Source organism: Leptodactylus fuscus, chromosome 4 (assembly GCF_031893055.1).
Source record: "Leptodactylus fuscus isolate aLepFus1 chromosome 4, aLepFus1.hap2, whole genome shotgun sequence".
NCBI lineage: Eukaryota > Metazoa > Chordata > Amphibia > Anura > Leptodactylidae > Leptodactylus > Leptodactylus fuscus.
In genome coordinates this window covers 165,463,808-165,607,986 of record NC_134268.1, presented here as the reverse complement: position 1 = coordinate 165,607,986, position 144,179 = coordinate 165,463,808, and the positions used below count along the sequence as shown (strand labels likewise).

At 41.4% G+C, this 144,179-nt stretch overlaps 2 protein-coding genes across 3 annotated transcripts in view; one reads left to right on the top strand and one right to left on the bottom strand.

Annotated features, from left to right (window-relative positions):
* The first annotated feature begins 26,037 nt into the window (after positions 1-26,037).
* Positions 26,038-107,677, top strand: STT3B (STT3 oligosaccharyltransferase complex catalytic subunit B). The gene is made up of 16 exons (XM_075271326.1): positions 26,038-26,724; positions 64,686-64,794; positions 69,396-69,683; positions 80,304-80,369; positions 82,485-82,584; positions 90,537-90,635; positions 90,983-91,129; positions 91,876-91,924; positions 93,403-93,557; positions 95,021-95,232; positions 98,551-98,738; positions 99,412-99,583; positions 101,911-102,084; positions 102,484-102,597; positions 103,590-103,802; positions 105,772-107,677. Exons 1-16 carry the CDS (start codon positions 26,432-26,434, stop codon positions 105,850-105,852), a joined length of 2,460 nt encoding a protein of 819 aa, XP_075127427.1. The 5' UTR covers positions 26,038-26,431; the 3' UTR covers positions 105,853-107,677.
* A 33,483-nt stretch (positions 107,678-141,160) lies between these two features.
* The window catches only part of OSBPL10 (oxysterol binding protein like 10), a 270,349-nt gene continuing 267,330 nt past the window's right edge, over positions 141,161-144,179 (bottom strand). For both annotated transcript variants that reach the window (XM_075271327.1, XM_075271328.1), the window contains one exon: positions 141,161-141,418. In XM_075271327.1, the coding sequence (XP_075127428.1) occupies positions 141,374-141,418 (45 nt within the window). In that variant the 3' untranslated portion in view covers positions 141,161-141,373. The remainder of the gene's footprint in view (positions 141,419-144,179) is intronic.

Genomic DNA, 144,179 nt, shown 5'->3' with positions numbered 1-144,179 from the left:
TGCATAGGCAGAGTGAATTCCACCCGGAAGAAGATGCGGGGACACAGCGCGGAGAAGACTTCTGAAAGGTAAGAGAAGAATCAGCGTTGATTGGCAGAATGTATAGCATTCTGCCAATCAAGGCTGGTTCTGCATCAAACCTTAAATTTCGAACAGCTAGTAGTGTTCAATCGAGTACGAGTATTTCGAATACCATAGTATTCGATCGAACACCTACTCGATCGAACACTACTCGCTCATCTCTAATCAACATATGTTTTAAGAATTTTTGGTGATGTTTTTAATTTTCCAATTTATTAGCTCTATTAAAAAAAAGAAATCCTAAAAATCTTGCAATTCCAATTTTTGACCCTAAGCCTAACATTCTGTGACTTCATGTTTCCTATATAAGGATCAGGGGCCATAGGCACAATGGAATGGAGAAGACCCTATTTACTTGTATGGGAGTGTTTACTAGGTATGCATGACCTGGACAGCAGGTAGAGAGGATAGCAGATAAGGTATGGAATTCCCTATTGTGGCTGTTGTATTGTGTGTCTTATCTACATATACATGATAGCTTTGGTCATGTGATGATAAAATAGAGGACTGCTGTAAAGAAAACAGAAAGTTTCAGCATATTATATGGCCTAGCGGACAGTGTCAGAATTTTTAGAATTTTTTAATATAGATAATAACATGGAGAAATTTTAAAAAAATCTTTAAAAATATGTTTAACATAAAACATGATAAAAAACTTTTTTTTTTTTTTGGCGACATATTGTTGCATGTTTTTTGTGGGAAACATTTGTTAAAGAGGACCTTTCAACATCACCACCTCTGTCTCCTAACAACCTTTAGATATCACCTTATACATTCTAGAGCAGTTGGATGTTTTTCTGTAGCCCCCAATATTTTCCCAAAAAGTGGTGCGTTCAGCATCCAATCAGTTTTAGCACCTAATATGTTGTCTGTTCAGGGAGCTAGAGAATAATTCAAACTGCCAGGAGGCAAAGAGTTGGAGACTGTGTAAACAGTGAAAGGTCCTCTTTAAGAGTGTATATCAGTAAAGAGCTTCAGTTGTCTTCAGTACTGATGTATCTATAAAGCAAATTTGCAATAGACCTTGATTAAAAATTGCCTTTTGTTTTATTCCTACTTTCCTTAAGCTTCTCGATGGTAACAGACAACAATCTCTGCAGACTGAACTTGCAGTCATACCTCCTTTTGCTTATTTGACAAAGTACATCTGATAGGTTACCAAGATATAGGGGGCAGATTTATAAGCCAATGACTGCAGGATCTGACTACTAATGTTTAGTTTGTTGTCTGTTACCATGGAAACATTAAAGGGATTGTCAGGGATAACCTGAAATCCATACTCTACTCTAAACACCCTCCCCCTCCTACTTTCTAAGTAACATCAATTATCAAAAATTAATAGTTACCCAAATCCCTGGGGTGGTCATGTGACTGCCCCAGGGACATTTGCTGATTATCCCGTGATGATCTGTTTCCCCATTTCAAGGAAACAGATCATCACTACTACTCACCCCCATCCACTCCATTATGCTTACCATTTAGGCATCTTCCGGCAAGATGGCTCTTGCTCCTGTAATGACGCTGTGTGTGGTACGTGCTTTTCTCCACTATGCACACTGCCGCCACTAGTAATTCACCTCTACTGCACTTTCACAAATGCGAAGTAGAGGTGGCCCATCGTTACAGAGAATGAGGAATACGGAAGCAGTACAGGAGGAGGGGCCATCTCATCGGAAGAAGCATGGAGGGGTAAGTATATAATATGGGTCAGGGGTTGGACTGAGAAGGTAGGGAAGGGCGGGATAGTTAGAGAGACAGGGAGGGGGTGTATAGGGGGGCAAAGGGGGTAGAAAGGTGAGAAGGTTAGTGAGGAAATTACATAGCAGAAAGCAGAAGCTTGTAAGCAAAAGCAGAGATACCAGCAGCTCCAAGAGACACCCAGAAATCACACAAAACACATTAAAAAGTATATGGGTGCATTTATTAATCCATTAGTAGCAATTACAGACACATTTAAAAAAAAAACAAAAAACATTTTTTTGCCCAGAAAACCCCTTTAAGTAACTATTTGTAAAGTTGGTTAATCTATCAATTTAGATTCAATGGACAGTAAAAATATATCGAGTTTGAAAGGTAATTGGGTTTCATATTACAATGAAATAAATCTTGGGACAAGTCGTCCAAATGGCGCTGGGTAGAGCTCGAAGAGTGCTTGCTGGATGCTTTTTCTTGACTCTTTCTTCTAGGTTTGTGTCATTATGCAAATTGTTTATTGTATATGTGTTTTATTGCTGTCCACGCTTTGTGATATGGGGAGCTGTTTTTCTCGCTCCCTTATCTTTGCTTAGTGTGTTATTGGTATCCTTTGCCTTTCTGAATATATTGTAAAATCTCTTTTTCTCTCAATAAAAATCAAATTTAAAATAAAATAAATACAATGAAATAAATCCTCTTAATTATTTAGCATAATACCAGATAACATTTTTGGTAATGGACCTCAGTGCACATAGTTGAATTATGCAAATATAACCATCCTTGATTTCTATACACATGCTCTCCCTTTAACTACAAAGCTTCCCATGACCTACCAATCCTGCCTGCTAGATATCTCTCTCAGGATCTATTCTTTTTAATGTTTACAAATGTTGTTTTGTTGGAGGTCAGATTTTAATGGACTGTAGAAGTGAACCATTGAATATTATGATTATGTCTGGTAAATGCAGATACAGATAGAGGAAACATTCCTTTAGCACTTAAAGCTACAGAGTAAATTCGCATGCAATTCATATGCAACTTGCTATACAATATCATGAAAATGACATGCTTCTAAGGTTCTTTTCATATCTGAGTCCCAGCCTTTATTGTAGAGTCCGACAGATTAGAAATGAAGAATAACATTGACTTGATTTCTTATTTCTGTTAAAAGTAGAACTCATAACACAGATGTGAACAGAGCCATAAGCTACTCGATTTTAGCAGCACTAATAAGCAGCATAGCCATTTTATCATTCACGGCACATTGGGGATGGTTTATTACTACCGACACATATCCCCTGGATGAACCAATGTGTCAACAAAATAAAAAACAGACTTGGCTTTTGTTAGCCAATATTTTTTAGAGTAGAAATGTGTTAAAGACCTTTAATAATTGGTTTTGACTGTTAAGCATTGCCCAGTCTTAGCAAAATATTTGCCTGTGTTGTAAAAAGTTGTACAGGGTCTTCATAAACATGGCACTCGGCCATATAAATTAATAAATCTATTGTATTGTGTGTGTGTATTATATTCTATCAATCTATCTACTAATCTATCTACTAATATTATAAAAAGTTTGTGTGTTTGTATGTTTGTTCCTCAATCACGCAAAAATGGCTGAATGGATTTGCATGAAATTTGCCACATACATAGATAGGATCCCCGATTAAAACATAAGCTACTTTTTATCCCGGTAAATGAAATCACTACACAGCTGCAGTGAAGCATTTTAGGTTCGCACAACACTAAAGGACCTGTGATGACGTCATCACAGGTCCTTGAGCCATTATAGGATAGGATCATGCTAGGCAGTGGGCAGAGCTACACACTATTTTGTGGGTATAGTTATATAGGATGAAGCTGGACAGTGTGAAAGCTGACGTATATGGATTTTCAGGACACTACAGAACATGCAGGCTGTGTGTGGGAAGGAGGAGTATATCGGGTCTAGAGTTTCAGTGAGTATGAAGGGGAATGTGTTGTTCTGCCTCTGATGGGGGAGGGGGGAGAACTTTGGCACATTTGATCAACATCCGTTCAGCCCTTTGTAACACAGAAGCTGCTCAGACAGTCAGATAACAAAACCCCTGTAATCACAATTGCCCGATGTAGCAGAGTTTACACGGTGCTGTAGCACAGCTCAGTAGGCTCTCCATATGTTAACATGTACATACAGCTGGGTATCCTATGCATATGCAGCGATGTAGCAGTGCTGAGACGTGGGAGCAGGCTGATCGAACTCTGGCACATTTCAGCAACATCCATTCAGTCCTTTGAAACACAGAAGCTGCTCAGACAGTCACATAACCAAACCACTGTAATCACAATTGCCCGATGTAGCAGAGTTTAGGCAGCACTGTAGCACACCTCTATAGGCTCTCCATATGCAAACATGTATATACAGCTGGGTATCCTATGCATATGCAGCGATGTAGCAGAGCCGAGACGCAGGAGCAGGCTGATCGAACAGTGGCAAATTTCTGCAACATCCGTTCAGCTGTTTCCACCACAGAAGCTGCTGAGACACTGAAATAAGAACATCCCTATAATCCAAATGGTCAGATGTAGAAGAGATTAGGCAGCGCTGTAGCACAGCTGAGTACACTCTCCATATGCAGAGATGTACATATAACTGAGTATGCTGCACATATGCTTCCATGTAGCAGAGCCTGACGCGGGAGCAGGTAGATCATCCACAACAGCAATTGGCAAAATATAAGCGGCTCAGCGCCAACACATATAGCCAGGGTCTGGGGTTGCTAGGTGGGGTGGCATAGACACACAAGTCCAGTTTTTTTAGTCCAAAACAAAAGTAGAGTTTTATTTTCACTCAAAAAAGGTAGTGCAGCAATGAAAGGAAACAATACAAAAATAAATCCCTGCCCGGCTAGGATCTAACTAAACATAGAATAGGTTACCTCACCTAGAATAACAGAAATCAAAAGCCAGTTTAATAATTCAGGACACAGCTCCAAAAAACGACCTCTCTGTATGGCACTCCAGCTAAGCTCTGCCAAAGTCCAACTGGATACTAGACTACGTGACTAACCGCCCTCAGTATGTGAGAGCCTGAGACTGTGTGTCTGACACTGTGATCTGTAGTACGGAGGCACCACAAGGTACAGTTCTTGCCCCATTTCTCTTGACACTGTACACTGCTGACTTTAGGCACAACTCATCCAGCTGTTACTTACAGAAGTACTCCGATGACTCTGCAATAGTAGATGGTGACAATAGGGAATACAGATAGAAAAAGCAATGATACTGCACACTCAAGATTTGTTCTAGCATGGTGCTAAGCAGATATAGGGTTCTTCAACCCCATAGCAATTTTAGAAAGATTCTGCTGCACACACTTGCTTAGATAAAGTGCAAAAAGTTTTTTTTATTGAAGAAGAAGTGAACAAACAAAAAACATTACACTTGTTACGCCATGGACTTAGGGCAAAAAACGGGCATATGAGAAAAACTAGATCAAAGAATAACGTTTCGGTCTTCACTGTGGATAACACGCCTGGGCTGTCCTCTATTAGATCGCTTCTGACAAAGGTCGCAAGCACGACTACGTAAGCACGACTACGCAGGCGCGAGATTTGAAGCCACCACGCCAGGAGAAGAGAACGCTGAAGGCGTGGAAGAGCCAGGACCAGAGGGCATCGCTGCAAGAAGAAAGAAGAGATAGGCGTGCCAGAAGATGACGTCGGATCGTGAATCACCGCCACGGGACGGGGGTTTAAAATCAGATTAGCGGTGCCTGAATAGCCTTTTTAAAGGCTATTCACGCATATGTGGAGCTCATACAGCAAAATTTTGCTGATAGAGCCCCTTTTACATTTCTTGGAGAAAAAGAAATTCTAAAGCCTTTGTTTCTTGATGATTATTTATAGATAGAATTTCTTTTATTCCACCTATGTTGTTTGATTGAATTATTTTTTAAAGGGTTTTACTTATTTTTCCCTCTCCAGCTATATAAGTGGGATGCTAAAGCCCCATGTTCCGAAAAAGCAGCATTTTTGCTGCTGTGGAAACGCTGCAGACAGAAAAAAAACAACTGTGTATTATAATACCTGCAAAAAGAATGCAAATCTGGTTAAACCTATCCAAACATTGCAGAAAAAAAAAACGAAGTGGAAAAACTGCGTTTTCAAAAACACCCGTCTTTTTGAAAATCGCAGCATGTCAGTTATACCAGCGGAAGTTTGCGTTTTCCCCATAGGTTTAATAAGGGAAGAAAATCAGCTGAGAAAAAAATCAATATCAAAACTGTATTTTGATATAGATTTTTTTTATAACATGATTGCATGTTGAAAATAATCAAAGGAACAGAGGGAACAGGGAAACTCAGTGACTTACATTGGCCTGTAAAAGTATTCATACACCTTGAAATTTTTCACATTTTGTCACCTTACAACCACAAACTTGAAAATATTTTGTAAAGATTTAAAGTGATAGACCAACACAAAGTAGCAGATAATTGTGAAGTGGGGCAAAAATCATTCAAATTCTTCAAAATTTTAATCTAATGAAAATCTGAAAAGTGTAAAGTGCAAAAGTATTCAGCACCCATACATCAATACTTTGTAGAGCCACCTTTTGCTGCAACTAAATCTCTACCAGCTTTGCACATCTAGAGACTGAGATTTTTGCCCAATCTTCTTTGCAAAATAGCTCAAGTTCAGCCAGATTGGATGGAGAGCGTCGTTGAACAGCAATTTTCATGTGTTGTCACAGATGCTCAATAGGATTTAGGTCTGGACTTTTGGCCATTCTAACACATGAATATTCTTTGATCTAAACCATTCCACTGTAGCTCTGGCTGTATGTTTAGGGTCATTGTCTTGCTGGAAGGTGGAATCTCCTTCCCAGTCTTTTGCTGCGTCCAACAGGTTTTCTTCCAGGATTGCCCTGTATTTAGCTCTGTCCATCTTTCCATCAACTCTGACCAGCTTCCCTGTCCCTTCTGATAAAAAGCCACACAGCATGATGCTGCCACCACCACATTGCACAGTGGGGATGGTATGTTCAGGGTGATGGGCAGTGTTACTTTTTCGCCACACATAGCACTTTGCAATTAGGCCAAAAAGTTTACCTTTGGTTTCCTCTGAGCAAATCACCTTCTTCCACGTTTGCTGTGTCCCCTATATGGCTTGGGGAAAACTGCAAATGGCACTTCTTAAGTCTTTCTTTCATCAATGGTTTTCTTCTTGCCACTCCTCCATAAAGGCCAGATTTGTGGAGTGCAAGACTTAGGGTGCATTCACACTGAGTAAACGCTAGCTTATTCTGAACGTAAAACACATTCAGAATAAGCGGCGTCTAAAGCAGCTCCATTCATTTCTATGGGAGCCGGCATACGAGCGCTCCCCATAGAAATGAATGGGATGCTTCTTTCACTCCGAGCAGTCCCATTGAAGTGAATAGGGAGTGCCGGCGTATACGGCAAGCTCTGCTCATGCCGGAGCGTACACGCCGGCACTCCTCATTCACTTCAATGGGACTGCTCGGAGTGAAAGAAGCAGCCCATTCATTTCTATGGGGAGCGCTCGTATGCCGGCTCCCATAGAAATGAATGGAGCTGCTTTATGCGCCGCTTATTCTGAACGTGTTTTACGTTCAGAATAAGCTAGCGTTTACTCAGTGTGAATGCACCCTTATAGTTGTCCTGTGGACAGATTCTCCCACCTGAGCTGTAGATTTTTGCAGCTCTTCTAGAGTGACTAAGGACTGTTGACTGCCTCTCTGACCAGTGCTCTCCTTGCTCAGTATGACAGTTTAGGTGGACAATCATGTCTTGTAGTTTTGCAGTCATAGCATACTTTTTTTTCATTTTTGGATGATGGATTGAACAGTGCTCCCAAAGCTTGGGATGTTTTTATAACCTAACCCTGCTTTAAACTTCTCCACAACTTTATCTCTGACCTGTCTGGTGAGTTCCTTGGTTTTCATGATGCTGTTTGTTCACTAGTGTTCTCTAACAAACCACTGAGGTCTTCACAGAACAAGTGTATTTATACTGAGACTAAATTACACACAGATGGACTCTATTATTTAAGTGACTTCTGTAGGCAGTTGTGAGCACTGGATTTTATTTAGGGGTATCAGAGTACAGGGGGCTGAATACTTTTGCATGTCACACTTTTCAGATTTTAATTTGATTATAACCATGTAGCATTTTCATTCCACTTCACAATTATCTGCAACTTTGTGTTGGTCTATCATTTAAAATCTCAATAAAACACAGTTAAAGGGATTCTATCATTAGAATACCCTTTTTAACTAAATGCATGTAGGAATATCACTAAGAAAGGCTATTCTCCTCTTACCTTTATTATTCTGATCCGTGCCATCGTTCCTGAGAAATATCTTCTTTCTTCCTTATGTAAATAACTCTTCTGGCAGCATTGGGGGCATTCTCCTGTGCTCAAACAGCACTGGGCGTCCCCAGTGCTGCTTGAAAACACTCCAGCGACGGAGTTCTTCTCCGCCTTCTTCTCTCGCGCGCCTCTTCTCTTCGGCCAAAAGCGCCGACTTCGCATGTCTGTCGCCCATTTTCCTGTGGCTGAAGGGAGAAGCCACAGGAAAATGGCCGACAGACATGCACAGACGACACTTTTGAACGCAAGATAAGAAGGTGGAGGCGGAGAAGAAGACAGAGGCCATCACTGGGGTGTTTTCAAGCAGCACAACAGTAGTTTTTGAATGAGCCTGCTAATTAGCCTCTTGAGTGCACTCCGGAAGTCACATCGTGCACCTTCAGCTATTCTCTCCTATGTGAGTGTACAGCAGAGGCTGCTGCTGATGGCTCATCTCCATGCTCACACACACAGATAGGAGAGAATAGCAGAGATGAGTGCTGCTGAGAATTTTCGATGCTGGCTGGAAGCTAATTAGCATATGAATAAAAAAAAAAATGGGCTCATTCAAAAACTACTGAGGAGATTTACATACAAAAGATATGTTTGAAATAGCCTTTCTAAAGGCTAGGCTAGTATGTGCTTAGTTAAAAATGACTTTCCTCAATGGAAGAGCCCCTTTAAGTTTGGTAGGCAAAATGCCAAAATGTGAACATTTCAAGGGGTATGACTACTTTTACAAGCCACTGTATATGTAGAAGCAGTTATTATTATTAATTTATTTTTATTTTTTAATGTGAAAATGCACCATAACAGTATTAATAGAAATAAATCAAGCTGCTACTGTATATCTGAAGTAAAACATACCAAGGTAGAGCACATAAGAACTGCTCCTATTTCCAGCATTCTGTTTGTGTATCCTATTAAACCAGTTTTCTGCTGTTGATATGCCTGTTCCACCGCTATATTCCCTTTGGCATTAACAAACATTAAATATATTAAATAAAATTTCGTCACACAGAAAGTCTTACAGCAACACTATGCTATGGTAAGAACTTGTGTTATACATCCATGTCACTGTGCATAGCTTCATACTGGGATCTTCATAAAGCAATATGTGTACATATCTAATACTATATGTATGATAATGAATTAATACGATGATTTTAAAATGATAAGAACCAAAGGCAAATAATCAAAATGTAAAACACAAACTGCTCTATGACTGGTGGCTATTGGCAACAAGGGAAGTTTTATGGTTAGGCAGTTTTCATACATTACACCTATTAATAAGTGAAAATGTTTGGAAGGCTTAAAAAAATTGCAGTTTACTGAAAAGAGCCATACTATGCACAATTAATAGTGCCATACATAACCTAAACTATATGGCTGTATAGTCTCCATAAACATACAAAATACTCTAACACTATGTGTGTACTGCTCTCGTGGTTGGCATAACTGGCATGGGTTCTGTTCATTATTGCAGCTAAGTCAAGCATGGTACATGGGATTTCACTAGAATAGCATCAAAGTTCTGATCAGAGGGGGGCCAGAGACCCTCACAAATCACTAAAAGGAAGAGGCAGAAGCACTCTTTATTTTTTATCTCTTCTGCTTATATTAGTTTCTTTTGGGAGCTGAGCAAACAGTGTACAGACTCATAGCCTGGAACCCCACATATTAGCTGTTTGAAGTGTCTGCAGCGCTTGTATGAGCACTTGTGACTAGAGATGAGCGAACACTAAAATGTTCGAGGTTCGAAATTCGATTCGAACAGCCGCTCACTGTTCGAGTGTTCGAATGGGTTTCGAACCCCATTATAGTCTATGGGGAACATAAACTCGTTAAGGGGGAAACCCAAATTCGTGTCTGGAGGGTCACCAAGTCCACTATGACACCCTAGGAAATGATACCAACACCCTGGAATGACACTGGGACAGCAGGGGAAGCATGTCTGGGGGCATAAAAGTCACTTTATTTCATGGAAATCCCTGTCAGTTTGCGATTTTCGCAAGCTAACTTTTCCCCATAGAAATGCATTGGCCAGTGCTGATTGGCCAGAGTACGGAACTCGACCAATCAGCGCTGGCTCTGCTGGAGGAGGCGGAGTCTAAGATCGCTCCACACCAGTCTCCATTCAGGTCCGACCTTAGACTCCGCCTCCTCCGGCAGAGCCAGCGCTGATTGGCCGAAGGCTGGCCAATGCATTCCTATGCGAATGCAGACTTAGCAGTGCTGAGTCAGTTTTGCTCAACTACACATCTGATGCACACTCGGCACTGCTACATCAGATGTAGCAATCTGATGTAGCAAAGCCGAGGGTGCACTAGAACCCCTGTGCAAACTCAGTTCACGCTAATAGAATGCATTGGCCAGCGCTGATTGGCCAATGCATTCTATTAGCCCGATGAAGTAGAGCTGAATGTGTGTGCTAAGCACACACATTCAGCACTGCTTCATCACGCCAATACAATGCATTAGCCAGTGCTGATTGGCCAGAGTACGGAATTCGGCCAATCAGCGCTGGCTCTGCTGGAGGAGGCGGAGTCTAAGGTCGGACCTGAATGGAGACTGGTGTGGAGCGATCTTAGACTCCGCCTCCTCCAGCAGAGCCAGCGCTGATTGGCCGAATTCCGTACTCTGGCCAATCAGCGCTGGCCAATGCATTCTATTAGCCCGATGAAGTAGAGCTGAATGTGTGTGCTAAGCACACACATTCAGCACTGCTTCATCACGCCAATACAATGCATTAGCCAGTGCTGATTGGCCAGAGTACGGAATTCGGCCAATCAGCGCTGGCTCTGCTGGAGGAGGCGGAGTCTAAGGTCGGACCTGAATGGAGACTGGTGTGGAGCGATCTTAGACTCCGCCTCCTCCAGCAGAGCCAGCGCTGATTGGCCGAATTCCGTACTCTGGCCAATCAGCACTGGCTAATGCATTGTATTGGCGTGATGAAGCAGTGCTGAATGTGTGTGCTTAGCACACACATTCAGCTCTACTTCATCGGGCTAATAGAATGCATTGGCCAATCAGCGCTGGCCAATGCATTCTATTAGCGTGAACTGAGTTTGCACAGGGGTTCTAGTGCACCCTCGGCTCTGCTACATCAGATTGCTACATCTGATGTAGCAGTGCCGAGTGTGCATCAGATGTGTAGTTGAGCAAAACTGACTCAGCACTGCTAAGTCTCTGCATTCGCATAGGAATGCATTGGCCAGCCTTCGGCCAATCAGCGCTGGCTCTGCCGGAGGAGGCGGAGTCTAAGGTCGGACCTGAATGGAGACTGGTGTGGAGCGATCTTAGACTCCGCCTCCTCCAGCAGAGCCAGCGCTGATTGGTCGAGTTCCGTACTCTGGCCAATCAGCGCTGGCCAATGCATTCTATTAGCCCGATGAAGTAGAGCTGAATGTGTGTGCTTAGCACACACATTCAGCTCTACTTCATCAGGCTAATAGAATACATTGGCCAATCAGCGCTGGCCAATGCATTCTATTAGCTTGATGAAGCAGAGTGTGCACAAGGGTTCAAGCGCACCCTCGGCTCTGATGTAGCAGAGCTGAGGGTGCACAAGGGTTCAAGTGCACCCTCGGCTCTCCTACATCAGAGCCGAGGGTGCGCTTGAACCCTTGTGCAGCCTCGGCTCTGCTACATCAGAGCCGAGGGTGCGCTTGAACCCTTGTGCACACTCTGCTTCATCAAGCTAATAGAATGCATTGGCCAGCACTGATTGGCCAGAGTACGGAATTCGGCCAATCAGCGCTGGCCAATGCATCCCTATGGGAAAAAGTTTATCTCACAAAAATCACAATTACACACCCGATAGAGCCCCAAAAAGTTATTTTTAATAACATTCCCCCCTAAATAAAGGTTATCCCTAGCTATCCCTGCCTGTACAGCTATCCCTGTCTCATAGTCACAAAGTTCACATTCTCATATGACCCGGATTTGAAATCCACTATTCGTCTAAAATGGAGGTCACCTGTTTTCGGCAGCCAATGACTTTTTCCAATTTTTTTCAATGCCCCCGGTGTCGTAGTTCCTGTCCCACATCCCCTGCGCTGTTATTGGTGCAAAAAAGGCGCCAGGGAAGGTGGGAGGGGAATCGAATTTTGGCGCACTTTACCACGTGGTGTTCGATTCGATTCGAACATGGCGAACACCCTGATATCCGATCGAACATGTGTTCGATAGAACACTGTTCGCTCATCTCTACTTGTGACCCATTCACATATGCTTCTGATTCATCGCCGCTGTGCAATGTACTTACAGCATCTACCATTCACTTCTATAGGATAAGGAAAGGAGCTGGAATAACGCTTTAAATTTGCCAAGTAGCAAAAGAGAGAGAGATTGTTGATAGTCGTGTAGAAAATGAATTCTATAGTTTCATGCAAGGTTAAAGGGGTTGTCCATGCAAAAAAAACAAACTATTTTTGAATTCACTATGGGCAGTGAAAAAAAAAAATCATACTCAACTTTCCTTTGTGCTCCCATACCTCCCAGCACGATTTGGTCTTACCAGTCCATTGTTGTCTTCCGGCAGATTTCCCAATCAGCGGCCTCAGAGAAGGGCACGAGGAGTTACTACTACCTGTGATGTCCCAGGGTCTCTTCCTGAGGCTACTAACTAGTCTCAGCGGTTACTTGACCACTGAAGCCAATCAATAGCTTTAGGGGAAGGATTCGGCCATCACAGTCGGCGAGCTGCTTCACTTTGAGAATGCACCAGAGTAGCAGGACCAGACTGCCCTGGGAGGACTCCGCAGCACCAGAGACAGGTGAGTATGACTGCAGTCCAATCTATTGGCAGCATGCTATATATTATGAAAAGCATGAGCAAATACATACATAGGTTTATAGGAAACAGTTCAGTATAGCTTCTTATTTATTCCGTCACATGCTCTGCTCATTCAAGGCTTAGGAGTCCAGCAGGAGATCCTTGCTCATGATTGACAGCACTCCTAGTGTAAGTATGCATATAGTTAGGGGGTGTTCACACATAGGAATCTGATGCTAATTTGGAGGTGGATTCTGCCCCCAAAACAGCGGCAGCTTCCGTCCAGATTCTGCCTTCCATTGTTTTCAATGGGAGACAGAGATCACAGTAACGCTAGGTTCACACCTGCGTTCTGGTCTTCGTTCTGTGCTTTCCGTCTTCTGCATGCAAGAAAGTGCCGGGCGCAGATGTGAACAAGCCCTAAGACGCTGAAAAAATAAGCATGTTGTCCAATCTTGCCATGAATGTTGTGGCTGATTTAGCGGTGGAGTCCGTAGCTTGAGACTCTCCACTGATTAGGCCCATTCTTCTGAGTCTAATCCACAGTGTAAATCTGCAACAGAATGCCAGTGCTCTATATCAGCATTCCGCTATGGGGAGCCAGCGGGCGGAAAGTGAAGAGGAGCGACCCCATATTTGGTAGGACCACCGAACCAATTACACAGTATTGTAAACGACCATTTTCTTGTGGCTGGCGGGCATGCGCAGTCGGCTTTGCCCGAGGCCTAGAAGTTTGAAGCCACTGCCGGAAGAAGACGCGTTCCTGAAGAAGATGGAGGCGGCGCTGGAGAGTTCTCTCGCAGCATTGGGGATTGCATACCGATGAAAACCGGATTATATACTGAACGGCGGCGCGGAAATGACATCTAAAGGTAGGAGAATAATAGCCTTTCCTAAAGCTATTCCTATGTGGTAGGCAGAAAAAATTGAGTTTTAATGATAGGATCCCTTTAAGGTGTATTTCCAGAAGTTTTTTTCTACATTTATTTGTTATGGGGTGTTTTTTGCCGAAAATCTTTGTGTTCATAGCAAATTGGCAACATTTTTGTAGATACAGCACAAAATTCCAAGCTTTTCCCAACCATAGCATAATCTTAACCTAATATTGTCGTATTCACAGTGGGTTCTTCCAATGTCTATGGATATACATGATATTTTAGAATATGCAGCTTCCAAGCAGGAGCAATTCTAACCTTATTAATGCCTGCTAAGAAAAAAATGAGATAGAGATGAGACAGATGGGCAAGTTTATGTGAGCGACCTATAAACATATAATTTTTAGTGCACAAGGAATTATGTTTACATCATGTTAGTGATGTAAGCTTACTACATATCCTTGGAACAGATTCTTGGTAGATGCTAAGTATATCCATAGGGCTCTGAGAACTTGACAGAGACCAAATGGTATAACGCAAAAGATAGACAAATAGACTATGCTATTCCATAGAACAGTATACGGTTAAGAAAACGTAAGCTGCACAAAATGATATTTCAGCAAGGGGGTGCTATGAATGCCTTAACCCATAGTCTATACAGTGGAACATGCGCCAACCTTTCCTCAGGGATATAAATCAGAAGCTTCTCTCTGCACGTACCGTACAGCAAACAAAGGGGGACAGTGTGATGTGAACAAGGCAGTACTGTTTGCCCTTGTTGAGATGGCAAAGAACTAATGTGAGAGTGAGAATGGAGAGCGTATCTGCCAAAATCAACCTTGCAGTCAAAGAAAAGCACTTCCTGACCTCAATAATGGGCACTCCCGTTTGCAATCTGAAAGCAGCAGAATTATTAGAGTTGCTGCCCCCTTCATTTTCATATGATAGTCAGGTGGGTGGAAATTATTAACCATTATTAACCCATATGTGCCAGTTTCCAGGTATAGACAGGTGTTCATGTTACACATCTTTGGTGTACTGCACTTTCCTGGGCCTAAGATGCACCACATTATTTGTTCTCTGACTGACTCCCCACTTTTGTGAAAGTGGGTGAAGTGGACGGGTTGGGAATGCCTTGACAAATACATTAGAACTGGTATAACTTAAACATGAAATCTATAGCAGGTCCTGACTAGCACAGAATTCAGTTTTGACACACAAGACTAATTGCCCGTGTGTAATTTATTAAAAAACCAAAACCTCTTAATAGTTCAGGTCCGTCTTGCACCAGCCGGGGACTTTGGTAAACCTGGCGTATAAAATGACAGTCTTAAAGATCCCCCCCCCCAGTGTGTCTACATGTTAAAATGACAACTAGTGTATGTTACATTGGCAGCATAGGAGAACATAATCAATTGCTTTCTGTTATCAGACAACAGAAGATGACTGTAATGTTTTTCAAACGGGATTGCCGACAGAAAGTTTAGAAGAACATCACAAGTTTATTGTACATCTCACAAAATCAGATTAACCTCATTTACATGCCTAGTTGTGAATGATATTAGCAGCTCCTTTTATGATCTTTAGTTTTATTACCTTCCTTATTAGACTATAACACATGTAGCACTATGTGCTAGTCGATGGCTGCTTTGTGTGATGTTGTGAAGTAATCCTGCTCCTTGTCAGTAACAGATAAAAAAAGTTTTTGTAACTCTTCATTAGGAATTACCACTTTAAGTAAAATGAAGAATTTGTAGAATATACCGTATGTGTAGGCACTAGTAGAAAAAAAAAGGGAAGAGCTGTGAGGTTGGGAGCAGTAAACTTCATAAACATTAAGGGTAAGTTCACACAGAGATTTTTGGTCAGGATCCGTACCTGCCTCAAAATTCTGATCAAGAGGACAGCTCCCATTGAAACCAATGGGAGCCACTCAGGAGTTTTTTCTGGGAGCCTTTTCTTCCGGCTCCCGGAAAAAAGAAACGAGGTTCTCATTTTTCAGGCCGAGTCGCCTCGCGATTCAGCCTGAAGACACACCCTCCTCCGGACTCGGCCCATTCATTGGGCCTAGTCCTGAGCAGAGTGTGCGGCTGGATGGCGGTGGAGTGCACCGGCTTTCAGTCGCGGGTACCTGGCTTTTGGTCCGGAACCTGAGGCAGCCTCCACCTCAGGTTCTGGACCAAAAATCTCAGTCTGAACTTACCCTTTAATGACCTCTAAAAAGCCCTGATAATAAAAATCATTATATCTCTGGTACCATCACGCCATAAACATATATCACAAGCAAAGAGCAAAGACTGGTAATATATCTAATAGTTTTTTTTTTCTAAAATGAATAGTTTTGGTAAAGTATTCGGTTTGGAAAAAAATGTTAGCTATATTTTAGAGCTTGTAGCATTATGCATGTGATGTAAGCTTACAGCAAGCTAAATGTACATCATAATTAAAACCTAGGGAGAGGGAAAGAGGATAATTACAATTCCTGGTAATTGGGTTTTCCAGGATATCACTTATGCTAAGGTCCAACGTAGGATGGACCTTACGTAAAAATGCAGCTAAAAAACACTGGGGGAAAAACGCATTGTGCTTTTTCCTGCAGCATTTTGATTCCATGGCTAATATTAACATGATGCAGCTTTTCCACAGCTTTTTTTGACGCAACGTGTGGATGAGATTAACTAAAACTCATTCACTTTGCTGGTACTGTAAAATCACTTTTTTTCCGCTGCATTTCTGCAATGTGGGGCCTTAATCTTACAATAAGTTTTCCTTCCTTCAGAGATCGAAAACAACATTAAAAACGTGAACAAAATACTCCCCTTTATCTCCTCCAGTTATTGACGTTGTGCATTATATGATTATATCAAAAGACAATGGGGAGAATTTATTAAAGAGGACCTTTCAAGGTTTGGGGCACAGGCAGTTCCGATCTGTGCCCCAGGTAAAGAGCTTTCGGTCAGAAGGGCGTTCCTGACAGTCCTTCTCCACAGCAGCGCCTATCGCGCTGTGCTGTGGAGCGAGGAGGAACACCCCCCTCCCCTCCTGATAATACTCATCTATGGACGAGCACTGTGAGCAGAGGGAGGAGGCGTTCCTCCCCGCTCACACTGTACAGCGCTATAGGCACTGCTGGGCAGAAGGGCGTCCCTGGCTAACTGTCAGAAACGCCCTTCTGACTGTAAAGAGCTACAGTACTGGGACCGATAGCGCTTTACCCGGGGCATAGATTGGGAAAGCCGACAGTGTAATGAATTCAGCACACTGTCAGCTTTCCAGCAGTATATAGAACTGCCTGTGCTCCAAACCATGAAAGGTCCTCTTTAAGACTGGCACACTGTTCTAAATATTTTGAAGGCTTGAAGCAGATAGCCAGAATTAATAATAATTTAATAGCAATGATTTATCAAAACTTATATGAAGGGGGAAAAACCGTGTTTTTGTTGGAAAAAAAAACCTGTTACCAGTAAGAATAATCATCATATATCCGTACTTGAAGGGCTGACAAAGAAATATCACATTAGAGTGAGACAGCCTTGGATAAGACCTTGTGACCAAACCATAAGTTGTGGTTTAAAGTGTACCTAGGTTTTCATGCAATGCTGAAATATGTGCAGGGTCTTGCTGAGCAGTCTGTTCTGTGGCTGCATAATTCTTCATACATGGTGTCCTATCAGTTTTTCTGTTGCTAATAGCCCCATTATAACTGCAGCACATTTTACTTGTTTCCCTGAGAAAGAGGGCATGTTTAATAAGAAGAAGCCTGCTCCCCTTCCCCATTCATTACTACTACTGGTTTCTTTCCAAGTAATTCTGCCAGAAGTAACTGTAAAATAGCAAACAAATCACTGATAAACATCCAAGTGAAGATAACATAGGAAATCCAGGGACACTGGACATCAAATCCAGGAAATTATCATGCAGCTTAACAGATCCCTGAGACGGAAAGAGAGAGCTCTGAGCACAATAACACAAGCAGCCAGAGGTAGATACAAGTCCATAGAAGACTTTTCTTGCATTGTAAGCGTAAGATGCTGCAGAATCCTTTCAGTGCACTGAGTGCAGATATTTACAGGCTGTGAAGAGCGTCCAGCCCCTCCTCCCACCACTCAATGTGAACCCATCTTACTTTTGCAGGTAGCTAAAAATGGAACTTTCCTAGTAACTAAGCAAATTAATCAGCAAGGAGACAAAGTGGCAACAACTTTAGAGAGGTTATTCAGACAGAAAACAACATTTTTAGATAAAGTGAACTACATTTTAGTCTAGATTCACAGGCTCCATTAAATGAGACAAAACTCCCCTGTACTCTGATCGGTGGGAGTCTAAATAGTCAGACTCCCAAAGATATGTATGGTATCCCTTATCCTATAAATAGGGGACAACGTGTTAAAATTAAGATTCTCTTTTAAAGTATCTCTTACACAATTTTTTTTTTTTTATTCGCTGCCTATTATAAAGGTACATGATGTGAATTATAGCGAAGGTAATCTTCTGAACTCTGGTTGTATTTGCGCTTGGTTGTCAGCTGTGTCATGTGACCAGAATCAGGGCTGATGCCAGGTTAGTGGAGCCCTTGGGTGACAAATCCTTAGTCTTAGCCTTAGGGCCCCTTTGCAGCAGGGTTTTCATTGAAACGCCGCCACAACAAAAAAACACCTGCTGGAATGGCTGTAGGCCTTCCTTAAAGTGATAGTGTCACCAGGAAATTATCTATTGATTGAATCACATTTTTAAAGACCTTTTGGTGATTCTTAAAATTTTTCATGCTATCTATCTATCTATCTATCTATCTATCCGTCTATATACAAATATATACATATATATATATATATATATATATATATATATATATATATATATATTTAAAATCTTGAAATATCAACTCTTGCCACTAAGCCTAAAATGGTATGTGACTTCCTTTTTCCTTGAAATGGACCATGGGTCATAGCCACAGGGATCTGGAGCAGGCCCTATTGACTTCTACAGGAGAGTTTTCTCGCCATGCTCTGCAACCTTTGCAGAGGTCACTGCAAGAACATGCTACTCATGTTCACATCTGTGTTTGGATTTCCGTTCTTTAGATCCACTTGAGTACTCGAAAAATGAAAACCCAATCCATTTAAAAAGCAGTTACCCACAGATCCCATAGACTATATTGAGGTCTGTGAGGTTTCCGTGCAAAAGATGCAGAGAGAAATGTTGAGCTTCCCAGACTTTTCTCTCTACATTTTTAAAGTGGAATGGGGAATCAAATCCCCGAGTGCTCACTGGGTGCAGATGTGAACTTAACCTTATTTGTCAGAAATGCAGTTTTTTAAAAAAAATAAATAAATATAGAATATTAAAACTTAGCCAAAAATTATTTAAAATTTGTTTAACATAAAACTAGATTGAAAAAAATAGGTAATTTTCTGTCAACACATTCCCTTTAAAGAGGGTCTTTCATGTCCTCAGGCACCTGCGTTTTTATATACCGCTAGAAATCTGACAGCGCCCCTGGTGAAGAGCTATTGGTACCGATACCATAGCTCTTCACTGTCAGAGGGGGCTTTCCATACCGCCCAGCATCATTGCCAATGATCGCAAAATTATACCACAATCATGCATTGTAGTCTATCTACCTCTATGTAATTGTGCACCATGAACAGTTGTTACGTTCATAGGGCCCTGCATGAACCTCATCACTACCTGCTACCATGTACCTCTTCATCCTAACTAGCATGAGACTAGGGTCAGGGGACAATTGTACACATCAGGGAGAGTGTTTGCCTACATAGGCAGTACGGAGACTTACAAATCATTCCTGCTCCGCTAGGGATTATGGGTAAAATATATGCAAATCTATTCTCAAGGATGTAATTAGGAGAACAGTGCACTCTGTACACCACCCTATAGAGGGCAGCATCCTTAACATCATGAATGACTCAGTTATAAAGTCTTTTTAATCATAATGTGGATTTAATTGCCAAATCAGTATTTCTGTCCCAAAAGAAACAGATTCCCAGCTACGGGCAGTGCTGTTTCAGCCTATTGGGCCATCCTCAGCATAGCGTAGGGATACTGATTTGGCAGAGTGAGAGACTATAGACCAGGGTCAGGGGATAATCGTCAACATCAGGGAGAGTGTTTGAGTGCACTGTTCTCCTAATTACATCCTGGAGAATAGATTTGCATATTTTTTATCCAGAATCCCTAGTGGAGCAAGAATGACTTGTAAGTCTCTGTACTGCCTATGTAGGCAAACACTCTCCCTGATGTGTACGATTGTCCCCTGACCCTGGTCTATAGTCTCTCACTCTGCCAAATCAGTATCCCTACGCTATGCTGAGGATGGCCCAATAGGCCGAAACAGCGTTGTCCATAGCTGGGAATCTGTTCCTTTTGGGACAGAAATACTGATTTGGCAATTAAATCCACATTATGATTAAAAAGACTTTATAACTGAGTCGTTCATGATGTTAAGGATGCTGCCCTCTATAGGGTGGCATACAGAGTGCACTCTGTTCTCCTAATTCCATCCTGGAGAATAGATTTGCATATTTTTAGCATGAGACTGTAAATGAGCACAGTTCGCAGCACTGAATAGGGGAGGGAGCCTATCAGTTGCTGTCTAAAGATATTTTTTTTTATTGCAGAATGTCACCAACTCACCATAGTCCACCATCTTCATCATGTACCTGTAGCAGTAGGAGTGGGTCAGGGACATATTACACTGGGCTGTCAGAGCAATCAGCCTGCCATCCCCATGCAGTCTTAATTACCCATTGTAAGACTGGCAGGGGAAAGCGTGGCAGAAAACTTTAATTCTGTAATAGAAGACTTTAATTGTCCTCATTAATTAAAATAGTCTGTCCTATTACGGGAGCATGGGGCCCCAATATCAGACTCTCCAACTTACATACTGGGGTGAATTTATTAATCTATCTATGTAGGTAGCCTGGAGTAGAAGGGTTTAAATGTCAAGGATCGTTGGCATACAGACATTTTTTGTGCCCTATATTGTTGTTTCTGGAGCCCCTCACCACAGTATTATGCCCCATAGTGGCCCCTGCACACAGTATTATACCCCATAGTGGCCCCTGCACACAGTATTATGCCCCATAGTGGCCCCTGTACACAATATTATTCCCCAAAGTGGCCCCTGTACACAATATTATTCCCCATAGTGGCCCCTGCACACAGTATTATGCCCCATAGTGGCCCCTACACACTGCATTATACCTCATAGTGGCCCCTGTACACAATATTATTCCCCATAGTGGCCCCTGCACACAGTATTATGCCCCATAGTGGCCCCTGTACGCAGCATTATACCCCATAGTGGACCCTTCACCCAGTATTATGCCCAATAGTGGCCCTTGCACACAGTATTATGCCCCACTGAGGACCCCAGAGTATATTAATCGGAGAGGGGGGGATACCAACATAAAAAACACTGTTACTTACCTATCCCCAACTTTGCTGCACTCCTCGGTGGTGTCGGCCATCTTCAATGACGTTTGGGACGTCACATGACCCAGGACGCAGGCCCCAGGGACGTCACCGAAGTAGGCCAGAAGCCTGTCTGGATCTCAGAGATGAAAGTAACACTGTTTTTTATGTTATCTTACCTCTTCCAGGCCTCCGATCATTATACTCGGTCTTTTCAGACCCCCGAGTATAATAGTGCTTGTGGGGCCCGTGGCGTCACTTACTGATCCCAGCCCCTTCCAGGATCGGTAAGTAAATAGGGCCTGTTACCGACTGGAGTTACTCCAGCCGGTAACGGCCTCGTAAAAAACCCAAAAAAACACAGCAGTAGTGGCTGTCGACGGGCCGGGCCCCTAATGTCCTGGGCCCTGTGGCAGCCACTACCCCTACTACCCCGGTAGTTACGGTCTCATGTCTTTCAGCGTTGAAGACCAAGGTTTGAATCCAGCCAAGGACAACATCTAGAAGGAGTTTTTATGTCCTCCCTGTCTTTTTGTGGGTTTCCTCACATACTTATAAGGCATACTGATAGGCAATTTAGAGTGTCAGATATTATGGTACTATATAAGTAAGCAAATGAAATAAATACATATTGTTCATGTTCATTACATGGAATCCATATGGCTGTAATAGGCATTGACACTCACAATAGTATTTTGGCTTTGATGTCTGTTATCCCCTGACGAATTCACATATTGTAAGTAAAACATGCATGTCAGGATTTGGACTAATCTGTCATTACCTATTGGATTTTTGGGATTTAGACCAATTTGTGTCTATCAACGGATTTTTTATTTTAGCTTGAATATTATTGTCCTTGGCAGGGTTTTTTAGGACCATTTAGTCACAGGGTGAGGTTCAAGTTGAGTTTTTTTGAGTCAAAGCCAGAAGGAAGGATATTTTTTTCCTGCTGGATCAACTTCTGGCTTTGGCTTAAATAACTCTGTGTGAACAAAGTTGCTAAAACATTTTAAAACGGCTTAGATATGCCAACATGTCGCTATTGAAAAACTAGTTGCTAGGGATTTTCTTAACTGCAGTTATATTTTAAAGAAATTTTCAAGCTACTGTGTAATTCTGTGTAGTGAGTGATAAAAAGTTTTGGTGGTGGCTAGTCTTACAGGACAGGAGTCTTACAGCAAGCCGCATGATCAGCCAGCTAGCAGAGAAATGCTTATTAGAAAACAGTAGGCTTTTACACCATTAGCTTCATTTTGTTAGGGCCTCCTGCTTTGCAGACAATAAAACCAGCGTCTGATCTGTAGCAGCGCTGTGAAGAGAAAATTCCATAGGGCCGCAGCCCCTTCATTTTGGGAACAGTAGGAAATCCCTTTAATCAGGTCATATAAGTGGCTGACTTCCAAGTACTGAGCTTGCTGGCTACTGATAAATCTGTGTGCTCCTACTTGTTACTTGGATTTCATCAGATGCAGAAAGGCCTGCAATCCATATGTGTCACATACACATATTACCCATCAAACCCAATACGAATCTGTAAAAAGAAAAAAAATGCTGCGGACCTAAAAATGAAGGATTGACAAAACAATGGGGCACTTTGCTTTGTTTGCATGCTGTAGCTCAGAACATTCTGTACCGAAAATCAGTATCTGGTCGTATTCTTGTGAACCTAAAGCAGTCTGTAATACAATGAACGTAGCCTGCAGCATGTTTGGCATCATGTAAAAGGGCTACATAATGTGGACACGTAAGCAATCCACGGGCCAAGAACTGTGCTTGAACCCTCCATCGGAGTACAAAATTTGTGTTATAAGCTGATATCACACAGGAAAAAATTTTAGGCATTTTTTTTTTACCACGAAAAACGCTGTTAAGAACACGTTGGCCAGATATTACAAATTATAACTAACTTTTTTTATTAGTTTTATTTTTTAGCTTTTTTCTCACAAATGCATTTTTCAAGGCATTGTTTGCCTTTGATGTTTTTTTTTCAGAGAAAGAGAGATTCATGAAGAGGCTGTGTCCTAATGTGGGTCACAATATCATGCCTCTATGCCAGAAAACTGGTGTAGAGTAAATGATGAATTTCCCCCATGTGTCAAGAAGCATCAAACATGACTATTAAAAGGTTGCCAAAGGTTATCCACTGCCAGGATGCTAGAGCTACAAGGGGGTGTCTCCTGTAGAAAACAATGGCGGCATGTAGGCACTTCAGATTTCAAATTGACAGTAAAGTTGCTTCATGATTTTGCCAGAAAACAGCTGCTTCATTCACAGTCCACATCAGTAATGCTCTGTATGACCCTACCCTAGGTTATGGTCATGGAATTTCATGTAGAGTTTGGCGCATATTCTCATCAATATGCATGTGAATTGGTTTCTATAGCCCTGGATAAAGCACTTAGGCTGAGGTCCCACATGGTATCTTGCAGCAAGAAAGAGCTGTGGGAAAAACCAAGGCGGCAATGTAACATTATCTGCCTGAAGACTCTCTAGTGATGCCTCCATCTTCTTCAGCTGTGCTCTCTGCCACGTCATTCTCGACTTCATCTCCCGACTGAGCCTGCATTCGGGATCGAAATCCCACACACGCTCAGGTATCAGGTTTTGGGCATAATCCAGTGGTGTAACTAGGAATTGGTGGCGGCCCCATGGCAAACTTTTGACATGCCCCCCCCCCCCTTTCCTGACACCGGAGACCTCGACTGACCGACCATCGCTGCATTCCTGTGCGCTCTATTATGCCCCTGCATACAGTATTATGCCCCATAGCGGCCCCTGCATGCAGCATTATACCCCATAGTGGCCCCAGTACACACTATTATGCCCCATAGTGGCCCCTACACACAGTATTATGCCCCATAATGAACACCCATGAACAATTATTATACTCTGGAGTCTTTTCAGACCCCACAGTATAATAATCAGAGACCAAGGGGGATGCAAACATAAAAAACACTGCTACTTACCTATCCCCGGCTCAATGACGTCCTATTCCCCATCTTCAATGACATACGGGGCGCAGTTCCTGGTCAAGTGACGTTAGGGACATCACACAACAAGGCCTGATCCCTGTATGGAGCGCAGAGAAGTAAGTAACTGTGTTTTTTATGTTCCCTTACCTCTCCTGGGCCTCCGATCATTATACTCAGGGCTTTGAAGACAACCGAGTATAATAATAGTGCTTGTGGGGCCTGTGGCGTCACTTACCAATCCCGGTCCCTGCCAGGATCGGTAAGTAAATAGGGCCCGTTACCGGCTGAAGTAACTCCAGCCGGTAAGGGCCTATTAAACTAGCGGCTGTCGCCGGGCCCCTAATGTCCCGGGCCCTGTGGCAGCTGCAACCCTTGTAGTTACGCCACTTACATAGTCGACTGCACATGTCTACTCAGCCATTGTACTGTGGCCGCTTAGATTTTATGTGTGAACATATGTACATGTTCAGACAGTGGGGAGAATTTATTAATGCGCTGATCTTAAAAGAATTGTCCAAAACCAAAGGGGTATTGGACACTAGTGACCTATCCACAAAATAGGTCATCATTATCTGATTGGTGTTGTTCCAAAATACGGACCCTGCACGGATCAGCTGATCTACAAGCTGTGTACATGATATGTTGTTGGAAGTAAATCTGCTCCTATTGAAGTGAGTGGAGGTGGCGCTGCATCGCTTGTATTCACATGTGTAAGCGCAGAGTGGCTGCCACCCATATACCATTTATAGCTTATGGTGCCTGCAAGCCGCTGTAAAGAAAATTTGGTGTCCTAATAATTCTGGTGCACGACAAGAGGTCCCATGTGCCAAAAATGAAATCTATGGCGTATATTTGAGGTAAAACTCTCTGAAGTGTCCCACCTCCGCCCGCATCGGGGGCAACGGCTAATGTGGAGCATTTGGGGGCCACTTTTGTGCCAGAAAACCGCTATGGTAAGTTTAATAAATTCACTCCAGTGGTTTTTTGTTGCTGAACCTTGGATTTCTAACAGTTTCCAAAATGTCACTTCTGGAATTTTAGACTTCCGAACGGAAAAATCTACCGACGTCTGAACAGAAATAAAATCAATATTGAAAGTAAGAAGACATGAAATCAAAAGCTGCATCAAATTCTTCCATCTGAACGCGCCCTTATGTATAAATGTGTGTAAGGCGGGAATCGCTGATCTGTCTAGAAAAGGGGAAAATACCAAAGAAGTTGTGGTGAGGAATTGATACTGTATAGTGGGAGAAAGCTGGCATGAGAGGACGCACAGCGCCCCCTACACTCGGTACTGCACAGTCCTAGTCAGGCTCTAGCCCCCTCTCAGGGATGTATTAACCAATTCCTGACTACATGACGAGCATGTCACCAGCAGCACTGCAGTCACCGCCGGTAGAGACGGAAATAAGAGACGAGGAGGAGATTACGGGAGTGTACTACGGCGCATGTCCCGCTGCATTCTGCCGGTTGAGATCACCGTGCGCTTGCGCTTCCGGCAATGAATGAGTTGACTGCCGAGTCATTTGCATTGGTGAGAAGTAATTGGATGACGAGGCCCCAGAGGCCACGCCCACAACCACGGCTCATTTTCCGCAGTCTCCGTGCAGTCCCCGCCCTTCCCCTTCGCTTCACAACGCTATTGGTGGGCACGGCCGGTCAATCACTTCACGCTTTCCTTTTTCCAGTTCATCTGACAGCACGTGCCTAAGGCCCACAGGGAAGTGTTCGATCTAGCCCCGCCTCCGAGTGACGTCAGCGACAGCGAAAAAGGCGTGCGCTAGGAGTCTATTGTCTGCCACTGGTTGTAGTGTCGGCGTGACTCCGCCTCTCACGTACCTGTCGCTTGTTCATTGGTCGGGAGTTTAGGCTCGGTAAGATTGGGCACGGTCTGTCGTTAGCTCCTCCTTTCTCTCAGCGCTGACTAGGAAATGTCATTTGAGCTGAGAGCCGAGGAGCGCTGACCGGCTCCAGTCCCGCCGGCCTCCTGTCTGGATTAATCCCGGGAGTGTGATGTGGACGGCGTGCTCGGCCGGTCCGACGGTGTATAGCGTTATAGCGGCACGGCGCAGCGGAGGAGAGCACGGAGACTGGTGTCATCGAACGGACGAGCCCCGTGCCCGCGCATTTTAAACCTCCCTCCTTACTCCCGAACAGTCACCGACCGTCCACAGCCCCCTCCCGCCCCCAACACACACCCCCACCCCGGGAGGAGGAGGAGGAGCGGCCAGCGGGGGGGAATCCAACATGGCGGAGCATGCAGCCCTGGATAATAAGCACAAAGCGGCAACCGTCAACTCCGGGGCCTCCTCCCCCGCCCTGAGCTCCGGGCGCTCGGGATTGGGCTCCTCGGCTAACAGCAGCAGCAGCGTGGTCGCGCACTCCCCCGGAGGAGGGTTATCGGGGGGCTTGTCGCAGCCCGCTGGCTGGCAGTCCCTGCTCTCCTTCACCATCCTGTTCCTGGCCTGGCTGGCCGGCTTCAGCTCCAGGCTCTTCGCAGTTATCCGCTTTGAGAGCATCATCCACGAGTTCGACCCCTGGTGAGTGAGTGCGCCCCCTCCCATTGTGTGCGGCTGGGACACCAGTCACTTCCCTATTGTGTGGCATGTGCTGAGGAAGGTGACACCTGCTAGGGCCCGGCCACTGCTAATGGGTAAAGTCCAGGACCCTGCCAGCGCTGCTGGGGCACATTGTCCCCTAGTGCCAGGACTGTGTGCCAGTCATACTACATACTCCATTCTGGGCTGTGGGCATGCCTGGCAGCTGGGCATAGCGTGTACTTTCCCTTTGCTTGGATATGTATGACATGTATCGGCTATGCCACACTTAGCACAAGATTTGGCTGTCTTTGGCACATCTGCAGTGACTCTGCCAGCAGACTAGCCCAGGGAAAGTGACATCTATGTGTGTGAGAGTCTCCTGCCTTTCATTTCACACTGAAACTTACTGTGGCTGAAAATGAATGTCTGGGACTTGTCTCTATATGTTGCACCTGTTGTGGGGTTAGGGGTCATCAGGGACTGGCATAAACTGCTTGGCAGGTGTCTGGGTTATTATAATGCTCAGATGTAATTGGTGACTATCATTTGGCATCCACTGGTTTCGGTGACTTTGCTGACATGATATTGTATATACTACATTTTGAGTATACTGGTGCGTGGTCCCTTACACTGGCATGTATAGACTGTGTGTAGGAGATGACATGCATGCTATAGACTGCTCTATCAGTGCTCTTACTGTCATACTGCTGGGTGACTAGGCACTGGTATATAACTAGGCACTGATTTACTCCTCCTCAAGTGTACAGGGTGATCAGGAGCTGGCATGTACAGGTTCTAGTTAGGGGTCATGGCTGACCGGCCACTGGCATATACTTCTCCCCAAGTATGACTGTCACCAGGTGCTGTCATGTACTCTCACTAATGCCTTGGGTGACTTGGCACTGACATGCTCTTCCTCTCGCGGCTCTTGACAAGATCCTGTAATGTCTTCAGTATAGCAGTGGGTTATAGCATGTTTTTTTTTTGTGTGCATCTGTCTAGTAAGGAGGGGACACGTTGGATCTTCATAGTGTTACATTACGTGGCATGAAAGGGATGGTAAATCGTTGCCCTCAAGCTCTTTGTTGTAGCAAGTGATGTGCTTTCTGTGCTTCCTGTCTCCCATCCTCCCTTCTCCTGAGTTGATGCATATGACTCCTACGTTCTAATGTTGTTTGCGGCACATTCCTTATCTGCAGGAGACAATTTTTCGGGAGGGTGGAGATGAGCCTCCTCTACCACCCTGCCATATGCCCTTCTCTCTTGTGCACTGTCACATAGCTGTCTGGCAGGAGTGATCGCAGTGCTGTGACATCCAGAGCCGCCTCCTCAGTTAGGCGCCTGTTCAAACTGTAGTGATTATGAAATAGTTGTGGCTTGGGTTACAGCCCTGCCTTTTCATTACATTGCGTTTCCCAGGAATATACTTTACTTTAGGCTCCCTAATCTGGCCATGAGTATACAGAATGCATGCAGTGTAATTCCTCTAATCCACTATGAAGGGGTCCTGACTGGTCTGGATTATGGGGCATCCACAGACAAATAACCTTTATCTGTATGGGGAGAGAACTATAGTAGGTCAGCCCAAAATAAATTCTGAAATCTCCTCCGAGCGCTGTATTAATCTGTGTAATCCGGGGGTCTCAGAATCGCTCAGTGCTTTACTTGTTTGATACTAGGTCAGTCTGCTATTCTGTTATGTATTATCAAATGTTAGATGAAAAGAATTATTTGTGATATCATGTGTTGGCAACTTGTTTATTTAGCAATGCATAATCCATACCCAAGTGGCATAATCCATACCCAAGCGGCATAATCTGGCCAATGGGAACAGTTTGGCGGCACATTTTATTCAGTTATGTGTCCTTCTGTAGGTTGTCTACCCTTACACCGGAGTTTTGTGCACTTTTCCAGGATATTTTGATAATTTGTTGCCCATGTTAAGCAGTACGGTAATACAGTAACGTATATTGTCTGTAGTTTCCTCACACACAGTATTTTGAAGCTAAAGCCTAAGGTGGTATTCTTTGTTAATTTTATGGCACTTTTTTGGCAGAAAATAATCTACTTGTGGCGCAACTTTTTTGCGCCAGCATTACAACTTTTGCAAAAGTGGGCGCGGCAAAATCAAGGAGCTGGCATAGGGGAAAAAGCTAAGTGCAAGGGCACCAGGAGTATGTTCCTAACTCTTGAGGTGCAGCCTCCTCATGAATTGAGTGCCCTCTGTTGGCAAATGGATGTAATGATTGGTGTACATCGTTTCACTATTGATGAGTCCCTCCTATGTCTAGTCTTACAGTCCAGATTGAAAATCAGATCTGAAGATTTAAAAGGGTGTTTATATCTGGGATATATTTAGATTTGCTATAAATGTGCGATATCTTTGGGCTCTGTAAGCGGAGATGTGGGAGCAATTCTCTATTGATCTTGAGTACTGGTCAATGGTGGACATGAAATGTCCTAGATGGAACATTTATGGCATAATGGGGTTACATTACAGAATACATTGATGGTTCAGAAGAATGAAAGTGGGAAATTTATTAAGACTGGTGATTCTTACGCCAGTCTTCATTCTCCAACAGACACGAGTCACTAGAATTACTACAAGCCTTTGTCATTTTTACATATGTCTGAGCCTGATGTCAAATTTTCGGCATTGTAGTAAATCTGGCAGACCGAGGGGTTCCTGGCGCACCTAGATTTCTGCCTAAAGTGGCGAGTGGGGTACAGGAGCTGGGGTGTGCATGGTACATCAGAAATGCGAAAAGTTGAGGCACTTTTGGCTACTTTTCTAATTGCATAGTCCTTTGTAAAATCGTTCATATGTAGATGTATACTAAGTTGTTTATTCACACCATTCCCCCCCCACCACCACCACCACCATTTTGTTCTGTATCAAATTCTACACATAAAAAACGAGGATCAGGGTAAGCTTCTCTTTTGCCTGGGGCAATCTGTTAGTATTATCCAAGGGTCTTGAGTAACATCTGGATATGAGAGCCCCTCTACATTTTTAGGTAATTTCCCTTTATATGGTGGCGTGGAGTGTTTTTCCTCAGATTCTGTACCGAGTGCCCCCTAGACTGTCACAGACAGAACCAAACACTCTGAGCAATTATCCGAGTCAATGTTTGCCTGCCTGACATTGATTTAGAGAATGCATGGCCTTGACACATGCTTTGGGTTTAAGGAAGTGAATGCAGCCAAAATGGTCGTCTATTGTATAAGCAACCAAGCATTGAGTCTTGTACTATAGAAAGGTCGTCATTAAAGCTTTAGCCATTGTGCTGATAAGCAAGTAGGTAGATAATAAAGGGTTATTTTCAACAAATGCGCCGCACAGATTGTAGCTTATTGACGGCACAGCGCGGCGTATATATTTTCTATATGTCTATTATCTGAATATGTTTTCCGTATGTTCATATAACTTATGAGGAAATAATGAGCCTATGAATATTGTATGGAGAAGTGTTCTGTTATGTTTGCTGGAGAATTTGTTGATGATCTGATTCCAATCTACGTTAATTATCATATTTAATCTTCGTATAGTATTTTTCAGCTTTTATATAGTCAGATGGATAGGTCATTGGTATGAAATTCCTCTATTTGGGGCTGTAAAACCCCTTTTAGTCAAAGACCCCCTTGTTGCAGAGTCAGTATTTTGGTCCTGTGGACAACACATATTTTGCAGTACCAGCAGAGTGAATGAGATCTTTGTTAATTTCATCCACTCATTGCAGTGTTTTCAGAAACCATATGTGACATTGGAATATGCAGCGTGTTTATTTTAGGTGCAGAATTGGGAGTGTTTTACCTATAGAAACAGATGCTTGTCTTGGAAATTGAGGGATGCATGCTTCAGAAATTAGAGGCTCTTTCACCACCTCCGACAAGTCTACTTTTTTTACATCATTTAATAGTCATGCTTCACTGATTCCAGCACAGTTGGGATTCTGTTTCTAGCCCCCACCGTTCCTGAGCCATCAATGCTGTTAATTTTGCTGCCTGATATACTATTTAGTCTCTGTACTGTCAGGCAGGAGCAGACAAGGGCTGTGATTCGGAGCTCTTACATTGGCTGCCTGTGATTGGAGCTCTGAGTCACACCCCCTGCTTGACACCGCCCACTTGACATTACACAGCTTAAATAGCACATTCGGCACCAAAACCTGTTGCGCTTGTTGCTGTGGAACAGAGGAAGCTACAGAGAAAATTCCAACATTGTTGAAATCAGTGGAGCGGAGCCTATTCACATATACCAAGAAATAGAAGTGGTGAATGGTTATCTTTAAGGTACAATAGAACAAGGTGTTGCATTTTAACATTTAAGTATTTGTCCTAATGTCACAGTGTGTCTCTAAATCCAGCAATATTCAGGGATATCACTATAGACAGACCTATGAATGGGTGACCGCGCTGTACAGTCTATAATGGATCCTTTAGATAGTGTCCATATTCTCCAGTAATGAGTACAGTGGGTGTCCTGTTTTATTTCCTCTAAGTGCCAGAAGTATGGGAAGGTGGCAGGGGGTGGCCCCTCACCACTCAATATTACTTAAATATGTGAACTGTTTTTCATCAAGTGAACCTATCCGTTTAGATTGATTGGTATGGTGGGGGACTATGACCGGTCTCATAGTGAAGGGTGTCTACAATTTTCAAACACCAGAAGATTTTAGTAAGGGCTAGCTGTCTGTTTTTTTTTTTTTTTTTTTTGTTTGGGTTTTTTTTCTCTTCTCTCCAGGACTTGCATATTGATGACCTATCAATATCTGGTGGGGGGGGGGGGGGGGCTTCTGATGCTTGAGACCTCCAGAGATTAGCTATTTGAGGAGACTGCAGCTTTTGAATGAGTGCTGTTCCTTTTTTTTTTTTTCTTTTTTTAGAGACTTAGCTGCAAACTGGCCATATAACAAATGAATGTGACGTCTCTGGACTGTGATGCAGAAGCGGTGTTCACCTGAGTGCTGCTGCCTATTTGGACAGATGATCTGTGGGGGTCCTGGTTGGTTAGGGTCTAGCAACCAATCAGATATTGATGACCTTAGACATGGTTTGTTGAGCCAAAGCCAAGAATAGCTACAAAAGCAATGGGGAATATATAAGAAGTTCTTACAGTGTTGGCCAAAAGTATTGGCACCCCTGCAATTCTGTCAGATAATAGTTTCTTCCAGAAAATGATTACAAGCACAAACTCTTTGGTATTAATATCTTCATTTATTTTGATTGCAATGAAAGAACACAAAAGAGAATGAAAAAAAGTCAAATCATTAATCATTTTACACAAAACTCCAAAAATGGGCCGGACAAAAGTATTGGCCCCCTCAGCCTAATACTTGGTAGCACAACCTTGAGACAAAATAACTGCGAACAACCGCTTCCGGTAACCATCAATGAGATTCTTACAAGGCTCTGCTGGGATCTTAGACCATTCTTCTTTGGCAAACTGCTCCAGGTCCCTGAGATGTGAAGGTGCCTTCTCCAAACTGCCATCAAGAGATCTCTCCCCCACAGGTGTTCTATGGGATTCAGGTCTGGACTCATTGCTGGCCACTTTAGAAGTCTCTAGTGCTTTCTCTCAAACCATTTTCTAGTGCTTTTTGAAGTGTGTTTTGGGTCATTGTCCTGCTGCAAGACCCATGACCTCTGAGGGAGACCCAGCTTTCTCACACTGGGCCCTACATTATGCTGCAAAATTTGTTGGTAGTCTTCTGACTTCATAATGCCATGCACACGGTCAAGCAGTCCAGTGCCAGAGGCAGCAATGCAACCCCAAAACATCAGGGAACCTCCGCCATGTTTGACTGTAGGGACCGTGTTCTTTTCTTTGAAAGCCTCTTTTTTTTCCTGTAAACTCTATGTTGATTCCTTTTCCTAAAAAGCTCTACTTTTGTCTCATGTGACCAGAGAACATTCTTCCAAAACGTTTTTGGCTTTCTCAGGTAAGTTTTGGCAAACTCCAGCCTGGCTTTTTTATGTCTCTGGGTAAGAAGTGGGGTCTTCCTGGGTATCTTACCATACAGTCCCTTTTCATTCAGACGCTGACGGATAGTACGGGGTGACACTTGTACCCTCGGACTGCAGGGTAGCTTGAACTTGTTTGGATGTTAGTCGAGGTTCTTTATCCACCATCCGCACAATTTTGCTTTGAAATCTCTCATCAATTTTTCTTTTCCATCCACATCTAGGGAGGTTAGTCACAGTGTCATGGGCTTTAAACTTCTTGATGACACTGCGCTCAGTAGACACAGGAACATCTCTTTGGAGATGGACTTGTAGCCTTGAGATTGCTCATGTTTCCTCACAATTTTGCTTCTCAAGTCCTCATACAGTTCTTTGGTCTTCTTTCTTTTCTCCATGCTCAATGTGGTACACACAAGGACAGAGGTTGAGTCAACTTTAATCCATTTCAACTGGCTGCAGGTGTGATTGTTATTGCCACCACCTGTTAGGTGCCTCAGGTAAGTAACAGGTGCTGTTAATTACACAAATTAGAGAAGCATCACATGATTTTTCAAACAGTGGCAATATTTTGTTCACCCCCTTTTTATGTTTGGTGTTGAATTATATCCAATTTGGCTTTTTGACAATTATTTTTGTGGTTTTCCATTGAAGACAAATTAAATGAAGATAATACCAAAGAATTTGTGATTACAATCATTTTCTGGGAGAAAATTAGTATTATCTGATAGAATTGCAGGGGTGCCAATACTTTTGACCAACACTGTATAGTTATCCCTTCTGTTAAATCCTCTCCTGGCTTTGGCTCAAATAACAGTAAAATGAATTATTTTATGACAGTGCCACCTTACAAAGGCTGTGATATACTGGGCAGCAAGTGCAAGTCCTCTATCAAAGATTCTTGTTGGAAGCAGGAAAAAACGGTCGCTTATAAGGGTCAGTGTCAAATTGTGATGGCTAGACAACTGATTTCAGGCATATCCGGAAGGACAGGTCTTAAGGGGGTATTCTCAGCACGCAGTATAAAAAAAATTAAGTGGTCCAGGGAAGGTCAACCTGTCAAAACTCATTAATGGATGGGAGAAGTTAAAAATTAACCTGCTTGGTCTGATCCCACAGAAGAGCTAGTCTAGCATAGACTAAGGCCCCATGTAGCGGGCCACAGCAAAAAAGTGCTGTAGAAAGGACCGCGGCGGTAACGCATTGTGGTTTTTCACAAAGTCCACAGAGGTTTCCACTGCGGACATTCTGCTTCAATTATACCTATAGGGAAACCGCTAGCATTTCCGTATGTATAATTGACGTTGCAATTTCCAAAACCACAACGAGTTTTGGAAAGTGCAGCATCTCCGCTGCGAGTATTTTCTACAATGTGCGACTCCCATCCACTTCGCAGCGAGTGTAAAATGCTGGGGTTTTTTATGCGACGTTTATGCCACATGGGACCCCAGCCTGAAAGAGATTTTCCCATCACAGGTATATATGGCAATTTACAGGATGTGTGTTTAAAGGGGTTTTTCGGGCTAAAAATTTTGATCTATCCTAAGGGTAGGTTAATATCATCAGTTTTGAGGGGCTCTAACACCCAGCACCCCTGTACTCAGATGGTATAGAGAATAGTGCTACTCTGTTCTGAGTGCAGTGGCCAAACCAGGTTACTGCAGATCAGTTCCCGTTCACTTGAATGATTACTAAGCTTCATTGACTTGGTACAACCACTACACAGAGAACAGAGCTGTCTGCTTCCTGCTCCTTTCTTTGTGCTGAGAACACCTGATCCGTGGAAGTGCAACGTGTTGGACCCCCATTCATCTGATATTTATATATCCTTTAGAGGGATCCTATCATTGGATATCCCTTTTCTTTTTAAAAAAAAATTTTACCCTTTAATGTTGACTAGGTGGGGTAGTGGGGACTGGTGTCAGCCTTCAAAATGGGGAGTCCCTTGACCTGCCTAGTGGTGGTGTCACATCCGAATGGAGAGACAATATGGATGTTTCTTTATTTCTTTCTGGGGCCATAACCAATCAGCTGAGCATGCTTGCCCATTACTGCTGGTTATGAGAAATGTGTCAGTAGCCATAGACTAGCCAGGATGCCCATACTGTCCCATAGACCAGTCACTTCCCACTGCCACATCAGCATCAGAACTAGACCATGGAGGGATAGGTGGTGGCCTGGTGTGATCAGTCCAGTTTTCTTTTAGATCATGTTCATGGCAGGCTATGTATTCATCTCTTACCTGGGGAAAGCAAGGCGGTGGAGACTATGCAATGCTCTGGGCAAGTTTCTGCCACTATGCCAAAAATTTTCAGGAATGGTTTGAGGAACATGATAAACAGGTGAAGGTGACATGACTGCCAACTTCCATAACAAAATCAGAATCTTCCACAAACACCCTATTGATGACCACTAAAAAAAAAAATCTCAATGTACATGTTGTCATATTAACTTTGTTGCTGCTTTAAAGTCCCTGGTGAAAACCAGCACACCGACTCCCAAAAGCTCTTGTGGGGGGGTCCTTTCCTATTTGGAGATCTTCAAATGAACATGTATAACACTGAGACACTGGCAGCAAGTCTGCTTCAGTTATTTTAAGGACATAAAAGATTATACAGAAGTAAGGCGCTGTTTTACCTGCTTTAACCCTAACAACTATTTGTCTGAAGATTGTGCCGCTCTTAACAAAAGGAAAAAAAAATGCATAAACGGCTCAGTTGTTGTTGGTAATTGCAAAGTTCTGTATTTCTCGGCTTAAAGTTCTTGCTGGTAAAACTTTGACCTACACGTTTAACCCTTAAGTCTTCAAGCTAAAGTGTTTGCTACAGGTTTTTCGCAACTAAGTCTGCACACAAATTTATCATGGATTTTGGTCCTAACGTCAACCCTTAGTAAAATGGCTAATTTTGCAGTCCTTAATGTTTTATTTAAATATTGATTGTTTTTGGGGATCTGCATGAAAAATCCTGTTGTTTGAGACCACCATCTAGACTGATATTGAGGGTAGTACATGGCAGATTTGATAGCTGCCACTCTACTGATTCCATTGCAGTTGGATTTTTTAAAATTTTTGTAGCCCCTGTCAAGAGGACTGCCCTTGGCTATCTGCCCCTACTGAGGACCATCCACCTGACAGACTAATTGCCACATTGGGTGCTCAAACAAAAAGCATGGACTGCTTAGGAATGGTCGCTAGAGAAAAAGTTCTCTTTTAGGCTAAGGGCCCGTGTAGCAAGTCTCAGCGTCTACCAAACACATCGTGTTTTTTTTTTTGCAGCACTTTTAGGAGAAAGTCCACAGTTTTCCTCCCTATTATACCAATATGGAAACCGCCAGCATTTCTGTAGTTATAATTGACATGCTGCAATTTACAGAAAATGTCTATTTTTGAAATTGCAGCATTTCCACCGTGGATTTTTTATTTTTTTTTCTGCAATGTGTGGATGGGATTAGCCAGAGTCCTATCCACTTTGCTGGTACTGTAAACGATATATAAATTTATTTTATTTTTTCCAACAAATGGCTTCAAATGGGTTAGAAACTTGTGTCAAGAGAAACCCAAAAGAGACCAGTGGAGATTCTGACTAGAGCTGGCCAGTTATTTAACGTAAGTCAACCCAGATAACCAATGTGATTTTGGGATTGTTGGTTATCTCGGTTTGATTTACAGTATTCGCAAGGTTCTACCTGCACTGGACACTCCCAAACAAGGACTGCTAAGCGTTGCTCAAAGTAATAAATCGCCCAGACCTAATATTGCTACTGTATTTTTAATTTTCTGGTCACACCAGTTTTATCAGTTATGCCACAAATGTGGTGTGAATGATGTGGGAAATATACGCCAGTTCGACGCTGGCGCACTTTTTCCGTGTATTGTCCAGTGGAGGGTTCGCCGCCTCATTAATGACTCCTAAAGAATACCAGTCTTCAAAAATCTGGCAGGAAAAAAGAACAAAAATGGGAGGGCACTCACCACATGGCAGAATATCTTCTTAAAAACATAGTCCTTTATTTAAAGTGCATTAAAAACCTCTCCTGGGAGGGAGCGATGGCATCGTAGGCAAAGAGGCAACAGCCGTTTCGCGCTCTCCAAAGCGCTTTCTCAAGCTTTGTGTTTGCTTACACTTTGGGTTGCTGAGCACCACCACACTAGTGGCAAAGACAATTGTCAAGTCCCATATTAAGGTTTGTCGTTTGATAGATTACAGACAATGGTGAACCTTTGGTTTAAGAACTAGCAGTGCCACCTTTTTTCTACTTTTTTTTTGCACTTTTTCTTCAGAAGTCTGGGCCAGTATCTGCTCCTCTTTTACATTTAGTGACACACAATATCTAAAGTGTGACCATCTATCGTTCCAGTACCAAATTGTCAGGGTTGTTGTGGCCTCCTCTCTACTGTCTTAAACTTTCTGTGCCATGAAACAGATACTTCCATGAAGACAGAGATTAGTAATCCAGCTTTAAAGTGGACCTGTCACCATCTTCGACATGTGTGACTTAGTAAATACGGTACTTGGACTGGCCATGAATTAACAATCCGGAATCATCTATTCTTTTACCTCTGCATTGTACCGATCCTATTATTCCTCCTAGAAAAGTTATGGAAAAAAACCCAAACAAACCAGCTGCACATTGACATTCCTTATACGGTTTGATACTGTCCCGTCCCCTTATATAGGGACACACCCTAAATTGGTAACAAATGTGAATTTTATAGTAAGAATGAGAGTATGGTCCCCAAGGAATTTGAAGAAGATTTTAAGTCTTCTGTCTCAAGTGCCACTTGAAAAAAAAATGTCTCTAATCCGACACCCAATATTTGCAATGGGAGGTATTGACAGAAACTTTCTGAGCCTCAGCTTAATAAAGGCACAATGCAGGGCAGGTATAAGAAAAGATAATCCAGAATGGTTATTTCATGAGGAATTTACTAAAACAGACATGTCTGGGGAGATGACAAGTCCTCTTTATACTCCCACGGATGCTTGTTAGAGAGTGGCAGGATCAGTATGAGCGGTGTTATTACTGTACATGTGACTGAATTGTGGCATTCACATGAATAGAAATACCCAAGTGTTTTATGGGGGGGGGGGCTGTGTTTCTGCTCATCACCAGGGACTATGAAGCAGCAACAAAGGCAATATGACATGTACATTGGGACTTTATTTTTTTTGTGGATCTAATACCATAAGTAAGAGCGGTAGGGTGTTTGTGGATGGCTCAGATTTTTGATGGTATTAATATCTGAGGAATTTGGCAGTCAAGTCACCTTCACCTGTTTGTCATGTTCCTCAAACCCTTCCTGAACAATTTTTGCAGAGTGGCAGAACATTGCCAAGAGCATCGCACTTCACCGCCTTGCTTTCCCCAGGCAAGAGATGAATACATAGCCTGCCATGCACAGTCATGGCCAAAAGTTTTGAGAATGACACAAATATTATATTTTCACATGATCTGCTGCCGTCTGGTTTTTGTGTGTTTGTCAGATGTTTTTATCACATACAGAAATAGAATTGCAATCATATTATGAGTAACAAAAGCTTATACTGACAGTTACGCTAGGTTCACACCTGCGTTCTTCTTTCCGTTCTGTGCTTTCCGTCTTCTGCATGCCAGAAGACGGAAAGCACAGACCGGGTGCGGCGGTGAGCGTTTTATGCTCTCCGCCGCGAAACCGGATTTTTTTATCCGGACACAGAGTACTGCATGTCCAACTCTGTGTCCGGATTATAAAACCCGGTTTCGCGGCGGAGAGCGCAAAACGCTCACCGCCGCTCATGGCCGGACATCTCTCTCACCCATTCAAATGAATGGGTGAGAGACTCCTGCAGGTTTCCGTCTCCTGCCTCTGTTTTAGGCAGGAAACGGAAACCTGCAGTACGGAGAGGGCGACGCAGATGTGAACGAGCCCTTAGAATGAGTTAATGCAGCAAGTCAATATTTGCAGTGTTGACCCTTCTTCTTCAGGACCTCTGCAATTCTCCCTGGCATGCTCTCAACCAATTCCTGACCAAATCCTGACTGATAGCAGTCCATTCTTGCACAATCAATGCTTGCATTTTGTCAGAATTTGTAGGTTTTTGTTTGTCCACCCGTCTGTTGATGATTGACCACAAGTTCTCAATGGGATTAAGATCTGGGGAGTTTCCAGGCCATGGACCCAAAATCTGTTTTGTTCCCTGAGCCATTTAGTTATCACCTTTGCTTTATGGCAAGGTGCTCCATCATGCTGGAAAAGGCATTGTTGATCGCCAAACTGCTCTTGGACGGTTGGGAGAAGTTGATCTTGGAGGACATTCTGGGACCATTCTTTATTCATGGCTGGGTTTTTAGGCAAGACTGTGAGAGAGCCGATTCCCTTAGCTGAGAAGCAACCCCACACATGAATGGTTTCAGGATGCTTTACAGTTGGCATGAGACAAGACTGGTGGTAGCGCTCACCTCGTCTTCTCCGAATAAGCTGTTTTCCAGATGTCCCAAACGATCGAAAAGGGGATTCATCAGAGAAAATGACTTTACCCCAGTCCTCAGCAGTCCACTCCCTGTACCTTTTGCAGAATATCAGCCTGTCCCTGATGTTTTTTCTGGAGAGAAGTGGCTTCTTTGCTGCCCTCCTTGAGACCAGGCCTTGCTCCAAGAGTCTCCGCCACCAGTGCGTGCAGATGCACTCACACCTGCCTGCTGCCATTCCTGAGCAAGCTCTGCACTGCTGGTAGCCCGATCCCACAGCTGAAACACTTTTAAGAGACGGTCCTGGCGCTTGCAGGTCTTTCTTGGGCGCCCTGGAGCTTTTTTTGCCAACAATGGAACCTCTCTCCTTGAAGTTCTTGATGATGCGATAGATTGTTGACTGAGGTGCAATCTTTCTAGCTGCAATACTCTTCCCTGTTAGGCCATTTTTGTGCAGTGCAATGATGACTGCACGTGTTTCTTTAGAGATAACCATGGTACTCATCAACACCCACACCTGTATTAATGGAACAATCACTGAAACGATGTTAGCTGGTACTTTTAAGGCAGGGCTGCAATGATGTTGAAATGTGTTTTGGGGGATAAAGTAAATTTTCTAGGCAAATATTGACTTTGCATATACTCCAGAATGTTATAAAGAGTGATCAGCTTAACAGCAATTACTTGCAAATTGCCATTAGAAAAACTGAAGCAGTAGACTCTGTAAAAATTAATATTTGTATCACTCAAAACTTTTGGCCATGACTGTACATGATCTAAAAGAAAACCGGATTGCTCAAACTAGGCCACCACCTATCCCTCCATGGTCTAGTTCTGATGCTGATGTGGCAGTGGCAAATGACTGGTCTATGGGACTGTTGGCCATTTATATGGGAGTACCAGCAGATGAGAGGAGCTGTGGTTTGGTCTACTGACCCCCTGGCAGCATTGCCCCTGAGGCCAGAGATGGAGTGTAGCGGTTACTGCTGCAGGAGAATCCGCCAGTCATCAGGGACTATGGGAGTGCACAGGATCAAGCAATGGGGGAATTATTAGGTGAGCGGTTTTTTTTTTTTTTGTTTTTTTATTCCCTATGGCATTTTTCTCAGGAAACGCCTTTAACATTTAAATACTTTTTAATTAATTCTAGGTGTTCTATGTTAAAGAGCAAGGATCAGTCACAATTCACATAATTCACAAAGAAACTAGTGATTGAATTCCTATAAAGTAAATATACAACTACATGTCATCTTTTAAAATAATCACTGTATTAGGATTGAGTTCGTTTTTTTTTTTTGTTTAACTGACTCAGACACCTAAAGACTGCTGAGGTCAGGGATTGGTTAGGCGGAAGTACAGAAAACACTAACACCAGCAGATACTAATGGGGAATTGTTTTATGGTGTTTTATTTATTATCATCATCCCTATTAGTATATATTAACCTAAATTATACAATTGTAATAAAATAATAAATCCATAAATGTAGGTGATAGACTTTTATCAACAATGTGAGTTGTGTAAAATCTATCCCTTGTGTGCTGCTTCCATGGCAGGGTGACCATTCAGTGTTAAGAAATTCTTCTAAGGTTTCTTGCAAAAGAAGCCACATGACATTAGCTAATAACTGTGTATGTTTCACCAGCACCTGAGAGAGCCGAGGTTCTGTATTAAAAATGATACAAATCTGCCCGCGACTTGATATTGGGTTTCAGAAAGCGCACAGTTGGAGAACTGCCTTAGTACATGCAAACAAATTGCCTGACTGAGTGGAAGAATTTGTATTCCATGAAAGCACGCGATGGTTCTGTCGCAGGTTTCACATTTACCCTTTTGAGCTGGAATTCTATTTTTCTTCCCAAATCTTATGTATGGTGTGCGTCACTTCACTACTGCCACTTCTTTCATAAAGGAAAGGCGACTTCCAATGGTGAACCTGGTTTCCTCTCGCCCTTTGTGGAAGATTGTGGTTGTGACCTTCCAACCTAAGGAATCTCTCTAGTTGTGAAAGAATTAAAGGGGTTGTCCATCAGGATAAAGTGACAACACCATTGAAATTGATTACACAGTTTCAGCACCATAGCAGCCCCAATGTCCTGCCGAGAGGTCTTGTCCTAATGCAATTTTGTTGGGCCATGGAGCACTCTCCTACCTTCTGTGTTTGCTCATGTTTCTAGAGATTCATTTGCACGAGGCTTGGACTAGTTTTACACAACCTATTCCCTTGCATGAAATAATGGCGCCACACTTGACAGTCTTTTCTAACAGAACTCATGTGAAACTGACCTTCGTGCAATAGCTAATGAGGAATGGCCATTTTGATAGTAATGATAGAGAGTTGACTTGACTACACGATCAGACGCCTTCAAGCATGTCCGTAGTCGTATACAAGCATAGAGAATTATAATCCGTTTTAAAGGCAAGGGGGTTGTACCCGTCTTTTGAATTATTAATCCTTCCAGAGACTACTTCTATTTTTACTGATCCAGGAGCAATGTCCTATTTTTTTTTTTTTTTTTGTCAAATGGCCACTGTGTGTGATCTCTGACCTCACAAGTGACATGTTGGCCTCAGCAGTTACTAGTCATTCATTCACATTTGACCTCCGAGCCCAGTGATTGGCTACAAAATTCATATAACCATGTACATATTGTAGTCAAGTCCAGGCTGGATCCAGCAGCTCTGGACTGCATGGTCTTTGCATTATTTATTTAACATATCATGCTTGTTTTACACACATGGACAAAATTGTTGGTACCCCTTGTTTAATGAAAGAAAAACCCACAATGGTGACAGAAATAACTTACATCTGACAAAAGTAATAGTTAATAAATTGTTGACAAGCCACAAAGCTTCTGGGAAAATGTCATATGGACAGATGAGACAAAATTCTAACTTTTTGGCAAGGCACATCAGCTCTATGTTCACATATGGAAAAATGAAGCCTATCTTGAAAAGAACACTGTCCCTACTGTGAATCATGGAGGAGCTTTGTGCTTTAAGTTCTGTGGCTTCTTTGCTACATCTGGCACAGGGTGTCTTGAATCTGTTCAGGGTACAATGAAATCTCAAGACTATCAAGGGATTCTAGAGAGACATGTGCTGTCCAGTGTCAGAAAGCTTGGTCTCAGTCGCAGGTCATGGGTCTTGTAACAGGATAATGACCCAAAACACACAGCTAAAACACCCAAGAATGGCTAAGAGGAAAACAGTGGAGTATTCTGAAGTGGCCTTCTATGAGCTCTGACCTAAATCCTATTGAGCATCTTTGGAAGGAGCTGAAACATGATGTCTGTAAAAGGCACCCTTCACACCTGAGACAACTGGAGCAGTTTGCTCATGAACAGTGGCCAAAATACCTGCTGAGAGGGGCAGAAGTCTCATTGACAGTTACAGGAATCGTGTGATTGCCGCAAAAGGTTGTGCAACAAAATATTAAGTTAAGGGAGCCATCATTTCTGTCCAGGCCTGTTTCATGAGATTTTTTTTTTTTTTTAAATCTTTTGAAGTGAAAAGTAATGTCTGACTTTCATTTGTTCATTTTCCAAGAATTTTTATTTATTTTATCAGATTAAAGTTATTTCTGTGACCATTGTGGTTTTTTTTTTTTCATTAAAGAGGACCTTTCATCAGATTGGGCACAGGTTCTAGTTCTATATACTGCTGGAAAGCTGACAGTGCGCTGAATTCAGAGCACTAGCGCTTTACCCGGGGCGCAGATCGGGAAAGCCGATATTGGTCCTGGTACCGTAGCACTTTACAGTCAGAAGGGCGTTCCTGACAGTCTGTCAGGTACGTCCTTCTCCACAGCAGCGCCTATCGCGCTGTACTGTGGAGCGGGGAAGAACGCCTCCTCCCTCTGCTCACAGTGCTCGTCCATAGACGAGTATTATCAGGAGGGGAGGGGGCGTTCCTCCCCGCTCCACAGTACAGTGCGATAGGCGGCGCTGGGCAGAAGGGCGTCCCTGGCTAACTGTCAAACGCCCTTCTGACTGTAAAACGGTATTGGGACCGATAGCGCTTTACCCGGGGCACACATCAGGAAAGCCGACAGTGCACTGAATTCAGCGCACTGTCAGCTTTCCAACAGTATATAGAACTGTATTCACAAAAGAAAGGATCCAGCACCGGAAAAATAATTGGTTAAAACATGGCTTTTATTTCTAGTTCCTAAAAAAACATTGCGTAAACACCAAAGTGCATAGAGAATATTTAAAAAAATGAATAATTCATACCAGTCCACGAAGACAAAACACCAGACGAGACATACATAACAATAGCTGCCGCTGACGCGTTTCGAAGCAGTGTTGCCTCTTAGTCATAGCTATGGATCCTTTCTTTTGTGAATACTGTTCTATTGCCCGATCCGGAGGGTGGATTCGTGCACCGGAGTGAAGTATTTCTTCTATATATCAAGTGCGGTGGCTGTGGTCAAACCATTCTTTGTACAGTATATAGAACTGCCTGCGCCCAATCTGATGAAAGGTCCTCTTTAAAGGAGGGGGACCAACAATTTTGTCCACGTGTATATGTGATAGCCCTTATAATGTTGTTGCTGTTATACCTATGTATTGGCAGTTTATCTATAAATGGTGTCACATGGCTGGGACTCTCCAGTCTGTATATGGCTGCTACTGAATGAACATAGTTCACTTTGTGTCCTCTCTGGGTTCATGTGGGTCTGCTCAGTATCTATAGTGTTGTGTGGTCTGAAGTAAGAGCCATACTATACTTAGGCAGGTATATTAGTCCAGAATGAAGGACTCTTCCAGTGCATCAATACATATTCATAAACTTGCTATCTAGCTTACTTATTTGGTACTAAAGTAGCCTAGAATTCCATAATGGCCGCTGCGTTTGACTGACTTTATCAGTGGTTATAATTGTAGTAAATGGAGTTTTATGAAATCCTATTCATTCAATGCTGTGCATAAGAGAGTGTGTGACTTGGCAAACTACAGATGTCCTATGTGTCTGTTCTATGGCAGTCTTTTGCTTCTGAGAATAGGGGAAAATGGAGCCAAATTGAAAGCTGTAAGTTAAAACTTTTTTCTTATTTTGTTTGGAATCCTCCATGTTTATCGTCTGCGTATTTACCTGTCACAAACATGAAGGCTTTCCCTGCACAGTGATGCTCCATTGCTGCAGCTTCAGGCACAGCCGGTCGCAGATATACAGATGTCATGTGAAAGAAATAGATTTTATTTACCGTAATCCATCAAAATATATTTCTGCAACAAAAAATAGCACAATTGCACATGCCACAGTCTGTCTCCTTCATAAATGACTGAAAACCGTGGTCATGTAGAAGCAGTGAAGATCCTCTAATTCATTAGAGTAAAATATGTAACAAATTATACATCTAATTACTGATATTCATAGTTAAGAGCTAACTAATTGTTTTTATCTCTGGGCTTGGTAACTTTTTTCCCCAAATACACCCAAAGTTGGTTCAGACTCTACGTCCCTGATAGTAAGTGAACTTCCTATAAAAACTGTAGTAACATTAATTCTCCCTCCCCAAATCTCTGCTAGCTGTAAGACCACTGGATGCAGGGCTTGGGATTCTGTAGACCAAGCACAGTCTCCTACTATTTTTCTATAGCTTGAGGTTAGGTTCACACTTGCACTGGGCTGTCCGTCATTAGTTTGCCAGGGGTACACAAACGGAGGAGAGCCGGACCGCTAAAACACCGGTCGTTTGTGGAACCCATAGACTATAATTACCTATCAGGCTTTTATTCTGAAACGGATGGCGAGAAGTCCTCCTTGCCGGACTCCGCTCTGCGGAACCTCGCCTGACTCTGACGCCAACTCTTTCATGAATGGCGCAGCAACGCTGATTCTAATTCACAAAGCGACTTACTGAATTCCTATGGGTCATTCCATATCAAGTGATCCAAATAGGAATATTTTTTTTACCTGACGTCTTTAGATTTTTTTTATTTTTATTTTTTATGAAGTACAACTTAAGTTAATTACAAATAAAAAGTTTAGAATTTTTTTCTTCATCAGTTAATTTTTTATAGACTTCTAAAGTTTTGAAAGTGTGAATTTTGGCCTGGTATGGCTTTACATTTTTTAACATATCTTGGGCTAGAATTAAGATAAATAGGTGGGAGAGGCATCATTTTTCTCAGAGCGGTACCGGCTTTCATTTGATATGTCACAAGACGATGTTTCTTTATATTTTGTTTTGGAGAAATCAAATTCAAAATTTTGATGCGCAATTGTGAAAAAAAACGTATATTCTAAAATTGTGAAAAAATGCATTTGTGTTACTTGTGTTCTTGGTTATATTTGTACAGGTTTTCAACTTGGGACCAAATTGGGATCAATTTTTTTAATTTTTTTTTTTTTAAGCCTTGAATCATCTGATTCTATGTTTGTGTGGCTTCTTCCTTTTTTCTTTTCAAATTACAACTTGCTGAATTCAACATTTATATGCAACAATAAAAAGAAACAAAAACAAATCCCATAAGTGCCAGAATAAATACATCTTATCATCATAACACAACTTGTCCAGCATTTTCAACCTGAATGTATTGAACAAACTGAAAGAAAAAAGCTGCTCATATCCTCAAGTGCGATTTTCTAAATAGTCTCATCCTAATTATATGTTAACAAGAGTACAAGAAATAATATTTATAACACCTATTTCTACATGTAACAATTGTTTTTTATTATATCACTAAACATGTAATTTATTAAGAAAAATAGTCCAGTAGATAAATCCTCATTCTATAAAATATGAACTAATCAAACAATTAATAGGACATTTTTAAACTACTGGCCTTTTATCATCAATTTGTCCCTTCTAGTGACGCTAGGTTCACACCTGCGTTTGGGGTCTCCGTTCTATGGTTTCCGTCTTCTGCATGCCAGAAGACGGAAACCATAGACCGGGTCCGGCGGTGAGCGTTTTAGGCTCTCCGCCACGAAACCGGATTTTTTTTATCCGGACACAGAGTACTGCATGTCCGACTCTGTGTCCGGATTATAAAACCCGGTTTCGCGGCGGAGAGCGCAAAACGCTCACCGCCGCTCACAGCCGGACAGCTTTCTCACCCATTCAAATGAATGGGTGAGAGTCTCCTGCAGGTTTCCGTATCCTGCCTGTGTTTTAGGCAGGAAACGGAAACCTAAGTACGGAGTGCCGGGCTGCAGATGTGAATGAGCCCTGAGTGAAATGTAATCTTGTCCATAAGCGCTTACTAGCAATGGCCATTTCCTTTTGTGTCAAAGAGTATGTCCGGCCTGTCATGGTGTTAGGCTCCACCTGAGTTAATATCTGATTTTTGTTGACTTGTAAAATGTCTGGTTTTCTTGGATACACAAAGGATGGTGCTGGACCAGAAGGATGCAAAAAAGTCAATTTTATGTCTTCATTTTCACAATCTTTGGAGAGTACAGTAGCCAGCCACCAGCGCCGATCATATTCACAGGTCACATAACCAGTTATGTCATCCATTGCCAATCTTGTGCCGCCTTCTACCACTTCATGGACTTCACTGTCATTTTAGACCACAGGCTGAACAGATCTGAATTCAAGATTTTCGGAATGACACTGTAATAGTTATATTTTAAAATATTATCCCATCGCAATCCCAACTTGAATTTTGGTACAGATGTGGCTAAGGGCATAGCAGGCCCATGTGCATTTTTTTGAAATTTTTAAATAAAACGTTTTTTTTTCGGAAATGCGTTTTAAAATTTTGTGTTTGCGTTCACATGGGTAAAATTTTAACAAAGATACTCTTGTGACATATTTGGTGAAAGCCTGTATAGTTCTGAGTAGAATGGCGTTTATTTTGTTTCTCTAACTTTTTTCTAGCCTAAGTTATGAGGAGAAATGTAAAGGCAGGCAACACAGAAATTCACACTTTTTCTGAACTGTGAAAATCAATTAAATCCAAAAAAATTTCTAGAATTTTTTTTTTCTTCACATTTTGCATTCTCTGACACACTATTACCAAATAACAAAATCTCAAAAGAATTAAAAATATAGAGGGAAAAATCATTGGTTCACTTGACACGGAATGACCCCTATAAGGGAAAACATAACAAACTGTTCAAAGTAATAAATTATACATCACAATTGTATAATATAGATGAAAATGATTCATCACTTGATTTTGTAACCAGGGTTGTCAAACTTTTGTCCTCTCAAAACTGCCCTGCCTCACCTACTTGCTTTGTCTGTAGCGGGGCCGCCATTTCAGAGCCCGGCCCCTGGTCATATACGCACGTTGTCCAGATCAGAGATTATACATCTATGCGCTCTGCAGGATTTCTATTATACCCTTAGATTCGGGAACACACAATCTGACAAGATTATCTCCTTTTGTATTAATTTCTAGGTTCAGTGTTTCTTACATAAACCAATATATTTCTGGTATAAACAGCAATGTTTTGTTTACTTGCAGATTTTATAAATGAGGCCCATTTGGGTCTTATTTATAACTTATCGTACAAGTATAAAAAGCGGTTGTGTTGTCATGGTAACAAATAAGATTCCTGTAGACTACAGAAGTTTTTAGAAATCTGCTCCTTAAGTTGCCTGGTCTTTTGTGCACTATTGTTTGCTATAAACCCCATGTCTAATAGACTGTAGCAACCTATTTTGGAAGAAGCCGATATTTCTGGCACAATCATGCTTAGATGTACAAGAAAGTGATGAAAAACGGACATGTTTCACAGCTGTCTTGCACCCGATAGACGGCGGTTTTCAGATTCCTCCCCATACATTTAAGAAATGTATGAGATGGCAGAAAATAGGAGACCCCCTCGATTTTGGTGATCTGTTACCAGATATCATACAAATTGTGCCTAAAATGCTTGGTTGTGGTATTACTTAGGCTCCTTAGTTTGGGTCATACTCTCCCATAAACAGTCATTAAAGGGATCATATCACTCACACAATTTTTTTTTTCTAGGTACCACGTCAGAATAGCCTTAAAGGCTATTCGTCTCCTACCTTTCGTCTTCTTCTCCGCACTCCCGTTTGCCTACAATCCCAGGCTTTTCTCTGTATGCAAATTAGCTCTCTTGCAGCACTGGGGATGGGCCCCAGCGCTCAAACAGCACTGGGGGGCGTCCCCAATCCTGCGAGAGAACTCTCCCGCGCCTCCATCTTCGTAGGCAGCGTCCTGTTTAGCCTCTTCTTCCGGCGGTGGATTGTAACTTCTAGGCCTTGGGCAGAGCAGACTGCGCATGTCCACAGGCCACGAGAAAATGGCCGCTTGCACGGTATTGTAAGCGGCCATTTTCTCGTGGCCTGTGGGCATGCGCAGTCTGCTCTGCCCGAGGCCTAGAAGAGGCTGAACAGGACTCTGCTGATGGAGGTGGCGCTAGAGAGAGTTCTCCCACAGCATTGGGGATGCCCCCAGTGCTGTTTGAGCGCTGGGGCCCATCCCCAGTGCTGCAACAGAGATAATTTGCATACTGAGAAAAACTGGGATTGTAGGCAAATGGCAGCACAGAGAAGACTATGAAAGGTAGGAGACGAATAGCCTTTCTTAAGACCATTCCGATGTGGTACCTAGAAAAAATTGTGTGAGTGATAGGATCCCTTTAAACCCACAAATCAGCAAAATCCTAATGACATTCCGTGCAGCAGTGCTGAAAAGTGAGCTGTATGAAGGAAAGTGTCCTCTACTGGCCATTTTAAGAACTGTTTTTATAATGTAGTTTTGTGTAAAAAGCAAACCAAAGCAGCAGAAAACCTTTTTCTCAAAACTGTTACAAATGTTTTTATTTTATTTTAAGTCCCACTCCCTGTAAACACTTGCTACAACCCCTTCCCTAGTCTTATCACAGTACATGTATGATTGCTGATCCATTTTCTTGCATTTGTTTTCCCCTCTCTCTGCTCGTCCTCTTTGTCCTGTGTCTATTGGATGCTCTCCTGCATCTATGAAGTCTTTGTATGTATTTCCTCCCTGCGACGTGCACTAAGACGTTCGCTGCGGAGCGCCCAATTCTATGCCGGCTGATTCAGTGAAGGTATTAGATGAGGCATCCTGTCGTAGAGTGCGCTTTTTCAGCGTGGCAGTTTCTGCTCAACAATGCTTATTGTAACTGAAAGCGGAGTTAAAAGGGATTCATATTCAATTCTGTCAATTGCACTTAAGAGCGCTGCCAATTTCGTGCCCTGGGAAAACGGAGCTTCAGCCCATAGATGTTTTCTGTGCGAGGCGTCAGGAGAGTGTTTGCTTTTCTTTGTAGCCTCCCAGTGTAGTAATGTCTGTAATGACACTGGAATCGCTTTCCTGCCATCCGTCTTGAATAAATGGCTTAACCAATGTTTTCCTCAGTAGTCTGAGGTATTTGTTTTGCTAGTGCGGCTGAACAATGGGCATCTGCATCTTGGAGATTTATTGTTCATTTACTCTTGCTTTAATTTTTTCTTATTTTAGATGCAGCATAAGAGAAATCTCTGCTTGGTCTCTAAGGAAAAATTCCTGCTATTTTTTTCACGTATTCCCTCCTGCCGGTGCCAAATGGCCCCTCTGACGGCAAGTGACGGTGGGGCGGCAGAGATAATAAACAGGGTGGTGTGCTCGGTCACATGCCCAGCAAAAGCTGGCAAGTGCAAATCAGGCAGTGAATGGTTATTAAGCTTTTTAATGATCTCTTAAAAGCCGTTATTGCCTTGTATGGTAAGTATGACATAACAGATTTCCTTTAATTAAGAATGCAGTCTATCTCCTAATGATCTATGTCAGGTGAAAGAGGCATCCAGCTGATCTGCTGCGGATAACGCGCCGGCACGGAACTAATTAATATTGGGATGGAAATCATAAACCAAGAATAGTGGCGGTAACATTCTGCTCCTTAGTGTCCGTGTTGCTTGGATTCACCTACAATAATATCACATTAATGGCAATATAATAATTGCCATAAGCTATATACAGAATATAGCCTGCCAGAGAGAAAGGTGTGGTAATTCCCTGTGGCATCAATCCTGTGTGGAAAGGAGTTGTCGAGGCATTCTCGCCCCCCACCCAGTCTGATGGACCTGCATTCTAGGGGGTACGCAACCATCTGAAGCTTAGCGAGTATTGTGTACTGGTAGGAGAGTACCCTTACAAGATAGAGCGGGGAGGCATACCAAGCAACCGGACCGCCCATTGTACAGTTCTCTGTCCATGCCTAGTGCCATATTGGGTAGAGGACTAGGCCTAGACAACTTGTCATAATGGATATTGATATTTCCACTTGGATATAGTAGGACAGTGTCGGGGAGCACTATTCAGGACAGAAATTCTGTAGGGAGCACTTAACATATTTTACCTAAAATCTACATAGGTGCCAAAGATAACGAGCGATATTAACGATGGGGGTGATTTCTATTAATTTTATTCAAAAATTTTTTCTCTCAGTTAAAAAATAAGGAACTTGACTACATATAGCGAAAAACAAAAATCCTGAAAACAGATTCTATTTCTTAATCCGAATTATTTCAGCATCAGTAACCTCTTCAACACTGCAATTGAAAAGTCGTATCACCGAAATCTGGTTCAGGATAATCACAACATCCATATTTTAACTTTTTAATATAATATTTGAACATACTTGTTGAATGTTGAAGCCGCTGCTCCTACTGGAGGGTCTGTCAGTGGTATTAACTGCTTTTCTGAGGGATCCATCTTTTTATCAGCGATTCATTGCTGAACAACCAAATTAGGAATGTTTTTCGAATAACACGTGGTGAATAACTGCAAATACCGCGCAAACTAAACTGACACAGCAAGGATCGAGTGACCACACAAGACGAGCGTGAAAGATGACTAAAGCACTTCCGTCGAATATATGAGACCGGCGTATTAAGCCAGAAAGGGCGGTCCGAGACCAGTTTTAGAAGTGACATTCGACCGTGAAGCGTTAATCCGTCGGCCTTGTATATTCGCCAAACAGACCGTAGTGCCGCGCCGATAGAATATTAGGAATGCATGTGAACCAGTATTTTAATTTTGAAACCCTTCAGTTATCTTATTTTATTTTTTTTTTTTTCTTTATTATAAACCATTTATCGCCATATCGCGGAGCACCTGTAGATGGTTCGTGGAGCACAATTTTGGAAACGCTGTAGTAGGATAAAAAGGTTTTCCTACCGCTTTGAGTGAAGCCATGGCTGTGCATACATACCTAATAGCAATGAATGAAGAGGCAGTGACTGTGTGACCACTGCCCCATTCAAGCAGATATGTGGTACCCTGGTTCTGGTGTGCTTGTACAGGTCCACGAGAAAACACTATCACTTTCAAGATTTCCACATTAGGTTCATAGATTGGGAACATTTTAGTTTTCATTTACAGGCTAATAATCTATACAGCAAAGGCTCCTTGCACGCGTCAAGAACTGTCACAGCAGCGCGCAGAATCCCCATGACTCCATAGTACAGTCTTTTATAATACTGTTTGTTGTACCAGATTGGATGCCCAACTTTCTCTATGCCACTGGCATCTTGAATGGAATCTGTTTATTGAATGTGAGCATATAAGACGAATAAATGATTGTAATCTAGAATAAAGCCTGATTTACAACACTGATCTCACTGCTTCTTGGCAGAGCTTTGTCTGTCTGCAGTGATCTGGCCAATCTGCCCAGTAAGCAGATCCCGCACGTGGTGTGTGGGAATGTACAGCAGAACTGGCGCGTATTCACCTGTGGCTGGCGATATGAAGCACAGTGGTTGGCATCTTATCTAATGCTGGGAGCTAGCTACAGGCTACATAATGCAGGCAGAGAGATCACGATCTGTAAATACTGAAGAGATACAGCAGTGTCCTCCGGCCATTTGCAGATAATGTTATATGCTTTAAAATTGATGAAGTCAGAGACAAATATAACAATTCTAAGGCTTCATTTACATTTGGCAGTAGTCGTACAGCTGAGAGCCTCACAGCTATTGCATCTTACAATAGGAAAGCCTTGTAGCACTTCGTTACCATTTGTAAGGCTCATACAATGTTGAGATTGAGAAAGTGAGGAACTTTGGAATTCTTCATCAAAAAATCATTTTATTTCTTGTTTTACTGTAATCCAAGTAATGTTAGTTTCCTCCAAGACTTTTTACATTTTTTACATTTTTTTTTTTTAAATCTGTACCTGTTCCAGGTCTTAACACGAATAATTATTTTTTTTAATATATACTTTGTTTGCTGTTCCGCTTAGTGCTGCCTGCTTATCCTTGACCTCATTACATATGGAGGCGGATGGATAGGATGGGCACAGGTTTTGATGAAATGCAGCCAGGTTTGCTCCTATAGACAGACGGCTTGGAGCGTGCCAGGGCTTTGCAACATAATCCATTGGGACATTCTCTGCATCTGTTTGGTGTTAAAGGATGGCTTTGACTAGTTATATATGTTGGTCTATAAATAATCTTGGAGGCCTGAAGTAGGTGTCTTTTGAATAGATGAAAAAAGAGCCTTACTTTCCTGTATCACTCGTGGGCATTTTGGCACTTTTGATGCTACCTGGAAATGTAGTCTATAAATATCTCATAAGACTGGTGAGGTTGAAGCATCATTTTGATTTGGAGTTCATTGATCCATTGTACCAGGCTGTATGGTTTCTGTCTGCTAATAAGAGTACAGCTGACTATATATCTAAGCTTTTGCATCTTATCTATTGCTATTAGTCATATTGAATAGCATAGATGGTCGCAATACAGTTATGGCATCAGATGAAAGACAAAACCCCCTTGTATGTTTGTGCATACATTGCTTTCAAAGTAAATCTGTACTTCGTCAATGCGTTAAAGGTGTTCTTGTCATTATAGTTTTTCTTGACATTTAAAAAAAAAAAAAAAATTGTTAGAAATTTTCCAAAGGAAGGACTGACACATAATATGGTGCCGCATGGTGTTTCAAGTATATAACATTGTGCCCTGATTGTCAGGGAAGAACCAGAGCCGCTGCTGTAGTATGGCGGTATAGCTGTGGACACTCCTTGTATAGGGGAAGTAAGGGTCCATTCTCACGGAGGAAAATGGTAAGGAATTTAAAGGGGCTCTAAAAAGGCCATTCAGGCATTGCTAATGTTATATTAAACTCCCCCCCCCCCCCCCCCCTGTTTTAAAATAATACCCTAAAAAAGAATGAGAATCATACCGTATCGTGCACGCTGGGCGGGCATGCGCGGTCCGACGTCATCTTTAGCCACACCTACATCTTCTTGCAGCAATGTCCTCAGGTCCAGTCTTCCTCATCATCTTCTTCCGGCATCATTGCTTGTAATCCGGCGCAGTAGCAGGAGAACTGAGTATGTTTCAATCCCTGCTACTGCGCCGGCGCGGGATTGAAGACTAGAAGACGGGACCCAAGGAGTAGCAGGGGAATGGAGTATGCTCAGTTCCCCTGCTACTGCGCCGGTGTGGGATTATAAGCAATGACGACGAGGAAGACTGGACCCGAGGACTTCGCTGCAAGAGGAAAGAAGATGTAGGCGTGGCTAAAGATGATGTCGGACCATGTATGCCCGCCCAGCCCATGCTGATAGAGCCCCTTTAAGCGCTGAAATAAAAAGCCTCCCATTGACTTCAGTGAGTTCCTTTTTCTGCTGATGCTTTGGCCTTAATGCTCCAAAAAGCCTATTTGCATATTCTCAAAAGATAGATCCTTGCAACGGAGGCCCAGAATCACAAGAGAAAACTCTGTTGGGTTAGGCTCTCCTGAATCAATCTGCATTGATATACTGTACTCTGCTCTGTAGACAGACTCCATGTAAAGGTAGTGGCGATTGTTTCCTTATTTGATCCTGAAGAGTACAGCATGAAAGTATCTCATTTGTGTACAAAAATGGGTGCACAGGAAGAAAACCTGAACATAATGTGAAGATTAGACAATAAGTGGAATCAATTTGTTGTGGCGGTAGAGGGAACAATCCATCATACAGTCCATTGAAATTCAGTTTCAAGCCATTCTGAAATAGAAGAACCTGTATGTAATGTAGTAGTCATATTCGTTTTGTGGAGGACATTGCTTCACTTAGCTTGGCATACACTACGTCTTATGAATATTGTATGTGTTCAGTTAGCTGGACAGAGTGAGCTTGTGATGGTTATTGTCTGAGGTAAACATTTCATTCTACATGTGTTTTTTTTCTCTAGTTTTGCCAATACTTGTGACTTCACACGATAAAGGCCAGCTTGAGCAATGCAAACAGGAGATTCATAATAAAGCTATTCACATTCAGCCTACATATAAACGGGTGTAACCATTCATACACACCTAACCCTGTGTCCTTCTCAAAGCCAACAGCATATGCAGAGGACAACCAAATATGCTAAATCATATAATACATCTTTATCACATCTCGGTGAAGATCCTAATGTATATAATAATGGACAATCCAAAAGGTATACAAATGGTGCATAGAACGTGTCTATACCGAAGAGGTTATTGGGATATTGACACTCTCCACCCAGAAATACTGCCATACATATTAAAGGGGTATTCCCATTACTCTTGCTCTGCAGCCTGAAGGCTCTGTACTCTCTTCACTTCCTGGATTTCTCGCACATTGGTGGGCAGGGTTTCACTTGCTCTGCCATCTGCTATGATCCACAGTATGACACTGATGTGGAAACTGATGTAGCAGGGCTGGATTTGAGTCAGCTTGCATTACATACTGAGGTAACAAACTCCTTATCTCAGCCCTTATCAGCCAAATTCAATTAAACTGGCTGATAAGTGGAACACCGGAAGATAGACAGCACAGTAATCCTGGAGCTCTCACCTTCCCCTCCCCTATATGAGGAGCTACATTGCTTGTCAGCCCCTCCCTCCCCCCTGAGAGCAGGCAGCCATGTCACTTGACAAATGAGCAGATAATCCCAAGGGCCAGTGTCAACAATGAAGTGTATAAATTAAGATAGCGGCCAAATAAAGCAGTTTTGATAAAGCAATGTATTTAGGAAAAGTCTTATATCCACATAAACTAGCAGTATAGATAGGATCCTTGTGATGGGACAACCCCTTTAATTTGATCTATTAAGTTTGTATGGGATTCGTTTGGGGTCTGGATTGTTCATCTAACCTCTTTTTAATATGGATATGCATCCATTTGTACCCCTTTTTGGATTGTCCTCTTGTATGTTAAAATATACTGTGTATGTTTATATATTTAGATTAGATATAATTTTTTTTTTTCTAAAAATGAATTGATTTTTCATGTTTGTCCATTGTATATGTTGGTGTTGACTATTATAGAATATCAAATAACAGTAGATTTTATTTTGTTGTGCTGTTTTTTTTTTGTTTTTTTTTTTGTTTTTTTTTTAATGATTTGTTCCAAACCATTATCTAGCTCTATAGTGAAGAAAAATAAGTATCTTGTAAAATGGATTTAATTATCTAAAATAGAACCTCATCCACTCAAATATGGCCGAGTCTCCCTACGGCGGCTATAACTTCCCTGCCCTTAGTGCAGCACAGCTATTGGTATCGTGAGATCTTGAAGAGCAATCAAATGTGAATCCCTGGAGCACATCGCCTTCACTTTTCAGGAGCGGAGAAATAATGGGAAAGATATAAGCTATATTCCCGGGTGTGATGGAAGTTGTCAAATGCACAGCTTTAGAAATGACATTGTTCCGTTTTACAGAGCCTATTGGTATCACATAGTTAAGTTATCACGCGGGATGTGTAAAACCACAGTAAACATTTTGACAGCCTCCCCAGTGATGGTGTGTTTGGATAAAACTGTAGCACACAGTATGAAATTTTCAGTCAAAATTGACATCCTACAAAGCACAAAAATAAGAGCCTATAGTGAAAAGTGCCACATAGGAGACTGTGCGAGACAGAATCGGCTGGAATCCAATTTAAAATGGTCTCGCATGGAGGGGAGTGTCTACAGTCTCACTTATAGGGCACGAAAAGCAGTGGAGAAAAATGTTTTCTTGCATGGTGGAGTGAGCAGGAGAAAACAATAGGCTCTCATCAAAACCCCACTATGCACCGTTTAAAGGGATCCTATCATTGAAATGCAATTTTTTGTGACGAACATGTAGGAATAGCCTTAAGAAAGGCTATTATTCTCCTACCTTTAGATGTCTTCTCCGTGCCGCCGTTCGGTAGAAGTCCTGTTTTTCTTCGGTATGCAAATGAGTTCTCTCACAGCACTGGGGGCATCCCCAATGCTGCGAGAGAACTCTCCAGCGATGCCTCTATCTTCTTCTGGAACGGCCTCTTCACGCGTCTTCTGGCGCTGGAGTGAAACTTCTATGCATGTGCATAGAAAAAAAAATAATTAAACTAAAAGCACATAGGAATAGCTTTTTTAGAATCTACTCATCTCTTACCTTTATCTTGAAGGTGCCGCCGTTTTTGAATTTTTCTTCATTGTGCTCAGAAAGCACAAGGAGCATTTCCCCTCTGTCCTGAGCACAGCGCTCTCATCCACCCAGCGCCGCCGTTCTTCTGTTCCATTGGCCATGATCATCCTCTTCTTACAGGAGACCACCACCGACTGAACAGCCGACTGGGCAAGTCCATTGGCCACTTTGTGGTGGTCTTGTGTGAGAGGAGGAGAATGGCCGATGGAGCAGAATAAAGGCAGCGCTGGATGGATGATAACGCTGTGCTCATAGCAGAGGGGGAACACCCCTGTACAACGATCTCACGCAGGCTGGTCAGAGATGGTTAGAGGGCCGGATGTGGCCCGCAGGCCGTACAATGCCCAGGTCTGAGTTAAATGGGACCTTCAATTATAAAACATAAAATAAAACAATGTATCATAAATACGAAAGAAACTTTGTAATCCTTCTCCTAATTAGGCTGTCGTGCTTCTCCTGATCTTTACTCTATTTACATAGAATCTGTATCACGCTTGCACACACAACTCTATGGGGAGGGGAGGGGGCAGGAGAATGTTAATTGATTTGGAGAAGGTGTTTTTCTCTTACACAGTATATTACAAGGGGTCTTTTCTTTGTCTGTACTATTGATTTATACAGTGGATAAAACATCTGTGCCCATTTATTGAAGAAGAATGACATCTTGTAACCTTCCTGACTATCATCATCCTTCCTCCAACCAGAGGTAGAGCACGGTTTAGACTGGCGGATAGCAGTCACTCCTGGAATCATTGCTTGTTGACTCGTAACGTTTTGGTGGCATCCACGTACTGCGTACATGCATCAGTAGGTCCCATCTCATAGCTGAGAATTCAGAACATGACTGCAATTTCTCTCAATTGACAAACATTCCAGCACAAATATTCTCGCCGTGCTGCTTCAGTTGTTTACATGTTATTCCATACCCTGTGATGTGCAAGGAGCACTAACCCTGGGATATAACACAGAAAACTCCTCCTGGCAACAATCTCGAACGCGTTAAGATGTTTGATTCTGGCACTTTAGTTGCTGTGTCTGCCTGTGCCCGTTCCTGCAGAGCCCTGTGCTCACTGAAATGAAAAGTCATGACTGATCTTCAGAAATTGGCTGCAGTATCACCCGGCAATGTCATCTTGCCAGCAATTCCCACTCGCCCCCATTTACTTACTTGACAGAGCGATCTGTATCAATTTGAATGGATGCTGTAAGAGTTCAGTGTTCAGGTCCAGAAGTGTTGTGGAGAGAGTCATATAGATGGCTATATGGATAGAGATATAATATGTGTATATATAATCTGTTACATGACAATGAAATTGTGGAGTATACAGTAAAGTGATCTCTGGAGTGACACTGAATATCACCTATACAACCGAACTAAACTCTTCACATGTAGAATGAATACCCCAGGACCTTAATTTTGGGCCTATACATTGGGTACTTATGGCACAAACTGCTTAAGGTTAAGCTCTCCCGTTTACAGAAAGTGTTTTTAGCTGCTGCTGAAATATGCTGCGTTTTACAATAGCGGCAAAATTGAGTTTTTGGTTACTCATCCACATATTGGAAAAGCTACTTTATTTTGGCTGGGGAATCACATGCGTTTTGCTTACACATCAGTTTTTCCTTCTCCTATCTTTAGGGTAGGTTCTGGGGATATTATTACTCCTTAAGGAGAGATCACATTCACAGGCATATGGTGACTTACAAAAGCCTTTTTTGCTCCACTAGGGGATTATGGGAAAAATATGCAAATCTGTTTTCCAAGATGGAAATGGGAAAACAGTGCCTCTGCTTGCTGCCCTCTAGGGGCAGCCCTCTTAAACATCATTTAGGGTATTTCATCACTATCAGATCAGTGGAGGTCAGAAACTGGACACCCTCATAGAGCAGCTCACGGGCTTAGGTCAGTACAGTGTCACGGGCCTGTTGCATTACATTGGTTTGTCACAAGGCCTGTTTGCTGTTCAGTCCCAACACCAAGCACAGCCCAGAGCCCATGTACAGTGTTTTGCGTCGCTTTTAAGGAAGAGGCTGCACTCTTTAAATGGCTCTTCTGTGGGGGATCCCAGTTTTTGACCCCCCCCCCCCCCCTCGTAATGTGGGGCCTCCATCTTAAAAAGGGTTGAAGGACAAGTGGGAACCTGGTGACTATAATGTAAAACTTGTAGAATGTACCTGTCTCATACTTGTATTAGATCTGACACAAATTGGATTACTTTACAGTCAGGCGTCGGTGATAATTGAGCCCAACGTAAATGTTTTAGGACCTCTGAGCTTCTACCTACTCACCGAAACTTCCAGCAGTCTGTCTAGGAAGCTCAGCATGGTTGTCCAGATTGTCTCTGGGGATTTTGGTAGAAGTGAGAAACTTGTGGTTTTCGGTTTTTGAGCAGATCTCGGGGCTTCAGCTTATCTGCCTCACTAGCGATTGCAACGTAATTGCTTCACAAATAGAGCAGAAAAAATTAATTACCTGTGACTGGAAGGACTGATGAGCGGTCTTATCTCCAGAAGACATTCAATACACACCGTAAACTCCCACAAGGCTTTCACTTTACTCTCGGATAAGTTAAGTTGTTTGCACATTCTATTTCTGCTTGGTGTTACTTTAGATGTCACAATGTGCTACTTACTCCAAGATAAACTAGAATCTGGAGTGTGTATTATCTGGTGTTTATCTCCAGAGGTGTATGCTGACTACATCTAGTCACCAACCAATATTGGGTACTAATAGAGTCACAGCTAATAACCTTATTACTAAATTCCCCTTTTGGAGCCATTGTGACAGATGATTTGTGCTCCTATACTATATATAGGGTCCATGTATATACCCATTGTGCCCCTGCAGAGGCTTAAAGGGGGTTTCCCATGAACAGAACCATATAATTTTTGAGATGATGGGTTCACATCTCTGCCAGCTATTCATCTGGCCCAGATCGATGGACAAAAAAGTCCTGCAAGCCCAACTTTTTTTTTTTTTTTTTGTCCAATTTCAGTTAAAATTAAAAGAAATCTTTGTTTTATGCCACAAAACGTGCTAAACATTTTTTCTTAAATATTACTATTCTTTCCATGATTCTATCTCTCCATATGGTATTTGAGTTGGCCCCCAATTCCTTCACCCCTTTTGTTATCATGTTACATAGGTCATGTACTTGAGTCGTCCTGAAGTACACCTATACTTGCCTGTGTTTTACTTACATGCTGTATTGCCCCTTGTACTTATTCATCATGTTTGTGTTTGCGCATCTTCTTTATGAAAACTTTCAATAAAAAGTTATTTGAAAACCAAATTAAAATATATTTGACAGACCCCATTGTAGTCAATGGGGGCTCTGTTTGAGTCTATTTTTGCAGTCCAATTTTCTATTTTTATTTTTTTTTCTGGTCCTGAAGAAATGAAATTGGGTACAAATTGGAGCCTATCTTTGCATGTTTTTGTGAATATAAATAAAACATTTAGCAGATTTTCTTTAACCATTTCAGGGGTGACTTTTGTCTTGATAGAAAGTTCCTTTATTCCTAGTAATCTATGGTTTGGGACTGATTTCGTTCTATTGGACAGGTTATCGGGCAGGGTCAGCGCTTGCACAAGATATCCCTGTCCCAATATAGCTGGTTTCCTGACGAGGGCCAGAGGTCAGAGTTCCCTCATTCGTTGTTGTATTTATTGGTAACCTATGAAGACAAAAGACTGACACCAAGATGTTAAGAGAAAATCTTTGAAACTTTGCAAAACTTTTAATATATATTTGCAAAAATGCCACTAAGCCCTATAAGTATCTTAATAGATATAAAGAAACTGCAGAACTCCAGCCAAGCCAAATGTTTTCTCGCCTCAGTGAGTCCGCAGTCTGCGCTTATTGGTTATCGCTATACTACAGCTCCTATTATCTTGCTCTGGCGTTCCTTCATGCAGGTGACCCATGTTCTGGTCCTCCTCTGCCGCCGCTAGGTCTGATAGAGGCTTTGACTGATGAAATCTTTTAATTTGCCCGTAGTCCTCCTTTAATGGTAAAGAATCCATCACTTGTACTTAAAACCCTGACAACAAAACCATTGTCAGATCTTAATGAAAAAACCATTGGACTTCTTTACTAAAGCGTGAAGAGAGCAGATGCTGAAGGTCACATTATCAGCTCATGCAAATACTTGTTCTTACAGGAAGTTCATTATTATCTTCACTACTTTGGGTAATGGATTTGAGCTTTTCGTCTTTGTTCTTTCTACAACCTGCATGTGAAATAATTCCTGCTTTGCTGAAGAATGGGTTTATACTTTAATACTGTCCCATGGTTTATTATTAACCCTAAACTAAATATTTAGTAGCTGTTTTAAAGAGGTCCTTTCACCATATCCGGGCACATGCAGTGTTATATACTGCCAGAAAGCTGACAGTGCGCTGAATTCAGCGCACTGTCGGCTTTCCCGATCTGTGCCCGGTGTGAAGAGCTTACGGCCCGGTGAGGGGGTGTTCCTCCCGGCTCCACAGCACAGCGCGATTGGCGCCGCGAGGCAGAAGGACGTCTCTGGCTAATGGTCAGAAACGCCCTTCTGACTGTAAAGCGCTACGGTACCGGGACCGATAGCGCTTTACACCGGGCACGGATCGGGAAAGCCGACAGTGCGCTGAATTCAGCGCACTGTCAGCTTTCTGGCAGTATATAACACTGCATGTTCCCAGATATGGTGAAAGGTCCTCTTTAAGTGAGACCGTTCCATTGTGCTAAATCTGAATATGCCAAGAATGGTAAAGTCCAAGAGCTGTCTTTGTCGATCAGCGACACACCGTATCGGTGAACATAATGGCGATGCTCACTTAGCAATTTTATTTCTAGGTTTCTGCGAGTAGTAATGGGGCGACAAAAACTTGAGTTGCACAAAACGTTTAATAAGAGTTCACTGTAACAGAGTAGACGTGTCCTCTTTAATAATAATCTAGCCTCACCCTTCCACCCTGCTTTCATAGAAAGCACATGTTTTGCGGACTATTAAAAAATAAATAAATAAAATGTCCAGCTGTCCTTGCTTATTCACTGCTGTGATCTGGATGTCCAGATATTTAGGAGATTAACCCTTTTGTTCTCTGCAGACTTTCCTTTCTCCTTTCTGTGCAGTGCAGTTTGCAATCACATGATGCCATGGGTGCAGGACAGAGGAGTTGTAGTGATTCACAAGCTCGCAAAGCAGAGCAAATATGGCTGTATAAAAGGACCTGACCTTATTGTTTTAGTGATGGTTAAAAATTAAACTTTTAAAAAGCAAACGTAACAGAGCTTTGGTCAATTTCTGACCTGTAGACTCCAGCACAGGCGGATATGGCAGGGTGTATGGAATGCTAATTGTGAGCCCTACCCTTAATCCTGTCTGCTGGATCTCCTCTTCTCTTGCACCTGTGTGTGTTCTTGCTAATCCTTATTCATAAGCATTATTAGGTGTACATTGTGACGACATGATGGGAAGGCAGCCATGAGACCACACTGTCACCTTCTGCATTGCATCTCCCATGTGACGGGCTATCTGCAGACAGCATGTTATAGAGCAGAGGGAGCTGAGCAGGCTATTTGTATAGTTTTATAGCTTGTCATTTATCCATTTGAAATCTCTGCTTTATCTATTGTAAGTAGTCAAAGGGGCGGTCTTATCCATGACTGACAGCCTTCCTTGTATGACCGTGCATTCAGATATCTTTGCGTTACTGATGGGATCACCCACTGGACCAATTACTCCTTATAAGCATAGAAAGAACAGAGATAAATGGCCCATTATATATTAATCTTCATATTTTCCTGCAGCTTGGGCTACTTTTTCCATGTGGCAGGTTCCCTTTAAGTCAACCTTGCTCCTGGGCTCACCTGGTTGACCACATCATTTATTTTTGTCATTCTCGTCATTCCTCCCCTTGTTTGCTGGAGCATACTCATGAGAGAGCAGAACTATAATGGGGAGATCAATTCTCATGTCATCATATATGCAGACACTAGCTGTGTTCTAAGCAGAAATCCAATACAGGCTGTATGTTGCTGATGGTCTTGCTGCTCATTTGTGGGGAACCGACCTGCACGTTCATCCTGTAATAAAGGAAGAGATCGACCCCTGTGGTGTCCGCAAGTTGCTTTATGTCTGAACTGCAGAGTACTCTGCTGCCTACCAGTCCGGTCACTTGAGGTCCACAGGCCTCCATATATCCTGTGTCTGTGAAGTAGACGTTCTCTTGGCATACACTTGGCACATATGCTCTGCAACTATCTTTTGTGAATAGGCTTTTCTATAGAGGAGAAACTTAAGAAATGAATAATAAAGCAGTTTGTCTATTGGAGGTACAAGTTGAGGAAAATGTAAGGGTTAAAGAGGACCTTTCATGTCTTCAGATACCTGTGGTTTTATATACTGCTAGAAAGCAGACAGTGACTAGTACTGGGGGGGGGGGGGCATCATGGCTGGGCGATAAGGAACACGCCCCCTCACAGTATAGCGCTACACATGGTACTATCAGGAGGGGCGTTCCCAGTTAAACTGTTAGGAACGCCCTTCTAACAGTGAAGAGCTCTCGGTAACGGCACCAATAGCTCTCCACTCTGGACACATAAAGGGAAAGCCAACAGTGCGCTGAATTCACTTTATAGAGGTATATACAACCAGATATGCCCAAGGACTTGATAGGTTCTCTTTAAATATTGAAGGCCCATCATTTAGAATTTGGAGATGAGATCTCAAAACATCCAATATCCTGCACCTCCACATGCAGACTGACCCTTTTAGACAGCTTCTTGGTGAAGTAGTGAGAGTTGGGCTCTTCTGATCTGATAAGATGGCCTGTCTTAATCAATATAGTGATCTGAGAAAATCCCTGAAGTGTGTACAGACTCTATTTGGTTTACTTGTATCCTTCAGTACTAGGTTTAGAGTTTCTTTTAAATGACTATAGTGTAATTGAATATGATGGCCGGTAAGGGAAATTCATATATACATAGTGTGTGTAAAATTATATGTATATATCATGTGAAAGATACTTATCTCATACTTGGTGTTATATTCTACTACTCTTCTATAGTAGACTAATGATCTTTTCCCCTCGAAAGCAATGTGCACTGCTGTTAAAACGAAGCAAAAAGGCTTAATATGTAGAAAACGTAAAATAGAGCGGCAGTGCCCTGGCAGGTCAGCAGCAGCAAGCGCCAGATTTTACAAATTGACAGTATTTGTCTAGCTGTATAAAAAGCTGAATGTTCTGCTGTGTAAATGGAGAATTTGCCACAAATGACTCCGTACAACATTGGTTATAACTTATTGCACAAAATTTACATTGTATTTTCCTGCAACCTTCTCCAGGTTTCCCTTGTATCACCCTATACACTTATATACTATGTAGTACAAACCTGCGAGTTTGAATGTTTGTAACCTATAAATAAGAAATTTATTGCTGAGTGTGTTCAGTTATTCACATTTTTATATAGGGCCACGTTCACATCTGACTCTCCAATCTTCCGTTTCAGTAAAAACCAAAACACACTATTATGGTCAGTGGGATCCATCGGACTCCATGTGTTACTGCTCTATTAACGGAGCAACCCTGTTCAGGTCCTCAGATATTTGCCAATATACTTTCTGTATCCTTTCCTTATGGGTTTTTTTTAGATCTCTGCTGTCATGTCTTCTGGTTATTGTGAGCAGATAAAAATCAGTCCGTGGGCATGTGATGTACAATCCGTGGGCATGTGATTCACGGTCCGTGGACATGTGACGTACATGGACTGTATATTTCATGACCATGCACTAATTTTTATCTGCTCACCGTAACCCGAATACATGAAAGCAAGCAGAGGTCTAGAAATCCTCTTACTTCTAGAACTTTTCATTATACAAACAAGTATTTGCTGAATCTGGGCAACCTCTTTAGGCCATTTAGTGGGACTTTGACAATCATCGACGACTAATCGCACATTGCTCAGGTACAAATCAATGGCAGCAGTCAGTAAAAATAAGAGCATTGCTCCATAGATTTGAATGGGTCAGTGTTCTATCAGTCAACAAAAATGGACAGTACACTAAAGATAAAAACTAATGTGTGCATGAGGTCTGAGAGAGTCACTGCAGAGGATGACATTGATTTTTGTCATCTTCAAGCAAATGTCAAGCATGTCTTTATTTGACAAAGGGGTTATTTAGTCTTTGCGGTGTTAACTCGTCTGTGCTCTTTACAGGTTCAACTACAGATCGACACATCACCTGGCATCCCAAGGGTTTTATGAATTTTTAAATTGGTTTGATGAGCGAGCATGGTATCCACTGGGAAGAATAGTGGGTGGGACGGTAAGTGTCATGACTTACTTATTCTGTTTGCTTTATTTTGTTGTGTTTTCTGCATTGATTGACTTGTGTAATCTTGTGTAACCTCATGCTGCTGCCTTTACATAGTCAGAAAGGTTTGTGTTAGGTTGACTTTAAAGCTACCTTTGGCGTTGACAGCGTAGTCATCTAATGTAGACACTAGCATCTGCATAACTTCACCATTACATTTTTTTTTTTTTTTTTTTTTTGTATTTTTGGACTGGTTTACTGTGTTCAATTTATCACATGAAGTAATGAACAATCACCAATCAGATGATGGCACATTAAATAAGGAAACTTTAAACACTTAAATGGTCACTAACTTTTCAAGCAACTTAGTCTCTTTTCGTGGAGCATGTGATTCTGGACCAAAATGTAATGCACTTTAGTTAAAAATTGGGTCGTCTTCTCTCTTCGGAGGACCAGTTAATTGACTTACCTGGTCCACCGATCACTGATGAAGAACCTTGGAGTTTTAACCACTTCATGACTATTGGATCACTCATGTGATTCAAAACCTAATTCTTCCCCTGGGTTGCTCACCTCCTCCCTCCTTTTGCCATCTCACATGTATTTTTTTACCTGTGCTATGGGAGTTGGCTGACCAAAGTAAAGCCAGCCTCTATAAGCACAAGTAACTTACCAGTGAGATCGGGGGTGGAAGGGCTATAATGCTGCTTACCCAGTGGTCAAAATGTGGTCAAAACCCCCAAGTCCATAATGCATGATCCCTAGACTAGGTCCAAATAAAACTCCCTGGGCAATCCCTATACACTTAACAAACTAAATTTGTAGGAAAGAAAGTTTTATATCCTACTTTATATTTTAAATCAGTAACTTGCTGAAAAGTATACAGGTCATTGCTCAAAAATATGAAAAATAAAGGAATTTATTAGCTCAAGACATCTTGGGCTAATAGTCTTTTATTGTCTCTATTTTTGGAGAGCTGACCTGTTCATTTTTTATCATATTTGTGGTCAATTGTCTATTGACCTGAACTCTTGGACCTCTGTCGGAGTCACTGGGGCAGCTTCTCTCTCTTTCAATCAATAACTGATTTTTTTTTTTTTTTTTGTTCTCCTCTAGATAAATGTATTTGGAATTCGTTAATACTTAAAGAAAATTAAAAAAAAATAAAGGATCAAATATCAAATTTTATTTTTATTTGTCTGACGTAATATTTTTAGTTAACTAGTGCAAAAATGCACCTAGATGGGCCACTAACCCTGGTTTTTATGGACCATTAGAGGTTCATGTCTGAAAACTACCTACCTAGTGAAATGCAGTTAAAAACAAAGCGAAAACATAGCAAAAAAACATAATCCCTTAATTGCTTGCTTTTCTGCTGTACACACTAAGTTAATGGGAAAATGCAGCATTTTCCTGCAGGGTTTTTTTACGCATTCTGAGGAGATTAAATAAATTTTAAATTACTTTGCTGTGACTGTAAAAAGTAGTGCATTGTTTTTTGTTTTTTTTTCTTCACAGCTTGTGGCCCAAGTCTGTAGTAAATCAACCTTTGGAGTTTAGTGCCCATCAAAAACTAATATGTCAAATATATATATATATATATATATATATATATATATATATATATATATATATATATATATATATATATATATATATATATATATATATATATATATATATATATAATTTTTTTTTTTTTTATTTTTTTTTTTTTTATAAATAAAGGTCAGGTTCACACCTGCCCCCAGTCTCCACTTTCGGGTTTCCATCTGAGCCGAGAGAAACTGGACAGGAGACTGAAAACTGGTGGTCAGTTTTCAAACCCATTGACTTGACTGGGTTTGCAAAGTGTCCGCCCATAAGCATCTGGGCCTCTCCCCGGCGAAACCGTTTTTTTTTTTTTGTTTTTTTTTTTAATTGGATACAAAGTTCTGCACGTCCGACTTTGTGTCCAGTTAAAAAACCCGGTGAATGGGTCTGATCTAGAATACCAAGCACTGCCCCTATGCAATGTATGGTACTGTGCGTGGTATTGAGTGGGATGGCCCCAGTACTGACACAATAAATGTGGCGAGACCCCCAGCGATCAGTTATTGAGGGTCTACCAATCAGTGGCGGTTAACTCTAAAAACTCCTCTGAAAAATACTGTATAGACCTGTGAATCCATATTGTGTGTACTGTATGTAAAAATGTAATTTGGCTTTGTCGATTAAAGTCTTTCCTACCATGGGTTCTGAGTGACCATCATGTTGGTGATTTACTTTCTCAATAACGTGAACGGAATTACTTGTACAAGATCACCGCATTTCTCTAGCACAGAATTAGCCTGAATTTTTTTATTCATTTTCTTTCTGATGAATGGATTAATAAAAAAATGTAGGAATTATATTCGTTCTTAATTCCTAATTCGTGCAGCGTTTCTGTTTAATTGGGATCTTTAAAACAAACACCATTTACTTTGTAAGGAGAATCTTTAGCTTTGTAACCTCAGTGATTTGTAGAAATGAGAACATTGCGATTAATAAAATGGCGCATGTGACGGTCCGACAGCGTAAATTCTGAATGTGATACAACTTTGTCTCTGCAATACTCTTAATTGGCTTGGGTGTAATTTTTACTCCGTGGCTTGTACACTTTACATAAAATTTTCACTGCCATAAAGATAAATGCAAAGTTCACAATGCTCTGCCTCTAGTAAATGTGACAACAGGCCATCTATTTTATGATTGCGATTAGGTGCCCATAAAATGTTAACGGGGTTGTGCCATTACATACACTTATCCCCTATCCACAGGGTCACATCACTGGATCACTGGGGGTCCAACTTCTGGGACCTCCAGAGATCAGGAGAACACAAATTCCTGTGACTGTAGTATCACCGCACATACATAACTGGTGCTCCATCCACTTCTGTGTGGCTGCTGGAGATTGCATTCCCATTAATCCTGATAGCTGAGGGTCCTAGCAGTAAAGACTCAGCAATCTAACACTTATGCCTTCTATAGATTGGGGGAATAAGTGTCTGTAAGTGGCACAGTCTATTTAAAGGGATCTTCTCATTAAAACAACATTTTTTTTATTTTTTTTTTCTCCCTAACACTCAGGAATAGCCTTAAGAATGGCTATTCTTCTTCTACCTTTAGATGTCTTCTCCGTGCCGCTGTTTGGTAGAAATCTGGGTTTTCTTCTGTATGGAAATGAGTTCTCTTGCAGCACTGGGGGCGTCCCTAATGCTGCAAGAGAAGTCTCAGGCACCGCCTCTATCTTCTTCTAGAACGGGCTCTTCACGCATCTTCTTCCGGCGCTATCTTCAAACTTCTAGGCATGCGTGGTCGGCTCTATCGGGACGAGCCGACTGCGCATGCCCGCCTGGTGTAAGCGGCCACAAGAAAATGGCCGAACGCATGTGCTGTCGGCTCTGCCTGAGGCCTGATGGCAGATTCGACTGCACATGCATAGAAGTCTGACCCCCGAACGGAAGAAGAAAATGCCCCCAGTGCTATGAGAAAACTCATTTGCATACCGACGAAAACCGGGATTTATACCGGACGGCGGCGTGGAGGAGACATCTAAAGGTAGGAGAATAGCCTCTCAAGGCTATTCGTACGTGATGTTCAGGAAAAAAAAAAAAAAACATTTTAATGGTAGAATCCCTTTAAGCCTAATATGCATACCCCCATTCTTGTCTATGGGCTGCCTGATATTGCATGCTCACACAGGAGCTGTGAATATATTAGTCGATTTCTCTGAAAGCATTTCTTTAATGTATAAGACCTTGGACAAATAAAATTCCCTCTTAACATTCATATAATACATTTTATAAATGTATGAATAAAGACTTCTTCTGCATAGTGACATTTTGTAGCTCTTAATAGAAGTTGGATTCATTGTTTCCTCTGTGGGATAAAGTGACTTTGTTCCCAGTACCAAGGTGAGGTTGTAAAGTGCCGGCTGTCTATGACCATGTGTCATACCCACACTGAGCCATCAACACAATATACCACTCAAAGTAATGCAGTAAAGATGGACAGCACGATACATTTACGTAGCTGGAGTAATCCTATAACCACAGGACCTGCTTACATGCTGAGATCTGTGTGCATATGGCCAGAGTCTAATAACATGCTTATAGCACGCATCTTCTATCTACCATACAACTATATCTTTATCAATGATCGCCTACTTTATTTCTCTCACATTGGTTAAACTCTATAGGGGCACGTCAGCCACTATATACAGCTCCGTTGCCCTGTATCACCTGCGCTTGTAAATGGAGCAGTCCAAAGAAAATATAAAACCACGTAACAGAATATCTAATATTAAACCCAATCTACTGCTATTGCCAAGTGACCTGGCCTCTGGCCACATCTCCCCTACAGAAGCTTCTGCTAAGGAAACATAACATCTCATTAATGTAACACATAGAGGTCAGGTCCGCCACAGTTTCTCTCTGCCTTGGCTCGCAGGCGATGGGAAAGAGCAGTGTGCCAAACAGAAAAATGGAATAAAATACATAATCTGCGTAATGCTCATTTATCAGTTCTGCTTTTTTTATTGGGCACCGGACCATGTGTACTGCTTATTGACGCTGTATTTCTTGCCATTGCAGGTGTACCCAGGGCTGATGGTGACAGCCGGCCTTATCCATTGGATTCTGAATATGCTGAACATCACCGTACATATAAGAGATGTGTGTGTATTCCTAGCACCTGTTTTCAGCGGCCTTACATCAATTTCCACCTTTTTGCTCACTCGAGAACTGTGGAACCAGGGAGCAGGACTTCTAGCTGCCTGCTTCATTGCTATAGTGCCAGGCTACATATCCCGATCAGTAGCTGGATCTTTTGACAATGAAGGCATTGCTATTTTTGCACTGCAGTTTACATATTATTTGTGGGTAAGTAATTGGATTTTCCTCTTCCCTGTAGCCTTTCTCCACGCTCTGGCAGAGAAACAATAACTACCTTTATGAACTGCATAAATTGTCTGAACATTCATCTGCATTTTACTCACACGCCACTGGCTTTTCAACATACCCCCATCACAATTTTAAGGAATGAATAGAAACTCTGCCGGTTTTTCCAACACATTGCCGTCAGCTGAAATCCATTTCCAATCTCTGCCCGGTCTGCCCATGGCATGTGGGTATTAAGCCTCACAGTTGTGGCATTCATGGCTTCATACACTATAGCTTATAAGCTTTCCAGAATGCGGCTTGTTCAAGCAGAGTTTCATTTATGACATAGACATCACTGTTTAGTAGGCTCCGGGTGACACGTCCTGGATCATTAATGAAGGTGCCGGCAGTTTATTGTCGCTTGTAACTACCGATCGCATGTAAATGTTTATGGAATCGCTTAAGCATGGCTTTAATATTTTTATTGGGACTATTAACTGCTTGCTTGTGTAGCCAACATTATTAGAGGGGCAGGATAGAATTCTATAGGAAAGGACAGTTTGGGGGTAAAAAGTAATAAAATAAGCATCAAGCTTCAGTCGTTTGCACCTTCAGTTCCAGCTCTTGCAGAGTTTCTTGCTGGTCTCGGCTTCATGGTTTTCTTTGAAATGCTGGTTTAGCCCATCATGGTCACAGCACCGCTCAGTTAATGATTGGCTGAGTGGCCATTTCCAGACGTTTTCTGTCAGACAACACAGGACCAGAGAGACAAGCTCTCCAGCAAAAACACTTTGTATCAAACACTACATGGGTTTAGGTTTTTCATGCATGTAGTATATAGTTTCAGTGTCAAACAGTATTCAGTGCTGCAGCGTATCAGGAGAAGCACACTTACCCCTCTATATAAGCACCAGCACGATTGGTACAGATATTTCTATAGTTCTTCTCCCATGTAACATGGTATTTTATTTCCTGTGTTTGAGGTAGAGCTGGGATTTTTACCATAAAAATAAATTAATAAATTTTTTTCAAGCATATTGGGGATTATCCATGTTAAAGAGGACCTTTCATCACTTGGGGCACATGCGGTTTTATATACCTCTAGAAAGCCGACAGTGCACTGAACTCGGCGCACTGTCGGCTTTCACGGTTGGTGCCGGTACCATAGCTCTTCACTGTCAGAAGGGTGTTTCTGACAGTCAGGAACGCCGTTCGTCACAGCAGAGCCTATAGCGCTGCACTGTGACAGCGAGGAGGAACGCCCCCTCACAGTACTCGTCCATAGACGAGTACTGGGGGGGGACGTTCCTCACAGTGCAGCGCTACAGGCTTTGCTGTGAAGAACAGCGTTCTTGTCTGTCAGGAACACCCTTCTGACGGTGAAGAGCTACGGTTCCGGCACCGATAGCTCTTCACCTGGGGCATAGATTGTGAAAGCCGACAGTGCGCTGTATTCAGTGCACTGTTGGCTTTCTAGTGGTGTATAAAACCACATGTGCCCCAAGTGATGAAAGGTCCTCTTCAATTTCTTAGTATTTTGTTTTTGCTTGAAGAAAGAAGAGAGTAAAAAAACAACTGGTACAATGACAGAGTTGGATAAATTTTGTAGGTTTTCTTGTCGTAAAACCCAGTTTAGGGGGATGGCTGCATGGCTTATATCAGACTCCAGGGTGGAACGAACAACAAATTAACATTTGTAAGGAAAATCAAAATTATGATTTATTTTTCCCTTCTCAAAATAATTTAATAATGTGCCGAGCCCTTTTTGGAGACATAATGAAAAAAGTCTTGTGTGGATAGTGGCCATTGAGCAGAGTTATCTGCTTAGCCATCTCGGGTGATTTCTTGGAAGGATGAATGCACTTGCGCACGCCCAATAAACTTTGAGTATTAGAAGATAACACATGGTGTGAATATATTGAATCTTTGATCTACCATGAAAGGAAATGAGCAAAAACCTAATGCAGTGATAATGAGCTAGATATTTTCAAGCAGTTCTTTTTTTTTTTTTTTTGTCTGCCCTTGTAATCCTCTACCACCTGTAAATCCATCCAAATGAAATACTAAATAGGAGTTTGTCAGCTCACCACACTCGCAAGGACTCCCACTGAGTGCGATAGCCCAAGGACATATCCAAGTAGTGAGACGCAGAATCCAGCGCTCCACCAGGATCCGATAAAATATTGAAACTTTATTCCCTTATTCAGCCAATTAGATGACCTTCACAAATACATCTCTGTATCTGAAGATGGTCTTATCTGCTGTACAACTGATCCTGGTGGAGTGCCAACCCTCCGAGGATTCCAGTCACCTAAGGGCTTGGTTTTGGTGAGATTGGCTACTAAATACATTTTTGTGTCCTAATTGAGTCCCACAACCTAACATGTCCAGTCCAGCAACTGCAATGTAGATCATTTATATTCCCACTAAATCTATACAACTAGTTCCTGTAATCTTGCGTCCATCACCCAGTTTGCAGATTGGTAGTTGGTATTTGTGCATAAAACCCCCTTTTACTGGTTCTGTCAGGACCGTTATGGATTGAAAACAAGTAATTGGTTCCAAAGCCTAAAATAATACAAAATGAGGATTAAAGAAAAATAAGCATATGACCAATAAAAGTAAAGCAAGTCTGTACATACAAAGTCAAAAGTAGCTGCTGTACATCACTTCTGTGTTGAAGACAGGAGCTTGTTCATGGTCCTGTACTACTGGACCAGAAAAACAAAATGGCGTCTGCTTTGTCTGGTGTACAAAAGAGCCGCTTCTCTTGGCACAACTTAGTTTTGTTCTGAGGAGTATTGGAATAGAAGCACTGTGAGGCCCCATTCACACATCTCGCGTTTGTCGAATATCAACCGTTACGGGTCAGCTCACACATACCAATCCATATTTACTGACCCATATACTGCACAAGGTTGTGTGCTTGAAGCCTTATATATGCATAGTGTATGTTAGTAACCTGTAACCTGTTTTATTGAATTATTTATTGCACCTAGATTTAGAAAGGAACTGTATACTTACTCCTACTCGTTTTCCACTTTAATGCATTTATTCATGTGAGGTTATTACAGACATCAAAGCAAAACTCAGTTTATTTTTTTTCTTTTCTCTACCCTTTCTGTGGATACACTGGGGGAGGGAGGAAAAAAAAATAAATAAAAAAAATATATACATATATATATATATATATATATATATATATATATATATATATATATATAGGATTTGGAATAAAAAGCTGAGTTAATCCTGGACTCTTAGAGAACAGCAAGAGTCCTACTTAACCAGCTGCATATAAGATTCTGTGTAAGCGCAGTTTTGTCAATCTGTGGACTCCTCATTGTCTCACCTAAGAGTCCTGTCATAATTTACTTCATATCCAGAAATCCTGCTCCAACATTTATAAACCTGTATATCCAAGAACACTACTTATCTCCCTTGACCATGTCATACTCTGAAGTACTGCAGCAGACATTGCCTGACAGGTTTGCTTTACCGTTTTTCCTTACAATGCAGGAGGCTTTTTGTTGTGATTGCTACCTGGATAGCACTGCCTGCAGTCAATGGGATTAAAAGCAGGTTGTCTTGTAAAATTACCAGGTTTTGTCTTTAGATGTCTCAAAACATCTCTATGGGCCTCCACAATCTTCTCTCCACAGGCATTGTGTCAGTCATGGGAATATTATCACTGGCACTTTTTCCTTCCCCCTTGAACAAAAGGTGTTTGGAAGGTGCACATTATCTTCTTACTACTTTCTCGAAAGATCTACATTGTCTCAAAAAAAAACAAAAAAAACTTTTAAGCCATAATAGATAAAATTGACACATCAACAAGTAAGCTGAAATTGCAGAGGATTGGTACATTAAAAGCATCAGAAATTCACATCGGTTGTGCAAATGCTAAGCAAGATGAGAACCAGCCTACACAATAAGCGAGCATTATGGTAAGTGTGCTGGTGAGGAGGAACAATTCAGTCCTTCCCGCACTTCCTGATGCGGTTTATTGTACTTATTACGCTCATTATTACGGGTGATTTTCTTTAGTCTGTTCAAGACTTACAAAATTATCAAGTTTTAATTCCTTATAAATATTCAATATTTGTGTAGATAGAATTATACTTGGAAAGCGGTAAAATTGTGAAGACTTTACCTCTGCCAAACATTAGAAAATAACCCATTCTTTCAAGAGGAACGTAAATACAATTTTCACCACTATTTTTTTTTAAATTATGGTAACGACGCTTAAAGGGATGCTATCATTAAGAATTTTTTATTTTTTTTGTAAAAGCACGTCAGAATAGTCTTCTAGTATTCTTCTCCTACCTTTATTTTTCAGTTCCGCGTTGCTGTTTTTGAGTTTTGTCGTCTTTCTTCGTTACGCAAATTGGTCTTCAGAAAGCATAGGCTCCGTCTCCGCCTCTCTCTTCTGCTTCTGATGACGCGTCTCCTCCTCTTCTTATTTGAGGCGACCACAAAAATGGTGACTGAACAAGCGCAGTCGGCTGTTCCATCGACCATTTTGCAACGGTCTTGTGTAAGAAGAGGAGGAGACGCGTCAGGAGCAGAAGGCAGAGGCGGCACTAGAATGGATGACAATGTCGTGCTCTGAGCACAATTGGCATAAAGAAGAAAAGAAAATTCAAAAACTGCAGCGTGGACCTGCAAAATAAAGGTAAGATGTGCTTTTAGTTTTAATTTTTTTTTTTTTTTTTTTTTTTTAAATGAAAGAATCCCTTTAATAGGCTGTATGTTCCCAAATACAGTGCTGTAGATAAATCCAACTCATTCCATGAAAATCAAGCTTTTAAGATGTGCTAAGAGAAAATCCTGTGTCCTTTTTTGAATAGGGTTACACTGACTTGCATTTAAGTCTATGATTAAAAAAAAAAAAAAAAAAAAAATTTGCATGTGTCCAAACGTCAACAAGTTTGGATTTTCTGCATCTGTCAACTCAGTGCAGATTCATACAGATGCGTTGAAATTTTTGTTAGTAGCCTAAGAGTTTGAAATAAAATTTGGAAGCCGCTGCTGCTAACTTTTTTTTTTTCTTTGTTTCCAGTTTGTATTAGTCATTTCGCCAGTTCCCATCTCTTGCTCCAATCCTCAGCCAGATCAGAGCCAGGGGCGTACCTTGAGAGGGTGCAGTTGCATCGGGGCCCAGGAGCCTTAGGGGAGCCGTAAGCACTGGCATCAGTGTTGAGGTTGCAGCTTCTATCTGGCCATAAGTCAAGAAAATCCACCGTTTACCCTAATCACACTAAGGATGATTAAACTCCTTAGCACCTGTAACCATCACTATTAAGAATTCCCTGTAGGTATGACGTAGGGGGCCCCGGACAAAAGATTGCATCGGGCCCACAAGACTTTAGTTACGCCACTGATCAGAGCAATGGAACTTACAATGCTAGCATGAAACAAACCTTATTGTAGTGAGAATAGACAGCATTGCAAGACATATGACCTGTGTGAGATAGTCAGGTGATAGGTAGGGGGTTGTGTTTCCACTGGAGATCTTTGGTAAATGTGCAGCAAGCATCTTATTTCAGTGGCCATAATAACAATAACCTAGAATAAGATGTTATGTTAGCTCTACAATGATAGACTGGCTCCAGGATGATAAAAAGCGGTTTGAGGGTGGACTTCCCCTTTAATCTTGGCTGTGATCATGAAGGGTTGGATACGGTTTGTGGTGTTGGTTCACCTTCCCCTGCTCCAGTGAATAATACATTGGTGGTTTACCTACAAGGTTGTCAGTCAAAGTGAAGTACATGAAAGTGAAGTTCTGATAATGAAAGCGCTTGAGGCAGAAAAGATAGATTGTAGAAATTTCATTTTCATACCTCCATTGTAGAACTGCCATATCATGCTGTGGTTTCAATATAGAAAACTCTCCTACCGGCTATAGAAGCAGATTTGCTGGAAATTAGTATTTCCACATTTTATTTATTTTTAATCTGTGAACTTTTTATGGAATATATATATATATATATATATATACACACACACTCACCGGCCACTTTATTAGGTACACCTGTCCAACTGCTCGTTAACATTTAATTTCTAATCAGCCAATCACATGGCGGCAACTCAGTGCATTTAGGCATGTAGACATGGTCAAGACAATCTCCTGCAGTTCAAACCGAGCATCAGTATGGGGAAGAAAGGTGATTTGAGTGCCTTTGAACGTGGCATGGTTGTTGGTGCCAGAAGGGCTGGTCTGAGTATTTCAGAAACTGCTTATCTACTGGGATTTTCACGCACAACCATCTCTAGGGTTTATAGAGAATGGTCCGAAAAAGAAAAAACATCCAGTGAGCGGCAGTTCTGTGGGCGGAAATGCGTTGTTGATGCCAGAGGTCAGAGGAGAATGGCCAGACTGGTTCGAGCTGATAGAAAGGCAACAGTGACTCAAATAGCCACCCCTTACAACCAAGGTAGCCAGAAGAGCATCTCTGAACGCACAGTACATCGAACTTTGAGGCAGATGGGCTACAGCAGCAGAAGACCACACCGGGTGCCACTCCTTTCAGCTAAGAACAGGAAACTGAGGCTACAATTTGCACAAGCTCATCGAAATTGGACAATTGAAGATTGGAAAAACGTTGCCTGGTCTGATGAGTCTCGATTTCTGCTGCGACATTCGGATGGTAGGGTCAGAATTTGGCGTCAACAACATGAAAGCATGGATCCATCCTGCCTTGTATCAACGGTTCAGGCTGGTGGTGGTGCTGTCATGGTGTGGGGAATATTTTCTTGGCACTCTTTGGGCCCCTTGGTACCAATTGAGCATCGTTGCAACGCCAAAGCCTACCTGAGTATTGTTGCTGACCATGTCCATCCCTTTATGACCACAATGTACCCAACATTTGATGGCTACTTTCAGCAGGATAATGCGCCATGTCATAAAGCTGGAATCATCTCAGACTGGTTTCTTGAACATGACAATGAGTTCACTGTACTCCAATGGCCTCCACAGTCACCAGATCTCAATCCAATAGAGCATCTTTGGGATGTGGTGGAACGGGAGATTCGCATCATGGATGTGCAGCCGACAAATCTGCGGCAACTGTGTGATGCCATCATGTCAATATGGACCAACATCTCTGAGGAATGCTTCCAGCACCTTGTTGAATCTATGCCACGAAGAATTGAGGCAGTTCTGAAGGCAAAAGGGGGTCCAACCCGTTACTAGCATGGTGTACCTAATAAAGTGGCCGGTGTGTGTGTGTGTGTGTGTATATATGTATATATATATATATATATATATATATATATATATATATATATATAATATATATAATTTTATATAAAGTTTATATATTTGTAGAGTTGTGAATCGTATAAGAAAATGGAGCATTTATTCTTGTAATCCCTTGGATACACGATTGATCAGGATTATTCAGGATTCTCCAGGACTAAGAAAATAATGCTAAAGTGGATTTTTGCTTCTCATTAATCTCCTTTTATCATTCATGCCTTATAACACACTTATTTTACTTGCAATTTTTAGATTGTAATATAAGCATATAGACACTGAATCAGTGTAAAGCGTGACTGCGTAAGAGGCGGATTAAACAAGTCGCCCGAGGTTGACAAAGCTCAATTTTTAAATCTAAAACAAATTAAAAGTTATAAAATGGGGTACAAGTATAACACAGTATTTTGTTTCCTAGGGTATGTACAGGGACAGCACTGGTAGCTAAGTAAAGATGGTCATCACCTTGAGAATCTATTTTTGGGATAGGGCAGACATGCCAGATCTGTAGGTGTCCAACTCCCAAAACCCCTGCTGATCAATGTTGGGGGCATGTTGTATGTGGTTGTTTTTCTTGTTGTTTGTTTTTTCTTTTTGTGGCGGGGGTGGGGTTCTGAAGACATGATTCAGTTATATGACCTTTCTGTAGCCCACTCCCTTTCAAGCGTTTGAGCTGCAGTGCCAGGCATGTCCATGGCAAGTTTGCCGTGCCTAGTATACAATAAAGCTGATTATTTGGGGCCCAATGATCTGAATCAATGACTTCTCTAAGGATAAATCATCCATATCTTTTTCGCAGAATACCACTTTAGGCCAGGGGCCCATGTAGCCTGAACGCTACAGTAGAATTTTTTTTTTTTTTTTGTCACCTGCCCATTCCCACTCTGCGATAAAATATGCACAGCGGAAACTCTGCGATATCCAAAACTGTTGCAGTTTTGGAAATCGCAAGATGTCAATTATACCTACCGACATGCCGGTGCTTTCCCTGTAGGCATAATTGAAACAGTTTTGTGGGAAGGACCACGATGCATTGCCACTGATTTTTCCTGCAGCGCTTTTTTGCTGCAGGATGCCTCATGAGACCTTAGACTTAAAGGGGATACAAGATAACTTACAGATTATTGGGTGTCAAACTGATTAGATCCTTACCATCAAGGAGAATCGGAAGACTTGTCACCCTTTCTAAATCAAGCAGGAGTAAGGACAGTGTGTTCACTGTTGTTTATTTCATTGAGAGTACCAGACTTATAGTCCCGTTCTGTAAGACCCCATGCACACAACCGTATCTTTAGCTGCAGACCCATACATTTCTATGGGCCCATACACGTCTGGGGTTCCCAAATAGTGAAGCGTGTCCTAGATCTGTCTGCTTTTGCGGCACAGACAAGTGCCATTTTGCGGATCCGTGATTGCGGATGATGTACTGACATGTTTTTTTTTTTTTTGTTTTTTTTTTTTGTTTTTTTGCAAATTGCTGATCAGTATTTGCAGACGGAAAAACCACTGTTCAATCCAATTGATGAACATATTATGTCATGTGGTAAATGGCACAATTGCATTCCTACTAGGAACAGTTAATATGTTAATTAGCTAATATGTTAATATATTACAGATACACCAAAATGGTGTAAAAATGCTATTTATCCTATAAAAAAATAAGCCCTTGTATATCTGTTTGCACAAATATTAAATTTATTTGTGCTTAAAATGTGGCAGCCAGAAATTAGTCTGCTTTGGCATTTAGGTCCACAGACTCCGGATGCTGAAGTGAGTAATAAAATTGGAACCCTAAAGATATAATATAGGGGCACCCATACACTTGTATGGGGGACTTTTTATGGTTCTTTAATTCAGCAGTGTGCTTGAGCCTGTACACACACGTACGGCTACCAAAGCTGATTTCTAGAGCATTTATGAAGAAGTTTCTCACAACTGCTTACTCATGTTTTCTTTGTGCCGTTTCATTTTGGCTGTCGTATATGCTGCGATCAGACAAGGATTTACATGTGAGCCGCCAAGCTGTCACTTAAAAAAGGAAAAAAAATGGAAGGCAAAAAGGAATGAGCAATAGATTCCAGAAAATAATCACATATGGTGAAAACCTACACACACTTCATGCATTGTGTAAAACCTGGCATTGAAGATAATTATATCACATTGTTAGAAGAAACCTTGGAGAGCAGATCTGTCACTTTCTAGTAGTATCTTAGTCTAAATCATATGGAAAGTGACAGACTTAAAGAAGCACTCTGCACATCTGTGATTTATTGTGCACATATAATGCTAACTCACAGCAATATTGCAGCTGCTTAACTCGTTTCATACCAACTCTGTTGCATACATAGATTTATAGCCCTTTATTTTGGGCACCTGTGTCATGTGATCACTACTCTCTGGGGTGTCTTGTGTGTGGCTGATTTAATGTGAACCACACGATTAGGTCCTTTTCTTGCCCATATAATCATTACATGTAGTATTAGAACACTCACTTTACTGTCTGTACTATCTGTGTTAAAAATAATAATAATAATAAAGCTCTTGAGCATCCTATTAGATGCAGCTTCATACTCTGTCTCCTGCTTGTAAGAGTTGACAGGGAGTAAGGCTTATTACTAGCAGGAGGCAGGGGACGCTCCATCACAGACTTGCTGCTGTGTATGCAACACTGATCATGAGCATCTTGGAGCATTACTTAAACTCTTACTCCCATGCTGCTTTCCTTACACTGTCATTGTTTGGTTTGGTTTGCTATTGCTAGTTCAGTTTATCTTGTCTAGTACAACGTTCAGACTTTAGACCCATAAGCAGAGGTTTTTGGCTCAGTTGTATTTATAAGTCACCATACAAGTGCACTGAGCCTTGAACGCTTCATCTAAGCTTGATATGATATATATGATATACCTGGGTTTTACCACCACATTCAGGATTTGATGAGAATTTATAAACTTAATCAAATCTACTAAAATTCCAGCACTACCCCATTTACTTTCTCCAGAAATCTCTGAGCAGGTTTTAGCTCACGCGACAGTAGAAGACAGTACATATATCTCACAGGCACGGCACAGAATAAACCATGGCTTAGACCCATTGAATTACAATAGGGATATTCCTCATGTGGTTCTGCCGCCACATCCACAGCTAGAATAAGTGTCCCTGCCACAAATCCTTTATAAAATACAAGTCAGGCTTGTCAGATGCTGAGCATGTGAACAATATCCTACAAGGTGCAAGCTCAGGGCAGCTGTTATTACTTGGGTCAGTGTGTCTGCTTTTATTCTAGATGTCGTTTTCTATACAGTGAGCACTCCTTGTGCAAAAAAAAAAAGTCATTAAATCTTTTTATTTTTTCATTCTTTCAGGTGAAATCTGTGAAAACTGGCTCAGTGTTCTGGACAATATGCTGCTGTTTGTCTTATTTCTACATGGTACGTACACCTCTGGCGAGAGTTGATGTGCCGCTGACGAATACTATAGCTGTGTACTTCTGGATATAATTTATGGCTACTTTTACTATAATTTGATTGTGTTCATATTATCCAGACCTGCGGGCTCTGGACTCCATTACCCATCCAAGCAACAGAGCTCATCCTTGCGTGAATTCTTAAAAGATGAACATTTACACCCCTCTCCAGTGTATTCTGCTAGTAGTGGAGACCCTGGCAACCCTTCCCTCTAGTGCACCTGCAGAGATTGGCATCAGTTCCTAGTATTTGGCAGATGCAAAGCTGTGCAGCATGCTTAGAAATCCCATTTTGCCATTGCTTCCATCAATTCTGGTGCAGTATAGAACCACACACCCCCGAACACTAGGGTTGTTCTCTGTTGTTTCTAGATGATGACCAATAGGGTTAAAGGGTGAATTCACACTGAGTAAACGCTAGCTTATTCTGAACGTAAAACACGTTCAGAATAAGCGGCGTCTAAAGCAGCTCCATTCATTTCTATGGGAGCGGGGATACGAGCGCTCCCCATAGAAATGAATGGGCTGCTTCTTTCACTCCGAGCAGTCCCATTGAAGTGAATGGGGAGTGCCGGCGTATACGGCAAGCTCTGCTCATGCCGGAGCGTACACGCCGGCACTCCCCATTCACTTCAATGGGACTGCACGGAGTGAAAGAAGCAGCCCATTCATTTCTATGGGGAGCGCTCGTATCCCCGCTCCCATAGAAATGAATGGAGCTGCTTTAGACGCCGCTTATTCTGAACGTGTTTTACGTTCAGAATAAGCTAGCGTTTACTCAGTGTGAATGCACCCAAAGGCTACTGTTTGTAAACTCTTAGTCTTCCTTTCTTATATTGTGGCATTTAAGATTGTTGGTGTTACCCATCCCTCATCGCCCCACCCTTGTCTATTTTTTTTTTTCCCTTCTGTGCAGCACAACTCTATTCAATCCTTGTGTAAATGCTATATCAATACTGTATATCCCATTGATTATGTAATTTTCTATCTTTTGTGTGTAGTAATTTGTGTCTTGCTGTAAGCCGGTGATCTACCTCTAGCTTATCCTTCCAAGCTTGAACATTAAGTGCTGATTATTTATTAAGCTAATCTTTCTGCAGCCTGTAATTATAAAGCATTAAAGTTTTATTCGTTTTTGTGTCCTAAATTATTAGACATGTAGTTCTAGCCGTCTTGCTTAATCTACGTTCACGTCTGTGTCCTGTGTTTGTGGCAAAATGATGGGGATACCCAGTAGACCCCAAATATTGTCAATGGGATCTGTCCGGCTCAGTTTGTGGACAGATCAGTCTTTGGCGTTCATTCCTTTTTACAGAATGGATACTGCCGATGTGAATTCAACCTTAGGTACCCTATACAGTAGCAACATGTTGTGCAGTACACAACGGAGATGTCCTTAATTTAGTCATTAAAGGGGTATTCCCATCACGCTTGTTCAGCAGCCTGCAGGCTGTGTGCTCTCTTCACTTCCTGGTTTTCTCGGCACATTGGTGGGCGGGATTTCACTGGCTCTATCATCTGCTATGTTTACAATCAGTAATGAGGGATTGGTTGTAAATGAATTACCACAGTATGAAGCTGATGTAGAGGCTAAAGTAGCAGAGCTGGATTTGATTCAGTTTGTAATACATTCAGAGGTACTGGACTCCCTATCTCAGCCCTTATCAGCCAGATTCAATTAAACCGACTGATAAGTGGAAGAGCAAGAGATAAGCGCTCAGAAATCCTGGAGCTCTCACCTCCCCCATCTGAGGAGCTCCGTTCTTGTCTGTGGCAGAGACATACACAGCTCAGAGCTGCTTCCAGCACTCAGCCCCTCCCTCCCCTCCTGAGAGCAGGCAGCTACATCACTTGGGGACTGAGCAGATAAGCCTGTGGTCCGGGTCCGTGGTCATAGAAATGCATGTAAACAATGAAGTCAATAAGATAGCGGCCAAACAAAGCAGCTTTGATAAAGCAATGTATTTAGGAAAAGTCTTATATCCACATAAACTATCAGTATAGATAGGATCCTTGTTATGGGACAACCCCTTTAAAGGCTTTATGGTTTTTTTCACTTTTGTTCCCTCTTCTCTTTTAGGTGTCTGCTTGGGGTGGCTACGTGTTTATCATAAATCTTATTCCACTTCATGTGTTTGTGTTGCTGTTGATGCAGCGATACAGCAAGAGAGTCTACATAGGTAAGCTACTACATATCCTGATACATAGATTACAAATTCATGTACAGCCCAGAACAGTATGGCTGCACGCTCCTTAGACATGTATTACTCCTCTCCAGCTGCCGAGACCCAAATGGTACCTACTAGTATCTCTGCTGTAGTACATAGATACTGAGGCTTTTATATCCATCCATAAAACATTCTGACAAGTTCCAACACCTTTTTTATAGGAAGTATTTTCCTTAGAAGCCGTTCATTGCATCTAGAGGAGAATATATTTCTGTGCTGAAGCATTGTACTGTGACAAACAGTGCCCCAAGGTCCATAATACAGAACCGCATGGCTGCTTTGCCATGTGTATGCGCCTGTAGTGTCATTTTAAGATCAGTCTAACACTGAGCATCCTCGCTGATTCAAAACTTCATCAAATTGTGTAATAATCTATCTTGATTTCAGTGAATGAGGTAAATGAGTCAAGGAGTCTTGTCTGAATAAGCCTTAACCAGATGCTTAAATCATGTTTGTCTATTACTATGGGCACTGTTAGGCTCGCCGCTCTGTTTCCAAGCGCTATGCAATTACCTATTAGTCATCCGTTTCTCGGTATTATTTCAAGTCAGGATTTTTTTTTTCTTCTTGCCAGTGTAAGAAATTTTACAGGACTTTAATATTAATCAGATTGCAGAGGTTGTTAAACTGGAATTTACCCAAAATACCGTATCCTCCATAGGCAGCCATAATGGTATCTTGGGTCTTGAAGGAAAGAAATGAGCTAGTCCTACCAGAAGGGATTTTAAAGCGGAAATAATCTTTGGGACAGCTATTTTCTGGCAGTATTTGTCATTAGTAGAATCTCCTCTTCCATGTGACACCAAAAGCAAGTTTGTGCGTTTTATATTGTCCGCTTTGAAGTGACCCTCCCCTACCCTCATTTTCTCTACATTTTACGTCGTCTGTACTCCATACACATTAACATTCAGTGAGAGGCAGGAACAGCTCTCAATACAGAAACAAGGGGAAGAATAGAGTTAGGATTTCACAAAAAGGAGCCAAAATGTATTGCAAAATTGTCACACATACTGCCTGAAAATCAAAGACATAGAAGATAAATGTGTATTCACGAAGTTGGTTCTCGGACCCCATTATTGTGATAGTGTCCCCCATACTACCCCTGTATATAGAGTTAGCAATGAGCACGTGTGACCTCTGGTCATGTATTTGCCTTATCGCTCTGTTCACATGAGACAGGTTCTTTCTACAGCGCTTTGAACAGAAAGTTCAGAGTTTTCCTCCGTGGACTTTGTTGTAATTATATCTACGGGAAAGCCGCCGGCTTTTCCGTAGATATAATTGACATGCTGTGATTTCCAAAACTCTGTCCGTTTTGGAAATCGTAACATGTCCGCGCTTCGGCTCTAAACGCAAAGTGGGCATGGGATTCACGTGAATCCCATCCACTTTGCAAGCACTGTAAAACGCCACGGGCAAATCGGTCTTAATGTGTTTTTGTTAAAGCCCCATGACACTTAGCGACAGTACTGCTGGTGAGAATGAGGCCAGACCGACTGATTTCTAATCCTACAGATGCTATCAAAGCATTTCCAGAGAAATGTAAGAAAACATGGCAAATAGTGGGCAGACTGCTATTACAGACCACGCTTTTATATCCTATTGCTGTGTTTTGCAGGCAGACTAGCTCTTATAATTTAGTAATACAGTATCATTTGTGGTTTCAGCTTTGCTCACATTACAATAGAGTCAATATCTCAGAACGCTGTATCTTTGTAGAATGTGAAGCGGCACATTGTACATTGTGGTATTGTGTTCTGTGTATGTATAAAACATAGTGATAAGACTTCACGTGTACTGAATAACTCGTCTTGAAAACTGGCTATGCTAAATTTAGGATTTTGAGTTATACAATTGTGCTTATGAGCACCAGAAAAAAAGAGGAATCTTAAGAGATGCAATTGCAAAGTTATCTAGAATTGTCAGCTCTTCACATTTTCTTTTTAGCCATATTAAAAATTATAGAGGTCAGTATCAATGGGGCTGACAAGTTGAGAATTGGAAGAAATTCAACATCAGGGCTATTCAACAGGTGGACCACAGTAAGTTGTGCGGGCTCCTGACCGTTTTATGATCCCAGCGGTCAGGACAAACCAGATACCCAGTTCTGTGCAGGTAGAATTGCTGATCCCTGCTCCCACTTTTGTAAGGTATCGGTTTTGGGCAAAGCAGTTGGGAGATGGCTCCTGCTGTTAGTGTCCGTTCTTTGTAGGGGACGCACAGGAGCATTATACTATGTGGATGGGAGCTGGGGATAGGCACTGAGGGGCATGATATGATGGATCACAATGTTAAGGCCACTAATGGGGTGTTAAATTATGCGTGGGGTACTAATATCCCACTCGTTTTCCATACTCTGTATAATAATCCTTAATTCCCTGATAAAGTATGCCATTTTAGTGACCCGCAACAGTATGATGGCACAACAGTATGATGGCACCTTAATGCCCTACAATAGTATTATGCCACATTGGTGCTCCTGCACAGGCTGATGTCATGTCAATGCTCACGCCAGCACTCTGATGCCTCAATAATGCCCCTCCACCATGGCATAATACAAGATTTGTGGCCCCTACACAGTATAATGCTCTATAGTGCCAAAAATGTATAAATATAATTTTTTTTTTTTTTTTTTTTTTTTTTTTTTTTTTTTTTTTAAATACCTTGGCTGCATATTCAGTATTTACTATATTTTCGGATGATGATATGCATGGACATGTTGACTACTCTTCAGCTTGGACCTTCACCTGATCGCGGACCCCAGGGTGATGTGTTGTTTTTTTTTCTCCCCTGAAATTCGGGCCTCAATTTCCTTAGAAATTCATTTTTCACAATGTGCAAATGAACAGTCTAGAGCACTGAGGGTGGCGCTATTGCTCCAAACGGCTAAACTCCACACTGCTGTAATACATCTTCTCTCCCCCCGCCTCTCCCGTGTTATCAGACTGGGAATATATACAGAAATGTTACATGTTCGTATATACGTATTGGAGCTGTTTGGAGCAACAGACCTGCCCTCTGTGCTCTAGATTGCTGATATGCATATGATGAAATAAATTAATATCTCTGTAATATATAAATTATAAATAAGTCTCTGTAATAAGTAATTGAGTTACAAATTTTCATGGATAAAAGGCATTCCGTTTAGGTGAGCGTGGTGGCAGACTCTCCTTTTAAGGAGAAATATGACCGGATCCATCAGAGAAAAGGAGTAAGATGGGAAGCTTTATCCTGCCCCAGTATATTTCAGGTTTCTGGTATGAACATGGCCTTTGTTGTATTAAAGAGACTCTCTCCCAAAACAACCACCTTCTCAAGCAGACAAGGCCCATATGCCCCTGGTAACCCTATAGCGGCACCATATAGTATTGTGACACGCTGTAATATCTGTGATATATAAAGCGCTACTTATCACAGCATAATAAGAGACGTTTCTGATGGAACATTCTCTGCATTGACCTCATCTTGTTGCAATTTCCTTGCTGAGCAGAAACTATTATATCCAAGTGCTAGCCTTTGATAAGGCCTTTATAAACTACAAAGAAAGCAAAATTAGTGTAACCAATTACTTTTTGTAATTAAGAGCCAGGGTTGTCGCTTTTCTCTTCCCATTGCGTAAATTCTGTTGCATATTTTCTTCAATGAGATGTAATCGCTGAAATCCTGTTACATGTAGAAAAACAAAAATGGCCATTTTTTTTTCATCTTTATTTTAATTACTTCAAGCAAATAAGGTTGATTTTAATCCCTTTCCATTTCTTGGCAGAGGTGCGCCGGCTGAGAAACATGTAAAGGCAGTATATTAAATGTTAGCAAAAGTTGACTTTTTGCTGAGCGACATTAACCCTTTAGGCTAGGACGACACCGTGCAAGAACGCTGTAGAATTTCTGCAGGAAGGTTTTGTAGCACGTTCTCCTGCAAGCCACCATGGCCAAAAGAAAAAACACTACTGTGGCTTTCCTGCTGTGTAAAGGTTGAAGTCCGCAGGTAAAAGTCACTTTGTATTGTGGACTTCAGTTTCAGCATATGGGTGAGAATTTTGTCATTGCCAGAGTGCTGCAGGGGACGTTGTAGTTGTCTTTTCTCTTTAGTGGCCATGGTTGATCCGCTACTCCATCAGACCTCTATTCTCGTAACAGTAGGACCCCACCTGACCAGACCCTTATTGATCTATCATATATTCGCAGGATGCAGATAACTTATTTTTGGTGCCCATTCATACACAATAGTTGTTCGCTAAATGCTTGCTTATCTGCAAGATGTTCTTACTAGCTTGCACATGCATGCTCTTCTGCGCATGCATGCGTGCTCAATAGCAATAGAGTGATACGGCACTATCACAGATTGTATTAAAAAATAATAATAATTGAGTATCTTAACATCTGATAACTTTGCAATTTTGTGTATGGCCACCTCTAGAGTGATCTTGCCCCTAGCGACAGCCACCTCTAAACTGACGTGAAGAAATGACTTCTTTCTAGTCTTGTCCTTTGGCAGCACAGAAAATTGCATACATTTACCTTGGGGGAAAGTGTATGGATAACCAGTTAAAATAAATTCCAGATACAAGTGACAGACTGTCATATTCAGCGTGAGGACTAGAAGCCCCTTCATGCAGTTGGGTTATGTTCATACTGCAGTTTTTAAAGCCTCGAAATGTAAAATCTGCTACAAATCTACAGTCTAAATGTAACCTGCACAGGTTATTTTTCTATCACTTATGACTGATCATTTGTAAGGAAAAAAAAAAATAGAAGAGGCAAGTCCTAGCCACTGATACTGTAGAAGCAAGGTGTCTCTCGAGTATTCAGGAACATTGAGCGGTGACATGATCTGCTTCCTTTGTAACCATGCTCAATGGCTGAGAGCTCCTTCTAAGTCATTGAGGAGATGGGGTTTCAGACAGATGGCTTCATCGAAACGGGACCTACCCTGAGGACAGATTCATCTTAGACGAGGGTTATGCCATGTTCAGTTATTGTACTCCATTACATAAAAAATTATATACACACACACACACCGACCGTATATATATTTTACCAGTGACCTACCATGCTGATATGTTGTAACCCCCAGTTGTACATTGAATCTGGTTTCCTAGTTACAATAGTCCAAAAAAGTCTATATATTGAGAATATTGTGTCCTAAGGCCACTGGTACGTGTTGTAGCTCCCTTTTAGGTCATTGGCTCCATGTGTAGCCTAACTGCCCCCTTTTCACAAAAAAAAAATCCATTTTTAGAGAGTAATCTGGAATATGTTATAATATTTACACCACCCCTATACGCTATGCTGCACTTGTCGTAATGTGCCGGAGCTCTGCGGAGAATATAATGCAATCCAATCCTTCACCTGGAGCGAGTGTATAAGTTTGTGCATAGTGTGACAGCTTTGACTGCGATAAGATCTGTGTTCCCGCATAGCACGGGGATTCATTATATCGTGGTGTTTATCCACTTGCAGCCATGCCAGACATTTCCACAGACAAATGTATGTTGCGGCTGTTTCCACAGGATGGCACTCTAACAATTATTATATATAACGGCTTTAGGTGGAATTATGTGACACAATTTAAGACGCCGTCTTCCTCGCCTGGATTGTGCGACATGCCTTGACTTTGTTCTGTGCTACAAACCTCTTCAGTGCTATGAATTACTGCAGTAAAGGGGCTAAACCAAAGGATTTATTCCAACACTTCAAAAAGGATATTCTTCTCAATGACATTAAACAAAGGGAGCTAAAGTGTTTCTGCCAGACACATGAAATAGAATACTGCCATGTTTTCTTGTGCTTTACCGAGCGACGAGTAGGATCCAGTATCAGGATCCGGGTTACTTTAGGGCTTCCTCCTTGTAATTCATCTGATTTAACTAATGGATTCACCATGATGGTGCATAGCAGGTATTATAGGGTGCCCCATGAATACATATTATTGTAATTTTTAATTTAGATGCATTATAAGGGGATATTTTATATGCCGATACCCTGTCGTCCCCAGGAATGCAGAGGGGGGCTCATTCTTCTGCCTCCCTTCTATTCCAATCTGTCGCGTGACTGATTCTATGTACAAGAAGGAGTATTGTCAGTCACATGACAGTGTGTGTGTGTGTGGGGGGGGGGGGGGGGGGGGGGCAGGGGAATGATGCTTCCAAAAGTTATAATAGGAGCCAACATACGTATAAGTAGGCTTATTGGTGTTATTCCTATTACTGTTTTGGCCACACTATAGGAATCTGTGTTCTTATTTAACACTGGATATTTAGGTGGTCATTCTGAGAGAGAATGAACAGAATGCCAGGGGGCACCATAACTAGTATTTAAAGAGAGTCTATCATCAGGAAGCTTGATACCAAACTAGCCTTGGGTTATTGTAGGGGACATTATGCACGGTGCCATCATACCCTTTTAGTTGGCAAAGTTGATGCACAGTTGCATTGAAAAAGCAGTTTTTAGGAATATGACAATGAATGCAGCAGGTCAGACCTGGTTCTAATCTGCTTTTGGGTTTCCATTCTGCTTGGGGACACCCCCACCCCCCCGCCCGAAAGGAAACCTATCCGCATAAAAAAGCAGTTACCTAAGGAAACCCGCAAGCCCCATAGACTATAATGGGGTCTGTGGTGTTTCCGCACAAAAAATACGGAGAGAAAAGTGTTTCTCTCCACATATTTCATGTGGATAAGGGAATGGAATGACCCGAACGCAGATGTGAACCGGGCCTTAGTTGCCGGCAAGTTTGCCACAACCAACCTGTTGCAGTCATACAAGTTTTCTTACAGTTAAGAAGAGTCTCTTATCAAAGCCAACAAAGGGCTCGGCCTCCAGGTTGGAATCTCTGTCCCCTCTACACCTGGGTGATGGCCTCTTCCTATCCTACAGATGTAACTCCGCCTATTGAATTTCCGCTTGTGCACCCGTCATTTCCTGGTTGGAGCCCTTTAAGGCTCTGACATGCCCCTATTACACCTGAATTTTTCAAGCATGTGTGAGACTATATTGGGATGGTGGTGCTCTGCATAACGTCCCTTATGGTGTGTGATTGAGTTTCTTGGGGACCAACTCCTTGGAGAAATGTAAGATCTAATGTTTAAAGCCTACATGCCCTAGTATACATTAGTACACATGCATTACATATTCAGGAATGCCCAGATTATCGCACAGTTTAGTTCTCAGGCTCATGGGAGGTGGTAGAGTAAATCCCCAGCAGAATGCCTGTTATTAGTTCCTAACAAACAAGTCATGTATGTAAGAGGTGTATGAAAGCTTTCTTCTATTGCAGAGGGGGTTTATAAATGTCTGATAGTGGCCGTACACCTTAAACCCCTGCCTGACCACCTTATATTCCTACCACCCCATATGCACCTGCACACTCGGCTGGGTACAGGTGTTCTCAGTAGGGAGTGGGCTGGCGGAGCTTTCCCAGAGATGCATTTTGCTGTAAGAAATTTCTAACACATGTATTTCACATAAAAGAAATTCAGCAGGAATCAATAAGTTTGTTATTCATCCAGAAATGATTATTGTGGTTCATTTACCACCTGACTAACACTACAATTCCCATAAGGCGAGGGCTCCCCTGTGCCCAACAATGCTGTTCTGCCTAGTCCTATATTGAATACTATTCCATGATGTTAGACTTCATTGATTTGGATATCCTTGTTTTACAATGCTCCTCCATAGCTGTTTTTACTATTATTTGTATTGCCAGGTTATTTTCTGATTTCACTGTAGTATTACTATTATGCTTCGGTGCTATTTGCAGTCACAGACTATGGAGGTTTTCTTCAGATTATTCCTGATAATAACGGGGTTAATTGTATTTCTCTCCACACATCCGTGATAAATAGGACTTATCTGTGAATTGCTCATTAATGCTTTCTTTTGTTCTGTTTTCTCCTCTGAAGCATACAGTACTTTTTACATCGTGGGGTTAATATTATCCATGCAAATTCCCTTTGTTGGATTCCAACCCATCCGTACTAGCGAGCACATGGCGGCCGCAGGTAAGTGATCCTCAGGTCATTCTGTACATAGGCCTGCATGGTGTCTATAAGCCAGTGTGACTGCATTTGTACCCTTTATATCCTTTCCTTCCCTCTTCGTGATTGTGTGTTTTTGTCTATTGCTATTTTAATGCTTTTTTTTTTTTCTTTTTTTTTTATAATTTTTTGTGCGTGTTTGTGTAATTGCATGTACATTGTGTGGTTAGAGCTTCCAATCTGATATTCATGACCTATCCTATGAATAGGCTATTGCCAGAAAACCCCCTGAAATATTATGTAAAGGTAGTAATTTTGTGCCGTGTATTCCCCAGTTATTGTTGATTTGTCTTATCTTTTGTCTATTTTAGGTGTTTTTGCTCTGCTGCAGGCATATGCTTTCCTCCAGTACCTTAGAGACAAGCTGACAAAGCAGGAGTTCCAGACCCTCTTCTTTCTGGGGGTCTCGCTCGCTGCTGGAATCGTGTTCCTAACAGTTATCTACTTAACCTACACAGGTAAGCTGCTCAGTATTCTGCATGAGTCACACACCACATCTGATATCTAGAGATGCTATGGAAACCCTCCGCACTTGTCAGATGCTTCTTCTTTCTGCTTTTCCTCTCGGTAATTCCTATATATTACTAGATGCAGTGTACAGATCAGTGTGATTTCTGGAACGTAATAACAAAGATAAGACGTAACTGTGTCCACAGTGGGGGGGGGGGGAGGGCTCAGTAGTTGACCCCCACTAATCAGCTATTTATCATATATTTTTATTTTTTTTATGCATCTAAAAACAAACACATTTAAAGATTTTGCTTCCCAAAATACCCAAACTATAAAAATGCTTATGCAATATGATTAACACCATAGCTGTAAAAAAAAAAAAAAAAAATGGTATGAATTAAGATTAGATTACATCTTGTGCCACAAAAGACATCCAACACATCCCCGTTGCAGTTTTCAAAAATAAGAAAATTGAGATTCCAAATGAAAATGTTACGAAGGGTTGAAAAAAAATTTTTTTTTCCCTTTCTGCAAAATCACAGAGCCCTATCTATGATTGTACTGTATGTATGAGCACTACAGTGCAAGCTGTGGAATTCATAGGGGCTATGTTTTGTTTTTGTTTGTTTTTTTAAACTAAATCTGGCTTGCAAGATTTTTTTCGCCAACACAGTTGTAAACCTAATCTGTTAGTCTTGTTAGCAAATTTTCATGTTGAATACTTCTCTTCAGGATACTTTATCTTGTCTTATAGGGTACATTGCTCCTTGGAGTGGGCGATTTTATTCCCTTTGGGATACAGGGTAAGAAACATCTTAATTATCATTATTATTTTTGCTTAAAGTGGATGTCCATCCAAGAAATGTCACTAACAAATAAATGTGATGCTAAGTTAAATAAGACTCAGTTCAGCGATGCATGTCGGGAACACATTCCCATTCTCCACGAGATCCTTGTGTTTTTGCTGTTTATAAAGGTGGGCTCACACTGTCGTTATTTCATGTCCGTTGCTCTGATCAATCTGAATGAGAGTAACAGATCTTAAGACAGCTGTAGATTTAGCCCGTTGGTCTGGCATCTGGGGTCTGTCTGCATTTGAGCCTTTTATTTAAAAAAAAAAAAAAAAAAAAATTACAAAGTACACAAACCTGATCAATGGACATGAATGGAGGGGATCAGTCCTTGTCCATTACTCCAGTACCAGTAATGTTTGTTGCAGTCGTCCTTTGAAAGATGACAGCAACAAGACTGACTGTAGTGTGAACATACCCAAACATGTTAAGTTTTTGACTTCTCGATGAGTCTATTGATTCTCTCTGCATATAGATGGCACTGTCGGGCTCCGTATGGAACGTCTGTAGCATATTGTGTAATATTTGCTGGTAAAACGAGTGCTTTGGTTAAAATGGTGGACACATTTCGGTTGAGTCCATCAGGCATAAATGGTAAATGTTGTCTGATGGATTTGGCAGATTGTTCATGTTTTCCATTAGGATTGGCTGGCAGAAGAGCCAGATGGGAGAAATCTGCTCCGTTAATGCAGATGTGAACAGAGCCTTGATCCATTGTACTTTGTCGTGGTCATAGGGTAGTGATAATGTTTCATTTTTCAGTACATATATACAAGTAGTGTGAACAGTTTCGTGATTCACATGCTGGCCTGGGATATTTAACATTGCCAGTAGCTGGCTGGAATCCTCCTATTCTCCGCATGGAAAAGCCCAGCCAGCTCAACAGCCGGGGAGGATCAGGCATCTGGACAGCATACTGACCTGTAAAATTGCTAGGCACATCCCTTGTTAGATGCAATTGGTATCCAAGCATTTGGCAGGTGTTATCTAAAATGTTTTGGAATGAAATGGTAATCAGCGGCGTCTTTATACCGCAGATCCCTGTGAAATTACCGGCAGCTTAGCGCTCTAAGAATGGCCAAACAGTTTAGTCTGTATTTAGGAGGTCATTATTAACATCAGGTTCAGTGACTTCAGCGCTTGGTTCTTGGCAACAATTTTCACACTGAGAAATCTGGATAACAAATTGACAGTGAAACTGCAGGATCCTCTCATGTAATGCTGATCTGCCCTCGCTGCGTCTACCTGCATTTCCTCGCGTAATGGGAAAAACGTAGATTTTTTGAGTACTGTATACAGTACAGTGTGCAGTTCACAGGAACTCCTGAGCAGAACATGGCACGCTGCTGTCATACTGTATATGGTACATTTTTGTGGAGTGACTATCGCTGTGCTTGTAATTTTTAACTTTTTGGAATTTCTTTTCATAGGTACGCAAAAATTCACATCCCCATTATTGCCTCGGTGTCAGAACATCAGCCAACAACTTGGGTTTCCTTCTTCTTTGACCTTCATATATTAGTCTGTACCTTTCCTGCAGGGCTTTGGTTCTGTATAAAGAATATCAATGACGAAAGAGTATTCGGTAAGTAGTGCCTAGACGTTTTTGGCTTGTAAGTAGCTGCTAATGGACAGACTAAGGGCACGTGCACATCACATAACTTAGCCAGGGATGTAGAGGCGAAAAGCTCATTTTTCAACTCTTGACTTTTCTGGTTTTCCCCACAGTCTGGCTCCTTTATAAATGACTTATATATAATAATAATGCTCAATGAAAACATCATCGTTTAGCTCCGTGTGCTGTCTGTTCTTAGAGCCATAATAATGGTTATATTAATGACCCATCCTATTCTATGGCTCCACGCGCACAGTCATATTTTGTGGAGGTCGTAGGACTAATCTACAGTATATGGAGCAGAGTCCTATTCTAGTTTGTATGTGTCTATTCTATGAAAGGGTCTGTAGAAGACCAGACATTTTCCTCAGATGTGCATAGGACTGTGCGCACATATTCTCCCCTTTAAAGAGGACCTTTCATGGTTTGGGGCACAGGCAGTTCTATATACTGCTGGAAACTGCCGACAGTGCGCTAAATTCATTGCACTGTCGGCTTTCCAGCAGTATATACAGTAGAACTGCCTGTGCCCCAAACCATGAAAGGTCCTCTTTAAGTACTATTTACATACATATAGTGTTCTGTGAAATAATGTAATCCAATAGAAGAACCAGCTTATGCTTCTGTGTAGCATTACCATAATAGAGAGTGAAGCCAGGTCATCTTTAATCTTCAATAACTCCATTGATGGCAACTAGAAGTTGCGTTCGTCTTGAGAATACCTGTCACATCAGTGAGACAGGTCATAAGATGTAGTCGGTGTGTGAGATCTTCAATGAAGAGTCTATGGCAGTCTGGCAATAGCCATGCCCTTTCAGCTTCTGTCCGCATTACTTGTATAGTTCTTTATCTCCAAGTGAACCTGACGGCAAACCCATTGAAATCAATGAGAATGTGATGCCCCGTCAGCTTCACTCAGCCAAACAGGCTGATTGTGGGGGTCCATGCACCAAGACACACTGAGATATTAGAAGGTGTGTAGCGGCACATACACCCTATAAGATACCTTTACAGGAGAATGCCCAGTACTTCAGGCTTTCTATTTTTAGCATTTTGGCGGGCGGTTCACTTATTAAGGTGTAAGTTTCCTATTATTTGCCATGACCTAGAACATCATCATCAATTCGGCCTTTATTCCTGACCAGCTGTTAGGGGTGTTTACTGCTTTTTTCGTTTCCATTTTATTATAATCCCCTGCTTGTTCTACCTAATGCCATCCCTTCCGCCAGTACAAGTTATGTGAGCTACTCCTCTGCTGGCAGGACATCCTACTAAATTGTTGCATGTGATAGATTTATATACTTAATTTACTCACACAATGCAGTTCTATGGCTGTAACTCCCAGGCTCTTATACTACAAGGGAGTTGTGTCTACGTAGCGTGTCGTGATATTTATCATGGTATTAATGCACCTCTTTCCTTTTCCTCCACAGTTGCTCTATATGCAATCAGCGCAGTATATTTCGCCGGCGTGATGGTCCGTTTGATGTTAACCTTGACTCCTGTGGTCTGCATGCTTTCTGCCATTGCTTTCTCAAATGTCTTTGAACATTATTTGGGTGATGACATGAAAAGAGAAAATCCGCCAGTAGAAGACAGCAGTGATGAGGATGATAAAAGGAATTCAGGGAACCTTTATGACAAGGTAATTTCTATAGTTTTGTTTAGGGTTACGGACTTGAGACATGTCCTCTGTTTAGCTGTTAGTTGGATTTACCCTGTCTATTATGTATGTTGTTTTAAGACTTAAAATCGCAAATAGATAAAAACTTTCAATTTATTTTTACTTATTTCTTTATAGAGATGTGTTCTTTCTTCTATACGTGTGTATACGGGCCAGCCATCTAGAGATACGCTTTGCGGCAGTTACATGATCCTTATCCTCAGGCTACTGTCGTGACTTTTTTTTTTTTTTCAAGATTTTTCTAGAAGATTGTATTAGCAGGTGAACCTTACAGTGATGGTTGACATGTTGCAGGTTTAATACTTGTAGCATGGATCTGTCCTGTGCGTTTTCATGTGGACCACTCTTGTTTTATCATACGCAATGCTACTGGTGCAGGGGCATAGCCCCCGATGTTCGTGGGGTTAAGAATTGGGCTGATGGATTTCATGATGCCCAGCACTTTTGTTGTGAAGGGAGATAAGCCCCTGCCAATGATAGCTGCTTGTTGCTCTCTATCACAAGCCTTCAGATGACAGCTATCTGATATGTAGGCCCGGCATTAGGACCATCAGGCCAGCTGGCATCGGGTGGACTTTACATTTGTCATTACTGGGTAGGGTTCCCCTTTATAGTTAGTTAAAATTCTATAGGTAATACAGACATTTAATCTAAATGTAGGTAAAACAACCTCTGGTTTAGACCTCTCACAGCTTTATGATCCATACAATTATCTTCCTAAAGAGGTATGGAAAGATTGGATACGTCCCAGAGCAATTAAATGATACCGTATCTGAGTAACAGTGCTGGGAAACTCTATCATAAAGAGCATTAGCCGCTTTAACCCGCTCTTTAAAATATTTAAAAGACGTAATTTTTCTCCAGACTTATCTCCTTTGCATTGATTCACTGTTTCTTGCCCCGATAAGCATGGCCAGCTGTAATTGATGTGGAGTTTCGCGCAGTGTTTAATCTCTGTTTTGTGTAACCACCTCTATAAGAAGTTAGGTAATGAAGTGCAGACAATGGCAATTCACGTTTTTTTTTTTTCTACTTTTAATTACTCAACAAAATGAAAGCCCTTGTCTGGGCGCTGGATGCGGGGGGATAGCGGTTTGATTATACAATTATCATTCTGAATGTCAGATTATTTTCCATGCTGGTTGCCACTCGGCGGGGTGAATGCCGGATTGCCTGCCGCTGTGTAAGTGTTACATTATGAACACTAGTCTGCCAAGAGGCCACCGGGGAATAGCTGGCTGCTCCTGCACGCTTAGGAAAGAGCAACAGCACATCACAGGCGTTCAACTTAACCCATTTACTGCCAAGGCAACAGTAGACCTAGATGACTTGTCACGGCTTGTTTTACTGTTTATACATAATAGTGTTTTACAACATATGTTCTAAAAATGTTTAAAAAAAAAAGCATATTTTGTAAATGTATAAAATGTGCATAACACATATTCATGCAGACAGATGCTGCCGAAGGAAAAACTGCTGCAGTGTGATATCTGATCACAGAAGACCACAAAAAAAAAAAAAAAAAAAAAAAAAAAAAAATTCTAATGATTTTTATCTTATGTGATAAGAGATCACGTTGCAGCAGTTTACCCAGTTGCAGAAGTTTGGGTTAACGTGCTACATCTGTGTGCCCTATTCTTTGGAATATACAGCCGTAGATATATGTATAAAGAGACAGAGACCTGTTGTACTGTACAACCTGCAGTGCCAATAACTACATTACAAAACCACAGCAGTTCCTGGTAAATCACATGTGTTTTGGTCACAGAACGTAGTATGGTCTAATATTTCTTCAGGACTGACTAACAGCACTGGTGGTGCTGGGGACTTCTTAAGACATTATTTTATCAGTTTTCCAGACACTTGGTGCTACTATACTTCTGTTATGCTTTCCTTGGGCCTCATGCACACAGTCCAGATGGAACAAAATCTGGTGTAATGTTAGACTGAATCCTATCCAGCCTAAAATACCACAGTTCACTGACCACTAAGCTTAATAATAGTCTGACACTTCCTATTCTGTAGGAGATTTATTTGCAGCAGTCTCATTATTTGCCCGGGCAGGATCACAATGACCGAAATTATCTATGTGTCGGTAACATAGGGCTCCCATTCACTGTAGGTAATGGTCGCATCTTACCTATTCACCTTCACTACACAGGTCACAGTATTTATAGATAACATTACACTTTAGGAGGAGGCAAGAGTGTGGCTTAGCTAATAAATATCCTCCAGATACTGGACCAATCCCTTTAAGTGCAGTAGACTAACAAACATTTTATCACTGGGAGTCCGAGCACTGGAACTTCTAGGACTTATGAGAGAGGTTATACGAGTCTCGTGTGTGAATGGAGCAGGCTGTGTGTGCATGACCACTCTTCAATGGACTTTTGTTAAATTGATGGTGTGATCTGTATTGGTTTTATCAGTGATTGCAGCATCCCATATTCTGCCCCATTCACACAGAGAACTTGAGGACACCATTAAGATTCCTGTGATCCAAACTTTTCCTTTCTCCCTCCCTGTGGATTGGTGTTAAATGTTCATGAGCCATTAAATTAAGCCGATATCTGTTACTATGAGATGTCAGGACGTCCGTTTTACTAGAACACTGAAGGGAGATATTCAGTGGTAAAACAGACTTTTAAGTAATGTCCCTTAGGAAACATTGGCACTAAAGACAGTTTTCTTATTTTTGGTGGAGTGTCATTTGCATTGCTTGAAGTCGTCCTAGTTTCTTGCTAGTTCTATGTTTGTATTCCTGAGAAGGCGAGACCAGGAAGATCCTTACAATTGACCAAGGAATCCATCACACTGTCTGGCACTTTCCGCTTCTTTCGCTTATTGTACCTAAAGTAAATCAATACTTGGGTGATCCAGAACCTAATACCATATAGAAAAAAAATCCTGCTGCAACCACCTCCGCTCTGCAGTCTACATTCTCCTTATAATCATGAATACATTTATTCTGCTTTATGGCAATATATCTAATTTATGCAGAATATGTCCATATTTTTCTTCTGTAACCAGAAACGACATTATTAGAGGCAATAAGCATTTAGACAATGTGAAAACTGTAATTTGTCAGGACTTTCAGAGTGAATTAGAGCTAAGAATTAGCCCAGTCAATCAGATGTAAACAGTTTTGACCTAAAAAGACATTGACGTGTTTTACTAGTAATTACCGGCTCTTCAGGCCCCACTTTCATCATGGCAGCTTGACAGGCGGCATAGTTACTGTGAAGACCTCTGCAGCTAATATTATCTGTGTCCGTTCAGGCTGGAAAAGTGAGAAAACATGTGTCTGAGCAGGAGAAGACCGAGGAGGGGCTGGGACCGAATATAAAGAGTGTGGTCACCATGTTGATGCTTATGCTGCTGATGATGTTTGCTGTGCATTGCACCTGGGTAACTAGCAATGCCTACTCGAGTCCCAGTGTGGTGCTGGCGTCATACAATCACGATGGGTAAGAACCTGAAGCCTGATGTGTTTTGATGAGTGGGTGGGGGGACGACGACAGTTATGCTGGTGTCAGGTGTGCGTCTTGTGGCGTATTAACTCAAAAACTGTCACAAATTGCATTCCAACTTCGATCCTTGACCAGCCACGGACTGGCACTCTAAACACTGCCCGCGATCAGAGTGGACTCTGATCACGGGCAATAATTCTGTGTCTCTGCTGTACATTGCAGCGGAGACCCTGTACAGTAGCTATAGGTGGTTGGAACTGGCACTGGAGACTGTGGTGCTACTTTGTATGTGTGTGTGTGGGGGGTCACATTTAACTATGCCTCCAGAGTAGACACAGATCGCAGGCATTAACTAAGGACCTGGCAGTTGCTGTAATCGCACGGCAGATGTTGGAGAAGGGGTTAAACTAGCTAGGACCTATTTTTGGAGTAGGCCTTATATTTCTCTCCAACTTGTAAAATCTTGCTAGGGATTATTTTCGGTGTAGGTCTTATTTTTGAAGAGACACTGTAGCATTAGGAAAATTATTATTGAAAGTGGTCAAAAAGTGGAAAGGGGTTTTCTTAATTTTAATATGCATGGGGCTGTTTGTTGGGGGGAGGGATCATTTACAGGATCAGGCAACTGATGTTACCAATGCTTTGTTTGACATCATCAGTCTCATTTCAGAACAAGAAACATTTTGGATGACTTTAGAGAAGCTTACTACTGGCTAAGGCAAAACACTGATGAACATGCCCGCGTGATGTCTTGGTGGGATTACGGTTACCAGATAGCAGGAATGGCTAATCGGACAACGCTTGTAGACAATAACACGTGGAATAATAGTCATATAGCATTGGTAAGTATACAGAGAAACCTCTTCGCTTGGACGACTGTGCCATACTGTAGCCATGGTTTCAGTACATACAGAAGTCCCATAGGGAGCCAGATGACCATGATGCTGGGAGTCCTGGCCCTAACTCAGGTTTTAGTACAGGAAATATCGCCAGAATTCAGTTCATTTTTCATGAATGCGCTAATGTGAAGCAGGACTTAGGAGGTATTTTCGAACCAAGCATCAGGCTCAAGGGTTTACGTTCTCTTTTAATATACAGACATTTTTTTATATCCTATTCATAAACTTATCTGGAAATTTTGCATACCTAGAAGTGGGTCCTTCTAGTTCTGTAGCCCCATAGTTTCCATACCTTTCCATCTCTATGTATCAGATCTCTATATGCCACTTTCCATAAGACTTGTAAGACATCCAGGCTATCTGTAGTATCATGTGAAAGTACTAATTCACTTTCCATTTGCATTGCTGTGACCTCGCTGAGTAGACTGTCCTCAATGGGAAGGTTTACAAAAGGAGTGTGGCTTACTTATTGGTGGTACAGACACAGCTTTGCTGTTTTCTTAAGACCTTTCATTTCTTCATTAATGTGCAGCATTATATACCGCTAGAAAGCAGACACTGCGCTGAATTCAGCACAATGTCACCTTTAGAGGTATAGACCCTTGTGCTGGAGATGTCGCTGCTGTTCATTTCAGCATTGATATCACCCCACTGTCAGGATGGGCTTTGCAACTGTGTGTCATTGCTGGATGGTAAGGAATACCCACCGCCCTGACAGTACAAGTCTATGGCATTCTAGCGGTACATAATACGGCACATTGGTGAGACTAAGCCCAATTATTGAGGACATTCTTCTAAGCAAGGTATGACAAGTTGAGAGCTGCGACATGGAAGGTTTGGGGGGGGATGGGAGGTTGCTGATCTATTTAGATATACATTAAGATCCCAGAAGTGGAACCCTAGTCTTTCAGCTATTCTGTGGTTCTGCCGTAAATAATAAATGTCTTCCGTGGGAAACTCCCTTTAATAATTCAGAAGCATACTCGGGTAACAGAACTGAAATCTAAGTCAGTGTGGAGCTAGCATATATTTCGGGTATGACTTTCTGCCATGAGTTTTGGTACATTTGACCGGACAAAGCTTTTCTTCCCACTTGTATAAAAAGTGTAGAGCAGGAGGCAGAAAGAGGTAAATGGCACCACTATTCCCATCAGTTACCCCCAATGTGTGTAGTATGTGTTAGTGTAGTATGTGTCAGCCCTATAGACGTTGGGTGGTGGTCACTCGTGCACACTAGGGCTTGTAGAAACCACATAGTTAATTGGAACTGGCTTCCAATTGCAAACATTTCTGCAAGAAATCTGCTGCATAAGAAGTGAGAACTGAGTCTACCTTCTTAGCATCACCTCATAATTTAGGCAGCACCTTTAAATTGTGATATCTATCTTAGAAGATGCTCTAATATTAAATGTAGTCTGTCTCCAGAACTCAGCCCTGCGATAGACTAAGGTCACCTGCATCAAAGCGTTCCCTTTGTGAATTGGCGCCTCTATTGCCGAGGCATGACTGCATATTGATAAAAGCAAGCATGTTCTTTGGAGCAATAAGGTTGTTGCCGCTTGGGTCTTTGGAGCTATGAGGACATTGGCATTACTCCAAAAAGTTTACTTGCATATTGACAAAACCACTCTTCACCAGTTTGAAGGGGGAAAACACTATTTCATGCAGGTGAGCCTAACTTCTCTATCCATTGGGCTGGGTTCTGGATCCACTTTCAAACTTAAAGGGGAGCCTTTTACAGGGCTCCCAGGAAGCGACTAGAAAGCCTGTGTTGGGAACGCAACCGCCCTCGACCATTACAGTCTTAATCTCAATACACAGATATACATTGACTGATAAATGGTCATTAAGTGGGACCTCTGTCTACAGTCAGGATGTTCAAATAATGAGAAATTCACATGTGACAAATTTCATTTGAATCTCCACAAACCTCATTTAGAGAAATGGGACAGTTACAGAAATTTCTACACTAAGCCTACAATGTGAATTCACCCCAAAGTAGCTTGTGCAGTGCTAGCAATGCTTTGTCGACTCATCACTACACTGATATTAGAAGACTATTTCTGTATAGCAGTGCACAAAATATTATATAACCTGTTTCTATGGCTCAGCGTGAAATATAGACGTGGAAAGATGTAAAATATTAATGTAAGTAGAATGTTCCTGGCTGTGAAGAGGATGCATGTTCAGCAGATGTAAATGGGATTTTTTTTTTCTTCTCCTTCTGTACTTTCTCAGATTTTGACTCCTATATCTCAATTTTCTTCCAGGTTGGGAAGGCCATGTCTTCAAACGAATCAGCCGCTTATGAAATCATGCGTAGCCTGGATGTAGATTATGTTCTGATCATCTTTGGGGGAGTGATTGGGTATTCTGGCGATGACATCAATAAATTTCTCTGGATGGTTAGAATAGCAGAAGGCGAGCATCCCAAGGATATCCGGGTAAGAACATGTGCCACCTTGTGTCAGACATAATGAGCATTTGGATCCAAGGCTACTAAAAGGACCTTGTTCACAAAAGCTAACCTATGGAAATACATTGTGCAAAAAATGCTTTTTTTTTGTTCATTGTAAGGTACCCTATAAACCTTGCATTCATAACCATTCCAGGCTTGGAATAGGGTCTTCCTATATAACATGTAGTATAACCAGGTATGGGACCTTCACATGCAAATGTTAGTATACTAGTGCCTCTCTTCTTAAACTGAGGCCTACAGGTGTAGTGCTCCTAGGGATTTCTTAATCATTGAAGGCAATTTTGTTGTGGTGGTCAAAACAGTTTACCTAAAAAATGTCATATAAGGACCAATTGTTAATAATTTTTTTTCTTCCTTCATATAGGAAAGTGATTATTTTACACCCCAAGGTGAATTCCGAGTAGACAAGGCCGGCTCGCCAACATTGCTCAACTGCCTCATGTATAAAATGTCCTACTATCGGTTTGGTGAAATGCAGGTAAGTCTGCACCACTCTAGGCCCATTTACACAAGGCGATGATCACCTAATTTTTTTTATAATAATGTTTGCACCTGATCATTACCCCTCGACATTGTTGGCGTTTCCCACTGCAAGGAGGAAGTGCTGCCGACATCGTAAAACGAGGAGTAGGCTGACTGTTTGTACAAACGTGACTTTTTGTTGCCCTACTAATTGATTTATCTAATAACTACAAGACTGTACACAATTCTGAACTGTAGCTGTAGCTGAACAGTTAAAATCTATTAGCGGCACTACAAAAAAAAGTAGTCCTGACCTTGAGGGTGGTCTCGTACTTTGTGTGTAGCTTTAGCTACACTAGCCAAAACCACCAGTGTTTTCCCTAAGCGTCACGAAACGATGGATCTCTACCTGCAGCTTGTCACTACCATGTGATAACCAGCAAAACCGCACAGCCGGTGACAAGAGGGAAGTGAGTTTTAATATTTCACTGTAACACATTGGTGGCCCAGCTTTCAGCCAGAGGTGCGGTGTGTGCTATCTCTCCAAAAGGGCCCTACTCTTGTGTAGGACTTTTGTGACCTAACTAGATTTTCATATGCATTGTGAGTGGTTTTGTCTCTTGTTAAATCATTGGGTATGTTTTAGTAAATGTGACTTGGTGACGTTAGTAGTATCCAAACTTGGCATCTGAATATATAGTGTGTTTTCTGGGACCACACCTCGCATATCTAGTGTGGACTATGGGGGAGTTATTGGATTATTATAGATGGGGAAACGCCACATCTCTAGCGGTAGCATGCACTGATATATCTCCATTAGGACATCTATGATGAGCTGTACTGATTCCTAGTGCCATGTTACAGTGCTATAGATAAGCTACGCCTCTCCGTCAGATACAGGGGTCAGTAGTTATCTGTGTTGACTTTTCTACATATAATATTTGACTACAATGTCTTTGTGTTGCTATTGTTTGATGATTTGTTTTTTTCTTTCTCCTTGGTTTACAGTTAGACTTCCGAACCCCTCCAGGCTTTGATCGGACCCGTAATGCAGAAATTGGAAATAAAGACATCAAGTTCAAGCACTTGGAAGAGGCTTTCACTTCAGAACACTGGCTTGTCAGAATATACAAAGTCAAACAGCTAGAAAACAGAGAGGCCCTTGACCATAAACCGAGGATCACCAACATTGTCCCTAAACAGAAGTATTTATCTAAGAAGGTGAGCTCTTATGTCTCCAGGGCTGGTGGCCGCACATCTAGCCATGCCACTGTATGAGCAGTTTGGTCACTGCTGGTCTGGAATCTGCTCAGTGGATATAACTCATAGTAACTCTAGCAAATGTGTCCGCATTGATGTGGATTGTAATTTACATCCAGACATATTGCTACAAATTTCACACATCTTTGGCTGTCCTTGCGCAGACTATTGAAACGTACACCTGATATGACCAAGCATAGATTTGTGATTTACATCAATTCCTTTTGCTAGTTATATTAGATCGGTCATTCCCTAGAAGGCCCTGTCCAGCTTGTCTGGAACAAACGTGTCTGCCAAATTTATTTATTTTTTAAACCACAAAACTGGTGCAGATGGTGCCTGTTATACATATATAAGGGCTAGTTCACACGGGGCTAAAGGGGCGGATTTTGACAGCGCAATCCACGTCATAATCCGCCCCTTTCAATGGTGGTTTATGGAGACCACTAGCTTTTTTTTTTCCCGCTATCTGCAGCTGCCGATAACGGGGAAAAAAAGAAGCGAGCTGCACTTTCTTCAGGCGGAAGCCGCAGCACGCTGAGTTGCAGCTTCCGCCTAGCAGCAGCACCACCCTCCAATGTCGGCTCATTTATTTGAGCTGGCTGCGGATGGGAAAGCCACGACCGCGATAGTCGTGGCAGGTGGGTTTTGAACTGAGAGTGGCGCGGCTCGCTGCGGCTCTCTCGTTGTCAAAACCCACCCCACGTGTGAACGAGCCCTAAAATGAGGTGAGTGCAGACGCAGTGCCCTGCGGTACACATCGTATAAGATGCATGAGGAAGGTATTCCATCTCCTAATATTTGTTTTCCATCAGTTGGCTATACAGCCAGTTAATGGTTACACATTAGCAGTGTAATTCATGTTCTCGGTTGTCTATGACTGAAATTGGTAATGGACATTTAATTGGGCGTAGTTCATTAGATGTACTCCTCAGGATTTAATAAGTCAACTCATTTATCAAGTTGTTTAAACAGGAAAGAACATTTCTCAGAACTGCTGTAGAGTGACAGGTCAACTATCTGAGCTTAACAGCAGCTGCAATCTAGAATGAATCCATACAAAAGTAAGGTGAAGTAAGGCTAGGTTCTCACTACCTGTTAACGTGTGCGGGGTGGGTTTTTTTTTTGTTTTGTTTTTTATGTCTGTTTTAACTTTATCGTTCTCAGAGTAAAGGCCTTGAAACTTGTGCCAAATTTTATGCCCCAGTTTAAAATGTTTACACTTTTTTGAGGGCTTACTACCACCGCTGTCCACCGAGGGGTTTCCATCGTAAACCTTGGGGAAACTGCACAGGGGGGGTGGTCAGCTTTAAAAGCCATTCGTTTGAATGGGTTGTTAAAGGTAACCAGCGGTGTCCGTATGTGGCCTCTCCACCTGGAAATCGTTTTTTTGGGGGACGGGGTTTGCACGGACACAAAGTCCTACATTCAGGACTTTGTGTCTGTGCAAAGTAAAAAAAAAAAAAAAGTTTCCAAGTAGAGATGAGCGAGTACTGTTCGGATCAGCCGATCCGAACAGCACGCTCGCATAGAAATGAATGGACGTATCCAGCACGCGGGGGATTAAGCGGCTGGCCGGCGTCAAAGCGGAAGTACCAGGTGCTTCCATTCATTTCTATGGAGCGTGCTGTTCGGATCGGCTGATCCGAACAGTACTCGGTCATCTCTATTTCCAAGCAGAGAGGGCGCATACAGACACCGGCAGTCACCTTTAAAAACCCATTCAAATTAATGTGTTTTAAAGCTGACCGCCGACAATCTGTCCCCTGTCCAGTTTCCCTGAGGTTTGCGTCGGAGACCCCTAGGCGGACAGCGGCGGTATTCTAAACCCAGCCTTAGAGAGTCATAAATGCTATGCGGGTGTTTAGAACTTCATTCAAGCTGCCATGTTGACTTTCTTCTAAATATTTTTTTCCCACCTGTTTTTTAGACATCGAAGAGGAAGCGTGGTTTTATAAAAAACAAGCTGGCTCTGAAGAAAGGCAAGAAACTTAGCAAGAAGACCGTTTAGACCATCTGATCTCCCAGGAAGTTGTTGTCCTTGAGCGATAACCAGTCTTTGCCTTTAGATGAGCTCATGTTCTTCAGTGGCATGAGAGTACAGAACCATCTTTGGTCCAGAATATTGTACAAAATTTTCAGGCAATGTCTGATTACAGAATATATATTTATTGGCTTATTAAGAACAGCTGTTTTAGATTTGTAACGTGAAGCCAGACAGACAGAGCTGCTGTCCTCTAGTAACAGCAGATATTTTTTTTTTTTGTTTTGTTTGTTTCTTTGATTGTGGGATTTTTTATTTTTCTTTTTTTTTTTGTGGGTGGGGTTAAAATAATTTTGAAATTGTTGACAATTTGGACTGTTTGCACCAAAGAGCCCTCTATTTTGGTTGCTATACATATGCATACTTGTCAATTTTTTTTTTTAAAATCACAATAAAGGTAAAAAAAAAATAAATAAATAAACCTTGAGCTGTATTTTCTTAAACTACAATGCCCATTCACATGTAGTGGCAGACAGCAATGGTTCCTCTTGTTCTCTTCTATTTGCAATTTTTTTTTTTTTTGCTTAGATTTGATTGTTTTTCTGTAATTGCTGCTGTGTTTTTGTCAGGACAACTTTGAGCACATTTCCAGCAATCATAAATTTATCCAAGACAAATATTAGTCAGTTTCAACTAAGTCATTGGCCAGCTGGTAGCCACATTTGGATTGGATTATTTTTAACGTCAACCAATTTGGATGATATTTCCACTGTATAGGTTATTTGCCCCCCTTCAATGGCCTAATGGCAGTAACAGTAATACTGAACACAGACTAAAGAGGTCAGGGAGACTTAAACCCAGGGCATGAACCCAGATGTTGAATGTCTTTTTTTTTTTTGTTTGTTTGTTTTTTTGCACACTTCTATAAAAATGCAAACAGCCAAAAAAAGTTTGAATGTTTACATGTTTAAAACATATAAAAAGTTGACAAGTATACAGACATGTTCCTGACTTTACACAGAGGGTATCTGAGCTAGACCAGAATTTCTAAATCACTTTTGATTTCATTTTTTTTCCTCTTGATAATACAAGTGCAGTATAGTTAACTGGTTATGTTTAATAATGGCTATCAGTTTATTTTTATTTAGTTTTTTTAATTTTTTTTTTTAAATATAAAGGTGACAGTTCTGTCAGTGTCATGCACTAAAATGTATATTGGGTTGAACATTTGGGTGGATCTTCTAGTTTTTCGGCTTTTGGCATTATGCAGACTTGAACTTTTCTTAGTTTGACGGATGTCAGCATTTTTTATGATTTTCTTTCCTAGTTTTTTTTTTTTTTTTTGTTAAACTTGACTTTGACACAATGGTTACTGGATTACCCTGTGTTTAGGATGTATCTTTTTTATAATAAAATTGAGGTCAGAACTGGTGGTATCTCACATAAAAGAATATCAACTTTTTTCAGTTTGTTTTTCAAGCTTGTGATATTTTTACATACCATGAAGCTGCATCGCTGTTAAGCATTGAATGCGGTTCCAAGGCCACTAGAAAATGCTGGCAATCTGTATATTGGATTAAAAACTTTGGAAATTGACAATAGAAAAAAAAATAAAGATTTAATTAAGGTTTTATGTAAAGTGTCCTGTTTTTGTTTCTAAGCAAAATATTAAAATGGCCAATTTCTAAACGTGTGTACTGTCATACATGGCGGCCAGTCTTGAGGAAGATTAGACTTAATAGCTATTTGGTATAGATTTTTGGTACAGCTTAAAGGAACTTATTTTGAAAATGTTTATGAAGAATTGATGTGTGGACAGAAATGCAGTAAAAACTTTTAATTTGAAATAAATGAGAAAGAAAGAACTCTGGTGGGTTTTTTTTTTTAATTTTTATTAAAATCACTTTGATAAATCCAAATACAACTGTTCAAGAAACATAATGGGGGAAATTTAATAAGACAGGTGCATTGTGAACTGGGCTTATTATAATGAGCAAATGCACAAGAATGATGAGGCTTTAATAGTCAAGGATCTTGTAAAAATACATTCTCATAGGGGGCGTAATGCTTTCTGCCTCAGCTCAAGACAGAGGAATTGGAATATAAGGTTGGAACTAATTGCTCAGGAATGGTGGGGATTAAGGGTAAGTTCACACAGGGGTTTTTTGGTCAGGATTCTGAGGCCGTATTCGCCTCAAAATCCTGACCAAAAAGATGGCTCCCATTGAAATCAATGGGAGACGGTCAGGTCTTTTTTCCGGGAGCCGCTTGTTCCACCTCACTTCGCAAATCGGCCTGAAGACACTTTGCTCCGGATTAGAGCCAATGAATGGGCCTAGTCAGGAGGACAGAGTGCGCGACTGGATGCCAATGCAGTGCACCGGCATTCAGTCACAGCTACTCGTTTTTTGGTCCGGAACCTGAGGCGGCCTCCGAAAAGTCATCTTTAAAGGGAGTCTATCACCTCTCCAAACTTATGCAGCTGTCAGCACCATTTAAAAGAATCATGTTAGTGTGATAAAACATACAGTTATTAGAGATGAGCGAGTACTGTTCAGATCAGCTGATCCGGACAGCACGCACGCATTGAAATGAAAGGAAGCACCTGGTACTTCCGCTTTGACGCCGGCCGGCCGCTTAACCCCCCCGCGTGCCGGCTACGTCCATTTCAATGTGTGCGTGCTGTTCGGATCGGCTAATCCGAACAGTACTCGCTCATCTCTAACGGTTATGTGTGTTGGACAAAAACACGTGTGAAGTCTTATTAAAATGAGGCAGTTGCCACACTAGAGCGTGGCCTTCAGCTCCCTGGAGCACTGCTTTTGCCTGCACCAGCCTGTGTAGTGGGAGTTGATCCTCGCACTGCTGTCACCCATTCTGTAGCACAGTATAAGCAGTGCTCCCAGGGCGGAATGACTGCACCCAACTGCATAAGTGGGCACTTTTATGAGGAATTGTATGATTCTGAGCCTGCAGTAGTCAATAAAAGTGGGATTTTGTGTTGAATTTGAATCTGAACCAGACAGATTAGTGCAGTACTTAAAGAGGACCTTTCATCAGATCGGGCACATGCAGTTCTATATACTGCTGGAAAACTGACAGTGTGCTGAATTCAGCGCACTGTCGGCTTTCCCGATCTGTGCCCGGTGTAAAGCGCTATCGGTCCCGGTACCGTAGCACTTTACAGTCAGAAGGGTGTTCCTGACACTTAGCCAGGGACGCCCTTCTGCCCAGCAGCGCCTATCGCGCAGTACAGTGTGAGCGGGGAGGAACGCCCCCTCCCTCTGCTCACAGTGCTCATCCATAGACGAGTATTATCAGGAGAGGGAGGGGGGAGTTCCTCCCCGCTCCACAGTACAGCGTGATAGGCGCTGCTGGGCAGAAGGGCGTCGCTGGCTAAGTGTCAGAAATGCCCTTCTGACTGTAAAGCGCTACGATAGCGGGAACGATAGCGCTTTACACCGGGCACAGATCGGGAAAATCGACAGTGCACTGAATTCAGCACCCTGTCGGCTTTCCAGCAGTATATAGAACTGCCTGTGCCCAATCTGATGAAAGGTCCTCTTTAACTAATGTCTTTGGGGGGGCACTGAAGCATTTTATTGTATGGGTGCAGTAATGGGGGCCATTATACTGTATAAGGGGCTGTTAACCCTTCCTCCCAAAAAAAAAAAAAAAAATATTCGAATATATTTGAGCTGCCTCCTTCCCCATCCCAACCTGCAGCTCGTAATAGAAGTGAAAGGATTTCCCAATAGACTACAATTTTGTATGGTAGTATATTGAACTAGTGATCAGACTCCTAATATTCAAGAACAAAAAATATTGGAAGTATAAAAAATTGAAATCGCCCACTTTTTCATAGATCACAAATAAAAACTCTCCTGTGTTCAAAAATGGACATATACATTCTTTTTTAGCCCGTACAGTGAAAACCATAGCAGAAGAAGAAAAAAAAAATCAAAATAGCTGACCTGTCTTTTTGTTGCCACATCAAAATGTCAAACCATCCCTAAGTGTCATTAAAAACTACAACTTACCCTGCAGAAGACGACTCCTTGCACAGCTCCATGAATGGAACTATAAAGGGTGACCGAGTATGGGGACTCAATGTTTATGTAAAGATTTTGGAAACCCCATCATTATACTGATCTGCAGGATATAGGTAACATTATTCTGGCTGCACTGGAAACTGGGTGCTCTTAAGAAAATGTTGCAAATGGTTTTATTCTATTTACAGTTTTGTGAATGGGAAAAATAAAACTTGCCGCTTTTCGGAAGGGTAAATGACAATGCAAAAATGGCTGCAGCAGGAACAGGTTAAATTGTACTCGCTCTATGCAGACGGTTGCAAGTTGCGATGGAGGTTCAATATTTTTGAGTGCAAATGGTAAAAACTCCATCACTTTAGCCAACATTTATCTTGTGTATTGGGAATCTTTTTAGTGTTCTCTCTTGACACAAGATCAGAAAGAGATGGTAAATTTTCAGTCTGCTCCGCACTCATTTTCGCATGGTGTTGATAGATCATGTTTGCTCAAAGCTTCTCGGCCTATTTATTGCTATTTGGCTTGTGAAAGTGACGGCTTCCCAGGTTGGCATGTCCTTGATAAATAGTATGAAAGGCTGGCTCACCTCTCCCCGATGCAGAAGTCAATGGAAGACCTCCTGAAGTCTTAGCTGGCACCTGGGAAATAAGGATGTGATTCTTCATTATTGAACTTTCATAAAAACATATGGCGGTTCCTTATTTATACCCGGCTGTGGATAAAGGTTTGCTGTGTCTGGATGCTAGAAGCGGAGCGATTACTGCTTTCTGTCACTAGTGTTGCTGTTTGGATGTTTTTATGCAAGTTCAATAAACAAGAATCATTTCCTTAATTGCCGATTGCCAGACTCTACATTTATACGTTGGCATGTCCTGCAGCTGCAGACACTCTCTAACAAACATTCTCCCCTCTTGCTTTGGAAAAAATTAAACGTACAGTTCAGTGCCACATTTCTTAGGATTCTGGTAGGAGCCCAGTTCATGTCAATTGTGCTATAAAATGACCTTTAATGGGGAGGGGGAGTTACTTACTGCCTTACTGCCATGTGTATCAACCTGTGTTTCTGTGCCTATGCTTTTCTGACGACCAAATACTTGCCTTCATAGACTTCTATGGGCACATATCATTTGATGATTAAGTCTGTCTTGGGAGGCCAATTAGATACTGTCTAAGCTCGGACCACAGCAGTCTCCATTGTGGTCCAATTTTAGACTCCGCCTCCTCACAGACAAACCTCCGGCAGAACCAGCATTGATTGGCCAAATGCTGTACACTGGCCAATCAACGCTGGTCAATTCATTCCTATGAGAAAAAGTAAGCTCCCTCGTAACGACAATCTGCCTGCTCTCCCGACTAGGAAGGACAAGCCTGCTGCAGAACCAGCCTTGATTTGCCGCAGGCTCGTCTTTGCTAGTTGGGACAGCTGGCAGCTTGCTGTTACGAGGGAGCTTACTTTTTCTCAGCGCAACTGCAAGCACTGTGCAGTTAAAGTGCACGGACCCCATTGACTATAATGGGGTCGGTGCGCTTTAACTGCACAGCGCTCCTCCTAAACACTCTCCTCCTGCTACTTGTGGATTTGGTGACTCTCCTTTAGTCGAATAGTGGTTTCCCCTGAAACGAGCATTTTTTCCCATAGACTATAATGGGATTTGATATTCGATCGAGTAGTCAAATATTGAGGCTCTACTCGAAACGAATCTCGAATATTTCACTGTTCGCTCATCTCTAATATTGAGGTCAGGAGACATGGCCGCTCTAGAACCTTCACTTTCTCCTGCTGTAGCCAATGACAGATCGACTTGGCCTTGTGTTTTGGATCGTTGTCATGTTGGAACGTCCAAGTACGTCCCATGCACAGCTTCCTGGCTGATGAGCACAAATTTGCAGTCTCCAGTATTTGCTGATAATGTGCTGCATTCATCTTTCCTTCTACTTTGACCAAGTTTCCTGTGCCTTTGAAGCTCACACATCCCCAATCATCAGTGATCCACCTCCGTGCTTTACAGTAGGAATGGTGTTCCTTTCGTCATACTTTCCAAATGTAACATTTATGGTTGTGGCCATAAAATTCGATTTTTGTCTCGTCACTCCAAATTACCTTGTTCCAGAAGTTTTGCGGCTTGTCTCTGCACTGTTTGGCGTATTGAAGAGATTCCTTGTGGCATTTGCACAGTAATGACTTTCTTCTGGCAACTCGACCATGCAGCCCATTTTTCTTCAAGTGCCTCCTTATTGTGCCTCATGAAACAACCACACTGATAGTTTTCAGAGTCCTATGTTTCAGCTCATGTTATATGCCGAGTTTTATTTGCATCCTGAACAATTTTCCAGGCAGTTGTGGCCGAAACTTTGGTTGGTCTATCTGACCGTGGTTGGGTTTTTACAGAGTCCCCGAATTTCCTTTTGTTAATCACAGATTGAACACTGCTGACCGGCATTACCAATTCCTTGGATATCTTCTTGTATCCCTTTCCTGTTTTATGGGGATAACGTCTATCCTTAGGGAGAGACCACCTTTTCAGGTGTGTGGAGACTTATACAGCCATAGTTGCTCCACTGCAAGGGAACATGGGAAAAATATGCAAATCTGTCTCCCAAGATGTAAACAGAGAGACAGTGCCTCTGTTATGCTGCCCTCTATGGGAAGCACTATGAACATCATGCCCAACTTTCCCATAAGATAAGAAGATAAGATAATCCTTTAATAGTCCCACATTGGGGAAATTTCAGCATGTCTTTCATACGTCTTTACTGCCAGTCTCCCTGTCTACATCTTGGGAGACAGATTTGCATATTCTTCCCATGTTCCCTTGCAGTGGAGCAGAGTCTTTTGAACAGGGTCTTTTTGATGTTTTTGGTTGTCAATGTGATTTAGAAAGAGAAAACACATAAGTTTCACAATAAATGGCTTCATCCAACTTTTGAGCACGACAATATATAAAGGTTTCTGTCTGTGTTGGATGAGTTGAGCGGTATATGGTGAACTCATTTTTACATTTCTTTATTTCTGCATATTTCTTAATGCACATAATTATATATTATCAATGACTGACAATTCAATTACACAACCTCACATTCCCAGTATCCTAAAATGTGCCATTGATTTATCATTTACTTGGGTTAACTGTTTTATGACTGGATGGCTTTTATACAGTTGCATTCTTAAAGACATCTGGGCCTTAGAAGGTCTTAAAGGAAGTGTGCCACCATAACCCAGGTGGTTTTGTTAGGATCACTTGGATCAAACCGTTTTTACCCCTTTGTCAATCAATGACTTTTTGCCAAGATACTGAGAGGTTTGTTAATATGTGAATTAACTCTTTATTGTAACAAGGATGTTGCCCCTTACCTCAATGGAGCAACAACAACACCATCATTGCTCCAAGGAGCTAGTTTGCATGTTGACAAAAAAAAAAAAAAAAAAAGGAGATATCTCTGCCTGGTTATGAATCTGACCGAGAGCAACATCTATGGAGTTTATGTGGATTTCCTTGGGAACACTGTCCAGTTGTATGACCTAGTTTTTCCGAGCTTTAGCATATTGGTATATAGAGGAGATCATGGTCGACTCAATAACTGCAAGGTACCCAGGCCCTGTGCTGGCTAATCAAGCCCAAATAGCCACCCCTCCACCACCGTGCTTGACAGTTGATACAAACTGTTCGTCTCATATTCTGGGTTTGGTTGCCAAACATGTTAACTCCGGTCTCATCTGTCCAAAGGACTTTGTTCCAGAAATCTTTCAGTTTTTCAGATGCAACTTAGAAAACTTAGAGGACCTTTCATGTCCTCCTGCACATGTGGCTTTATATACCGCTAGAAAGCCAACAGTGCGCACTGTCAGCTTTCTCGTTATGTGCCCCGGGTCACCGATCTCTGCTCACCGTTAGAAGGGCACTCCTGATTGTCCAGCATGGCAGTGAGGAGCACCACTTCTGACAGCCCTGTACTGTCAGAGGGGGCGTTTGTTACCACCCAGTGATGACGTTGAGTTGTGAGGAACGCCCCCTCCAGTACAAGTGTATGGGCGAGTGCTGACAGGAGGGGTGCACTGTCGTCTTTCTAGCGGTATATAATAACACATGTGCAGGAGGACATGAAAGGTCCTCTAAGCCATGCAGGTTATTTTTTTTTTTATCCTTTATATAAAGAAATGGCTTTTCTCCTAGCAGCCCTTCCAGACAAGTCAAACGTGTTCAGTTCTTTTCTTATTGTACTGAAATTGATGTAAACATTTAACATACACAGTGAGGCCTGTACAGTCTTAGATGTAGTTCTTGGGGTTTTGGCAATTTTTCTGAACATTGCACAATTGAATGTTTCTCACAGTTTGGAAATTGTCTTATAACTCATCCCACATTAATTCTCTACAATCATTGCAGATGTCCCTCCTCCTTAGGGTGCATTCACACTGAGTAAACGCTAGCTTATTGTGAACGTAAAACACGTTCAGAATAAGCGGCGTCTAAAGCAGCTCCATTCATTTCTATGGGAGCGGGGATACGAGCGCTCCCCATAGAAATGAATGGGCTGCTTCTTTCACTCCGTGCAGTCCCATTGAAGTGAATGGGGAGTGCCGGCGTGTACGCTCCGGCATGAGCAGAGCTTGCCGTATACGCCGGCACTCCCCATTCACTTCAATGGGACTGCACGGAGTGAAAGAAGCAGCCCATTCATTTCTATGGGGAGCGCTCGTATCCCCGCTCCCATAGAAATGAATGGAGCTGCTTTAGACGCCGCTTATTCTGAACGTGTTTTACGTTCAGAATAAGCTAGCGTTTACTCAGTGTGAATTCACCCTTAACATGTGTTTGAGTGCCCAAGACCAGCAAACTCATAAAACTTCTGCTTTTATAGAGGTAGGCAAAAGTGCATTTGATTCGCAGCACTTGGCTGCTATTCCCCCTCTTAATTACTATGGAAGCAGTAAGGGTGGGCTTCATGTTTCACATACTGCTTCTGAATTTTGGCCTAGTTTTTGTTATATAATGATACAATGTTATGGGTCTTGTTATTTTCCATCTGAGATTAAAAGGCCTTAAAATAAGGTAAATCTAACTGTATTATTACGGATTATATCGAAAATGGAATAACAAGGGGAAACTTTCCTCTGACTTCACATACAGAGCACCCTCATGCGGGTTTAATGTGACAGCAACACCACTGAAATAGCTGTTTTTACAGACAGTTATCAAAACAGGCTAAAATGAACAGAACAAATTGATAAGGTCTCTGTCCATCATCCAAAGAGGAGGAATTGTATCTGACAGCAATCTCTTTGCAAGGTTGTGTTTCTTTCTACTGAGATCATGAACTTTAAGTCATAGAGGGATAAAGACAGGAATGGCAGCTGCATCAATTGGGATATTGGCTTGGCGGGCAAAGGAATGGAGTCTCCGATGCACCAAAATGGCGCAAAATTCTGGTGCATAGCAAGCCAGCCAATACTTTATATAATATTAGACAGAATTATCTAAAGGTACACCAGATTTATCATTCAGCATGAGCCACGTTGAGAAATTCGGTGCATCTTTACACTCTCAAGTCTAGGGTTAACAATACAAAGTAGAACAAAATAGTCTGCCATGTGACAGTTCAATACTGGGATTATTTGTATAGATGATATCAACATAAACCAACTAAACTAGCTGATCAAGGGGCCAATTTCGAAAAAAAAAAAATCTCAACTTGGCAACTATAAACCAAATTTGGCCAATAATGCCAAACAATTATTTTTGGCCAACCAATAGTTGAAAATTTACAACATGCTAGATATTTTTTGGTAGATGAATCTGCTGATGGCTGCTACAAAAGTACTTTGCAATTTTTTTCTTCTTTAAACAATCGTTGGCTGAAACTCTCAAAATTGACACTTTCAACTGACTAACGTCTACTATGTGTTGCCACCTTAAAGGGATATTCCTATGAACATAATCACATTTATATTTGTAGATAATTAAAAATTAAACATTTCTGAAAATATACCGTATTTTTCGGACTATAAGACGCACTTTTTTTCCACCAAATTTTGGGGAAAAAGAAGGGTGCGTCTTATAGTCCGAATGTGGCGCCTGGCATCCGCTGTACTAGAGAGACGGATGCCGGCAAGTGATAGATGCAGGTGCCGGGGCCTGAGACATCGCTGTGCTCCTCTGCCCTGCATGAAGCCAGCAGCGGCGATGCTATTCCGCTCCTCCGTCCCCCCGCCGCTGGCTTCATGCAGAGCAGAGGAGTGCAGCGATGTCTCATGCCCCGGCACCTGTGATGGCGTCTATCCCTCGCCGGCATCCGCCTCTCTAGTACAGCGGATGCCGGGTCTGTAGTCTGTATTGTCGGCCCTTTCTCCCCCGGGGCCGGTGGGGACCGGTTGTATTGCCGTCTATGGGACTTGCAATCAAGTGACCGCAGGTTCAAACCCCCTGGGGGGAATAAAATAGTTAAAAAAAAAAAAAAAAAAAAAAAGCTTTAAAAATATGTAATAAAAATATGAAATAAAAGTTCTAAATCACCTCCTTTCCCTAGAATATATATAACAGTAGAAAATCATATGTCATAAACCGCCGGGTTTTTTTTCAATACAAGGTGATCTAAGCAATAGATATTCCCCAAAATGGTAAACTAAAAAGTACATCTGGCCCCGCAAAAAAAAAAAAAAACACTCTATGCGTCCCCGTACAGCTGCAGGGTCACCTGTCAATGTGGCCTTGCAGCTGTTGCAAAACTACAACTCCCATATATTAAATATTTTACCATTTTTTGCTTCAAAATTTTTTTTCCCTATTTTCCTCCTCTAAAACCGTCTTATAGTCCGAAAAATACGGTAAGTAGTTAAATATTTTACAGAGCTTTAAAGATTTTCTCTACCTATCTCAGTGGTCACAGTCAGTTGTCTTGATCGGTTGACAATGGATATGACCATGAATGCAGAATCTTTCTATGGTCTGGGACTTGTCAGAAACCCAGCCATCATCTCCTTACTGTAGACAATTATCAGGCAGGGACACTACATGCTCGACAAGATATCACAATAAGGAAATTATGGCAGATTATACACACACATATACACTCACCGGCCACTTTATTAGGTACACCATGCTAGTAACGGGTTGGACCCCCTTTTGCCTTCAGAACTGCCTCAATTCTTCGTGGCATAGATTCAACAAGGTGCTGGAAGCATTCCTCAGAGATTTTGGTCCATATTGACATGATGGCATCACACAGTTGCCACAGATTTGTCGGCTGCACATCCATGATGCGAATCTCCCGTTCCACCACATCCCAAAGATGCTCTATTGGATTGAGATCTGGTGACTGTGGAGGCCATTGGAGTACAGTGAACTCATTGTCATGTTCAAGAAACCAGTCTGAGATGATTCCAGCTTTATGACATGGCGCATTATCCTGCTGAAAGTAGCCATCAGATGTTGGGTACACTGTGGTCATAAAGGGATGGACATGGTCAGCAACAATACTCAGGTAGGCTTTGGCGTTGCAATGATGCTCAATTGGTACCAAGGGGCCCAAAGAGTGCCAAGAAAATATTCCCCACACCATGACACCACCACCACCAGCCTGAACCGTTGATACAAGGCAGGATGGATCCATGCTTTCATGTTGTTGACGCCAAATTCTGACCCTACCATCCGAATGTCGCAGCAGAAATCGAGACTCATCAGACCAGGCAATGTTTTTCCAATCTTCAATTGTCCAATTTCGATGAGCTTGTGCAAATTGTAGCCTCAGTTTCCTGTTCTTAGCTGAAAGGAGTGGCACCCGGTGTGGTCTTCTGCTGCTGTAGCCCATCTGCCTCAAAGTTCGACGTACTGTGCGTTCAGAGATGCTCTTCTGGCTACCTTGGTTGTAACGGGTGGCTATTTGAGTCACTGTTGCCTTTCTATCAGCTCGAACCAGTCTGGCCATTCTCCTCTGACCTCTGGCATCAACAACGCATTTCCGCCCACAGAACTGCCCCTCACTGGATGTTTTTTCTTTTTCGGACCATTCTCTGTAAACCCTAGAGATGGTTGTGCGTGAAAATCCCAGTAGATCAGCAGTTTCTGAAATACTCAGACCAGCCCTTCTGGCACTGTTAAATATTATATATTTACAATATTCTCTAGCAGACATGGGGTTAACACTCTACTGACATCATAGTCTTATATTCTTGGAACATGGGTGCGGTTAGAGTACACTATTTTAGAAATCTCCTTACATAGCTACAAGATGGAAGGTAACACCCACTCTCATGAATATAAATGAGTAAGAAATACACATGTCTGGGTCTGTCTTTGGGAAGACCAGGGGAAGACCAGGAGGTCTGTCTTTGGGAACACCAGGGTGGGTGGTCCAGGCAGATGGACATCCATGGACGTCGTAACCAACCCAAGTCCACCAACCAGATGACAAGCATGAACAAAGCTGTAACTACAAGATATCCAGATGATTTAACTTCTCTGAAGATGTAAGCTATTGACAATTGACTGATATTTGTGTTATTTGGACATTTTCCCTGTTCCTGTGTTTTCCTTCAAGATATTAATAAACCTCTACACTGATTTATAACAAGCTGACTTCTTCCTATCGTGGATAAGGCCTTCAACACGTGACACAAGTCTCACCGGCAAATACAAGATATTTAACAGTGGCGAGCCCAGCACGGTCGTTTTTTTCCTGTTTTTCTCGTTCCGTTCACTTGCAATTAAGGGGGAAGAGAGGAGTATTTTGCAAGTTGTATGAATTGCAAGATTCAGGAAGACTTCGAAAAGAAACCTATATTGGTGAGATACAGATGACTGTTGTACGTGTTATATGATACGGAAGCCTGTGTGAGGAAAGCCTGTGAGGAAATACAGAAGGACCACAAGTGCCAGACGTACTGAGACGTTCTGATGACAGGGACCAACTGTTCCAAGGATAAGCTGAAGGTGAAGCTTTCTACAGTGGTGAGTAAAGATTTTACTTTTAAAGTATGGAAAAATTAGAGTCATTGTCTAAGAAATGTAACGTTGAGTTTAAAATTGTGTCTAGTGACAATTTAGCGAGTATATGGCAAGATTTATATACACAATGTGAACAGGCAAATTCTAAGATTGAAAATAGAATTTGTTCTACAAAAGAGAAGCAGGTATTTAGGAATATAGCTTCTTTGGTAAAGATTTTTAATGACGTGGTAACAGAGAAGAAATTAAATAATAGTATGCATAAATCTGTTCAGACAGATAATGAGAAATCTCAACAATATGTTGATAAAGAGCACCACGTGGCATTAATGGCCATAGATGGTGAGGAACAAATGATACAAGAAACTGAATTGAAATTAAAATCTCAGGAATATTTGATCAATCTGAGTAAAGCCATTCCCACATATGATGTAAAGATCCATGTGTGTAGAAACTCAGAAATTTTTGAAAGCCATGCAGAGAAATTTGATCTAAATATTGAACAGAGAAATAAACTGTTTAAATTATGGCTTCCTATTGATTTTACAGAACGTTTGTCTGCAAAAATGTCTTATGATAATGAGTCAAATGAATGGTTAAAAGACAGTGATGTGGAGAGATTAAAGAAACTAATCTGGTGCACTAGAGGTGACAGCATGCCAACATCTGACATACTGAATGAGATAAAGATTGGCAGAAAAGAATGTACATATGCATTCATGTCTAAATTTGAAAGGACATACAAAACTGTCATTGAAAAAGTGAACTCTTCATCTATGGTGAAAAGTTTTGTTAAAAAGTTCAAATTCTTGGATGCAGTCACCCTTGCCAGTGCGTCAGATAAGAAGACTTTATTTGAATCTGCTAGTTTATTGGCCGTGGCCAGAACACATGAGAGACAAATGGCAAAAGCAAACCGAGTATGTCCAAAGCAAAAAGCAAAGCCTATTAAAAGGCATCTGTTAAATCCGGTTATAGTGTCCCCTATTTGTAGGAGGAAAGGTATTGGCCAAAGTGACAAAATCTATGAGAAACGTAGGAAATTACATGTTGCATATAAACCATATGCCATGCAGGAAAGTCCACAAATTGAAATTCCAGTATTAACTGAAATTAAAGAATTGCAGCCAACCAAATCTATTGATAGTCAAAAGATTGTATCTGGGAATGTACCAGTTGTCTCCAAAATGTCAGATCTTTTCAGTAACCCAATGGCATCTGACCTGTCTTATATTCTTAGGAAAAGGGCAAGCTTGGCATTCTCTCATGACCTGGCGAGGCTATTATGGATGGACGTGTTGACAGGAAGTTCATGGGTTTAACTTAAAAATATATATCTGAAAGGAGGTCAGGGGTCGAATTTAAAAGTATCTCTGAAGGAATGACTGTCTATTGAGATTTACTTATGTACTATTTGGCTATATAAAGAGAAATCCCTTTTATATGAGGAGAAGTCCAATGATCAGGTATAATCCACATGATTATGTGATAATGTTTGTAAAATAATCCTAATTATGCTATTGTGAATAATACTATGGATCATATTATTATATATATACACACACATATAGGAGGAGAGCCTGATGTGTGGTGACAGATTTTTGTCATAGTCCACTCTCTGGATGCAGAGAGAGGAGGAACATGTTATGTACATTATATGAATATGATCAAATAGTACTAGGGATCCATAAAGTTATTAAACTTTCCATTGGTTAAAATCAATATTGTATTAATTTGGTTTTTGCTAAAGTTTATCTATTTTTCAGATCAGAAATGTCATATATGGAAAAATGGATCAGTTCAATCAGTGATGTCCGTTCATTCATCATTCTTTCCTTCTAGCTAAAAGAATGCATGGAGTGTCTAACGATTAATGAGTAAACAAATTAACATGGTGTGACTAATAACAATGCATGATAAAGTGATAGAAGTCCTAACTTACCTTAAGCATGTTTGTCAATAGTTTCATGTAAAGTCCATGTTTTTAGGATTTTCAAGTTATAATCCATTTTGTTTAAAGGCATGCAACTAGGCATGGAGTTCTTACAGTGAATCAATGTCCGTTCATGTGGTCAGTTGATTGACAGCAACACACTGTGACCTGTGACCCTGATGGGCTGGTCAGTATAAGTGTTATGTGTGTTATGTGTCCACTGGTGTATACAACAGATCTGTGACATCACAAATAGGCCTAAGAAAATCAGGATGCATCCAACAAGGAAAAAAGGAAAATATATCCAACAAAGAGACGTCTATTTTCTTTCTATTTTCTATTTCTTTCTATTTTCTATTTCTATTTTCTTTTTCTATTTCTTTCTATTTTTTATCTTATATGATCCTCTATATTAAACTGGGAAATTAGCAAATATATTTGAAATCCATTTAAAGGAACCTCATATGTTTATACCTACAGGAAAACCAAGTGTTTAAGTCACATGAGCTGAGGAAAGGTGACAGATGCACTAGGGTGAAGGTTATTTTAGTTTGTGAATATTTTGTAGCAAAAGAAGAAGCTTTTGACTAAGATATTGATAGCTCTTCAATATATTTGTTCAAACCTGACAAACAATAAAGGTTTATTGGGGTAATTGGATCATAGGATAATAAATATATTAGTTATGGTGGAAAATCTAGTTAGCTATAGCCAGTATTGATTTATTGTATTATTATTGATTATGTATTCTTACATGTACACACACACTTGCATACACTTACACACATCAACATCTACAAACATTGGGAAAACAAACATTGGGAAAACAAACATTGGGAAAACATAAGTGTCTTATATGCAAATGAGATAAGCTAATCATCTTCATGAAAGGAGAAGTATAATATCATCAAAGGATATGGGATATCAAGAGAGATAGTCTCTGGTTTATTCTTCAAACTTCTGATTATAGGATGTGACATATTTTGAAATGTTTATGTTTTGTATACTTATTTCATATGTATGGTGTTCACATACAGCCAGTACACAAGAATATATACAGTTAAGTTTAAGACAGAGACAAGAGTGTGTTGGCACAAGTGTTGTCTCTATTCTTGGTATTGGAGGTATCTGAAAGGTTAAAAAAGGACACAGGAGTCTGTGAAGAGACGAGGTGTTAAGAGGAAACTTTAGTCACATAAGTTTTTATGAATAAAGGGTTAATATTGTGTCTCAGATAAAGAACACAATGATATTTAATAAAGTAATGTTCAAAATAAAATTATTTCTTATTAAAAAAGGTAAATAAAGTGACTAAACTTTAGGAAAATGTATGATTAAGTATGATAACACATTCATATAGGAACATATGTTTAGTATAATTGGTGAAAAGTTCTAACTAAAGAATAAATATAGTGATTGTCTATAGAATGGTAATTAATAATCACATTATATGTCAAAGTCATGTTGCAATTTGTCATCACAAGTAAAGTACACATATATATTCATACATATAGATATAAAGATATATATGTTGATATATGATGTTTATATAGATTATTGTATCCAAAGTACTATTATCTGATAGTTTGATACAAATATGAATATCAATATTTTATAAGTCAAATATAAATATTGATACACTATAAAGAGAAGTATGATATATAAATGAATGGTATGGTACACTGTGATATTATAGTTTAGTAAATTGCCTAGTTTGGCTTAGTTATTAGGGAAAGAAAACTTATCTTCAATCAAGTCCAAGATTATGATAAAGTTTGATATCAAATGTTAATAAAAAGACTTTAACAGTTACAAGAAGAAGATGTGCGGGAAAAGACAAAATCTGAAGGTATGATGCTATATGCTTAAGCTTATGCCAAGGACTGTGTTTAAAAACTATTACTGGAGTTTGGAACCTTTGATCAGCGGATGATTGGACAGATATAAAGACGTCCTCATCAATGTTTGGTGGAATCCTTTCTATTTCAAGACTTCAAGTTGTTTGTACGCAAAAGGGTTATGAATGATAAAACCCGAACACAGATATTGTGTATCCAAGAGACTGAGATTCCAGGACTGAACCTTACTGACAAGCAGCAGGGATGATGTCAGAATTCACACTTGCCTTGCTTTTGCAGTATTGCTCCAGAAGTGTCACATGATTGTACAGTGACAGGAGGTCAAGGTAATTACAGAAGGAAACCCTTCTACAGTCTATGTCTTGGTGAAGTGAAACATAACATATGGACTTTGCTGTTATATCAATATCTTCATAATATGAACTTTAATGGACAATGTTATAATATCTGCACAACACGGAGGAAATCTAAAGGACTTTAAGTCAAGAACTACATTTGTGGTAATAAGCCTTCTATTATGATGGAAGAAGAGATGACCAGAAGACCAGACGATGAAAGAAGAGCCTTCATCAGGTGTAGGTTAGATAGTGGATCAAATTGTTTTCATCTTTGATCACAGTTTACCATAACATACCATAATATTTATTAATGACAAAATTTATTGCAAATTGATGAAATTATTGTTATATGGACAATTAATGAAAATTAAGTTCCAGTATTCAGCAAAGAAGAAAGAAGATATAATCTAATTGTATGAATATTGTTGTATGGTATATCTTGAGAGTTCAAACAGATATTTCACTCTCAAAAGGGGGAAATGTTAAATATTATATATTTACAATATTCTCTAGCAGACATGGGGTTAACACTCTACTGACATCATAGTCTTATATTCTTGGAACATGGGTGCGGTTAGAGTACACTATTTTAGAAATCTCCTTACATAGCTACAAGATGGAAGGTAACACCCACTCTCATGAATATAAATGAGTAAGAAATACACATGTCTGGGTCTGTCTTTGGGAAGACCAGGGGAAGACCAGGAGGTCTGTCTTTGGGAACACCAGGGTGGGTGGTCCAGGCAGATGGACATCCATGGACGTCGTAACCAACCCAAGTCCACCAACCAGATGACAAGCATGAACAAAGCTGTAACTACAAGATATCCAGATGATTTAACTTCTCTGAAGATGTAAGCTATTGACAATTGACTGATATTTGTGTTATTTGGACATTTTCCCTGTTCCTGTGTTTTCCTTCAAGATATTAATAAACCTCTACACTGATTTATAACAAGCTGACTTCTTCCTATCGTGGATAAGGCCTTCAACACGTGACACAAGTCTCACCGGCAAATACAAGATATTTAACAGGCACCAACAACCATGCCACGTTCAAAGGCACTCAAATCACCTTTCTTCCCCATACTGATGCTCGGTTTGAACTGCAGGAGATTGTCTTGACCATGTCTACATGCCTAAATGCACTTTGCCGCCATGTGATTGGCTGATTAGAAATTAAGTGTTAACGAGCAGTTGGACAGGTGTACCTAATAAAGTGGCCGGTGAGTGTATATATTTATATTTTTTATTTTTTTTTATTTTTTATTTTTTTTTAATCCTTAGAAAGGTTCTGCATTCATGATCGTAACCAGTGACACCCAGTCAACAGCACAGACTATCATATTTAGAGAAAATCTTTAAAATGCTTTAAAATTTTCAAAAATTTTTGCAAATAAAAGTAATTAAAGGGGTTGTCCCATCTCAAGGATGCTATCTATACTGGTAGCTTATGCAAATCGAAGAATTTTTTCTGCTTTAGAAATTCTGCTTTGTTCTCCTGCTATGTGACCTTATTCCTCTCATTGTTTATACAGCGGTGCTATAACCAAAGACCTATAGGGCAAGTGACATCCCTCGCTCACTGCTCTTACTGGCAGGGCAATTGTTCAGCTAATTGCAGTTTGCTGATAAAGCAGTCTGTTATCTATCTATGTAAACACACAGATAACACTGAGTCCATTCTGTACAAGCATCTGCATATTATTGGATCTGCAGAAATGTTCCGTGTCTCGTTCAGCAAGAGGGAGGAGAGGGGAGGGAAATACAGGAAGTGAGAATAACAGACTGCAGGCAAAGCTGATAAAACACTGAGATGGGAAAACCCCTTTAACTTTTAATAACCTACAAATTTAAAAAATTATTGTGTTCATGGGAATACTCCTTTAAGTTTAAGTTAAAGGTGCATTTCAACCAAAAACATTCATCACCTATTTACTGGTGGGGTCCAAAAGCTGGGCGCTCACTGACTATTAGAGTAGCTGCTGCTCAGTTATAATATATTGCCACAATCTTGTAGCTAGAAGGAATCGGAGACACCACTTTGACGAATCATGACAGTTCTCAGCAGTTTAAACCCCGGTGATATAACATGTATTTCCTATGCAGAAGCTAGATGATAAATGCTTAATAGAGATTAGCGAGTAGTATTCGATCGAGTAGGTATTCGATCGAATATTACGGTATTCGAAATACTCGTTCTCGATCGAGTACCACTCGCTATTCGAATGGAAAAGTTCGATGCAGAACCAGCATTGATTGGCTCAATGCTATACAGTCGGCCAATCAACGCTGGTTCTTCTCCTACCTTTAGAAGTCTTCTCTGTGCAGCTTCCCCGCGGTGTCTTCCAGCTCTGAATTCACTCTGCCAGGCATCGGGCCTGGGCAGAGCCGACTGCACATGCCCGCACTACATTTTCTTGTAGTGCGGGCATGCGCAGTCGGCTCTGCCCAGGCCCGATGCCTGGCAGAGTGAATTCAGAGCCGGAAGATGCCGCGGGGATGCTGCAAGGAGAAGACTTCTCGGAGGATCCAGCCCGACCCTCACTCGTGGACTTGGTAAGTGTAATTTGATCGAATGTTGCCTACCCCTGAAACGAGCATTTTCCCCCCATAGACTATAATAGGATTTGATATTCGATTCGAGTAGTCGAATATTAAGCGGCTACTCGAAACGAATATCGAATATCGAACATTTTACTGTTCGCTCATCTCTAATGCTTAACCACTTAACTTTGTGACTACCTATTAATACAGGATACATTAAAAATTCACTAATGTTATTCCCCTTAAAGGAAAAATTCTACAAAAATGTAAAGTTTAGAAGTATTCTAAAAAAGTTTGTCATGGGATTTGTAAACTTTTGTTTTTCCCTTGCTGTTGTCCAAATCCCACTATCACTACTTTGCAAGCAATGAAAATTTGCGCATTCTAAAATCAAGCAAGGAGTCAAAAGGATTCGAAAGATTTCCAATGGCTGAGATCTCTGAGTGGCGCTGACTAGGTTTGAGGAATTTATGGAGTGCCACATCCCCTCCATTAGGATATTAATGAGATTCTGAGCTCTGACAGGTTGATGTCCTTTTCTGGCACAGTTCGCTTGAGAATTATATGAACGGTGACAGATTTGATCAAAGTGTAGACTTTCCGCCTTAATTTAGGAGGTTTAACAACAACAAAAACAGTTTAAGAATCGCAGCCATTTTCACCTACTTAAATCATCTGTTTCTGTTTTGTATCAATGACAAGGTAGAATGTTTTTTCTTTTGTTTTTTTTTTTTCAACTTGTCAAAATTTCATTAGCCTGAATTCCTGTTTGCATCTTATAAATGGCCTTAATTTGACATATTGTTCCTAAAATATAGCAGAGAGATTGAAAAGCAAATAACGCACAGAATTATTATAATAACTTATTTTCATAAATGCACTGGAAAAATTGCACATTTCACTCCAACTGAAAACATCAACAATTTTTGTTTAGTTTGTGTTAATCCTTTATAGAAAGTAAAGAAAAAGGAACGTTAAACTGTTCAAAATTAGCAATGCCAGAATTTTTCTGTAAAAAATCAAAATGTGATATATAAATTTTAAGATTTGACTTTGCTTTGAACTAATATGTAGCAGCATAACCATCGTTTCTTAGAACTTCTTGACCTCTATGTTCCATGGAGTTGACCAACTTTTGGCACCTGTCAACAGGTATTGTAGTCCAGGAAATTTGGATGACCTTCCTCGGGTCTTCTACATTTTTGGATTTTGCATTTTTGATGTCTCCCCACAAGTAGGGTTGAGGTCAGCAGTTTGGGCTGGCTACTCTATTAACTCAATTTTGTTTGTCTGTAACTAAGATATTGTTCGCTTACTGGTGGTTTTTGGGTCATTGCAGTATTGAAACCTCCATTTCAAGGGCATTTCTTCTTCGGCATATGGCAAAAGGATCTTCTCATGTACACACGTGGACAAAATTGTTGGTACCCCTTGTTTAATGAAACAAAAACCCACAATGGTCACAGAAATAACTTTTATTTGACAAAAGTAATAATAACCAAACTACATGTTGACAAGCCACAAAGCTTTTGGGAGAATATTCTATGGAAAGATGAGACAAAAATCAAACTTTTTGGCAAGGCACATCAGCTCTATGTTCAAAGAATGAAGCATATCTTGAAAAGACCACTGTCCCTACTGTGAAACATGGAGGAGGCTCTGTTATGTTCTGGGGCTGCTGTGCTGCATCTGGCACAGGGTGTCTTGAATCTGTGCAGGGTACAATGAAATCTCAAGACTATCAAGGGATTCTAGAGAGAAATGTGCTGCCCAGTGTCAGAAAGCTTGATCTCAGTCGCAGTTCATGGGTTTTGCAACAGGATAATGACCCAAAACACACAGCTAAAAACACCAAGAATGGCTAAGAGGAAAACATTGGACTATTCTGAAGTGGCCTTCTATGAGCCCTGACCTAAATCCTATTCAGTATCTTTAGAAGGAGCTGAAACATGATGGCACCCTTCACACCTGAGACAACTGGAGGAGTTTGCTCATGAGGAGTGGCCAAAATACCTGCTGAGAGGTGCAGAAGTGTCACTGACAGTTACAGGAATCGTGGGATTGCAGTGATTGCCTGAAAAGGTGGTGCAACAAAATATTAAGTTACCATAAGAACCATCATTTCTGTCCAGGCTGTTTCATGAGATTTATTATAAAAAAAAAAAAAAAATCTGTTGAAGCAAAAAGCAATGTCTGACTTTCATTTGTTCATTTTCATAGAATTTTTATTTATTATTACTTTTGTCAGATTAAGGTTATTTCTGTGACCATTGTGGGGTTCTCTTTCATTAAACGAGGGGGACCAACAATTTTGTCCATGTGTGTATTACCTCTATATGTCTCACATATCAGGAACCCTTATGTGAGGCACACAGGGGGTTAATGTGAGGGACATGATGGGGTTAACTGCTATTAATATGAGGCACACGGAGTTACCTACAGTGTAATGTACATAACAATACTTTTTATCTACAATTATGGATAAAATTATGTTCTATTATATTTGATTGGGCCCATACACAGACGTTGTTTTTGGGGCTGTGTCCGGGCCAAATTGAAGAGCTGCAAATTATGGTCCAGGTCCTTTATCTTTCCTATTTGTGTCTGCATTTGCGGCACTGTCATTTCATTTTTAATGTATATGTCAGTGAAAACCACATCTGTGCCATTTCTGTGCAGGAGGCCTAAGGCTGAGACCCACGTTTCAAAAATGTAGCGTTTTTGTTGCAGATTTTGCTGTGTTTTTTTTTTTAGCCAAAGCCAAGAATGGCTACTAAAGGAATGGTAAATACCTAGGAAGCTTCTTATAAGTCTCCCTTCTGCTCAATCCACTCCTGCTTTGGCTCAGAGAAAGGGGCCATTCACACGGAGGAAAATGGTGAGAAATTTGGTGTGGAATTTCAGCGCTGAAAAAAAAGCAGCAGCAAATCTGCAACAAAAAAAGCTGCATTTCCGTAACATGGGCCTCAGACTTAGGGTGTTTCTTTTTAGGTGGTCACAGACTGTCTACTCAGCTGCGGCTATAGCCAAATCCAGTCCCCGGACACCAATGCTTTCATTTCGGGGTATGTATGACAACCATTAATTCCTGGCTGTGGTTTTACTGTTACCGCACCGCCAGGAAGTTAAATGTGGCTGAAATTAATCCGCATCACTTACAGTAAAGTGAAAGTACTGGCGGCCAGGGATGCAGCATCCAGGTACATAGTGTATCACCATCCCACAGGTGTTACCTCTCTCTGCTACCAGTCATATACATTTACCTCTAATCTTGGGTTACACATGTACTTACATTACTTCTAATGGAAAAATACAGGTGTATCCAGGCAAATAGCGGTAAATGCATGTGGCTGGGAGCACAGTATGACAGCACACCTATGTTACAGTTTGTGCTATATGACTTTAGTATAGGGGTCGCCAGCCTTACAGTTATTGCCGACACTCCGAGGACCTCATCTCTGATTTTTTAATTTAAATGAGCACGCTGAACAAAAAAAGGTTGCCTACCCCTGCTCTAGACTATGCTAGACCAAACCTTTTTACTCCCAAATATACCAGCACATATCTGCCCCACAATGGTCTACAGGTCAGTTTTTCTACCATCCACAATAAGCAATACCTCTCCACAATGTCTTTCACCTCCTAGTAAAACCTCATAGCCCTAATCACTAACCTGTGAAAACTCAATGCAAACATTTCATGCAGCCGTCCAGAGCATTCTTACAAGTTATATCAAGTTCAGTCAGCAATTAGCCTGCTTGTTGATGGTTTCCCAGCAGAAAAATGTTTGTTTTTTTTACATAAATAAAACAAAAATGAAGGACAAACAATAAAAAAAATCTTAATCTTTTATTAAATGTGCAGCTTTGTCTGATTCACCAATTATTAGCTAATAACATTTTTGCTATATTGTAGTACACAAATCATCATGACATCCTGTGACCCATCGTATAAGAAACAGATATGCTTACTGATAAAAGTAGAAGATATTATACATTAATCTCTTAAAGTATATTCTATGACAAGTCTTAAAAGAAATAAAGAGTCTGATCACAAAAAAAAAATTACCTTTGAGAAATTGTAAAAAAATAAAGCTTGTTGGGCAATATAATTTGTAGGACCTCAGAGGTGGATATTTGGGGGTTCCACTATTCCAGAGCCTACAGTAACATGTGGCCATGTCAGCACCGACTTACTGTATAATAGGGTGAGCAAGTCATATATATACAGTAAACCACATAACAACTAGGTGGGTAATATTTGACTCCAATCACACCAGGCGATGATCGGTGTCTCTACATGACCCAAAACAGTCCTACTATGTTCTCCCATTCTTTGTGATCAATGATGTGCCGAAGGAGAGATACAAGGTAAATCACCAAAGGGAAAGGTTCAAGGGTAAGTCAGTTTGGCCCGAACTTCACCTGGTGCTCATAGTATTTATACAAAAAAAAAAAAAAAAAGGCACAGTCAGGTCTAAAATTCTGAATTTTTTCATGTAAAGAATTTTAATACTGTCGATCTTCAAGTGACAGCAAAACCAGCTCTGTATTTTGGGGATTACACCATGTCACAACTTCCCAGCATTACACACGTACATATAAACTAGAGCTCATTTCATTTTTTGGATTATGCATAGGCAACCCATACTAACACGTAGCAGTGCTGCCCACAGTATTGCAGAGTCTATAGGGCACACCATACAATACCTATAAAATATATAGAAAAAATGCTTTAAAGTGACCCTTCCACATTACAAAACCACCGTGGAATACTTAGTAACTGTATGGCTGAGTTCACACAGAGTTTTTTGGTCAGGAATTTGGTCAGGAATCCGCCTCCAAAAAATGGATGCCGAGTTTGAGGCGGATTCCTGACTAAAAAACTCAGTATGAACTCAGCCTATCTGATGCCGTCCTTCTGGAGTATTTTCAGCAGGTCTATCGATTCCTAGGCCCATCTCCCTTAACCTCAGATGGTTGCCCGCTTCTCAGTGACCTGATACCCAATGAGCCACTCTCCGCACTGTTGGGTGAACCAGCACAGATGGTGCCGGTTCTGTCTCCATCCTTTGGACTTTTGTGCAGGTCCTGTGACCAGCAAGGGGGAGTGTTTCAGACTACTACAGCACTTAGGTTACTCTAAGAAACTGTTGGCCATCTTAGGTGAAAGAAAAGGGTCCTGAGAATCACCGCACCTTCCACAGGGACTGTTAATATTTTAGGTTATTTTGATATCAAAGTGAAACTATACCTTTACAAAGTAATGAATAAATGCAAAATAAAAGTGCTGCATGCCAGTATACAGGAGAGGCAGCAGCCATAGCCTTGAAGGCCTCGCGTATGGACACAGTGATGTTCTCCATTATTATTATTGTTTATAATATGGTTTACTTTTTTTTAGGTTGTCAGTCTGATAAATCCTCTTACACGTCTCATATCCCTTGCAGACTGCAGCAGGTTATCGTTCAGGCTTTTCCATATGTTAATGTATTTATTACAACTCCTACCTTTAGATCCCTTCTAGAGCCAGCTGCGGAGAAGTATTCATATGATGCAGCAGAGTACCCTAATGCATCAGCCAAGTGCATCACAGACATGAGAAATCGTAAAACACAGCCATTGTCATTTATTGTTATATTTATTAGTACATTCCAGGAGGAATAACAGAGGAATGCACAATATGTCCCAAAAAAATGTACTCAAGATATCTTTGATATTTGATGGGAAATACAAGTATTCCACTAAAACAGAAATATCAGTAGAGCTGAAACGTCGTCTTTGAATCCCATAATTGTCTTTGTGTCTTCTGTTTGGCCAATTATGTGACATCTACAACCAACTACGGTAATCCCACATGGTCCAACTGAGTAAAACCCTCACTTCTCACAGTGACAAATGGATACAAGATTTTTAAGGCAATACTCTTGCTTTACCCACAAAACCAGCAGTAACACTGTTTGCCCCTTTGCATTAGTTCTTACAATCATAGTAGATATGTGTTATAGTAACAACTTGCCAACAATTCAGGGTGGATGTTCAGGAGATTGACATATGGGCCAGGGGTGTGACATGCACCACCCATTTATGATGTGGACATCGAAATGTGCTGATATCCCATGATACATTACAGCCTGGCAGATGTGGGAACATACAGTTTAGCCCAGGGCTATGGGTGAACCTAGCTTTTTTTGCTGCCTGAAGTGGTCGCCTCATGAGAGGTGCGGCGCTGCCCAGGACATGTTACCAACCCTGTACCCATTTTGGGAAGCCACCTGGACACCCTGTGAGTGTTGGTACGTTTACTTTATGCTTCATACCTATAATGAACGCTTTGTATAGATATGTTTTCACTCTGACTTTAAAGGTATTTATTTTTACATATGATAGATTTATTGTAACATTTTTGTAACTAAAAATCCATCCAATCCAAAAGCATTTACATGGGGCCGTTTCTGCAGCATATGCGTATATTTCTGATGTGCGATAGTTTTACAGTACATTTGCTACATATAACTATATACCTAAGAGTCAATAACTAGTATTAGGACATGAGTCCAGGGAGTGAATACTTTTCATAGGCACTGTAATACCTCCTGCTCTTAACAATCTATGGAGAAGAGAATATAAAATCCTGTTCCCTGTCAATAAGACAGATTTACAAAGTAATGAGAACCTAAGTCTGAAACATGTGCTGGAGCAGATGAAACCTCCATTATTCATGTTCGGTGAGAAGACGCACATTGTGTATCTGTTATGTAAACGTGGTACAGATAAATAATGCAGATAGCTAATGCCAGAACAGATTACACTTGTACGTTTCCCATTACTTCTCCATATGCTACTACTGGAAGTCAACCAATAAAAACATCTGGCTCAGTGAGGGACAGACCACTCTGGGATACGGCATACAAGCTTTCTCTTCAGCCGTATAACCTAGAGTCAGCTGAACAGGTACAGACCGATCGCAACAGGGTCGGACTGGGGTGTCTGGGGCCCACCAGTGGAATTGTTTCTAGGGGCCCACCACCAGGACCCTGCAGACCAGCGATACCAAGACAGGGCAGCTAAAGGTAATACCATCTTGTGAGCCATGCTGCTCACCTGCCATACAATGTGTAACAAAATACTACCTAAACCTACTGCTACACACTGTATGGAAAGTGAACAGCGCAGCTCCTAGAAATGTTACCATTACCTGTAGCCACACTGTCCTGGAAGAGCTGATCTGCAGAGGTCCTGGCTGTTGTATCATCACAGATGTAATATTGATGCCCTATCCTAAGGACAGACCATCAATATTATAAAGATGGATAAATCCTTTAAAGAGGACCTTTCACCATTTTGCCCACAGGCAGTTCTATATACTGCCGGAAAGCTGACAGTGCGCTGAGTTCAGCGCACTGTCGGCTTTCCCGATCTGGGCCCAGTGTGAAGAGCTTACGGTCCGGTACCGTAGCTCTTCTATGGTCAGAAGGGCGTTTCTGACACTCAGTCAGAGACGTCCTTCTTCACAGCACAGCCAATCGCGCTGTGCTGTGAGAGCCGGGAGGAACGCCCCCTCCCTCTGCTCGCAGTACTCGTCCATAGACGAGCATTATCAGGGAGGGAGGGGGGAGTTTCTCCCGGCTCTCACAGCACAGCGCGATTGGCTCTTCCCGGCAATGGCGCTGAGCTATGAGACCCACTCTTCTGACAGTGGAGAGATCTTGCTGAACGAAATTAATAGCACCAATACCTCCAGCACAGGGGCACGTACCGTGACAGCTGGCAGCGCAGTGAATTCAGTGCACGCTCGGCTTTCTAGTGGTATATAATACCACCCATCTCTGAGGACATGAAAGGTCTAGGTATAGGACAGATATAGGACCTGCTCCATAATTTACAGCTCTTCAATTTGGCCAGGACACACGGCCACAAAAACAATGGCCGTATGTACGGGACCATTGAAATATAATAGTCCATACTTTTTTTTTTATAAATTCTTTATAAGAAAATAAAAGCTCGTTCATACGTGCACCCGTACTCCGTTCTGAAAGGTTTCCGTTTCCTGCACAAAACAGGGGCAGGAGACGGAAACCTGCCGACACCTTTTCAAGCTCATTCATTTGAATGAGCTTGAAAAGTCTCCGGCCGTGAGCGGTGGTGAGCGTTTTATGCTCTCCGCCGCGAAACTGGCTTTTTTAAACCGGACACAGAGTCGGACATGCAGTACTCTGTGTACAGTTTAAAAAAACTGGTTTCGCGGCGGAGAGCATAAATTGCTCACCGCCGCTCATGGCCTGAGTCGGCATTACAGGTTTCCGTCTTCTGCATGCAGAAGACGGAAACCTGAGTACGGAGACCCGAACGCTTGTGTGAACCCAGCGTAAACAGAATAACCAAACAAGCCACAATTGAGGATAAAAGGTCTGGTCATGTACATTACAGTTTAGTAACTCCATGTGCCCCATAGTAATAGCAGTTAACCCCATCATGTCCCTCACATTAACCCCCTGTGTGCTTCACATAAGTTTTACTGATATGTGAGACATGGAGGTAACCCTTATGTGAAGCACACAGGGGTTAATGTGATGGACATGATGGAGTTAACTGTTATTAATATGAGGCAAATGGAGTTACTAAAATAATAACCCCAAATGCCTGACATTAATAGGCAGACTAACCTCATGTACCTGGTGGTTTCTTTCTTACTTTCACTTTGCTGGAGCTCTCCTCGGCTCCTTCTCTTCTGTGCAGGAGGAAATGGCAGCAGCTCGGCAGGGTCCATCTTCTGTGTAGGGATAAGCCCCGCCTCCTGGGCTCTCCTCACCCTCTAATTGGTGGGCAGAGAGCAGCCAGAGAAGGAGGGGGGGAGGGGGAAAGCTTCCTGAGCACGGAGCGTCCTCTATCACAGCTGCAGCCCTGCGCTGGATGCTATTAGCCCATGCTGCAAACACACACACAAAATGATAGGCAGGGGCCCGATTGGAATGTCAGGGGCCCGGTAGGGCCCCTAACCATCCCATGATCATGCAGATCGGGCCCCTGCCTATGATTTTAGACTGTTAAAATGAGCTGCAGTATAGTCGGGGGAGGGGCCCACCGGGGGATTCACCGGTGTCCCGGTGGGCCAGTCCGACCCTGGATCGCAACACAGCAACAATCTGACAGAGAATGAGAACAGCGGATACCATAATATACAGTTTATATCTTCACTATATCTGGTGCCCAGTACATTAGGGGACTGGCAGAAATCCCATTAGGCCTAGGCTGAGGATGTGAAATACAGAAGCTAATGTCTGATGATCATGAAGTTCAACTTCTGTAGGAGAGACCATCCTACAGTGATCCTCCGATATGTCATACACGTTATAATATCATACTGGTGATGTGCCGGCCACAACTCATTCTATGGGCCGTATTCTTACAGTGATCCTTTAACATATCATACATATGTTAGAATATCTCATGGGTGATGTATGTGAGCACCAGCCACAACTCATTTTATGGGCCATGTTCTTACAGTGATCTTCCAACTTATGATACACATTATATCATATTGATGATGTATGTGTGCGCCGGCCACAACTCATTTTATGGGCCATGTTCTTACAGTGATCCTCCAACATATCATACATATGTGAGAATATCTCATTGGTGATGTATGTGAGTACCGGCCACAACTCATTCTATGGGCCGTATTCTTACAGTGATCCTCCAACATATGATACACATTATAATATCATATTGATGATGTATGTGAGCACCGGCCACAACTCATTCTATGGGCCGTATTCTTACAGTGATCCTCCGACATGTCATACATATGTGAGAATATCTCATTGGTGATGTATGTGAGCACTGGCCACAACTCCTTCTATGGTCCGTGTTCTTACAGTGATCCTCCAACATATCATACATATGTGAGAATATCTCATTGGTGATGTATGTGAGCACCGGCCACAACTCATTCTATGGGCCATGTTCTTACAGTAATTCTCCGACATATGATACACATTATAATATCATATTGATGATGTATGTGTACGCCGGCCACAACTCATTCTATGGTCCGTATTCTTACAGTGATCCTTTAACATATCTTACATATGTTAGAATATCTCATTGGTGATGTATGTGAGTACCGGCCACAACTCATTCTATGGGCCGTATTCTTACAGTGATCCTCCGACATGTCTGAGCACTGGCCACAACTCATTCTACGAGCTGTAATGTTAAAGATCTTCTAAACTTTGAGCACTGCTTACACACTTCAGTAACATAAAACCTGTAAGGTTCTGTTCACATTGTGCCTGGCACATGTCAGGAGTATTACCTGACCTATGCTACTCTATAGCCATTGTACACACTTTTGGTCGGATGAGTTCAGGCCTACAGCTACAATACTTTCAATGTATATTACAGGAGGTTTCCTTGCACATACAATGGAAGAGTTTGGCTGGATTTGGTGTCATTCATGTATTTACTAGAGAGTATATTGAATAGCAGCATACATATCTGCTGCTTTACAGCCTTGAAAACGTGTAGAACAAATGCTCTGACTCCAGCAGCTTCTGAACTGCCTGAATATCAATGGTGGCGTTCTCCATAATACTGACCATTTCTATTCATTCCTAATGGTTATGACACTCCCAAGATCAGAAACTATTTTTCAGTTGCTTTGTGGAACCCTCGAGTTCAATATTGGGGGGCAGCCAGAACAAAAGAGGTTGTCCCATAAGGACAGCTCCTCTAACCGGAATTGCAGTTCTCTGGTTTGTCTTGAACTAAGGCATTTTTGTTAACACATTTAGCAACAATTTTATATCCCAATCACTGAAAATGGTAAAGCCGCTACTCGTAGCACGATCCACCCTTCTGCAGTTATAATAGTCAAATGGACTTCTTGAGAAGTCCACCATTCTGCCTGTTGACATAGTCCATGGGTTACATCAACAATAAAATTTTATCTAATAAGAGATTCATGTAGTCATATAATCATCTGTATTTTTTATTAAAGGGTTGTTTTGTCAATCTATGGGATAGGGGATAAGTGTCAGATCACTAGGGGTCTGACTACTGAAACCCACATCAATCAGGAAAATGGGGTCCAAAATTCCACTTGCATCCTCCATGTGAATGAAGCGCCAGCGTTCTCACCCACCTGGTGCTCCATTTACTTCTATGGAGCACAAATCTCTGAAAGCCCCGTAGTATTACACAGCGCGCCAGTTGGGCAGGTACACACAGGGAGGATGAAGGGGGACTTTTAGGCATCATGTTACTGATCTCTGGGGACACAATCTGACAAAACCCCTTTTATCTTTATACACATACACACATTATATAACATTATCTTGTTTAAGGCGAAGTACAAATGTCAAATTCCATCTTCCTCCTCCACAAACACTTTCAATACAGTGGATATAAAGCTAGAAAATTGTACTGAAATCATTTCCTGAAGCGTGAATGATATTCATCTTCTGTGAATGTATGTCAGACATTTGTATAAAAGTTACTCTTAGACTCCAAGCACAGGCCTCGTGAATATCATGACTGTGGGGGCATCTTGGCCTATAACACAATTTATGGTTATGGCCATGTCCTCACGTGGCAATACCTGAACCCTTTAAAGTCCACTAATGTTCTATTCTGCAGCTGTGTGATACAGACCCCATACTGATCACACGCTGCTACCGTCCTGAGTAAATAACTGGGAATAACATGGGTCAGGCAAGGGGGGGAGGAGTCGGAGATGTTGTCTCACTGAAGACACTTCCATATCAGCCTAGGGAGATATATATGTCATGTTTACACGCTAATAATTTGGGGAAATGGTATGGAAATCATGTTTCTAAGTTGGAAGAAGAAAAAAGATAAGTGTCCAATTTCCTGCAGCACCTCTAGAGGAAAAGTGAAGTATTGCACAATTTTCATGAAACTCAATGAGCTCTGTATGTAACTGATGTGCCAGGTCCACCAGCGCAAGAAACACTAATAACTCACAATTGCCTTATAGGGAATTACAAGAATTGGTTTTCTAAGACAATTTTAACCCCTTAAAGGTCTCTGAAAATAACAATCAGCTTTTCCAAAAATACTGAAAGTTAAATAAAATTACATTTTTTTTAACTTAATTGCACTTTTTGTTTCAACAAGACGTTATGAAACATCCTACAAACACTGTGTGTTAGCATTGGCATGTTTTATGGCACTTTACAGAGATTTTTCTCAACATCACATCAGGCTCTAGCTCCAGTATTTTTTTTTTACCTGTTTTCCTATAGAATGATCTATAGGTTAAAACTGCACAACAAAAATTTTTGACCAAAAGGGCAGCAAAAAATACTAAAAAAACACATACATTTAATGGTGTTTCTCACGAGCACCCCAAAAATTGTAAAAGCCTGTGTGTGCGAGAAGCCTTACAAAGTGAAACATGGATTTGTAGCTCGAGTTTCTGTCTTTTTATATTGATCTGCCTACACTTGTACCTGAAGATATCTCCTATTTAGGAAACGCAGCAGATAAATGAAGCAGACAGGACAATAGAGAAAAAGCACGGTAACTGGCTTCTCTTTATATAGAAGGCTGCAACTACAGGGGCTTTGATCGGATCTAGAGCTCGGGCTATTTTGCTATTCTATCCATTCTTTAGTATTGTAGAAAGCAAGTTCAGCGGATGTCACTTGTTAACATATTGCCTGCGGCACTCAGAGTTAACCTGTCACCACATGGGCTTATTCGTAACTGCCTTTCTCCATAGCATCAGACTAACTCCTCTCTGTAGCAAAACAGAGGCGCTCTACTGTTAGAAGAAACTGGTCTTGCACCTTGAAATGCATGTCAAGGTTATGTATTGTGATATTAACAAGGGAACAATGACAGTATTGTAGAGTTCTACCAGGAAGATACATTCCATACCGCTGATTTCACAACAGACACATTGGGGGAAGGGGCTCTTAAATTCTGTTTCTGCTGCGGGCAATAAAAATGCAGCAGCTCATACAGAAGGAAATACAGGAGCTCTGGTCGGATTAGCAGCAACCTACCTCTCTCTATCATGGCAAGGAAAGGGATGGGACAACAAGGAATAACTGAACATCTCAAGAGCCGATAAGGTTTCTTCACTGTAAGGACTGTGAATCTGCGGAATAGCCTACCCAGGAGATGGTCACACAGCAGTTTTCAACCATACTATGTAACATTTCTATATTTTTCTTCATAAAACTGTTCCATTCCCATATATGTTACATAACGTGGTGTGAAAGAGGCCTACGAGTACACCAGGCCTGTGCCCTTACTATACTTCCCATCAAACATTTTCCTATGTGAGCAAAGCAAGTTCTATCATGGAAATCCTACAGTAAATAATACACTGCTGAAATTACTGTTATAATAACAATAAAAAAAGAAATGCTACGGAAACTGGGAATTTATTGTAGTCTTTTAGTGCTTCTAATGGGTTCCTGTGACAAAATATTTGCACTATGTTCTACCCTTGAAGATCAATGTTACTACAACTTCCTAAGATTGCCATAGTAATATTTCCATTTGCTCATATATGTAATGCTAATAACTTTATAGAGTGTTTTCCACAGTGGAGTGTTTCTATTTTATCTTTTGCCAGACTGATATATTATTTTATTATACTATATATGGGATAATGCCTCCCCCCTTAAAGGGGTTGTCCGAGATAAAATAAAAAAATATCCCTGAACTAAACCCCCTCCCCCTGCCTAACTTCTAATTTACTTACTATAATAAAAATAACAAAAATCTATAATTACCGAGATGGTTGGGGCGGTTATGTGATCGCCCCAGGCACACTTTCCCATATTCCGGTGACGTTCTGTTTCCAGGGAAACTCAGAAATCACTCAAAATGCAGCTAAAGGTATCTTGGTGCACTTATTAACCCAGTAATAGCACCAAAATATATTTTTTTTTAAAGTTTTTTTGCCCAGAGGACCCCATTAATACTGTAAATTATACAGTATATCAAAAGCCACTGAAGTTCTGTGTGTGCAGCAGATGACGTGTGTATGGCCTAGCTATAGCATCCAAGGCTGGGGGCTCCATGTGGCGTCAATCGCAGCTTTTCAGTCACGGCACTTTTACCCACTTTGCGGTAAAAACTACGCTATGGACACACTTTCTGTGTAAAGTGCTGCTGGAAGAACCGTGATGCGTTGCCACTGCGTTTTTTCCGGGGTTTTTTGCTGCGGGATGCCACGTGTGGCCTTAGTCTCACAGTGCCAGCCACAAATGTCTGTAGTCAGCAGGCAACCTTATATGTGATTTGGTGTCTACATGAAGAGCAACTCCATAACACTTCCTCTTACCTACATTGACAGGGAATGCTCTTACTCTCTTCACTTTCTATGTAGGTAATGGTTGCTTTTTTATGGCGCCATACAATGCACGGATAAAAAACAGGCTTATGCATTAGACCTTAGCCTGATTTATGAATGATATAAAGCACCAACATTTTAGCATTTCCACTATGGCTTCGATACCCAAATATCTGGTGGTTCTACCAATCCAAACTAGACCAACCTTTAGTTCTGTAATAATCCAAGGCCTGATCATCAGAACTGCAGGGAGTCAGTGTATTGGGGTTGTAATATGAATGCGAAGATGTGGCCATCTGAAACAGGCCAAGTGGCTCAAGCATACATGTAGTACAGAGCCATAAGGCATAGACAGAAGCCAAGCAGTAGAGACCACCAGAGTCTCTGCCTCACAGTAACAATGGACTAGCAAACTGAATGGTTTATATACTGAAATTGAAATGTATTTATTTCTGAATCGATTATCCCACATCATCCAGATCAGACACTTTGTATGCAATATACATAGCTACATAAGGAGCCCCGCCACCATCAGCATCCATTGCTCACAAAATGTTAATCATAATTTTTTTTTTAGATTTAAACAGTCTCACCAAATTTTACATTTACTTGATCTGTCCCCCACATTTCCACCAGGTATCTGAGCCTCACCCATAGTACTGCTTACCCTGAATTTCATGTATTAATGATTTGACTTACACATGGGTAGGAAGGCGAAGCATTGAAAGTTAGCCATACACGTTTGGCCGACAGCTCTTACCTAATCTCCCCATACACATGCGCACACGAGTAGTACATGTACATGTACAGAGGGAGGGGCTGAGCTACTGCCAAGACAACTATGGCCATGGCTTATCTCCTTGAAAACAAAAGGGTTGAGCAGCTGACAACCAACCTGCCAGATCTTATACCCCTGATATCTGCCATCGGGGAAGAGTTGGAAGGACCCCACATGCACATTAGATGCTCTGCCTGTCCTGTGGAAAATATCAGGTTCAGCAACTTATGGTGTGTTGTGTATGGTCAGCTTTACTCTATATAGAAGGCAGCTTTTATGCTATTCAATGTTTGTGTAAATCTCAAAACTATAATGGCTGCCACCCAGAAACCTGATGGGAATCACGATAATTCACAGAATACATACCAGCATAACTGAAAGGCATCTATACATCTATAGACATTACCTGATTTAAAGGGGAGTTTTCTCAATATATGTGTTTGATTTCTGATAAAATCTGTAATATTTTATATATGTAGAAGTTGTCTTTTTACCTGAAGAGTGCAAAATCATTTGGCAAATAAAACATCAAAAGGGCTTATAAAACCTGGATACTTAGTGTTTATACATATATTTATATGTGAGCATTGATACAGAGAGTCCTGTAGTATATACTGTATATTTATATATGTACACACTTGGTGAAATAGAATGGCTTTTGAATACACGGATAAGCTAGCAGCTGCAGAGATATATTCATCCATGTGTGCTCGTGTCTCATCCATACAAAGCACTAGAGAGCTGCTTAGGAGGCTTGAAGTCCTGCAGTCAGTGAGCTTTCCAGAGAGGGTTCACATATACCCAGCCTTCACCCTAAAAAAGAATCAAAATACATTATAATACACAGTTCAATTAGAAACAGATTTTCCATAGGTGTAAAAGGAGGTATACAGAAGTTTAATAGAAGGTGAGTGATCCTCTACATAACTTCCCATCTACTTTGTGTTCTTAAAGGGGTTTTCCAGCCTCCACGTGCAACCCTGTCCCCTGTATAGTGATGGCACCAGGATACTGCAGCTCCGTGCCGATTATTTGCCCATCCTAAGCAGTGGCTTTTGGTACTGGAGCAGCTGATCAGTGCAGGGCCCAGGTAATAGAACCCTGCTGATCAGATACTGATAACCCACCCCTAGGCCAGAAAACCCCTTTAATCAGCAGTATAGTATCAGTGGTTAGTTATCATCTCTAGACTGGTAGACTGCACCATTGTAGGGATATAACAGAATTCCATTGAGCAGAACAATGAACCGGCGACAGGCTCAAAGCCATAGGACAAATAGTTTAAAAGCCTGAAGTGCAGACGTACCCGGAATGGTGAGCATGGGGCGACTAGACTCACAGAGGGTGGGATCCCACTGAGTGATGACACTTTTGTATGCACCTCTACTTTCATTCTATTTGAGCACACACGTTTATATGATCAGCCTTCTGGCCCCATAATGGGGTAATAGATCTGCCAAGAAGGTCGAGCTGTCATCACGGGGAACTTCCATTTATTTACTGTACTTGTTTTCACTGTATGTTTTGTCACGTTTGTTCACAAGATATAGGGATACAACTCCAGCCCCCTCTCTATTTCTGTGCAGGGGGCACTGTGGGTGTGGTCACTAAGGGGGCAATGCCAGCTATCAATACGTTGACATTCACTGGTATTTCTGGCCAACCATCAGCCAAAAATATCCAAGCATTGCTGATTTGTTTTCTGCAGACCAAAGTCTGCTGTCAGCCATCTACAAACAATCATTCATGGAATCTACTGGTCAGACATGTGGCCATGTGGAATGACAGAAATCTAATGTGTATGGGTGACTTCAGAAATAAAAGTACAGGGAGGTGGGAGGGAGGAGATGCGGGTGTCTTCTGGGACCTGTAGATGTTCAGGTGCTAAACAACAGGACTGTTCTGCATTCTCAAACCAAGGGAGAAATGGGCTTAAGAAGATATGATCACCGGTCCAAACATGTTGGTCTGTCTACTTAAAGGGGTTGGACCAGAATCTAAGAGATAAATTACATCTAACTTTTTACTTCCAGTTTACAGACCAAACAACAGTTATCTAAACATGTAATAATGCAGTGCTTCTTAACCTTGTTTGAGGTACCGAACCCACCAGTTTCATATGCACATTCACCGAACCCTTCTTTAGTGATAAATCAAATATGATTTCTTCCAAATTCAAGACATAGGTATATATTTTTTTTTACTGGTACACAAAATGAACCGTGCATAGGGCCTAGGATTCCATCGAACCCTGGTTAAGAACCACTGCAATAAAGGATTTATAGTGCTAGCATACAATGGAGTTACAAAGCAAAAATCAAATAATAAAACATGGCAATTCATGGTTAAGCCACTTGCAGTTGTACTACATAGTTCCTAACTGCATGGCACAAACTGCTGCCCGCACTGATGACCTAAACCTGGAGCTAATACATTTGCGGCACAGCCTTATACTGCGTAGTCATGGAGAAACTCTTCATCACTTTTGAAGCATTACATGATCTTAAAAAAACATTGATTTTTTTTTTCTTCATTTACCTGTAAAGGAAAGCACTTATACATTCCAGTTTATACCCTGGCCAGTGCAGAACACACAATAGACATTTTCCATTTATAAAGAAATCAATTTTCAGTTTCGCTGTGTAGACTGAAACACAGTTTGCAGAGTAATCTCATTATTATTAAAGAGCAATGGTTTAAAGGTGTTTTCCCATCTCACTGCTTCAGCTTTGCCTGCTGTCTCTTCTCACTTCCTTTATTTATCCCTTCCCCTTCCTTGCTGATCGGGACACTATGAAGTATCACAATACTTATGCAGATCAGATAATATGCAGATGCTTGTAGAGACCAGACTCAGTGTTATCTGTGTGTTTACATAGAGAGATAACAGACAGGGATTTATCAGCAAACTGCAATTAGCTGAACTGATTGTCCTGCTGGCAGAGCAGTGAGTGAAATCACTTCAGTGGTTATAGCAACGCTGTGTAAACAATGGGAGGAATAAGTTAACATAACAAGCAAACAAAGCAGCATTTCTAAAGCAATATATTTTGGAAAAGTCTTCACTTTACATAAACTACCAGTATAGATAGGATTCTTGAGATGGGACAACCCCTTTAATCACTGAAGACTGGTATACAGTATGGATTGTGGACGGTCTAGAAAGAGATTTCCTATATGCAGCTCTCCTGCCACTTCAAGGTATCTGAAAGAGGGGTTGCATCCATCTCTTCCTGGACTCTGTCTGTGCACACTTTATTGGGGTCGGTCAAGTATCCATTATGGTAGCCATCATTTTGCCGAATAGAAAGGTCCTACATATAGGACATTTTAAAAGCAGAAAAAAGTAATCAATAAACAATGAAAACATAGATTATCTATTTCATGAAAGTAAAATTAAGGACTTCCCGTTCAGACAAGACTACTGGAATTATTCACCACGTCCCATGGCAGGTTAGATTTAGAGATTGTTCATTTGTTATCCCAGGAAATCCCGTCATTGCCTTATTCACATTGTAGAAGTTTACTGTTACTTTGACTGAATATCTTACTGCTCATCGTGATGTAATACGTT

Excerpts from the sequence above, each read along its gene's own strand:
- STT3B (XM_075271326.1), top strand. The coding sequence starts at position 26,432 with ATGGCGGAGCATGCAGCCCTGGATAATAAGCACAAAGCGGCAACCGTC. Across the intron at positions 98,739-99,411 it reads GCGTCATACAATCACGATGG|AACAAGAAACATTTTGGATG; the intron begins GTAAGAACCTGA and ends GTCTCATTTCAG. Across the intron at positions 103,803-105,771 it reads AGAAGTATTTATCTAAGAAG|ACATCGAAGAGGAAGCGTGG; the intron begins GTGAGCTCTTAT and ends CCTGTTTTTTAG.